This window comes from Pantherophis guttatus, chromosome 2 (assembly GCF_059756535.1).
Source record: "Pantherophis guttatus breed Tessera chromosome 2, ASM5975653v1, whole genome shotgun sequence".
NCBI lineage: Eukaryota > Metazoa > Chordata > Lepidosauria > Squamata > Colubridae > Pantherophis > Pantherophis guttatus.
The window spans coordinates 198,180,621-198,293,627 of NC_142064.1; the positions used below are offsets into that span (position 1 = coordinate 198,180,621).

The following is a 113,007-nucleotide window of genomic DNA, read 5'->3' on the forward strand; positions in this document are numbered from 1 at the left end:
AAGTGACAATTACAATTAATATATACCGAGAAATAAAAGCTAGATTCTTCTAACATTGTGTTGCTGAGTCTGTCCCAAATGAATGTGTGATTTTCTGCTGTTTCTGCTAGCCAGGAGTATCCTGTGGCCACACTTTCTCCTGGTTGTACTGCAAAACAAGTGCCATTTCTCCTACTTCTGTATCTTTTTGAGTTCTCTATGGGGTACTTCTGGGTGCTATTGACTTATTGCCAATGCTACCACTTGCTCTCAGCTCTTATTGTTCCCTTTTCTTCAACCCATGGCCAACTAACAGGCTGCCCACATGCTCCCTGCAAATCCTTCACCCTGCCTGTGACCAGTCATTTGGGCTGCTTTTTTGAACCAGAGGGCATGGTGGCCTAGCAGTTAAGACACTGAGCTTAGCTCCTGCCAACCTAGCAATTTGAAAGCATGCAAGTGCGAGTAGATAAATAGGTACCACTTCAGTGGAAAGGTAACAGCATTCCGTTTATCTCGGCATATAGTCTTGCTGGCCATATGCCCATGGAAATGTCTTTAGACAATGCTGTCCCCCTTGGCTAAGAAACAGAGGTGAGGAGCATCCCCTAGAACCAGACATGACTGGACAAGGGAAATCTTTACCTTACCTTAGACAAGGGCTTAGCAGGTTACACACACAGGTTACACACAAGGTAGAGAAACACAAGCAGAAGTGAGTGAGAACTCTTAGGAGAATGTGTCCTGCCTACACCCCTCTTCCACATGTACTTTTGTCAAACAGGCCTCATTTTTATCTAGTAGCCTTTCAGGAGAACATTAGATGTGTGTTTAAACCTGTGTTCTTAACCGATTTATTCTCCAAAGCACCTGAGAGCAAGACAAGAAGTAACAGGTGCAAGAGCATTAAGGCCTAGGCCTAAGGAGAAACAACAGTGAGAACAATTAATCAGTGGAACACTTGCTTCTGGAAGTTGTGGGTGCTTCATCACTGGAGGTTTTCAAGAAGATACTGGACAGCCATTTGTCCAGAATGATATATAGGGTCTCCTGCTTGAGCAAGGGGTTGGACTAGATGATCTCAAGGTCTCTTGCAATCCAATTATTCTGTTTTACATTCTAAGCAGATAGCGATGGTTGTTTCCATCATTTTTATATTCTATTGTTTCTGGTGATGGTTTTTTTTTCCTGTTGCTGTTTGCTTGCATTTTTTTAATTGATGTTTGTGGTGGGAATTTATAATCTGCCCCCAAACCTCTTCCTGAAAGCAATACATAATGCAGATAGCAGCAGTAACAAAAGCAAACTACACGCCTGAGTGCATCCATTATAGAACAAGGCCTAGATAAAACGGGGGAGGTGGGATTGGCCTCGGAATGAGGTTGAGCTGTAAATCAATCAGTCCAAAATACTTTGCATATACTGTATTTCCCCTTCACTGTTGGGCAGAAATAAGAGACATTGGAAATATTCGATCTAATCCCCAGAAGAGTTTTGGGTATTTTTAATGCATTTTTTAAATTATAGAAAATTCACAGAAATTTGAAAAGTGACTTTACCCCGGTCCAGCCCCACTTCCAATTGGAATCTAGCTGGTTTTCATATTTTTTTCCCCCTTTCCCTGGAATTAACCTGGATTTGGGAACAATCAATGATAGACATTTTAAAATAGCTTGGGAAAAAAATATGATTTTATATTTAGATCTGATACTATTATGATATTTGCATAACATATTGACTCACAATTGACAAATGGTATTTTAAAGCACTGAGTCTGTATGCTCGTTTTATGATGAATCATGGAATTCCAGCAATTGAAACAAATAAACCCTGGTTTAATTAATCCTACAGTAGAGTTTCTCAACTTTAGTAATTTTGAGATGTGTGGACTTCAAGCCAGAGGTTGGTTTCAGCAGGTTCTGACCAGTTCTGGAGAACTGGTAGTGGAAATTTTGAGTAGTTCGGAGAACCAGTAGTCAAAATTCTATTCTCTGCCTCCCAAATCCCAGCTGATTGGGAGGAAATAGGGATTTTGCAGTATCCTTCCCCTGGACTGGGAGGGAATGGAGATTTTACAGTATCCTTCCCCTGGAGTGGGGTGGGAATGGAGATTTTACAGTATCCTTCCCCTGCCATGCCCACCAAGACATGCCACGCCCACCAAGCTACACCCACAGAACCGGTAGTAAAAAAATTTGAACCCCACCACTGCTTCAAGCTCTCTGAGGAATTCTGGGAGTTGAAGTCCACACTTCTTAACACTGCTAAGGCTGAGAAACTCTGGCCTACAGAATACTCAGATAATAAGTAGCTGAATGTTTTCACTGTGTAATTCTGCACCAGCTTTAACAGTGCATAGTACAAATGCTTCTGATTAAGGATCGGAAGCCACATCAATCTTATGGAGAACAGATCTGTCGGGTTCAAACATGTGATGGGAATAGCAGAGAATGTAGACCCAAAGACGCATTCTCCGTTTATCTCTAATCCATATGCAAGCCTGTACTTCCTTCACAACAGCTGAAGGTTTTTCTTTCCCACATTCACTTTTGGCACAAAATAATAATCAAATACATTTGGTGCAATCTCGTAGTTATTATCTCCAAAGAGAAGGGTGTAAAAACATATGCTGGCAATCCGCTCCAAAGTAGTGAATAAAAACTGTATGCTTTTTTCAAAGTATGTTTTTTTTCTTCCCCAGATGGAGAGCTTCCAATCAGACTAATCAAAAGATATTTTCTTCCAAGCAGATTTTATGTGGTAATCAAAAAAATAAAAAATAAATGGAAAAAGCAGTGGGAACATATAGAAGGAATAAAAATGGAAGATTGTCTCACTTTGATCTCCCTTAAGATGTCATGAATAATGGAAGCTAATTACACACACACTCACACACACATGGGAGAGGGGGGCACAAAGCCTAATCTGGAAGCATCTTTAATTTTAAAAAACTCTGTACGCAATTAATTCTCAGACATTCATATCCAGAAGGCAGGAGCTGAGGCTTGAAAAGAAGAAAATAAGCCAGATCCATGCTTTTCTGAGCTGTTCCTACTTGCCTGGACTGTGAGAGCAGAATGGTAAGAAGAAAATGGAAAAACAGGAATCACAGAACGAGAAAAGAGTCCATCCTTCCCTTTGCCCACTTTAATATAGGTATGTATGTCTTTGATTTATGTAGCTACTCATCTCACACAAGTGGCTCTATAAGATTAAAAACAGACAGACCCACCAAACATAACCCCTCAGCACAGGGATGAAATCTACTTACCTTCCCTACCAGTTTGGAAGTGCACTTGCCCCACGTGCGTGCACGCTTCAATCATGTGTGCGTCACATGCATGCGCGGACCCTTTGTGCATGCGCAAACCCTTCTGCACATGTACAGAGGGTAAAAAACAGGTTACTTCCTGGTTAAAACCAGGAAGTAATGACGACCGGGCGGGTGGGCGAAGCCTCGCGCCGCCATCACTACTGGTTTGGCTGAACCGGTAGCATTTCACCCCTGCCTCAGATCCAGGAATAAATAGTTAACCCTACTCACCATTAATAGTCTCACAGCTCATCTCCCCACTGACCCAAAGGCCTGAGGAAACAGCCAGGTCTTCAATGCCTTGCAAAAAAGTTAATACAGTTGGGGCATCCAAATATCTGTGGGGGAACATTTTGTTCCATAGGCAGGTGCTGCCATTGGAAAGGCATGCCTTCTGGTAAACAAGATCACCTTGCTTAATAGAAGGGATCCTAAATGTGTGACAACCTTCCCAGGGAGACCAGACAAGAAACATGACCAGATGAGCTCATTTTACTTTACTGTAAGACTATATTAACAGAATTGTGCAAGTCTGAATGTACTTCAGGCAGTATTTCTTTGCTCTGTCTCCCAAGGTTTTTCTCACATACTACTACTGCAATCCCTCTTTACTAGGTCTGGTGGGGCAAACCTAGAGGTTTGAATAGAAGAAAGGCAGTCTGGCTATTACTCTGGTCCTATGCCATTTGGGCTCTGGAGATGGTTATAGCACCTTGAATTGCCCCTGGGAGCCTACTGGCAACCAATGCAGCTTGCAGAATATGTCTTCCAGTAGGAGCATCTCCTAAGGATAATCTGACCTACAGAGCATTTTAAAATACACCAAGTAAACACAAACTGTAGAAAAGATCTATTTGGAGAGCCAATTGGGAACAGGAAATCATCCTTTTTCTACCTTGCCCCTTCTTGAGCTTGCTTGGCTCATCACATAAATAGATATATGCATACACAAATACATATAGAGTCACTGCCAGAATATGTCACGTAAGAAGGAATAGATGTCATGAATGATAGAAGCTAATTGCACACACATGTGCGCGCGTGCACACACACACACGGGAAGCATCTTTCATTTAGAAAACTACGCAATTAATTCTCAGACCTTCATATCCAGAAGGAAGGAGCCAAGGCTTGGAAAGAAGAAAATAGAGATCCAGATCCATGCTTTCCTGAGCTTTTCCTATCTTCTCATACTTGTTTATAATTCAACTAAGTGAAGAATATGTGCTTTATTATCTCTATTTCAAAGAAATTTTTTTAAAAAGGCAGTTTCAAAGAAAAATGATCTGTACTTGTTAGGAATGTGGCAACTCCAATTTTCTGTGCCATTTTCTGCCCAACCACATTCTGTGGAATTTATACCTGCTTCTGTGGCTGTATCCTTTTATCTGAAAATGTTTGTAAGCATTTGAAAGCACAAATGAAATTGTGTTCATTTTGGGCTTGTTAGTGAGCCAAGCAGACAAAATCTTGAGAGAAACATGATAATTTCTTAATATTTTCTGCACCTACTGCTTTACTGTGAAAGGTACAGAACCTGTGGCCAGATGAAACACAGTGGTACTAGTTGTATAAAGGGACAGGTGGTTTCTCCTCCATGCTTCACTTGGCCTCAGCACTTGCTGCTAGTTGAGTTCCCAAAGGTTCTGCTCTGGGCTGGACACACCCCTTTTCTCAGCCAGAAATAAATGTCTGATGTAACATGGATTAGAAACTTGGCATCTCAGCGGGGCAAGATCAAAAAAAGGCACAAGAGCAAGACTTGGGACAGCTGGGAAGCATTGACTTGGAGAATCTCTTGGGTGAGAAAAAGTGCTGAGAAAACTCACACGGGGCTCTAATCCTCACCTGGGAAGCATCCGCTCTGTCAGGACTTCACAACAGAGGCTCTGCTGTGGTCTGAGTAAGAGTCTGAGCAGGTAGGGAGAACTCTTGCACCTTGCTTTGCGAGGCATTTGTGTGTGGTGTGGCTGCTATGAGAAAACTGTGGAAGATTATGCCAGTCATTTGGATAACCAGTTTTATTTAGTACGTGTATTATTGAGGATTAGACAACCCAACAGGTGTATCTCTCAGGGGGAACAGAGAAAGCCTTGTAGAATTTAAGAGCAGATCTTTAACAATTTAAGGAATTTCAACAGCTAGTGCTGGGAACAAGACTGGATTTAATCATAGTACATGACTGTGAAGACCTATCCGAAGCCTACAGATGTATTTGGTTTGCTTTTCGATGCCAAGGGTTGACCTTTTGGGTGCAGAATTGTCCTCTGGCAAGACTTTGATCTGGGAATGTCAAATTGCCCAGCTCTAAGAATGTAAGACCCAGCATTAGAAAGGGGCTGCTAGGAGATGACCTGGAAGGTAGAAGCAGGTAAGGAAGAGAATTTGTGACTGCTGGCACATCCTGATGAGAGCCCATTGATAAACACATACAATGTCCAAAAGAACAGATGAGTATGTATTAAGATTCCCTAAATTCATCTAAAACTGATGGTTTCTCACTCAATTTACTAAAGAAAGGAAAAACAAAACTCAGCTCTCCATTAGTTCAGTTTCGTCTGCAATTCTGTCCATTTCTCCAAAAGACTTCCTCCCAAATAGATATATAGCTCTATAGATATGATATATGGTTGAAGTTTCACCCTTCTTTTCTGACTCCAGCACTAAATTACTTCAGTTGCTATTGGAAGAATGTTGCATGCCGCCCCCCTCCCCCCTGCCGAGCAACAGAAGGGGAAGTGTGTGCTCTTGAACCAAGCTGATGGTCATTTGAAACCATGAAAGGTTTTTGTGGCAATGAGACACATATAGATTGACCAAAATCTTGCCCAATTTATTTCCATTGAAATATACCAGACACTCTAGCTCTTAACTGATGGTAAAAACAAGCAAGAAAATATGTGGCTTGAATCAGAACACGCCAGAGTGAGACTATACTCTCAAAATTAGGTATCTTGTGAGACAAAAAAATATTCTCCAATATATCTAATTTTTTATATTTTTGTTTAAAACAGGGTCATGGATTTAGGTAGATATGAGGCAAATTCAATGACTCTTGTTTCTTATTTTCTACTGGGAAATGGTTCAAATATTCGTATGAGTTAAAAGGTAAATATTTATTTATTCATATATAAAATTTAGAAACCACCCATTTGATAATAATATGGGATAAATAAGGAACTAGAGTGAAAAAAGTGGAGAAAAAGAATTAGTGGAGGGGGATTTCAAAAGGTAATAATAAAGAAATCGTTCTGCACAATGAGGAATGATAATTCTTCCTAAATTCTGACACATGGGTTAATGAGTATTCAGGCTCACAAACCTACATATAGAAAGAAGTGCAAGAGATTTTTGTCAAGCATTTTACAAGACCAAGAATAGGCACCCATGAGTGATATTTTAGATTGGGCTGATGGCATGTGTGCAAGTGATAGTAGCGGAAGTGGATAGGGAGATGAAAAGTCCTTCATTCGTTGAAAAATCAACTTTTCTGAAATGCAGCTACAGGAATTGTTGATGATCTTGATCTCCCAATTTTGCAGTTTTTGTAATTTTAGGATTAAACCTGCCTGCTTCTTCTAACCCTTTGAGTTCATCCTTTCTTTTAAAAATGTTGCCTGCATCCTTCACAGTCCAAGGTCAGGACTGCATCTCCAGTATTCTCAGGTCACCAGCTAAATTTAGTGCTGGCAGATTTAAGGAAGGCTTTTCTGGGCAGAAAGAAGACATGGAGTCCCATATGAAGCCTTTTGCTGAGAAGTGTATCTCTTCCTGGCAGAACTGCCCCATTCAAAAAGCTTATCCTTCTGCTTCTGCTTTGACAACAAGTATCTTAGTTTAAAACTGAAGGCCATCACCACAAATTCGGTTCTTTTCTAAGAAAGAACCTATGGATATAATCCAGTTATTACTGAATTTCCATTACAGTTCTGGGAGGAAGAGATTATTCTATAGCAACTTAGTATTGGTCAGTGGATAACTAGAAGTCCACTTTAATCTTTTTTCTCTCTGGCTAATACTAAGAGCTCAGCTGGCTTCAAAACATTCCATTCTCACAAAGACCAGTTTGGATTTGCCAAATTACAGATCAAATATGCATGATTCAGAACTTTTGTTTTAAATTCAGAAGAAAACATGCTGTTCTGCTCTGACCTCAGGAGAAAACCTGACCAATTCAACCTAAATTGTCCTGAAGAATTTGGGGAGAATGGAAAGAGAGAGAGAGAGAATATGGCTCAGCAATACTACATATTCTCTTTATGCAACCCCTGCTTTTACTAAGTTGTTCTAACTGGCAATTACATTAAGATGTAATTGAAATAACTGAAATGTTAATTAGCATTCTTTGCCTTATGTTAATATGTTGGCTGTGGGTGGGGGCGGGGGTGTTAGTTAATGAATTATACTCTATATTGAAAATCCAGAGAGGGAAGCAGATTTTTCTTATAACTGATTTAGTCAGGAAATATAATGAAATATTTTGTATTTTATTTCATCACAATGCTTCGTCCATAGCTCAGTTAATGTTACTGGAACCTTGCAGTTAAGGAATTCCCCATATACAAATTGAATTGAAAATTCAAAGAAGGCTGAAATCTTCTGAAATAAGTCAACTGGATTTATTTTAAAGAAAATATAGTTAGAATGGAAAAAAAACTGATTAAAATACACAATTATTCCTTTTTAAGTAGATAATCTATTCAATAGATTCTATTAGATTGCAGTCAGTTTGGTGTAGTGCAGGGGTGTCAAATTCGATTTCATTGAGGGCTGCATCAGGATTGTGTATGACCTCGGGGGTGTGTGTGGCATGGCCAGCTTGACGTCACTCATGTCGGAGCACCTGTGGTGGCCAAATGCTAAGGCAGATCCTCCCTCCCTCTCATTATAATTCATTTCCTTCCTTCCTTCCTTCCTTCCTTCCTTCCTTCCTTCCTTCCTTCCTTCCTTCCTTTTCTTCTTTTTCTTTCCCTCTTCATTCTCCTTTCTTCTTCCTTCCCTTTTCCTTCTTTTTCCTTCCTTGCTTTCTTTCCTTCTTTTTCTTTTTCTTTGTCTTTCCTCTTTCCCTTTCTCCTTCCCTGTCCATTCTTGAATGCTCAAATGCATTCTCCTTTTGTTTTGTTTTGCTTTTAGTTGTTTTGCTAGTCCTCTGCCAGCGAAAATGGACTTTGGGGGGCCACATGCACACAGACACCCAGCTCCATTTTTGCTGGCAGAGGCACCGTGGGCTAGTCCTTTGCTGGTCCTGCAGGCCAGATCTAAACACCCCATGGCCAGATCCAGCCTGTGAGCCTTGTAACACCCCTGGTGTAGTGAGAAAGGCACCAAACTAGAAGACTGTAAGTTTGAGTCCCACCTTAGGTATGAAATGAACTAGATGATTTGGGGCTAGGTACTCTTTCTCAGTCCTAGGAAAAAGGCAAAGGCAAATCACTTCCAAATGCCTGGCAAGAATACACAAGGATTTGTGCAGGCAATCATCAGGAGTCAAGATTGACTCAATGACATCAAAGCAAGCAAAAGCCCAAGCATATGGGATAAAGCCCTATGTCTTTTCACTGTCTCCCAATATTTTATTCCTGATAACTCTGTTATTAAATCTACTCTAAAAGTATTCTGAAGCTGAAAATAAAGAATCATTAGCATATCTAACAATTTACTTCAGCCTGCCTTCTCTGATATTTCTCTTGCCACACATCATCAGCAATGATGGCTGCCCTGTTTCAAGGTTCTTTCAGATGACCATCCTTTCCACCTACTAATTCTTCTGATTCCTTTTTAGGTTGAAGTTCTGATGCTTTATGAATGCTCCAGGAAATAGAGATGCTACGAGCATAGATATCAGGGCATACTGGTTACTGTAGCTGTGGCATGATCCCACAAAAGAAAAGAAACTCAAGGAGTTGCAAATAAGGACTCCAAGGTTCATTCCTGGAAGCTCTGAATCACCACTGGGTGCCTTTGAAACCCAAACTCTGCATAGCTCTAATGGGAAGGCCTCTGAGTGTTTAGAGCTCATGGAGAAATAATAGGCAACTGGAATTTGCCCTTTCTGGAGAATAGTTGTGCACGAAGAACTATCAGTCAAACAGCCAAAACAGGACAGGACACGATTACTTTATTGTGTATTATATCATATATATAATTTAAAAAGAGATTAAATTGCTGGCATCTTTTTTTCCTATTTTACTTGTATTTCCTTAGAGCTGGAGGTGACATTTGCAAAAACTAAAAATCATGGATTCTTTAAGTGTTGTGGATTTTGAGAACCTGAACAGGGTTCTTGATGTGGCAGTCTTGTCTCTTGTGAGCTAAAAACTGCCCTTCCTGGCAGCCAAGGTGGAAGTGAGGGCCCCACCATGTTAGACCATTTCTGCCTAGTGTCAAACCTTCCCTTCTTGGAGAAGATTTCATAGAAGGTGATGGGGTTTGAGCTACTAAGGATCTTGGATACAGCTGATTATCTGGTTCCCTTCATTCAAGATTCAGAAAGCATGGGATGAAAATAATATTAGTTGCTCTAGTAGATGACATCTATTGAGATTTGGATGATTGGAGTGCAGTTCCTTTAGTTGCTTTTAATGCCATAGCCTTAGTATCCTTCCAGCGCACCTACATGAGTCAGTTGTTAGGGATACACTGCTTTATAGTGGCTCCTTCAATGGTTGTGGATTAAATGGAGTAAATACATATCCCACAATGTACTCTAAGTGGAGCTACTTTTAAAGATCAATTGGAAACTGCAATGGATACAAAGTGAGCAGTCTTTAGGTCAATCACCTAAAGCAGGGGTGTCAAACTGGCAGCCTGTGGGCCAGATGCATCACACACAGTCCATGTCCACGCCGGCTCCGCAAAGGGAAAAAAACATCGCTATATGTCACGTGACGGCAACGTGATGCAGCAAGTTTGACACTCATGACCTAAAGCATATGTTCCTTGTGCTTAAAGACCAGCACTGTAACAGGTTTCACGTGAAATATGAATGTTAAGTTTGACCTATATAAGCCCCTTTATAACTTGGTGCCAAGGTACCTCGGGACTGCATTCTCCAGTTATAACTGACTAGTTCAATATTATAGAACAGCCTCTCTTTGTGTATCAGATATGCCTCAAAAAAGTATTAAAACTGTATCGTTCCAGAAGACCTTGGCTGGTTTAATGCTGTCTTCCTTGGCTCATTCTTAATTGTGCAGTTTTTCTTTTATGTTATGTGTGATAAATTTACTGAAGAGGATTGTAATTGTTTTAATCTAAAACAATTTAAAGTTTTTAAAATTCTTACCATGGATAATTTAAGGTTGTAATGCTAAAGCTATTTTAGATTTACTTTGGATGTTTGTTTTAGTGTTGCTATGTTTGTTATACCATGAATCTTTTAATCCTGCTATAAGCCATCATGACAGAGTTGGTGACATATCAGCTTAAAATCAATCAATCAACAATCAATCAACCAACTCAGGCTTGCTGCAGGCCTCAGTAATCTCTCCCACACAACTGAACCCTTGCATGAGGCTACTGAGAGACTCATTCATCAGTTTGCAGTTGACATTTGCCTAGCAACCATATGGTGGTTCTATGGCTACTCTGCTATTTTTGGTGTAACAGCAGGTCTTCAATTTGTAAGTCCTCTTGGATTTGCAGTTCCACTTACATCGGAAGGTGGAAACTGTAGCTCAGTTTTGTTGGTGCACAGATACGGCCCTTTTGGGAGTGGGAGTTACTCTTCAACAGTTACAAGTTCTCATCACTTATATTTAGGGCTATCTTTTGAAGATTACCCAGAGATTGAAATTGATGCAAAATGCAAACTCTCAGCGGTTAAAGGTGCTGAGTTTGTCATTTGGACAGCTGACAGCCTGGATTTGAGATCCAAGCACTGCACAACAGGGTGATCTCTCGTTACTTGCTCCAGTTTCTGCCCACCTAGCAATTCAAAAGCATGCAAATGTGAGATTAATAGGCACCCCTTCACTGGGAAGGTAACAGTGTTCTATGCATCTTTGGTGCATAGCCATGTTGGCCATATGTCTGTGGAAAATGTCTTTGGACAACACTGGCTCCCTGGGGCAAAAAACAGATGAGCACTATGCTCTAGAATCAGACATTACTACACAGGGAAACTTTCACCTTTACCTGCAGCACTCTACATGCCAATGGGTACACACAAGTTCAGCAATATCACATCTATTTTGCTAATTCTGCAGCGGCTTTGAGTAGTGCCCAAGTATAAATCAGTGTATCAGTCTGAGGCTATAAAGGCCATCATCTCCAATCTGACTCTGGCTGATCTGGCTGTTCTACTTAAGAGATTGCTGTGGTAGTCTCATTTTGGGAGGTGGAGGTAAAGACCTAAAAGCAATGTTGTTCTTTAGCTTATGATTGTAAACTGCCCAGAGTCATCCTGTGGTAAGATGGGCGACCAATAACTTTAAAATAGATAGATAGATAGATAGATAGATAGATAGATAGATAGATAGATAGACAGATAGACAGACAGACAAACAGATAAATAAATAAGCAAGCAACCAAGCAACAAGCTGTACTGAATCTATGAAATAAGCTTGCCCAAGATCTGACTGTCTCCCCAAATCAATTTTTCTGACAAGCTATTTCAGATTAACCTCTTATTATTTTCTGATCAGCGGTGGGCTACATTAAATTTTGCTTTCTCTTAGAATTATGATGTTTTGGGTGTTTATTGATTTTATTACTTGATTTGTAAACTGCCTAGAGAGATGGGTTCTTATGGTAATGTTGAAATTGTGAGAGAAATTAAAAACCAATCCCTCTATTGTCCTCCAAGCTCCTGTTGGCATAACAGCTATTTTCACAGCCCTGGCAACAGACTGCTGCCATAGGAGGATCCCAGAAGCTGGAAGACAAGGAAAGCCAATCAGCTACTTCAATAAGACCCTTCTTGAAATGCAAGGCAGTATTATGCTGCTACTTCTCTCTTAACAGTCTCAGCTTGAAACTGACTTTGTGGGTGACTATGATGCCATTGACACAAGAACAATCCAGGAACTATCACAATTGTAACAATCCAGTTATGATATTATATCATGAGTAGCGGGCTCATCTTTCTCCCTTGCCTCTCCATTTGAAATCTGAAAATGTCAATTGCCAAATGCATCACTTTATATTATTGTTTAGCTTTCCAAAGGTTCTGTCACAGGATTGTTTTTCATTTGACATTGATATCCGCCCTCCGTGCCTTCCGCCGTGCCCTTAAAACTTTCCTTTTCCAACAAGCTGGGCTGGCCTAACAAATCCTTTAAATGATTTTAAATTTGTTTGTCTTTTTAAATTTTGGGCCAAATTGAGATATTTCCTTTTAATCTGTTCTTAATGTATTTATTATGTGTTTTTATTTGGCTGTACACCACCCTGAGTCCCTAGGGAGAAGGGCGGTATATAAATTTGAAGTAAAATAAAAAAATAAAATAAAAATATCCTCATTTATAAACTTTAAAAATGTGGTTTGCATGGCATTATAGTAAAATGTGTCTATGACTAGATGTCTAATTGCTGTAAAAGAATCCACACTAATGGTTCTATATCAGGTTGGGTAGCGGTGGACAGTAGGTCCTGCAGAGATTTGACTTTTGCCCAATATCATTCAACATCTGGATTTATTAGCTGGATAATGGAGTTGATGGGCTACTTATCAAATGTGCGGATGACAGAAAGTTGAGAGGATTGGCCAACAGCCAGGATGACCAAATAAGATTGCTATCTATTGGGGGCAGGTTGAAGAGCAGGTTGAGAAGTAGATTTCGCCTTTCAATAAGGAGAAATGTAAAATATTATCTTTAAGGAGAAAAAATGTAGCTCATTTTCCAACATAGATTAGAAACATGACATTGGCATGCAATTATCACTGAGAGCAGCTAGAAGGACTAATTAAATTCTGAGCTGCATTAGATCAAAGAGTGTACCAAAGATATGCAAAGTCCTTATTTCCACCTAGATACTGTTTGTCTCTTTTCTCAGTAGAATTAGTTCGCTGGCAAGCTTTATTTATGTATTTATCAAACTTCTATACCTATTTCTATGTCTATTTTTGCTGGCAAGCTTTAGCACTGGAAACAAATGCAGGCGGCAGAAAAATAAGTGGGTGTGTGAAGACTGATCAAATCTTGCTTTCCTTGCAGCTGGAAATATGTTTCCCCTTCCGCGCTTGTACCTCAAAAGGGAGCAGTATGAACCAATTCAAGCCATTGTGAAAGAGATTCATGGAGAAGAGGGTAAATCAGCTTTGACTGCCATTATTTTCTAGATTCTTCCTAGGTAATAGACTTCTCTAGCATTTTAGATTGCTGCAGGCCCTTACAAAGCAGAAGAGATGAATAATACAGGTTTTAAAGGTTTCAGAACCTAACATAACATTCCTGTTTATGAGTATATTCTACTCAGTAGAATGTGTTGTGAAATTCAGGCAATTGTGAATTAATGTCCACCTTCAATAGATCTGAGGAGGGCCTAACTGCAGATATTCAGAGATGCCCTTGTAAAAGGCAGTTGATAGGAGAGATCTGTACTTACCAGCAACAAACAGGATGATTCTTCCCTTGCTTGCTATGGTTCTCCCTTAGCCAATATACATTTGGTGGAGACTTGTCTACACCAGAGTGTGCCTGCAAAGCTATTTCTGCCCATAATATGTCCTTTCTCTGTCAACAACTGGTATATCAGCCAGGTATGCAAGGAAATGTATATCTGATACCAATCATCCCTTTATAGGTAGTCCTTGATTTATGGCCACAATTGAGCCCAACATTTCTGCTGCTAAATGAGAACATTTGTTAAATGAGTTTTGCCCCATTTTATGACCTTTCTTGCTATAATTCTTAAGTGAATCACTGCAGTGGTTAAGTAACTAACACAGTTGTTAAATGAATCTGGCTTCCCCATTGACTTTGCTTGTCAGAAGGTCACAAAAGGTGAACACATGACCCTAGGACACTGCAACCATCAGTTGTCAAGCATCCAAATTTTGATCACATTACCATGGGGATGGTGCAATGGTTGTAAGTTTGAAAAACAGCCATCAGCCATTTTTTTCCAGTTACAGTGCTGTTGTAACTTCAAACAGTCACTAAATGAACTGTTGTAAGTTATTGTGGAAACCCCAGTGCTAGGAATATTCCTCAAGGAATATTTGTTCTTGTTCATCTGGAAAGAGATGTGCCCATGTGTTTGTTTTTAGTTGGCCACATCCTCAGCTACAAAAGCCAAAGATCCTTCTAGGAAACAATAGGGAAACAAGCAGAGAATTATGCTGAAAGTTATTTGTTGCAACAACTTCCTTCTCTAATTACACTAGGTCTAATTCAGTGGTGAAATCCAATTTTTTTTTACTACCAGTTCTGTGGGCGTGGCTTGGTGGGAGTGGTGTGGCTTAGTGGGCATGGCTTGGTGGGCATGGCAGGGGAAGGGTACTGTAAAATCCCCATTCCTGTAGAAAGGATATTGTAAAATCTCCATTCTCACCCCACTCTGGGGCCAGCCAGAGGTGGTATTTGCCAGTTCTCTGAACTACTCAAAATTTCCGCTACTGGTTCTCCAGAACCTGCTGGATTTTACCCCTGGTCTAATTCCTATACACACTTTAACTTAGTAAGCATTCTTGACTGCAGTCTTTTTGGTTAAATGTGCAAAGAGTAGCAAAGGGTGAAACAAATACACCGGTATTTCTTAATCTGAATATATATGTATATGTATATATATATTTCTTTGTGTCTTCAGCTCCAGAATTAGACTTGGGAAAGAAGGTTAGCACTCCTCAAGACTTGATGATGGAGGAGTTGTCCCTGTCCATAAACAGGGGGTCGAGGCTGTATCAACAAAGGCAGAAGAGAGTGCAGCGTTTTGTGCTGGAGAATCCTACAGGCTACAAAATTGTAAGTCATATTAGCGTGCTAGGAAAAAATTCTTATCGGAATGTCAGTTGGGGACAAAAACAGGAAGTGGCAAGGCACGCTTAAAGCTGATCAAATCAACATTTATTTTCACTTCAGATGGTGTAATTTAATCATAATTGTTAAGTTTCTAAGCATAAGAGCCTGGATCTTTCCCATCTTGAAGCAGCTGGGGTAGATTTGTAGGAGGCAGATCAATGCAAACCATAGTAATTGCTCAGCTTGAAGCATAAGTCTCCGGGTTAAGTTTAATTACTTGATAGAATAGACTATTAGGTTAGAGCAAATCCAATTAGATTAGAGTAGAAACTCCTTGAGAAACTCTTCTGGCATGAAGAACTATAATTAAGCTTAAATTACTAGCTACTGATTAATTCTCTATCCATCTATCCATCTGCACATAAATACAATGCATGGAAGAAATTATTCCATCTCCCATATGGATTCTAAACAATTATATTAGCTTAATGTTATGGGAATGTCCATAGACCACTGTGGATCACTTAGATGTCTGCCTTATACATTCTACTAGTTTGCAAGTTTCAATATATTTAATTCACAAGCTTTTATTCAGATTATTAGCAAACCGATGTATGCTTTCTGGTTTCAAGTCTTCTCTCTGGTTCTACCTGTCCAAATATGCTATCCTTTGCTCTCTCTTTCTAGGCCTCCAACATGGCAGGTGGAGGCTCACACCCAGAATACAATGGAATGGAAACAACCAAAGGATGGAGGGTATGCTTAGTTACTTGACCAGAACCTGGGAGTGTGTCATATGGTTGGCCTGGAGTTTAGTGGCTTAGAGTTTCCCTCTGTGGCAGTACTCTTTTTGCATGGGTGCCATTTTTGGTTTAAACAAATGAGTTTGAATGATCTTTCCAAATTAATATTTAGGTATGAATGGAAATGAGGTAATCATGTGTAAACTTATCCATTAGAACAGGGGTGTCAAACTCGTGTCGTCACAGCATCGTCACATGACGTATTGTGACTTTTTCCCCCTTCGCTAAACCGGGCATGGGTGTGGCCAGCTTATGACACATCTGGCCCGTGGGCCGTGAGTTTGACAGCCCTGCATTAGAACATACCTGAAGCAAAATCCAATTTCACACCAGAGTATATTTGCATACATAGCAAATTCCAGCCTTACTCCAGATTTGTTCTGAAATTTGCTCTCTCTGGAGCAAATTTCATTAGCAAAAGGAACTAATTGACTATAATCCCATCATCCCTTTTCCGAATATCCTTTCTTTTAGTTGCCTTTATAAAAATAAATATAAAGTGCTGAATTTAGTACTCCCCGGATGAAAATTCTGCTAAACTCAACAACTGTTTGAAATTAGTTTGCAGCTTTCTTCTAACAGAGTCAAACATCCTAGGCTATACTTGTATATTTCCTGCATTTTCTTTTTCTCATGGAATCCTGGCAACTGTGGTGGCAGAGCCTTCTGAGGCTACACTGATCACTGGGGGTGTGGATGGTGGCTGCAAGAAGCATGGTGTCACATGAATTGTCTCACTACTGATAGGTTTAGTAAGGAGTTTTGGCAATTTCCCCCTTTTAAAAATTGATATATTTTAGTGCTTTTGTGACAGTTGTCACAAAATGGCAGGACCCTTTGATTTCACCAACTGTAGTCAGAAGGGGCTTGAAGAAACACCAAAAAGGGGCTTCAGATTGTCCACTCTTGTAAGGTTGAACATTTACCAGGCTATAATGCACCAAAAGACTCTTTGAAGGAAGCTATTATGGTGTTCCTTGACCTCCTTCATAGATGAATCTCCTTTATTGCAAATGCTATCAATAGGCAGTCCTCTATTTTTTGGCATCCTCCCCATTGTTAGTAATCTATGTTAGTTCAAAAATTTGTAAGCACATGGACAGCATTCTCACAAGGCATTCAAGTCATATGCTCCTGTATGGTGAGATATATGAAATGTTTAAATTACAGTAATTATGTCTACATTTGCATCTGTCTATACACTTGAGCATATGTACATGTTATGCAAATTGGTGTCTTTTTGATCATACTTTTTTTCTGTTTTGGTAATGTGTAAGTAATCGCTCTAGAAACCATGATCGCATACGGCTGCAATATATAAATATATCTTCAGCCTTTAACAATATTGTTTCAGTAGCAGGAAGTATGTGGAGTTAGTCTTGTGATTTTTATTTTTTTATTTTTGCAATTCAAAGCAAATCTGGACAGTGGGAAGAGAATAATAAACTGAAGATTAACTGGAGATATTTTGGAAGGAAATGTTTGTGTATAATGGCAATGGATGAATTTTTCTTTCCACCCGGGGGAGAATGGTTTAAAAGCAGTTACTCATCACATTGCCTGAAAAAAATTCTTTTCTCTCGCCTACATTTTTCCATTCCTTCTAGACAATCTCGTCCTAATTGGGTATTTTGTCTAATAGAAAATACTTACCTCTTATGCATGTTCTCCTTTGTCTGCCAGTCTGCTTACTCCACAAAGGGCAAAGAGAACTATCAGAGTGACATAAATCACATGGAGGCTTCCGGAAAGAGAGCACCTCCCCAAGTACCGCAAAAAACAGACAAAGTCATGCGGATGAGCAAAGCCCTGAATCCCAGTGCAATTGCTCCAGGTAAGAAGCTCTTCACTACTCCAAGCTGTCCCTAACATCAAGAAAGAAAGGCTTGCTGGACTTGACTCATAGGCCTTCTAGCCTGTGGCAATTCCCACATATTGCATTGGCTGACTTAGAATCAGTGGTGGGTTGCCCCCAGTTCAGACCGGTTCGCGAGAACTGGTAATAAAACTGGCGGGAGGCCCCGCCCACTGCCCCGGATGTCATCATTGGCAATCTGCGCATGTGCGCGCGCGATCCCATTGCAAACTGGTAGTAAAGGTAAGTAGAACCCACCCCTGCTTAGAATACTTAGAAGTTGATCATTTCTGTAGGGAACCAAGTTGGAAAATGCTACACTGGTCCATCATAAACTCAAAAGTAAAAGGATAAATTGTGAGTAGCGATGGTGGAGGAGGGGGCATAAATATCCACATGATCATAACAGGGCTCACTTGAAGTATATCATCTTTACCTTATTGCAGTGGTGAAATCCAATTTTTTTTTACTACGGTTCTGTGGGTGTGGCTTGGTGGGCATGGTGTTGTTTTGGTGGGTGTGGCTTGGTGGGCGTGGCAGGGGAAGGATACTGCAAAATCTCCATTTCCACCCCACTCCAGGAGAAAGATATTGCAAAATCGCCATTCCCATCCCACTCTGGGGCCAGCCAGAGGTGGTATTTGCTGGTTCTCCGAACTACTCAAAATTTCTGCTACTGGTTCTCCAGAACCTGTCAGAACCTCCTGGATTTCACCCCTGCCTTATTGGTCATATTTTCCTAGTTCCATGATGGGGAGGTCAGTGTTATTTACACTATGAGCTACTGTTTATTAGCAGCAGACAGGGACTTACTGATCAGCCTAGAAAGACAACTGATGGAACACCATTCTTCTCTTAACAGTAGATGATTTGATGAGGAATATAGACAGTCACCTGTGCTCAAAAACATCCAGACAGATCAGACAGTTGTCCATTTCCTTGACACTTTCATCTGTTGAAGTTCTTGTTGCTGCTGAATAAGTAGGAAGGCAGATTGATTTTGATGGAGAGAGATCCAATGATGTCCTTTTTATTTTATTTATTTTATTTTATACACACACCTTCTCCCAATAAGGGCTACTGTAAACACTCCTAAATTGTCCCCAATTTTTTCTTATCATCTGTTCTCAAACAACTCCTTGATTATTGTCCCATCATAGAATTTATTTGCATGACAAAGGGATACTACATTTCCAACATTTTCTCTCAACAATACTGAAGTACACTCCTCATCATCCTCATAGTCCTGTTCTGATTCATCTCTAGTATAAGGTGGGAGTGTTTTTAAAACCAAAATGGAACAGAAGATCGTCTATCCATAGATGGCAAATCGTGACTGATTCGGAAATGGATGGATGAGTCACTTTTTTTAAAAAAAAAAATGAAGCTTTATCTTTAATTGTAAAGAAGCCAAGGCTGATTCTCCTTCTGATACACTCATACACTTGAGACAATGAATGAAGGGCAGATGTCAGGGGTGAAATCCAGCAGGTTCTGACAGGTTCTGGAGAACTGGTAGCAGAAATTTTGAGTGGTTTGGAGAACCGGCAAATACCGCCTCTGGCTGGCCCCAGAGTGGGGTGGGAATGGAGATTTTGCAATATTCTTCCCCCAGGAGTGGGGAGGGAATGGGGATTTTGCAGTATCCTCCCGCTGCCATGCCCACCAAGCCATGCCCACCAAGCCACACCCACAGAACCGGTAGTAAAAAAAATTGGATTTCACCACTGGCAGAAGTGCAACAGGAATGACAGCCATTAACTACTTGGTAGCAGTTGAGGTTGGATGGATTCATAAATACATAGTGCAGTGTCAAAGTACTCTAGAACCTGCAAATTGTAACAACTGTCCCTGATAACAAGGTTAACGGAGCATGAAACTGAAGAGGCACTCTAGAAGTAGAACAAGTTGCTGATGAAGATTTCACGCAACTTGGAACCAACGAAACTTATTTTTTCTCTATCACGTGTGCTAGCTTAAGCAATTTGAAACCCATCATTGAAATTTTGGCATCACATTACTTAAAACAGTTGTTTTATTGGACAATCCCTATTGCAGGCTATTCTGGACCACTAAAAGAAGTTCCACCAGAGAAATTTAACCGAACTGCAATCCCCAAAGGTTATCGGTCTCCCTGGCAGGAATTCTTCTGCAATGCTGATTACCAGGTGGATGTGGAAAACCATTTGTCTGAGCCCAGAAAAGTGAATAATTTGGACCTTAGGAATTTCAACAGGTAAAAAGGCTTGCTCTGTTTCTTTTGGATATATATATATTTTTGCATAAACTCTATAGATGGTAATCAGGTTGTTTACTCTTTTCCAATAAGACTTGATATGCATATTTTCAAATATTAGCTCTTTAAAGCATGCTAGAAAATATATATCCTTCCAGAAGCTGCTCACTTGTATCCTTCACTATGGACCACACTGATTAAGGCTGATTATAGGTATAGCTCATCAACATCTTAACTTTTTATGATTGCTGGCTTTTACAAGAGCAGATTCCTTGTTTTTCTGAGAGTCTGCTCAGCACAGAAGCCAGAGAATTTAACACTCTGAATCATTGAGAGGACTTTATGACCAGTGAGCCTTGCAGGAAGAGGAGTTTCCAGGAACATTAACGACCTGGACTGATAGGAAGTTTGGTACTCTAGAAGACCACACTTAACACCAATGGTGAAATTTTGATTACCCTGGAATATGCATGAAACTATTGTGCTATCTTAATTAATCCTTCCTCACATTAATGCAACATTACCCAGATATATTGTAAATAACCCATATTTTGGAAACTCCATCTGGGCTATTATGCTATGGTTTCTAAGAAGGAATCATCCTGGCTTCCTGACACATTCTAAACCAGAATTGGAGCAGAACACCCCAAAATGCATGCAACCATAATTTTAAAAAATGGAGATTACTTGATGCCATGGTCTTCTTTATCTATACCACAGGGTGGGCAATTCATTTTCTCAAGGGATCACATGAGAAATGGGATTGTTGTGGAGGGCTGCTGCCACTGTAGCCCACCTGCCGTGAGGACATTCCTACCCTCTCTCACTAAGGTTGCCTCCTTTAATACCACAGGCCAGACAGGGACAGCCGAAAGGCCGGATATATGACTCAAGAGTTGTAAAATGCCAAGGTCTGCTCCATTATGTTCTCTCTCTGCACTCAGATACATCCACCCACCTATACAAAATGTAAAAACAAAACCAATTCACAGATTTCACAGAAAGAAAAAAATAAGCTCAATCTCCAAAGAGTGAGAAGATGCCAAAAGTTGTAAGCTTCCATTTGTAGGCATTTGGTAATACAAAACAGAAATGGCTTAAATGGCGTCAGCCTTTATATTTCTTAGAAATTTTACAGCAACTGTTTCATTTGTTGGAGCAAATTCTGCCCAATTTCACCAATTTGAGAAGTTGGCAACCTACATAATCCATGATTTTCTGCAGTTTAGGATAACCAATTTGTGAGCTCTCAGATTCCTCCCAAGTAGCAAAAATGACATCAGGAAGCAAAAGATGCCTGAAATAGTATTTACGCAGAATTGAAAATATTCCATTGTTCATCCGTATAATCTACACTGTGTTATTTCACTACAGAATTAAATAACTGTTTCTCTGGATGAGGTCAAAATAAGATTTTGACAATAGACTCACTATTCTGGGTTGACTATTGTTCGAAAACAATGCGTCATTTGTTTTGTGATCATGTACAAGCATACGTGCATAAACCCACACCCACACACCAGTGTATGTTGCAGAAAACACAATGGCTATAAAACAGTATACACAAATGGTTCAAAAGAAATGTGTTTGCACTTCCCACCAAGCAGTTCACTGGCTTATCTGCGAAGCTGATTAAGAAGCTCACAGAACAAATCTGGTATTAGAAATTATTGCAAACGAAACATGTCCGTGATCAGTTTTGCAGCCCTAATACAAACACAGCACAATGAAACTTGCTTGTCCAGAATATTTTAAGTATTGACATGTTTTGGTCAACATCAGAGATTAAAGAAATGATTAAAGAATTGGAGATAGGTACGAAGGTATGGGTGGACCACCATCCTATAATAATCAAATGGGCAGAGGTAAAAAAAAAAAAGAGCGAGATGGTCCATGAGAGCTGAATTAATGAAGGACGAGGACTTTGCTAACATGATAAAAACAGAATTACAATTCTTTTTTATGGAAAATAAAAGAGAGGACACTTCTTTACAAAATACTTGGGACACTGCTAAGGCCGTAGTGCGAGGATTGGCAATAAAATACTTAGCCTGCAAGTGGAAAGAAGAAAGATCAAAAAGAGCAGAGCTCCTATCAGAGTTAGAAAAAATGGAAGGGATGTTGCGATTAGAGCCACGAAATCTTAAATCCAAAGAGAAAATAGATTTAATTAGGCACGAGATTTCATTAATAGACCAAAAGGAGTTGGCAGACAAAATTAGGAAAAGCAGACAAAGACAGTTTGAGCATGCGAATAAAGCTGAGAAATGGTTAAGTTATAGATTAAAGAAAGAGGCAGAAGCAAGAAAAATAGAATACTTACAGGATAAAAACAGAAATTTGGCAGTTAATAGGGATCAAAAAGTAAAAATAGCCCAGGAATTTTACGGCTCTTTATATGGAGAAGAAAGATATCAAGAAAATAAACTTGGGGAATATCTCCAGAGACTTCAATTGGAACCGATCCCTGACTCTTTTAACCACATTTTAAATAAAGAGATTACCATGGTATAAGAGCTATTAAGAAGCAAGCGGGGGAAAAGACCCCTGGGCCTGATGGGCTCCCAAGTGAATTATACAAAGGTATGATTGACCTGCTGAGTTCGCAACTAAAGGATGTATTTAACGAGGCCTTAACAGATGCCAAGATACCCCAATCTTGGAGGGAAGCTTATATTTTGTTGATTCCAAAGCCTGACTTGGACTGATCACTAATTCAGAACTACAGGCCAATCTCGCTCTTAAATGTCAATTACAAGATCTTTACGACAGTCCTAGCAGAAAGACTTAAAATATTTCTTTCCCACTTCATCCACCAGGATCAAAATGGCTTTCTACCGCATAGACAACTTTGAGATAATGTAAGAGTAATTTTAAATGTAATGGAGTACTATGAAAGGTATTCAGACAAAGGTATGGCAACGGTATTCGTAGACGCCCAAAAAGCCTTCGATAGGGTCAGTTGGAATTTCATTATACAGCAATTAAAATTTATGGAAGTTGGCTCTAAATTTATAAATGCAATTCAGGCTATATATACTAAACAGTTGGCCAGGTTGCTACTCAATGGTACAATCTCTGATGAGATTAAAATATCCAAAGGTACTAGACAGGGTTGCCCTCTCTCACCATTATTATTCGTTTTAACTTTGGAACCACTTCTCAACATAATCAGGCAAGACAAGGATATTAGAGGCCTGAGGATTAGGAGAGAAGAATACAAGCTTCAAGCTTTTGCTGATGATCTTGTATTTATTTTGGAAGACCCCCTAATCTCAGGTCCGATGTTGCTAAGGAGAATTGAAGAATATGGAGAAATAGCAGGATTAAAAATTAACAAAGATAAAACTAAAATGATATCCAAAAACTTAACAGAGGATCAAAAAAATAAGGTGCAGGAAGTCACGGGACTTAAATTTACTAAGAAGGTAAAATATCTAGGGATTTGGCTGACAAACAAATGCTCTAATATTAAAGAGACTAATTACTCTAAACTATTGGTTGATACAGTAGAGGACCTAGATAGATGGAAGAATATACAGCTTTCACTTTTGGGCAGGGTTGCCGCAATTAAAGCCCACGGTAGATTTTTCTATTCCAAACAGCTCCTGTAAATTTGGATAAAAATTTTTTTAGGAAATTGGATCAGATAATAAGCAAATTTATTTGGCAAGGGAAAAAACCACGAATTAAAAGAAAAATGCTACAGGAGCACAAAATGAGGGGGGGCTTGGGGCTCCCAAATTGGGAGTTATATTACCAAGCCTCGTCCCTTCTTTGGATAAGTGACTGGGTATCCCTTTCAAGAAAACGCATATTAACGGTTGAAGGATTTGATCTTCACCAAGGCTGGCACTCAGCTTTGTGGGCACAAGGGAAACAATCTAAATATTTTAATAATCATTATATTAGAAGAATTTTAATAAAAGTATGGGAAAAGGTGAAGAAACAAACTTATACCCAAGTTCCTAAATAGGTTGTCCCATTGGAGATGGCAACCTACCTGACTCTTTATAATATAAAAAGAAATTGGACCTATAATATCCTGATGGATGGAGGAGGGAATTTAATATCAAGAAAGGAACTTCAATTAAAAGGAATAGACATAGACTGGTGGTCATACGCTCAAATTCAAGCTAGATTCTGTAAAGACAAACAAGAATATGGTATTTACCAAACAACACAACCGTTGGATAGACTACTTCTGGATTTTGAAATAAAATTCATATCTTTTACTATCAAGGTATTTAGCCAAAGAGATAGTGAAAGATACGATAATTGCCTGGGGGAAAAACTTAGGAAGACTGATGCAATTTGAGGAATGGCAGGGAATATGGAATAGATCAATGAAATTGACATTATCAGCGGCATTTAAAGAGAACTTTGACAAAATGATTTATAGATAGCTAGGATAGCTAAAATGTTCCCTGGACAAATGTTAGAAGTGTAATTCAGCCAGGGGTACTTTTTTCCACCAGTGGTGGAACTGCCCTCAGATTAGGAAGTTTTGGGAAAAGATTCAAAAATGGTTGAACGAGATAACAGGTGCAAGCTTCCCTCTAATTCCAGATTCTTACTTACTTGAAATTAAACTAAAAGACGTGGGCAAACAAGATTGGCACTTATTCATCCATATTACAACAGCAGCAAGGATGGCACTTGCCGAGCAATGGAAAAATGCAAATACACCATCAGATCAATTTATAATAAATAAGATATTGAATTGTGCCAAATTGGACAAACTAACATATATCCTAAGAGAGAAAAAAGAATCCATATACTACAGTAACTGGGAACGCTGGTATATATGGCTAAGGAAAAGGACAAATATAGAGTAAATAATATAGTATTAAATATATATTTGTTTATAATTAGATAGCGTTTGATATTTAAAACAGTCAATGTTATCTGAACAAAAAGATTTACCAGGATGTAACTATGAATAGATATCTGGGGGATCGTTACGATTCCCGGTTAGTCCTTCCTTGTAGTTGTCTTTATGTGTTGTGTTGTCTATACATATATAACTTATATTGATTTGATAATTATAGTATATGTTTTTTATTTGTAAATAACTAATAAAGATCATTAAAAAAAAAAAGCTCACAGAACAAATCTGGCATTAGAAATTATTGCAAATGAAACGTGTCCGTGATCAGTTTTGCAGCCCTAATACAAACACAGTGCAATGAAACTTGCTTGTCCAGAACATTTTAAGTATTGACTAGCAAAACATGAGGAACATTTTAATTGTGGCTTAATTTGCTAATGGCTAGCTGCATTCGACACTTGCAGATTGTGTGGTATCAGCAGCAAATATTTTCCACAATTACGTTTTCAGAATGCTTTGCTTGCCAACGGGTTTGAATTTCTCATCCTCCTTATAGGACTCCTACACCATTTGGTGGGCCATTACTGATTGATGCGTTCCCTGGGTTTGGTGGAATTGTGCTTCCTGCAGATGCCATGAATGATGTGGTGCTACTTTCAGAGAGACCCAGCTTCAACAGAACACCTCAAGGATGGATACAGGCTATGCCTGAATCAGAGGATCTGTAGAGACTGCCTCATAAATTGTATCTCTTATCCCAAAATCAATGCCTGCTTGACACCCAGTTATTAACAAATAATTGCCAGAAGAGAAATTTTTTAGTGTAAAATAGACAAATCTTCTCACATCATGAAAGTAAAAATAGCAGCTTTGGCTTATTGCTTATTGTTAAATGCTCCCGCCTGGTGCCATTTTGACTACAAACTGTAACAAACCATGTAGTTCATAGTAGGATGGTTGCTTAAAGCACTGAAACAAGGAGTGGAAGTGATTATTACATCTAAAGAGAAAAAAACCCAAAACATTTTTAAAATAAACATATATCTATGAATATGAGAAGATATAGTGGTATAAAAGTATGCAGGACATATAAAGCCTCTCTCTGGTTGTGTTTACCTGCCCTCTCAGATCTAGAGGCAAGCTGCAGGCCCCTATTAGAGTGCCATCTGGCAAGACCCAGGAAAAGAGCTTTTCTCTCAAGGTGACTTGAGATTAGATTTGCCCCAACGCTGGTGGCCTTTCATACAGCTTTCATGTCCTGGTTATTCCAGGGATGGAATATATGACGGAGCCTGTAGAATGGTTTTAATGATGGCAAACCTTGCTACCATTTACAGATTTATTGAGGTGTTATTTTTCTTTTTTGTGATCTGCTGATTGCCACTCAGATCCATTTCATTAGATGGGTAGCCATCTAAATTGAAATTAAACTTAAAATAAAATAAAGCAGGTTGAAATTAACTGAATTTCATGTTGTTGTTGTTTTGAAAAAAATGATAGGTCAAATGTGGATTTATGTTTATGTCTAATTTATGTCTAATTAAACGCCCAGATTTTTTTTGAGAGAGAGATCGAAGCTAGATTGTTTTAAGAGTTGCTAGAAAATAAAAAAATATCACATCTATTACAACTGTTTTTTCTTATCTTTGCAACTCCTTTCTCTGAATTGTCGATGTTCAGCCTCCTTTATAAAGTCTGGAAACTGAAATTGCCAGGGTAAGAACATGAATATTATAACGCTACAATTTGAGTTTCAGCTATGTCAACAGGCCTAAAAGTCAAAATGCGTGGTAGGATAGGTTTATTACTCTTTCCACCAGTCTGGATTATGAGGCAAGCGTTGAAGAATATATATTCATTTTGGACAGCTGCAATTATGCAACTGTGGACATTTGTCACCTGGTCTACTGCAATGCACTCTGTAAGGGGCTATCCTTGAAGTCCATTTGGAAGTTTCAGTTGATGCAAAGCGGGGAAGCGGAAGCAGTCTTGGTGTCCCTAAGGACGGCCCATATTGCATCTCAGCTCTGCAAATTTCACTGGCTATCAATCAGTTTCCGAATACAGTTCAAGGTTAAGTTATGGACTTTAAAGCCCTTAATGGCAAAGGTCCAGGCTATCTGATGAACTGCCTTGTCCCACTAGGACAAGCCAATCCTACTCATGTCAGCAGAGGGACTATTCAGATCCTGTTGGCCAAAGAACTGATTCTCGAGATCCAGAACAGCCTTCTCTACAAGGTGGCGCAGTGGTTAGAGTGCAGTACTGCAGCTACTTCAGCTGACTGCTAATTCAGCAGATCAGCGGATCAAATCTCACCAGCTCAAGGTTGACTCAGCCTTCCATCCTTCCGAGGTGGGTAAAATGAGGACCCAGATTGTTAGGGGGCAATATACTATTTAGTATACTATCTTTGGTGTAAGCTGCCCAGAGTCCTCGGAGAGTGGGCGGCATAGAAATATGACAAATAAATAAATAAATATAGCATCTGCCTTTGGAACATCTTTCTTTTTAAAGTAAGATTCCCCCCCACCCCCAATCCTTCTGCAAGAGCCTGAAGAACTGGCTCTGCCAGTTGGTCTGGGAACCTAATGGGGCCCTTCCACAGTGGAGGTGGTGCTGGATTGATGGCACCTCCCCTCCCCTTGCTGTCTGCTTTCCATCCATCCATTTTGGATGTTGTTTTGATTATCATGGATTGTTTTGATTATCATGGATCGACATCAGCAATTATTGAGGGCCCAATTAACAAAAGAAAGCTCAGGACCGTATTGGTTGGAAACATGCAGAAGAGGTCTTCATCCTACAGTGGAAGGCAGCACCTAAGATGATGATGATGATGATTCTTGTTGTGTTCCTTGTTTATTTTATTGTTTTACTTCTGTTTACACTCCTTTCGTTTTCTTCCTTTTTATTATTGTAAGCCAGGTAGAGTAGCCTCATGGCAGGATAGGCAGCAAGTTAATTTAACAAATAAATAAGCTAAAGACTAGGTCCAAACATCACTGAGAAAACCAATCAGGAATAGTTTTTTTTTTTTTTTAAAATAATGAACCTTGAGAATAGGTAAAAAATATGATTTTCTTTACTAAGACACATTACAGACCAAGGGCAAAGAAAGATGGTACAAAGTAAATAATGAAACAAATCTAAAACCACCATCAGTAATCAAACATTTGAATCAGGAATAAACCAGACAAGTTATAGTAACAAATGAAGGCCATGGAACTTTTACTCCGGGTCGCTCCCTCTGTAACAGAGGATTAGCAAGCATGCAGAACTGCTGTCTCAACATTTCGATAACATGTATTACAGCCAAAGATCATGAATGACAGAAACAGCTTTGATACAAAGTGGCACACCATCTGCATGATCTTGATGGGAGTCTGCTGGGACCTTCTACGTTATGCCAGTCCAGCTCAGGGCAAGGAGGAATCCGAATCTAATTTCAACAGTGATAGAGTAACTGAGCTGTGAAGGTGTGTCCAAGACCTGAGCAGGTTTGGGTCAGTTCCACTGTTGACTGACTGGCAATCAGCAGACTTAAAAGTAACAATAAGCCAAAAAGACTTATCAGGGGTGTGCAAAATGGAATACATGTACGGTGTTTGTAACTCTAGCAAAATTGTTTTTTTTTTAAAAAAAATCATAGCTATGCTTCTTTTTTTTCTTTTTTTAAACACCCTTTTCTCCCCCCGGTTAAGAATTCTGGTTATTATACAAAGGATCTGTTTTTGTTGCTGTGAAACACAATAATAAGATTAAATCTGTGCTGGGTGCACAGAAAAAAGGGAGATTTATTGTAACTGCATGTGATATGCTACAAATTTAAATGTCTTGTCAAAAGAAAAATAAGAAAGGAGTCAGCGGGGTTAGGGGTTGTTGTGTTTTCCTGCATGTGCACCCATTCTTTGTGGATCTTGAGAAGGATAATGTATGGGGCCTGGAGCCCTCATGAAAGGAGGTGGAGGTCCCATTGCATGAAACATGTGTGGCCCAAAACCTGCAGGATAAAAAAAAAAAAAAAAAAAGATTATCTATGGACGATTCATTTCCCATGTAAAAGCAAGATTTTTACAAATAAAGGCAAGACTTAACAGCTCCTCTGGAATGTACTGGAATGATTGGATTCTGAGCCTTAATATTTTTTATTTACCAGCTATCGTTAATTAGCTGCATTTTTACTTATAGTTTTATCATTATTTCAAGTGTACTTACCTGATGAGTTTTGCATGGTTTATAATTCACAAATTCAAAACAAAATTCATTTCAAAACAAAAGCATCACAAATGTATTTTTTTAAAAAGAATTATGGTGGCAATTATATACCGGTACTCCTCGGCTTACAACCACAATTGAGCCCCAAATATCTGTTGTTAAGCACGACATTTGTTAAGTGAGTTTTGCCCCATTTTATGACCTTTCTTGCCATAGTTAAGTGAAGCACTGCAGTTTTTAAGTTAGCAACATGTTTGTTAAGTGAATCCAGCTTCCCCACTGACTTTGCTTGTCAGAAGGTCGCAAAAGGTGATGACACGACCCCGGATCTTGCAACCATCATAAATATGCATCAGTTGCCAAGCATCTGAATTTTGATCATGTGACCATGGGGATGCTGCAACTTCATAACTGCGAAAAATAGTCACAAATCACTTTTTTCAGTGCTGTTTTAAGTTTGAACAGTCCCTAAATGAGTCTTTGCCCTGAGTCTTTGGAGAGGGGAGGCATATAAATTGAATTAATTAAATTAAATTAAATTAAAAGGACTATCTGTATAGATTTATATAGTAGTCTGAAAACCGTCTAGGACAGTGGTTCTCAACCTGTGGGTCATGACCAAACACATATTTTCAATGGCTTTAGGAATAATTTTATGGTTGGGGGTCACCACAACATGAGGAACTGTATTAAAGGGTCGCGGTGTTAGGAAGGTTGAGAACCACTGGTCTAGGAAAATATATAATTTAGATGGCTTATTTCCTTATACCCTGAGATTTGTTTTGAAAAGTTGTTTTCTTCTGGAAATGAAGAAAGTAAAAACTTGCTGAAATAACAAAGAGTTTTTAAGTGATAATACTGTCCCACACTCTTCAGCAATTTCTGAAGATGTTCAGACAACAGAATATACTATTCTATTCGTTTTAAAGAACAGTAATCAAGCATCTGCTTCTCCAGGATCAGAATTAATAATTACCTGGTGGTGGCGGCGGCGCAATGCCAGGTGGTGGCGGAAGGGCAATGTTTACAACAGCTGGAGGGCCACTGGGAGATAGATTGAAATAGTTTGCAGAAGCTGCTTCCTCTTCTGCTGCAGGAGGAGGTGGAAGAGCTGCAGGGCATAACATTTCAGTTAGTTGTAAAACTTTCCAATGACCATAGTACCCACCTGTCTGAACAGATTAGATCAAGAAAGCATCACTTTAACCTGTTTTCACAACAGTGTCTTCATTCCACTAGAAGAGAATAGCTGTAGCTCAGGGTTGAACTGTGGAATTATTGCTAGTCTCTGAGCCTTGGCTGTTTGCAGATGTTTCAATACCCTACTACCCTAAGAGCCGCGGTGGCGGAATGGTTAGAATGCAGTACTGCAGGCTACTTCTGTTGACTGCTGTCTGACTGCAATTTAGCAGTTTGAATCTCACCAGGCTCAAGGTTGACTCAGCCTTCCATCCTTCCGAGGTCGGTAAAATGAAGACCCAGATTGTTGGGGGCAATATACTGACTCTGTAAACCGCTTAGAGAGGGCTGTAAAGCACTGTGAAGCAGTATATAAGTCTAAGTGCTATTGCTATTGCTACTATGTAGCATCATCAATGTGACTAATGTGGGGTTTCCTATCTGTTTATAGGTAGTTTGCCCTGCCAGCAAACCTCACTCACAGCAATGATGCTATTTTGTTGTGTAAGCAAATATCTGCTAACAAACAACGAAGCTCAGGGGGGAATCAAGAATCTCACAACATCTTCATTATTTACTAGGGATTCAACATGGGTTGGGAGATGGGAGAGGCAGTGTGCTGTAGCCGTACAGTCACTCTCTCATCCCAGATTACTTCACAGACCTGTTGTTATGGAAAACCCTATGTGGAATAAACAACCTATATCTCTTGAAAGATTTCAGTAGCACTAAAATAAATAAAAATATTGAGGTATCAAAAGCACTTGAATATGACCCTAGCTCTTTATCCTTCCAAGAACTAAATTAATAGGCTTCAAATAACAATCCAGGCCTTCATTCACAGACTTGTTCTAATTCTTTATTCAATTGCCAATCAAACAAAACTCAAGACGTTCTACTTGTTTCATTCCCTTTTGGGGACATAAATGCTTTCCAAGGTTAGATCAAGAAAACCAAATATCTCTGTATTTTCCCTTTGCTAAGGCTGTCATAACAGCTTTGGCAGAAGAGAACTGCCTTACCTCCAGGTAGACCAGGAACTGGTTCCAGTTTTAGACCAGATTCTGTAGTCCCTTCTCGTTCCTTCTCTTTCCCCCTGGCTGCTTGAGACCTGAAATCCAAGAAAAGATGCTATAATTATCATCAATTGGTAAATTATAAGTAATTAACTTCAAAGTTAACAACTGTACTGGATGAAAGAGTGGAAGAAAAATGTGTATTGCTTTCACTCTTTTTTCCTGACCACTTACTCACCTGCCCCACTTCACATTAAGCCTGCGGCCATTCACAATGAGTTTGTTGAAGGATTTTTCTGCTGCTACTTCTGCAGCTTGTCGAGTAGCAAATTGGATAAATGCACACTGCTGCCTCTGGACCACTGTTATTGTCCGGATCTCACCAAACTGATAGAAGTGATTCCTGAAGAGGAAACATTCTGATACTGTAATACAGGGTCTCTCACACACACACCTATGTCACACAAAACTGAATTGATTTTTATAGCCAGTAAAGAAAGTCTGCCTCTAAATAGTTCAACAATTAGTTATATATATATATAAAATGCTATTTAAAATGCTAAAAAAAAAATCAATCTAAAATAATTTGTTACTATATATATAAAACATAAAGTAACAGATTAATAAAATTAAATATTAATAATATTTCACTCTGATGACTCAAGAATACTTTATAATTTGCTAATATTGCCAAAGAATCATTAGTAAACAGAATAGTAAGATGCTGTTAAAACTTTAACCTCTATCTTACTTAAAGCCTTCATTTGGCATCCCTTCTCATTGCCACTGTTGGCTTGTATTATTTTGGAGCAACAAGACACATAAACATGATAAACATCTTCTCAAAAAACAATGTTCTAGGATGATTCGAAGATGGGCCAGTTTATTACATGGAAAAAGTCAAGGATGGGATATAGTGTTTCTTCCCTCAGTTCAAGCATGAGAACGCCATAAAAAAATAATAGATGTCAAATGCACATGAAAGCTAAAAATGAAGCCTTGAGAAGCAAATTATGGATGCTGATATCTATTGCTTTCCATACATTTTTGACCAAATCTGGAAGAATCACTTATGATTGACAATCTCAAAAAAACAGTTATAACGCTGACAAGAAATGAAGCAAACAATAGAGACATACCTAAGATCAGACTCAGTGATAGTATCGCCTAGACCACCGACGTACAGGGTTGTAATGGTCTTGTCATCAGGGGGGTCTAGTCGAGGCATTGTAGAAGCTCGCTTGAGAAGCTTGTCAGCCACAGGATCATTTATACCATAGTAGCGATCTTTAATGTTCTGATCTGCAAGAGGATCATCCGGATCTGTAGGCTTTTCATGTCTAAAGGGTCAGAACCAATATTGTACGATATGTGGTTAAAGATTGTTAAATTCATTTGATTCAGAGCCTTCTAAACCGTTGCACTAATTTGGCAACATAACATCCAGAGAACTTAAAAGGAAGCTAGGTGATTAATTATATAATATGCAAATATTGGAAATTTTATAATATGCAATTATTGGATATTTTTCAAAATCACCATTGCTACAATTTCAAGAGCTTCTCAGTCATCAGAGTTAATTACTTAGTAAGCATTATCTAAAGATTACAATTATTGTCTCAGCAGGAGTAGCATGAAACCCACTGAATGATTATGATGTTGCCATAGAAGCAAGGAAACCCAGATTCTATTAGACCCTTAGTCCACAGTCACTTTTGCAATAGATTGTTGTGAATGAAAATTAAAAGGAAATATTCCCTTGAGCTGCTAAATGAATAGAATAGAAACCCAATAAACAATGTTTCCATTTTGATATTTCTGCATTTGTTGATGCAAATGCATTATTTTCTTTCAGGTAACTGCCTGAACTTTTGAAACCTTCCTTTTTTTTTTTTTTAATTTGATTTATATGCCGCCCTTCTCCGAAGACTCAGGGCGGCTTACAATGTGCTCAGCTATATTTCTGTTCGTCCTTCCTCATCCATCCATCCATCCATCCATCCATCCATCCATCCATCCATTCATCCAATTTTGCCACCCACTTGTCAGCAACTTAAAACTGTAAAATTAATAAATTTCTGCACTAAGTTGTACCTGTAAGGGCACTCTTCTCCCCTTTTACATTCTCCTTTAACCCAGAATGAACAAATATGAGGGCGATTGCGCTTGTAATAAGGGGTGGTCCGTGCCAATTTTAGCAGCATGTCACTGGTAGATGTTGCCTTTCCAAGAGCACCAACAGGTCGAGTGCCATCTGAATTCATGATCTAGAAAAGCAGACAGATAGGGGTGGTTATTTATTTTAGTCAGTTTACATGCCACCCCTCTCATGGTTCGAGGAGCGTACAGTATATAGTAATACCAAGGTGGTTCCTGTCCAAATATTGGGCTCATTTAATTTACTACTCCACCAAAAAGAATATCATTTCTTCACCTCTCTTTCCATATTTTGAGTGTAATATTCTTTATTAACATCAGACTTGGGCATATCATCTTTAAGTGAGAGTCCAGCATCACGAACCTGAATAGGTAAACCTAATATTGAGGAACAAAACACACAATTGATACAAAGCGAAAACAAAAGGAATTTTTCCAAATAATAAATTACCTCTTTCATCATGACACTATTCATTCTCTAATCTATTTTATCTAATAATCAGACACCATAAATCATAATTATATAATCTGTACATTTACATATTACACTCATTCTTTTTCTATTTCAAATTTCAATAAAAGTTTATACATTTTGGTAATTACATGTTCATCGTTAGTACAAAATTCTATTTCAAAATCAGTCCTACAATATTCAATACCATGAACTTTTTTACGTACTTTAAATCCTTCTGATAAATGTAAATAAGAGAATCACTGGCAACTAGATCCATCTGCCACCAACTGTTTCCTTTTATTTTATTTTGTTTTTGGATACAATTTTGGATAATTTAGCCATTTGTGTTTGCCTCTAATTTCTTATCTATGTTTCTTGTGCTGAGAGCCACAAAGGTGTTTTCTGACACAACCTGGATTTGTATCTATCCCATATTATCAATATGGCCTATCTAACATACTTTTTACATTAATGTTGATTATACTGTATCACAAATATCCGTGGCACTCAAATCTCAGGTAGGTCCTGTAGAAATCTACACTATTAACATTGTAAGAGGTCTTCATTTAATGCCCACACATTCAGCAACCAAACTTACGATGCAGAATGAGCATAGTTACAACTGGACCTTATATTAACAACTATTGTAGAATCTCTATAGTTACATGATTGCGATTCCTAAGCATCGGGAATTTGGCAGAAAATTGGAAGTTGCACACATGGGACCCTCACTTAAGGATGATCCTCATTTAACAACAGCACTGCACTGCTGGAACTGCTGTCACTAAGCAGCACAGTTTTTCAACTTCCAATCGTGCTGCTTAACAATAGAATTTCTGGTCCCAATTAGCATTGTTAAATGAGGGATATCTATATTTGGATAACAGCCATCACATGAATTTCCTTCATCCGTTTTTTACAAAATTATTTCTCCCCTCTGAGACATTGAGATTTTATTCCATGTGGCTATATTCCAGTTCTCTTAACTCATGTTCAGCTACGTAACATCATATTGGGGCTGTGCAGCACTTCAAGTTCAAAGATTAAAAAGATGCTAAATATAGGTACAGTAATACAGGTAGTCCTCGATTTACAACAGTTCACTTAGTGATCAAAGTTACAATAGTACTGAAAAAAATTACTTATGACCATTTTTCACACTTATGACTGTTGCAGCATCCCCGTGATCATGTGATTTACATTCGGTTGCTTGACAATGGACTCACATTTATGATGGTTGCAGTGTCCTGGGGTCATGTGATCACCTTTTGCAACCTTCTGACAAGCAAAATCAATGGGGAAGCCAGATTCACTTAACAACCGTATTACTAATTTAACAACTGCAGTGTTTCACTTAAAGAATGTGGCAAGAAAAGTTGTAACATGGGGCAAAACTCATTTAATGAATTTCTCACTTAGCAACATAAATTTGGGGCTCAATTGTGGTTGTAAGTTGAGGACCAACTGTACATCATTCTGAAACACATATAATATCTACGGTATTAAGACAGAAATGCCTTAAGTTGTAATAACCATTTAAAAAATGATCAAGCTTTGGAGCAGATACGAATACTGTACAAAGTAACCTTGAGCAAACTGGGGAAAAACAAAACTGATTTATCCAATCTACAATTACTACTCACACAGATGTCCCTAAAAATATTCAACCTAAACCATTTTCTTACAGGACTTCAAAACTAATTGCAATACCTCAAAGAGAAAAAGACTAGAGAGACCAGGATATTAAAAGAACTGTATGTGAAGATTAATTACATATTTTTCTGGACTCTCCACCATTTATTAGTGAGATGAAGTAGGGAGAAAAACATTAAAACTACTGTTTCTGATTTCAGTCAGAGTTTCGAGTATTGATTTATTCAAAACAGTGGAATATGGATTGACTTTACCTAGTAATTTATATGACAAACCCTTCTTTATTTTCACTATTAAGTACTATCAGTAATATCTGCCATTTCAAGAAAGGGAATGCCAGACTCATTTCTCCAAACTGATAAATTAATGCTATTTATGTCATCGTTTTTCATCTTGCAGAACTTCAGGTATGCAGATTCTGATCTCCAGTAACAGCAGCTCATTGTTAGTGCACTGGAATGATAATGTGCTAATTTTGTATTCATTGATTTAATGTAAAATGATAACTACAAACCATATTCCAAGTCAAGAAGGCAAGTCTGACAAACATTCTTCAGCTTGCTGCATGTTTGGCACACTTCAGTCTTCTTAAAACGCATACGAACACCAGGGCACCAACGAAAAACTGTGAACGGCCTGGCACAGATCTGAAACAATTATTACATTAATGTACATCATCCTAACCAAAATCCATTTTAATGCATTTTTATTTAAAATATTTATATCATGCCTATACTCTATGCGATTTTAGCTGGCTGACATATTGCACATCCAAATAAATTTCTATATTAAGTCAGTCTCTCAATTTAGGCATGCACACATTTTCCATTATTAATGGGATATACTGTGGTTTGAAAGATCTGTTTTGAGAGATTCAGTCTTACTTGTTGAAATAAATAAGAGATAGTATCACATTTCCTAAAAAGAACATATCATACTATTCAAAGATTGAGAGTTTCTGGATACGTTGCTCTGGTTTTTTTTTTATCACATACACATTCCACATTTCATAAGTATCCTTATGATTGAAATCAGGGATGTCAAACTCACGGACCGCGGGCCGGACGCATCATGCGCTGGCCACGGCCACCCCCATTTTAGGGAAGGGGGAAAAGTTGCAATACATCATGCGATGACATGTTGCGAGTTTGACACCCCTGATTTAAATGCTGACCTTTAGAACCAAGATACTTAAGTTTAAAGAAAAACAGCTAATTTATGTTTTGATAATAACACTGACAAACTGGATTTACACATCCAAATTAAGTTATAAGTATGTAAGTTATACTTAGGATTCACATAATATTCTAAGTTCCAGCAAATAATGTTAGTTTAAGATGATGGCCAAGTTTATACAATTTCCTAAGTAACAGCAAAATTACTGCAATTCACGGAACACAAGCTACTTCTTGTGTGCCATTCTTTACAATTATGTAAGTTTTTTTTTTCAAATGGAAAACCTACCTTGCATTCTTTTCCATATTTTTCTTTGGTCTAAAATACAGGAAGGAAGGAAGGTATTACAATAGATAATTATCCCAAGACAATATATTTCAAAAATCAAGATTTGTTTTTTCATCACTATCCAAGAAGTTCGTTTGTATTTTGTACATGCCTTCCATCTGTCAGATGGAAGAACAGAAGACAATGCATACCAGTCTCCAATCACTACTAAAATCAAAACAATAACATGCAAGAAATCGTCATTCTTCATCTTCCAAAAGAGTCTAGATATCAAAGTCCTATCAGAAATCTATTCCTTGATCTCCAAGAAATTTTACATCATCTTCAAAGTTAGAGCTTGCTTTTAATATACCAAAAAGGATACATATATACACAAATAAATCTCTTCATTAATGTACTTGAAAAATTCATGCACGGTGAGTATATAGATCATTTGCCAGGCTAAACATGAAGAACTATGAAATGAAGTTCTAGTTTCCTTTAATCTTGCCTTTATGCACCCAGCTAAGTTAACATTTTCCTTTTACCTTTATTATGTGTTTTAAGTATCATTCCCTCACAAACAACATACCATTCGGATATAGGGGTTTTCTCCAAGGCAGGTCTGGCACAAAATAGGGAAATCCTAAGAGAGAAAAAAAAGTGTAATTATTCCAAGACCAAGATAAAAGCACACCTCATCACTACCCTGTTGTACACCAAAAGGGGCTGTAGATGAAAAAAGAAAAAGAAAATGACACAACTCTTCCAATCACACATGGTTGAAGAGCTACAGGATCTCAAGGAACTAAGTGCTCTAAGCTTGCCTAAATTAAGCGAAAGGGAAGGAAGCCACACACGATTCATTCCTCCGGGGAAACTGATCAAGGTACGGGATAGGCCCGGTCCCTCCGTGTGACCCGGGGAGGAAGGTAGCCTTGCTCCGGAGACCTCGGCTTCTCTATCCCTGCCGCAAGGAAGCTCAGAGCAGGCAGCAGCAGCAGCACCGGCCTCGGCACGCTTTCCAACATCCCTTCTCGAGCAAACGGATCGAAGCCTCTTCGGCCACGAAGCAGGACGATTGTCAACGGACCGGCCGATTCAGAGCCGCCCTCTCCCCTCCTACCAAAGCCAAGGCACCCAAACCCAAAGGACAACATGGTTACCGCATCCTCCCAGTTCTGCCGATTGTACGTGTTGGATCCCAGAGACGTCGCCATTTTATTGTGCTTAAAGTATTATTAAAAAAAAAAAAAAAAAGAGCAGGCCGGGAAGTAGACGCTCTGCACTCCGGAAGTACCTTTCCATAGTCCAGATTCTTGACCAATGGCTGTAAGGGGCGGGTTTATTTATTTTTTTTCATGCCCTATTAGATGGGGTCGCTCGCTTTTGATCGGTTGAAGCGGAAGCGCCTCCCCTGGGCTTGTCACCAGACCTGACCTCCAAGCGCGGGCTGACTTAACGGCTAACGTGGGCGAAGCGGAGGCGACTTCCACTAACTATAGTACTTAGTTGCAGGCTTCTGCTTTTAAGACGGGGGGGGGGGAGAATCGCAATGGGCACTTAAGAGAAAATAACCGGTGCATTTTTTCAGCACCATTGACAACCCCTAGACAGCCAAGCTGTCTCAGGAATTCTGGGAGTTGAAGTCCACAGGTTGTAAAAGGGCCACAGTTGCCCACCCCTGCTCTAGATCGTTAGGATACTCATAGGTACAGCATCGTATTTCAGGGCGAATCACAACTCGGCTTCAACGCACCGCCTACTCCGCAGGTATTACTTAAAACTCAGCTGCTATCTAGAACAGGGGTCTCCAACCTTGGCAACTTTAAGCCTGGCGGACTTCAACTCCCAGAATTCCCCAACCAGGTATTCTGGGAGTTGAAGTCCACCAGGCTTAAAGTTGATAAGGTTGGAGACCCCTGATCTAGCAGACTCACTGAGTAAAGTGGATCTTGCTTCCGAATATATTTATACGATGGATCTATTATGCATACTTTTCTGAACGTGAAACTCCAGAAAAAGCACACTTAAGTCTTTTTCGTTTTAACCCTCCCCACCAAATAATAAAGGCATTTTACTATAAGGTGGGCAGACCTATAAATTGTTTGAATACTACTAGTACGCTAATAACCATTGCTTGTTTTATTGATTTAAGATCATTGTCCTTCATCAAGAGATACTTCTGGGGTGTTTTTTTAAGTAAATTGTGGAATACTGTAAAGTAAATGTGCTCAATTAGCTCCTATTCCAATTATAACATTGATTTTGTGCCATCAAGTTGATATTGATTCTTAGTGACCGCATAGATTTTCTACATGACAAGCTATCCCTAATCTTGTATTTCAGATCTTTTAACAGTGTAGCTATCATCACTGTAACTAAGTCCATCCATTTCGCTGCTAGTTGTCCTCTTCCAGTTTCCAAGAATCAGAGCTTTTTCCAGAGCTAAGTCTTTCCACAATGTATCTAAAGTAGGATAACTTCAGCTTGGTCATTTGTCTTCAGTGACAATTTAATAGTTCATATTAACATGGTCTACATCATTTATTTTCTTTACAAAACTCTAGTCCTAAATCTCTTTCAATATCATCCTCTTTCCAATATCATCCTCTCTTTCAATATCATCCTTTTCTTTTTTTTTTTTCTTTTTATTGGTTCGATTTATATGCTGCCCTTCTCCGGAGACTCAGGACGGCTTACAATGTGTTAAGCAATAGCTTTCATACTTTTGTATATACCTGCTTAGTAGGGCTTTCGCCCCCCCCCAAAAGCGGTGTTCTTTTTTTTATACGAAGTCAGCTTATTGCCCCCACAAACCGGGTCCTCATTTTACCTACCTCGAAAGGATGGAAGGCTGAGTCAACCTTGAGCCTGGTGAGATTTGAACTTGCAGTAATTGCAGGCAGCTGGTGTTACTTAACAGCACTTTAGTCTGCTGCGCCACCAAGGCTCAAATATTTAAAATATTTGTATTTTAAATATAATTTTTGTCCCTTAAAAATGTTTCCTCTTCAAAATATGTGATATATGAGAAAGAAGGTAGAAGTGTTGATGAGAACCAGAATATGGGAAACAGTTAAATATAGGTAGTCGTCAACTTACAACAGTTCATTTAGTAATCGTTCAGTTACAATGGCACTGAAAAAAGTGACTTATGACCATTTTTCACACTTATGCCCGTATCATCCTCCCCAAGGTCATGTGATCTAAATTCAGATGCTTGACAAATGACTCATATTTATGATGGTTGCAATGTCCCCTGGTCATGTGATCCTCTTTTGTAACCTGACAAGCAAAGTCAATGGGGAAGCCAGATTCATTTAACTATGTTACTAACTTAACAAGTGCAGTAATTCACTTAATAACTGTGGCAAGAAAGGTAATAAAATTCACTTAAACGTTTCGCATAGCAACAGAATTTTGGGCTCAGCTGTGCTTGTAAGTCAAGCAATTTTATCAGGGATCTATCTGAAATCACAATCAAATAAGAAATCATGTCTGCCAGCATAAAGTACATCCTAGTCATAGCTCTCTTTAATACCACAAAAATGGGGATTCAAGACACAGATCCTTTTGATTTCATATTATTTTTATATAGCATTCAAATAGTATCAGGGAAGACATTTAACTGCATGCAATAAAACATCACAATCACAAATTCAATATATTTTGGACAAACTTGTAATGCAGAAACATGGATTCAGATTAGATCCCACAATTGTTGGCACTGCTGTGTTAAATCTGGGATATAGAGCACAGATGTTTGATTTTGCCTGATGTTTGCTCTCAGGAGTAACCATCATGAAATCACAGCTGTCTGCACAAGCCATCATATGAAATTGCATTTTGTTTTGCATTGACTCATTGCAAAACAAAATGTGGATCCAAGGTATAGATCTGTATAGATCAATGATTTTTACTTGAGATCCAATTGAAACTCTGCATAAAACACCGAACACCAACTTCTGTGTAAAAAGCCTGTGATAGAAGTCCTAATGGATGCTCTTGATTTATACAATCAATCTGCCTGAAAATTATAAAGCATAGTCATATTATTCTCAGTGAGAGAATAATGTGTTGATGTGGTGAAAAATCAAACGACCTCTATTATTTTTCTTTTAGAAAGTCTAATTGGTATATGGAAACTAATACATTCTATTACAAATAAATATGGTCCCAAACACACAGCCATAAAATTCAGATTTGGCAATTCAGGCAATTCATTTCCACTCAGACTGCCCACCTCCGCGGCCCAGGTGCATGATGGCTTTCAGAAATATTTTGCAGATGCTATTTTCAGCAAATGTTTTCTTAGAATCAGACACTAGCTTTCAGTGTTATTGCCTAGTATAATTCTTCAGCTGAAGAATGCTTTACAGTACTCCATTTTTTATTAATATTTTTTTACAACTTGATTTATCCTCCAGCTCTAAGGTTGAAAGGATTTTAAAATAGATGGCAGTTTTTAAATTTAGAACGTAATTGGCAGACAAAATTTAAATTTAGAACATAATTGGCAGACAAAATTTTCTGTTCATCTTGGACAAAACACAATCCAAAGCATTCTGAATTTTTGTTTTGTTAACAGACCCTATGCCAAGTATCTCAAGGTTTTTCGTTGTACCATATGGGCAGGTGGCAGGAAGAGAAATAATATGAAAATTAATTATCAGGAAGTTATTTTTGAAGTTTTTAAAAACCTATGATCTTGGTGGAATAGAATAAATATCAATTGCAAATGAACAATTTGGAGAACCTGGGAGTTAGTTATAGAGTCTTAAATATATGGTATTATATTGTAAATTACTCTATACAAGAACTCTAAATGTTTCTATAGCCCACTGATATGTTTAGAAGTTTATTTATCTACAGTGCTGTTTGCTGTTGGTGCTGGTTCTGAATTGAGAGCATTCCCAAGACCTCATCTAAAGATCTTTGCTAGGTCTTCTGTGTGGTCTACTCTTATCCCTCGAGAACACATTGTGTTATAGAGCCCCAATTCTCAGCTGTCTTGTGTTCGAAGTAAATACACCCTAGTAGTTCTATAGCATTTATCAGTTCCTGCCTATTGCCAGTCTTACCCTTTTGATTGCCGCTACAAAGCATTTGGCATAGCACTTTAATTTCAGTTCTAATTTGCTAAAGGACAGTTAACATTTCTACTTGCAAGAAGTGTTTTCACAACAGACATCACCACAAAATAGATTTTCACAGAGAAAAGTAAATAATTTTACTAAAATAGTGTTTGCTATTTGCTTTCTTATTGGTTAGATGAGTGGGATGTACATAAGATGGATGAATGCTTTCAACTAATCTTACTCTAATCATGCCTATAAGTGCAATACATGTTTCACAAGTGACAGAAACCAAAGGATAGTAATGCGAGTTAGATAATAGTTTCAATTAACCTTTTTTATAGAAGCAGCATTGATCAGATTCACATTTGTGAATGTTAAAAAACCGCACAAGTTTCCGCTTTTTATGGAGTACAGGTAGTCCTCAACCCACAACAGTTCATTTAGTGACTGGCACTGAAAAAAGGGACTGATGACCATTTTTCACACATACAGCCATTGCAGTATCCCCATAGTCAGGTGATCAAAATTCAGATGCTTGGCAATTGGTTTATATTTATGACAGTTGCAGTGTTCCGGGGTCATGTGATCCCCTTTTGGCACCTTCTGACAAGCCAAGTCAATGGGGAAGCTAGATTCACTTTACAACCTGGTTACTAAATTAACAACTACATTAATAATTGTTCACTTAACAATTGTGGCAGAAAAGGTCATAAAATGGAGCAAAACTCTCTTAACATATGTTTCACTTTGCAACAGAAATTTTGGGCTCAATTGTAGTCGTAATTCAAGGACTATCTGTAATTCAAAATTTGGGACTTTTGCATGCCTTGTAAAAGATGTGCAAAAGTAATTCATTGGTCCAGTATTACAAATCATGATGTTATGCTAGCATTTCCAAAAGAAATGTAGGCTACCGTAGTTATTTCTAGTCATACAAATATGACAGAAAAATCTTAAATATGATAAAGGAAAAATACATGAAAGCAGCTTTGTCTGCTTATTTATTTGAAGTTCACTAAATTATACAATAAGGCAACAAAGTTATCCTAATACTGATAAAGGCAGAATGTCCCTCCAGTGAGATATTTTTACAGATATGTGAAGTGGGATATGTACAAGTATTCCTATATTCTAAGAGGTTAAAAGGAGAAAAGACTTTTCAAGTATGTCCCAACTTTGTATGTGTTTACAAGAAATCTTAAATATATATTAGTTCATTACAATATTAGCTTATTAATTGGACTTTTAATTAGCGTGGGGAGTTAAATCATAATGTATAAATTTGAGAGCAGCAGACATTAATATTGTACTACACATTGAATAGATATTGCCTAGATGCCTTAAATTCATGCTGCACAATGTATATAATCTACATCAAACTTTTTACATCAATTGCACAAAATACAAAGGTGAAACTTTTATTTAAATAATACTAAACAAATTAAAACTGTTTAAATATACTTTCTAACAAATTAGAAATATATTTCCAAGGGCCTTAAGTACATCTTCCAATTATACATTTCTGTTCATCTTCTCCATTCCAATCTTGGACTACATGATAAATATTCATACTGTAATGAGTGCCCATGGCCACCAGTCTGCAATCAGATTTTTTCACTTTCCCATTACATACAATGTGTATGCAGTGCTACAATATTAAATTTCAAATCATTAAAATTCAAGACCCAAAACTTGGGAATTATACTTTATAATAGGAGAATAAGATTTTATACCTTTGGTGCAAAATTGCACAATAGTGATGGTAGCTACTTTTCCAAGAGGTCTTAAAAGTTCAAATTTACATACTAAATGTAATTAAAATCATAATGAGCTATCTTTGGTCAGTATCCTGTTCCTAAAGGAATAATTTAACAAAAACACTAGTGCTTCTCCTAATTGGATTCTTGCTTCAATAAATGCAATACATCAGCAAATACAAGTATTCTAAATTGCATTTCCTTTAAATAAGCATTCTCCAGCCTAAGAAGTTAAATCTTCCAACAATATAGTATTGATTCATGTGCTAGTTTCTTAATAGTCTTCCTTTCAGGAATTGTCCATAACAAAACAATGAAATGCCACTAATGGTACAATAAAAAATATTAACTTAGCAGTTAATATTTGAGATGGCTGACAGATCGTGAAAGCAAGACATGTCATGCTGCTGTGCTGATTATTGCTTTACTGAAAAATCTAGTTGACGTAATTACTACTATCAGTAATCCAGTTATCAGAAAATGTACCAGAGAAGGAAAGAGATTTTGTCCAATTCTAGCTTGGTTAAATTGGTGCAAGGAAAGCTACTAAAAGGTTTTGCAAGGAACTAGTGTGTGACTTTTTTTTAAGGAAGATAGAAGATAACTACAATCATGCACACTAAGCCTGTACTGTCACATTGACTATGCATGTGGTATAGTGACAGAATCACTAATTCATGTAATGAATATGAAGAGAAGGAGGAAAAAAAAGTATCTTTTTTCTGTTTCAACTCTACCTTTTTTGGCTGAAATTTCACTTTCCAAGGCATCTCTGTAGAACCAGCATTTTATCAGAATGCATTTTCAAAGCACAGTATAACAGGCAACTATCATTTAGCAACCAATTAAAACACAAACTTCAAGGAAGCAGGGGGCCCAGGCTAAGCTCCACATGATGGGTGAGCCAAATGACTTCACAACTCTGATCACATTCCTCTGTGGGGCGGATTGGAGCGGCAAGATTTTTGAATTCATGTCTCATCTTAAAGCTTACGGTAACTTTCCCTTCTTCTTTCTGTGGAGTAACTGTGATGAATATCCCAACTTTGTTAGCCTTCCGGAAAGCTATGATGCTACAAAACAGGAATCATCATCATCATTATCATCAAGAAATTGCACCTTCCTGCAATAACACCAGCGGAACTGCAAAAAACTGTGCTACTGGAACATCATATATTTTAAGAAGATACTTGGTTGATACCTAGAGCGCTGGCAGCAACCCGTATCAATCATTAGCACCAGTCAATCATATCTGTGACACATTTTTAAATGTTCAATTGACTGAGTTTCATGTTTAATGAATAAAAGAATAATAACAACAACAACAATAATAATAATACTGAAATAGTTTGTTGTTCAAGTAAATAACTGCCAATTCAATTTCCCAAATCTTGCAAACTTTCAATGCTGCTCCGGGGTCTCTCAATTCTCAGGAGCAAATAATGTCATCCATTTTTTCATCAGGAAAACCTTTACTAGAATAATTACCGTAATTACCATAAATGGAAGAAGAGCTAGATGCAGTCCTTATACTTATACAGTCCTTATATCTTGCTTTATTAGTTAAAAGCTATAAAAGCTATACAAATTTATACTGCAAGAACAATCCTAGCAATACTCTCAACCTCATATAGGTGATGCTTGTCCAGGATCTGTTATATTGTCTGGGATGCTACACATCCTCTTCATGATCTGTTTTCCTTGCTACCTTCTGGGAGGAGGCTTTGCAGTATCCAAAGCAGAACAATCAGATTCAATCATAGTTTTGTTCCATATAGTATCAACCTTGTAAACACTCAAGCTTCCTCTTTCAGATATGTATTCAAGATGGACAATGATTAGTATGTATGTATGTATGTATGTATGTATGTATGTATGTATGTGGGGCACAGTGATGAAATCCGAACCGGTTTGCTACCCGTTTGCTGGCTGCACATGCGCGCCATGTGCCAAACACACGCTCCACATGCATGCGCAATGCACACCAAATGCGCACTGTGTGCCCGCATGCACAATACGTACCAAAAGGAGGCTTGGGGGAAGTAGAAGCAGGGGGGGGATCAGCTGTGGCACGCAATTTTGCTAGAAAGCAGGATTTCCTGCTTTCTAGCAAAGCTAACCCCCGCTGCACAGCTGATCCCCACCCCGCTGTTCTACTTACCTTCCCAAGCGTCCTTTTGGCATGTGCTACAAGTGCGTGCATGCGCAGTATGCACTAAAAGGAGGCTTGGAAGATAAATAGAACAACAGGGGGGGGGGGAGGTCAGCTATGGTGTGCAGTTTAGCTTTGCTAGAAAGCAGGATTTTCTGCTTTCTAGCAAAGCTAAACCCCGCTGCACAGCTGACAGTTGGAAATACCGGTTCAGAGGAACCAGTAGCTTTTTTTTTAGTACCAGTTCGCCCAAACCGGTAGTTTTTAATCACTACCGGTTCGCCTGAACCGGAGCAAACCGGTAGCATTTCACCCCTAGTTTGGGGGGTGGGGGTGGGGGTGAAGGGCTATGAGTGTGGATATATGTTTGTATATAGTAAGTGAATATATGTGTTATGCATGGGTATGAGTATACTTTCTTCTGAGAGTAGGCAACAATTTCATTTTTAATCTGTGCCAATGTTCTCACAGTAAAAAAATTACAATAAAAATTTTATCTTATCTTTAGGATTACTGAACATAAGATAGGTAGTCCTCGAGTTAGGGGGAAACAGGCCTAAATAGTTACATTACTCAAGAAATGGCTACAAAACAAATTTGGAGCTGGGTTAGAGAAAAGATTAAGTCCATCATCTTGCTTCCAACAGTAGCCACCCAAATGCCTTTGGGATGCTCACAAAAAGGGCCTTTACCTTGCTACTTACTCCCTAGCAACGTCTATGAGAATACTATCTCCCTGGCAAGTAGTGCCCAGTGGCATTCTGTCTTTAAATCTGGAGATTTTTCAGCTGCATTGCCAACAGTGATAGATCTATCTTCCATAAATGTATTTAATTCCTTTTGCAAGGTATCCAAACTAATGTCTAATGAAGGCTGCATCTGCTGCTGATGTTTGCCAGAACTAAAATCACTGATGTAGTAGGTTCTTCCTTCCTGCTAAGCATGTCGAAATATAGATGTAGAAAATTCCATTGGCATTTTATGAAATATGTTATTTAGTCTATTTAGGATCTACTGCTACTAGGAGAAAAAAAATTTTTTTTTTAATTTCGCCCTAGAAAAAGTCAGGGTAGCATTGGTCAATTTTCAACAGCTGGTAAATGCAAGTCTATAATTGTGAAAACAGACAAACTTACTCAGGGTCATCCTGAAAATCTTGAGATTCTGCCAAGTCATCATATTCTGCTGCTGCATCCTTGCCAGCCAAGATTAGTTCCTTGGAAGGAACCATCACCTGAAAAGAGATATAGAAAAAAAAGGCATTATTTATATGCATTTATGTTCTCTGTTTTGTTGTTTTGTTATATGTGTGGTGTGTTGTCTTCTTTTTTAACTATAAATGTAAATAAAGATTTATTTTAATAGAAAAAAAAAGGTTTCATAACAAATATGAAAACAACTGTAATTGCTAATGAAATTTGAACTACTATGGAAACTTCTCATATCCAAAAGATCTTCTCACAAGATCTAATACCCATGCTAATCATGGACATTAAAGGCCTCCTCTCCTTTTTTAAAAATAACACATTGTTGGAGTAAGGCAGAAAACCATTCTAAACCTAAAAAAGGACTATGCAGATATTCACAATTCATATATTTTTAGCACAGTATCAGAGTATATATCATTAGCTTATACACGTAAGATGATAAACTATACTACCTTTGCAGTGCTATTAATATCCTCAGGATCATTTTCCTCACATTCTTTTAAGGTCACATGGGTAAGGTTTTCCACTGGATTGGTTAGAGTTAGAAGAACTTGACTTTCCTATGAATGATAGAAGTATATAAGAGACAAAATATTCATGAAGGTTCTATATGGTTCTATATGACCATTTTTGTCTGTACGATGCCCTTTTAGGAAGTGTTAACCTTCTAAATAGCTCATTCATTTTTCTAAACTATAAATATCCAATTCATATTGAAAATTATGAGTTGGTTTGCAGTCAACCAAACCAAAATCAAGCACAAAAATCTGAAATAGCAAGCAGCCACCCTACAGCAGAACAAAACTTTAGGATATTCACTGTTTCACCCTCACTCAGCTTATTACCCCAGGCAACCAGTTCATACATACACTTCTCAACCAGACCTTTTTCTTGATGGAAGGTGCTTCCTGAGGCATGGCTGAGAACAAACAGCAAAAGTCTAATTGCCTCCCCACAAACTCTTTCCTCTTTGATAGAGAAAAAAAAAGTCTCTTTTCCCAGAGACTTCTGGGAAAGAAGCAAGAAATTGTGGGGTTGGGTTGGAGGAAGTCAAGATTCACTTCTAACCTCAAATCTAAGACTGAAAGTTCCAGCAAGGATAGGTAAAAGGAATCTGAAGCATTAGTATATGCCTAGTTATCACTACATTAAAATTTTTGAGGGGGCTGTCTGGTTTTAATTTCCTATCTCTGGTTATTGTCTCTATTATAAACACAGTCCTGTCTGATAGAAAGTAGCATCTCTTTCCCTCAGAGTTGCTTTTATATTGTAGAATCTTTAAAAAAAACATGTATATTGAGGGATTTTTTCCCAGTGGGAGATTTCTATAAAGTGTTTATGATAATAGCAGCACTGTATACTTTAATATCTTTGTCCACTGAATGTTTCACTTTATTTTTAATAAAGCAATTTTCTTTTCAAATTATAACTTGTAATCATACTCTAGCTTCCCAAAGGAAAGTAGGGGGGGGCTATTTTCCACAAGTATACACCTCAACGCTGCAGAGGCCAAAGAATAGCACCTTTAAATTTCTTTTTCCCCCAATCTTTTTCCCTGCCTTTTACCACAAGCCAAAGCACTTGCAAGATTAGTGAAAGGGCATCAAGCAAAGACATGCTAGGAAGTCACATGATGATCATAATAATTAACAAGTACTACCCTGATGCTAGGAAAGTGGGCCATGGCTTCTAAAACTATAGGGCTTCTGGGAGAGATTTGACACCTCAAAGTTTTCAGGTTTTCAGGTTTGGCATTATCACTATACCTAGTCTTTCCTACATAAAAGATAAGGGGGAAATGTTTCAAGATTTATAATTCTCAAAAGCACACATTAAACTTCTAACATTACGTTGTCATGGGCATTCCTTATGGGCATCCTTTTCAATTGCTTCATCCTTAGGCTTTTGAATCCAATTTAAAAGCGGTGGATTGTGAAACCATGAATTAAAGCCATGCCCTCACTGAACCAATATTATTAAATATAACATGTTAGCTTTCCAAGCCTCTGTCACATTTTAAACAAAACAAAAGATTTAATAGCCACTTATATGCAGCCACTTATATGAAGCTTGGAAGGTTCATCTCAAAAGAGGGTTAAAGTAAACAATTACTAACCTTCATATAGCGCAGATTGGGAATAGACATGATTCTCACTTCTGGAATGTAATTGCTATAAATACAAATAAAAAACACCAACAGGAAATATATGAATGGCATTGTGTCTAGCCGTTTTCTTATGCTTTATAATTTTAAATTCCTCATTTTTTCAATTATGCAGTTTTCAAATTACCCATATTTTTTGGACTATAAGACACACTGGAGTATAAGACGCACCAAGATTTTGAAGAGGTAAACCAGAAAAAAAATTTTTTTGCCCTCCCCGGCCCCCAGGAGCACGTTGCAGGCCTCCCAAACCAGGGGTGAAATCCAGCAGGTTGACAGGTTCTGGAAAACCGGTAGCAGAAATTTTGAGTAGTTCGGAGAACCGGTAGCAGAAATTTTGAGTAGTTCAGAGAACCGGCAAATACCACCTCTGGCTGGCCCAAGAGTGGGGTGGGAATCGAGATTTTGCAGTATCCTTCCCCCAGGAATGGGGAGAGAATGGGGATTTTGCAGTATTGTTCCCCTGGAGTGGGGTGGGAATGGAGATTTTGCAGTATCCTTCCCCTGCCACACCCACCAAGCCACACCACACCCACCAAGCCACGCCCACAGAACCAGTAGTAAAAAAAATTGGATTTCACCAGTCCTAAACCCTCTGTGCGTCCCATTTTTGGGAAAAATGAGCCCGTTTTTCACAAAAATGTAATGCGCAGAGGGTTTGGGAGGCCTGCAGAGTGCTCCTGGGGGCTGAGGAGGGCAAAAACGCAACACATGGGGGGTTTGGGAGGCCAAAAATGGGCCCATTTTTCACAAAAATGGGGTCTGCAGAGTCTTTGGGAGGCCTGCACAGTGTTCCTGGGGGCTGGGGAAGGCAAAAACGCTGTTTTCACAAAAAACGCACCCATTTTTGGCATCCCTACCTCCCATGCGTCACGTTTTTGCCCTCCCCAGCCCCCAGGAGCACTCTGCAGGCCTCCCGAGCCCTCTGCAGGCCCCATTTGTGCGAAAAATGGCCCTGGTTTTGGCGAAAACAGGACACGCAGGCTGGGATTTCAGGAGGCCAAAAATGGCTGTATTCTGGGTATAAGACGCACCAACATTTCCACCTTCTTTTAGGGGGGGAAAAAGTGTGTTTTATACTCTGAAAAGTATGTTATTCTCAACAATGAAGCATTTTTAAAAATTGGCAAAATATGTGATTGGGAAACAGTTTTTTAAAAGGATATTATATTGTAATTTATAGCTTCCAGTTTGCTTTTTCATACAATATAGTAATTGGGCTTACTGTGAATTTCCTTTCTCTATTCACAGAAAGATGGACCTCACAGGAAAGAGTTAATTTCATTTCTTTCAACTAGTAGGCAGGACTAGAAGACATTTTCTTACGCCATGAAGGAAATAACCTCCCTTCAGTAGCATGCACTAATTTCAGCTGAAAATCAGAAGTCTGGTAGCACCTTTCCAGGCTTACATATTTTATGACTTGTGAGCTAATAAAGTGATACAGGATTCAAATTAGGATGAGGGGAGGGGAAAACAGTTCATTTATGCAGGTTACATATTACATAGATTATAGTGTTAATTGTGATGTTAAAACCCATTATGTTCCTTGAAACCTTTTGATGTATGTGAAATCAACTATCTTTCACTCAATTGTGCCATTAGAAGTTTTGGGTTTGCTTGTTTTCCAAATGGTAAGATCTTCCTCTCCCTTCTGATTTTAAATCTACTACCATAGATTTAACATGGGTCTCCTACAATTATTTCAGCAGGATAGTTTAACTTCTTTCTAGGGTAAATCATTGTAGTAAAACAAAAAAAAAACTTGCCATTGACACGAGCACAAAGGAAATGGAAGAACAATGTTGGATAGTTTACAGGATAATAAACAAAATCAGCCACTGCTTTCTTAAACCTCCCTATCTTTCCATATCCTGTAGGGTGGGAGCTGTTGAGTCTATCAATAAACATGTAACTCTCTCCTCGTGGGATAAGGGATTCTTGCATCATTTCATGAACTTATCTCAAAATATAAGCAACTCTCTCTTTGCTGTTATAGATTCTTTATCTCTGATGCTGTCAGGATGGCCCCTTCCTATGTCATCCTTTTTTCCTCTTTTCTGTTGAGCATGAAAGACCCTATGTATTATAAGCAACTATTTCAGTATTGGTTACAACTAAGATCTAAAGACTGGCTTGCTCAGGCAGTAGGAGGTTGAGCTAGTTATAGCTACCATGGCCTGCATGGGAAGATTATTCGGCTGTACTATAGAGGTGTTCAATATTAACACTGGTGCTCGTTTCCTCTGTTATGTTCCACTGCTTTGGAGACCAATTCTCCACAATTCAGTCCAATCTCTGAATGTGCAATGCAATGCTAATCACTGATCATCAGGTATGATCTCTTTTCAGAGTGGCGAGTGATGCTTGCCAGAATCACTTAGCTTGATTACTCACACTTCATGATGTTAGCACCAACTTTTCACTATTTATTTATTAATCTATTTATTAAATTTATATGCCGCCCATCTCACTGATAAAGCGACTAAGCATGGCTTTTCCCAATCCCTTTTATTTATTTTTTCTTTTTCAACCCTTACCGTAGAGCTGAAAAGACAGCTGTCTTTTTTTAGAAATCAAGACTAAAGACTGAAGGAAGCAGTTTCCTCCATGCGATATATGTCATCTTATCTTCTGGCTAGGATAAGTAGAATAAATCTTACCTGCCAGTTAGCATTGTCAATGAGTAATACTAATTTTCAATTTGCTAGAGCAGAAACCAACTGAACTATTAGAAGCACTATTAGAATTAAATGGGCATTACAGCCTTTTGTCAAAGAAAAACATAATATTTAACATAATGTCTAGCCGATTGCACTGCATTGTTTAATAAAACTGGAATTTTAAAAACTATATTTTCAGACATTTATTTATTGTATCTATATTCAGAAGAAAAGCTAAAGTAGGACGTCTGCTACTAGCACACTATTTTTTTGCATGCTGAAACTTGGATTGTGAGAACCTTTATTTGCTAGAAGAAACTGTATACAGCAGATATAGATTTGTCCCAACCATGAGAATTTGCTTCAAGTCTTTTGATTTCTTGCAGTCAGTTTCCATAATACTTACACAGCAGCCAATTGAATTTTGAATTTTATCGATGTGGGGTTGAACTCTGGTTTACTCAAATTATGTTCACATTTCTACAAAAAAAGAAAAAAAATGATAATAAGAAGTTTGAAAAGCTATGCTCAAGAATTACAAATATCACTGCAGAATCATTTTATTTTACTCAATTCACTAAACAGAATGTAAGGGGCTCCAAGAGTGGCTGTTGACAGTAGAATCTCAAATCTGCTACAGAGAACCCAATGTTCTCCAGAATAGATATGAAGGAAGGAAGTGGCACGAGCATATGGGGGGGGGGGACCAAGGGCATTCATCCATATGAACAAAAAGCATTTCCTTAACAATGGAAGTAGCCTATAAAAATGTTGAAAGATTTTATTCAGACATTAAAAAAAAAAACTTTGTTTCCTAAAAAGAATCTGCTCTATTGTCAGGCCTAGCCCAAGACGGACGTAAAAATAGTCAGTCAATCTTCAATTCTTTATTTGCATAACACCGTATAGACCGAATCTTGCCAGATTAAACCATTTTATACCAACTTTTATTTTTTGCTGATAAAGACAGAATCTTGCCAGATAGAACCTATGCTACTCCAACCTAATGGAGATACCCTGAGAAATTATAGGGAGGAACTGCCTATCCTAAATATATCTTCCTCTTCTCACAATCCAGCTCCAAACTGTGCTTCCTCTTGTCCCACCCTTGGAATGTGTATCTTTTAGGGTAAGATTCTTTACCTCTTTGGAGCTTAGTCTTTTATTAGTCTTTCCTTAGGTCGTTAGTTCTCATATTTCAAATAAGAACTAAAGAACTAATTCAGCTCAATATGCTTGTACTTGAAATAAAGCACTTAGTGTCTACCTCATTCAATTTATTTAGCATGCATTGCCTGGAATTTTCAGTATTCCATTTTACTCCTTATCACTATTATCAGTAGCCACTGGAATGAAACAGGGAAAGTTGCATCTTTGTGACCTCACAACGCAAAATAAGATGAACTTGGTATCATGAAAGATCAAGCTACACTTGCTACACTTTTAGCAGTATAAATTTACAACTACAAAATCGGAACAATTCCAGGATGGGAAATTCTGGAATTTGCGTATAATCTCTAATTTTGTCAAAAGTGACTGTGATGGCAGTATAGTTTTTTATAGTGACTACATACCCTGCATCGCAGTGAGCGTTTGATCAGAAGGTGCTTATGACGTGGGTAAAGTTGAGAAGCACAAATGGGCTGAAAATCTGGCTGCAGGAGGCGCTGCTTTAAGGTTGTCACTGTTCACAACACAGGAAGTTCAGAAAATTCATAATCTCAGTTAATGATTTTGAATAATAATAACAAACATCATTTGAATCACTCAGCTTGGACAGAAATGTGACAAAGACAAGCTAAACTATTACCTTCTGTTAGATTGACTGGCCTTGTGTAATAATCCTCAGGTAAAGGTTCTACTTCTTCCACAGCCTGAGCTAGTTCAATTTTTATCTCCTTGTGGTCTTCCCCTTCTTTTAGCCTGAGGCAAAGGAAATGGATTGATTGCTTTTAAAAGAAACCATAAAAACCTGAGTAATACTAAATTCCTGGTTCAAATGAAGCAGTATAGAGCTGCTAGAGATCAATTCTTTATTTATGTTCAGATATTCTTGCAGCACTTGGAATAGTAGTACCAAGCTGTAACGCAACCTAATTTATATTTTAATCACTGAATTAACATAGATAATAGCAAATTTTAGAGGTAAGAACATGAGCTGATTTTTTTTTAATAAAATGACACTTTAGACAAGTTCGCAGGTATAGCTTAGATGTCCACATACTGATTCTGAAGGAAGATCTAGAATTATCCTTGATTCTGAGGCTATTTCTATTTTATATTATTGGATTAAGCAATGTAACTTTAATCAATCACTGATAAGAAAGAACTAGTACTCACGAAAGTCCAGTTAGGGCGCTGATAGGGGCCCCAGGCCTCTGACGTTGGAGCCTGGTTCCAAGGCCATATTTGTCCTACAAAAGATACAGATAATCCTTGATTTATGTCTGGTTGCTTAACAAGCCTTCAAAGTAACGAAACTGGGGGGGAAAGTTATATATGACCCATCCTTGAAGTTATGATTGCCACACCATCCCCATAGTCATGCGTTTCAGGCGGTTGGCAGTCAGCTCACATTTACAATCAGCTTGCAGTGTCCCACAGTCATATTATCACATTTTGCTACTTTTTTGCCATTTTTCAGAAAAAAATATGTCCATTGGATAAAGTGGTTTCACCCTTACAACCACGTGGTTCGCTTTAACTACCACAGTGACTCATTCAATGACTGTCGTAAAAGCAGTCATAAAAGCGAGTCTGATCACAATTACAACCACAATTACTTAAAACCAAAATTCTGGTCCCAACTGTGGTTGTCAGTCAAGGATTACCTGTCAACAACCAGAGGTGAGTCGGCAAATGAAAACATACCATTTTGGGGTTTGGGGGCAGCTTAAAAACAAGATGAATCAATTACAAGAAAAGCAAATCTGGTAGTTTTCTCTGTTCAGAGAAAGTTTTCAGAGTTTGATGAACAGAAATCAAACATACAAAAGCTTAAAAAAAGGAGCAAGCCCTTCAATCACAGTTTATTCTACTTAAAAGTATTTTAAGTTTAAATTTAAACTTAAACATTTAAATTTCAATTGATGATTAAGTCTTCTAGCTCAGAACATAAATATTTATTTATTAAATGTATTTTCTGCCTATCTTGTATCCAATGACTCTGGGCAACTTACAACATAAATAGTTAAAATTCTAGGAGGAAAAGTACTTTTGTGGCCAAATACCCCCTACTGCAATAGACCTGAAGAAGATCTAGAGATGAAAAATACATAATGACTATAATGGTATGAAATCATATCATTACACCACACTTGAGTTAACAACAGTCAGCTGAGGTACTTGCTAACAAATTAACAGAGTTGTGACAGCAGATATCAAAACTGAAAGTTGTCAATTTCTAAAGAAAAGTAGGCTAGATTCAAAAGTTTTAGTTTAAAGGGAAAGAAAAGCTATTTCATTTATCTACATGGCATATCAGATATAATCTATATTAAAGTTTCTATTCAGGATTGCTATTTAAAAGGACTTATGGTTTTTAACAGGGAAAGAAATATTTAAGTGGCAAAGTTGTAGACAGGGAGTAATGTATTTATAGGCAGTCTATAGTTCAAGAGGACTAAACTGTGTCAAAGAATCATACCTGTCCAGGCAAAATCTATCCAATGTTCTTAACAGCACTCAAGTTCATCAAAGATTGGGACCTTACAGTACATTTATAGGGTCTTACACTGAACAATTTTGGTTTTATGTAAAAAAAATATTAAGAATACACTGCGTTATATGACTACTAAACTCAAATGTGTATTAATTCATTCAGATTGAATGTGAACTTTCCTATTATGAGCATGTTAGTCATCCAAATGCAATAAAGACAATTTGACTAGCTGAATCCAGCTAATGGAACCAACTAAAGGAACTTACCACTACATGTATAGTATGTTGCTGTGGAGAGCCCCAAATTAGCGGCAGGTAGCAACGGAGATAAAAAAAATGCACCAATAAAGACAAAAGCAATGCACAGAGCAAGCAGGTTATACAGTTATCCAAAAGGCAGCAAGCATATGCAAAATTATTTAGCCAAGAAAAAAAATAAGCTTTTCATTTGACACTGAATGATAGCTGAAAATTAAAACAAAATACATATTTAAATCTAAATATCTCTGACATTACATTTGTGCCAACTCTGAGCTAAATCACTGTATAAAGAATAACAGTAATCCAGCATTTGAAAATCGAAGGTATTGGGGTGCATTTCCAAATCTGAACCTATACTGTAAAATTCAAGCCAAGTCACTTTGATTTCAAGCGTAGGATGAATGCCTATAGTTATGTCAAATACAGGTAGTCTTCAATTTACGAGTACATTTCAGCACAAATTTCTGTTGCTAAACAAGACAGTTAAGTATATTTTGCCCCATTTTATGACCTTTCTTTCTTCTGGCTTCCCCATTGACTTTGCATGTCAAAAGGTAGCAAAAGGGAATCACACGACTCCAGAACACTGTAACTGTCATAAATATGAGAATTATCAAGCATCTGAATTTTGATCACAAGATCATGGGGATGGTGCAATGGTCATAAGTGTGAAAAATGCTCATAAGTCACATTTTTCAGTGCCATTGTAATGTCAAACACTCACTAAATGAATTGTAAGTTGAGAACTAACTGCAGACGATACCCGTTAATAAAACATAAGCTATGAAAACTTCAGATAAGCTCCAATTATTATTTTTTAAATTTTCTTGCTTCAGTTTTAAAAATGTCAGCTACAACGATTATATCACTGCACTTTAGAATGTTACATCTGATTCTCACTGTGTGATCTCATCAATTTCTGTGCTGTTTTCCTAGCTTACCGAAAAAGCCAGTGGCATGTACGGTCGACGGCGAACTAATTTTTTTCTATCTCTTTCCATCTTCTCCTTCTGAGCCAACTGTTGATAGTATTCCACCAGTTTATTAACCTATATAAAAAGAAACATTTAAGCTATTCATGAGAAAGCATATTCTTTACAAGAATTTTTTTCCTGAATTCACTCTGTATTTTTTTTAAAAAAAACTTTCACTGCATTTACAAACTTTCACATAGTGGAAATTTACTCTCTCTCTTCCTAGCAACTCTTTCTCCCCCTATTTATTTTCTTTATAGAATAATTTGTGCCACTATTCTACATAACTACATATTTACTCATTTGAACGGATGTTAGTGTTCTTTTGTAGAGGCTAAACATAGAGAAAGGGGACAAATCAATATATTCCTGATTTATTTCACTTTCACATTCCTAGTAAATTAATTTATTCCTGAATAAACCTGCAGTGTTAAAACTATGTTAAAAATGTTTCAAGATATATATTCCAAAATATATTTTAACATTCTGGCATGTGGTAGCTTATATTTTTGTTCTTTTTAAACGGCATCATGTTTTATTAAAACAATAGGATATGCATGTGCACGCACATGCTACTTATATAGACTAAGCTATACCCAGACCAGTTTTATCTTCATTCTTGGACTAACTACTGCTGTGACTTTACCTGAACAGGAATTAAGCTGATCTGGAGCAGGATTCTATCTATCAAGCTTTGTCATCTGGCTTAATTAATCTGTTAATTCCAAGATCATCCTAATAACTGCATCAGAAAGCGAAACTGAAAGAAAACTTTGAATTACCAATGTCTTTCCCTTGTATGGGTTTTTTACTTAAGTGATATTCAGTACTCAAAGGTCAAATCAGGTTCATACCGGAGAAATCCAGAAATGTTCTAAGCTTTTGCTTTCCAAAACTTACTACACACATCAATGACTAGAAGCTATCTAGTTGTTTGTAGGAAGGCAATTGATCTGAGAAGAAAAACTGACCTGAGGAAAAGGTAAACCTTCTTCTAAAAGTGATACAGGGGCTGTGATCTTCCCTGTATATATCATAGCTGTCCCTATTGCATTTCCAAAGCTAATAAGATCAGTGCAGGAAGGCAGAGTCTCAAAGAAGGGCAGCTATGGAAAAATATATGGACTTGATGCTATTTCCACCAATACACTTTCATACCTAGGCCGATAATTATATTACACTGCTAAATCAGTTGGGGGAAGATTGTGAATAACACTTGAGACGTATTCTCTCAAACTTAAATTACTAGATTTTGGAGGGGTTGGGGGGGTTAGTTACCTTTTGTGTATAAGGATTTTCAGGTTCCTGCCAACCTCCACTGGCTGCAATATAACAAAAAATAACATCAACCATTAAAAAGAAGAAAATCATGAAACACATGTTCTAGTCAAAAATAAACTAGATAGAAAGTAACTCGGCTAAATCTATCACTGGGCTAATACTGTATATTTATTGTTTAGAATGATATAATATTGTGTGCTTCATCACTGTATAATTTGAGTCAGAAAACAGCTTGTGTTTCTAGTCTAGTAACTGACTGTTGGTTAACGTGAACATAGGAACATAAAATATCAATCAGCAAACCAAAGACAGATGTTCCTCTTTTGACAGATAACTTTTAGAGTTAAAAGTTTTTTAAGCCATCCTAGTCCCATTTATTTTAGATATGATACTCACCAACTGATTTATCTGCCATGCCAACATCTCTGGATGTCCAGCGGCAAAATCCACAGGCCAGATAATAAGCTTTTTTCATTGTAGTCTTAGCTGGATCATCAGGCAATGGAGCAGGAATACTTGTTGCTCGAGTAGAAAGGGTGTGCATACAGCAAGGACAATCAAAACAGTTAGCACACCTAAGCAAGAAGACATCAGTATTAGCTTTTTAAATTGAATGGATTTGATTGTATTTACCTACAGTGACAATGCTCATTATTATGTAAACCATATTGATTTCTTGAAATTAAAAAGGGGTACCGTATTTTCCGGCGTATAAGACGACTGGGAGTATAAGACGACCCCCAACTTTTCCTGTTAAAATATAGGGTTTGGGCTATACTCGCCATATAAGACTGCCCCTCTTCCAATGCACACCAAATAAAAATTAAAAAACATCAACTGGCTCACCTACAATGTAAAAGCAGCTGTGCTAGACCCAAAATGGCCCCTGTAACAAGCAGGAACCTCACAGAGCCACAAAAAGCCCCCCCAAAAAACTTTCACACTCTAAACACACACAACACAACACAACTGGCTCACCCACAATGTAAAAGCAGCTGTGCTAGACCCAAAATGGCTCCTGCAACAAGCAGGAACCTCACAGCGCCACAAAAAGCCCCCCCAAAAAACTTTCACACTCTAAACACACACAACACAACACAACTGGCTCACCCACAATGTAAAAGCAGCTGTGCTAGACCCAAAATGGCCCCTGCAACAAGCAGGAACCTCACACAGCCACAAAAAGTCCAAAAAAACAACTTTCACACTTTACACGCACCAAATTCCACATACAGCTTTGTGAGATTTTGTGTGTTTGTGTAGTTGGAGTGAAACACTACAGAAACACACTAAATCTCAGAAAGCTGCACAAATATTATTTTATTTTATTTTATTTTTATATGAAAGCTAAATTTAAAACTTCCTAAACTTTAAATGGCTAGGTCTAAAAAAGAACAACTAAAAAAACCCCAATTGACTATTTTTTTTAAAGCTCCCAAAGGGGAAAAAAACTTACCCAATAGAATAGGGGTCTCCAACCTTGGCAACTTTAAGACTTGTAGACTTCAACTCCCAGAATTCCTCAGCCAGCTTTGCTTTGCTGGCTGAGGAATTCTGGGAGTTGAAGTCCACAACTCCCTCCTTGCTTGATTGCAGGCAGGGAGTTGCTTGCTTGCCTGAATAGATTCAGGCAAGCAAAGCAAGGCAAGCGTTGCGACTAGCAGCTGAGGTAAGCAAGCTGGAGGGGGAAAACTTTTTCCCTTTTACATGGCTCTGACCATCCCAGCTGAGTTGCAGGGAACTCAGCTGGGATGGGATCGACCGTCAGAGCTGGGATCGTCAGAGCCATTTAAGGCTCGTTAGAGCCTTTCGGGCTGGTCTGCCTGGTTACAGGAGAACGACACCCGGCGTATAAGACGACCCCCGACTTTTGAGAAGATTTTCATGTGTTAAAAAGTCATCTTATACGCCGGAAAATACGGTATATAAATTGGACTAAGGTTCTTGGTTTATAAATGTACATATAATTCCAAAACCACTCTTAACAATAAGTTTTAAAATAATTTTATTGCTCAGAATAATCATTGAGGCAACCAACAGGAAGCAAATTCATGTATCTATTCCTTTATAAAAAGACAAAAATCCTGTCATGAATATTCCTTCAGATTTTATAATAATCAATCTGTTAAGATTCTATATGTTGTAAATCCTCAGCTTACAACAGTTCATTTAATGACCTTTTGAACTTTCACAGCACTGAAAAAATGATTTATGGCCGTTTTTCATACGACCATTGCAGCATCCCCATGGTCACGTGATCAAAATTCAAATGCTAGGCAACTGACTCATATTTATGACGGTTGCAGTGTCCCAGGGCAATGTGATCACATTTTGTAACCTTCTGACAAGCAAAGTCAATGAGGAAATCAGATTCACCTAACTGTATGGCAACCATGTTACTAACTTAACAAATGCAGTGATTCACTTAACAACTGTGGCAAGAAAGGTCTCAAAATGAGACAAAACTCACTTAACAAACATCTCTCTTAGCAACAAAAATTTTGGGTCCAATTATGGTCATAAATCGAGGATTACCTGTACTATTAAATTCAAAGTGGGCTTCAAATTAATAAGTATGTGGTTAAATATACTGTAAAGAGATTATGCAAAATACAAAAGAAAAGCTTTAGCAAAAGAAAAAAGGGGGGGAATGTAGCCTTACCTATTTTTTTTCAGCTTGGCTTCAGCTGAAGGCATATTCTCCAAGCAGCTGGGACAATAGTGAGAATCCACCTATAGAATAATTTTAAAAAGTCATTATTTACTACTATACTTGAACTAAAGCTGCTTCTTATGTTTGGAACAAAAAAGACATTTGGATTTTCAGGAGCTGGGACTGGATAATATCCAAAAGACTGATTTATAAACCACAAAACCTTAATTTGATTATTGTTATTTCAGATTTTGCTCTCAAAGATCAGATAGGTATTTTAATTGTAGAGGTAAAATCCAATACCAGAAAAAACTTTGTAAGACTTCTGCCTCTCCTTTGCTAGTTCCAAATATACACTTTGATGCTTGTGGAGAAAATTTATCCCATTTTAAAATGAAATATTAAAATGTAACGTCAAATGTAATGCTCAGGAGATATAAGGTGATTCAGAAGGGCTGACAATTAAATGAAAGGAAAAGGTTGTTCTCCAAAACTGCAGAATTTCTTTCTATTCTAGATATTATTATTGAGAGGAAATTTAGATCTGTACCAGAAAAGTAGTCAGCATCCTTATTAAACAATCCCCAGGATTATTAATGACAATTAAAATTGGCATTATACCTGGGATGAAAAACAAACATAATCAGAAGTGATTCCATTAATTTTCTAGCAGGTATTTTTCTCATTTTCAGCTATTAATATTTGGAACAGGAGATGTCAAAAACCAAATTTGGAATTTGTCCTGTCATGAACCAATTCTTAAAATTTATTTTCTATCCAACTGAGTTCCAATAGCTTGTTACCTTCTTTAACTACTCTTTAGGGTTTTTTTCAGAGCTGAACAACTGAAAAATAAGTAATTCAAAAACTAATACTTCAGATTAAGACCATTTAATCATAATGACTAAGGTATTTCTTGTTCAGTGCTTATAGACCAGGGGTGTCAAACCTGATCACATCGCGGGTCGTATTATGACGTATCAGGATTGTTTTTGCCCTTGCGGAACCAGGGTTGACTGTTTTAAAATGGAAATTGGTTCACATTCAAAGACATATATAGTAACAGAGTAAGATTTAAAAAGTAAAATATTCCTCTTCATTCATATTCATACAGAACAAAACTGAGTCAATCAATCAAAACAGAGCTGGGACCTTGGAGATATTCTAGTCCAACCCCCTGCTCAAGCAGAAGACCCTATACCATTTCAGACAAGTGACTGTCCAGTCTCTTCTTAAAAACCTCCAGTGATGAAGCACCCACAACTTCTGACAGCAAGCTGTTCCACTGGTTAACTGTCCTCACTGTTAGGAAGTTTCCCCTTAGTTCTAGATTACTTCTCTCCTTGATTACTTTCCATCCACTGTTTCTTGTCCTGCCTACAGGTACTTTGGTAAATAAGGTGACACACACACACACACACACACACACACACACACCATCCCCTTTGTGGCAACCCCTCAAATGCTGGAATACTGCTATCATGTCACCCCTAGTCCTTCATTTCTCCAGACTAACCAAACCCAAATCCTGCAACCTTTCTTTGTATGTTTTAGTCTCCAGGCCTTTAATCATCTTACTTCCTCTTCTTTGCACTTTTTCCAGTATCTCAACATCTTTTTTGTAATGTGGTGACCAAAACTGAACACAGTAATTCAGGTGTGGTCTTACTAATGCTTTATAAAACATATACTTCATGTGATTTTGATTCTATGCCTCTGTTTATAGAACCAAGGATTGTATTAGCTTTTTTGGCTGCTGCCACACACTGCTGGCTCATATTTAAGTGATTGTCCACTAGTAAATACTTATTTTACTAGTAAATAAAAGCTAGTAAATAGTAAAATAACTTTCAAAAACAGTTTATTTACGATCTTGAGACCGCAACCCAAACAATGTCAAAATTAGATTCAGGAAGGAGTGTCTCATCTTTGGACACTTCTAGAATGTTTGGAGCAAGCAGAGTTCCTTTAATATTTTGTGTTTAACCAATGGAAATTGTTTAAAATTTGGGAGCCCCCATTAAATCTGAAGAAAAGTTACATGTATTTATTGGTGCACTCATTTTTCTGCAAATCAAAAGACTAACACTAAATTGTAATTGAATAAGGTTGTTTAATAAATTGGTTTTCAGTATTACAAAATACAGTACTGAATTCCAAGTGACCCGTAGCTTGGCAAACTGGACAGCACATCTGGTGAAAATATCATGGGAATTCCTCCAAAAAGATGGCCACTGTGAATGCTCACACAAAAATCAATGTACTAACTAGTCTTTAAGGCTACTCTATGATATGTGTGTATTTCTATCCTTTTCTGGACACGTGGACATACTTCAAAACAAAACACTGAAGTGAGTCCTCAATCATTTTCATTTTTTTAAAAATGCCTCCAGAATATATCTGGGGACCAGGAGCATTCTTTGGAATACTTTTTCGTGCTTTGCAGCACCCTACTGTTCCATTTTTTTTAAAAAAAATAAATCTAAAATTAAAATGAAGTGGGGCATTTTTCTCCGCAGCGTATCACAAAACACGTCTCCAAGAATGTTGCAATTTACAGGCGCCACAATATGAATCAAGTCTGTAGCCCACTCCTAACTGCCCATTGTGTTTTTTGCAAATACAAGTTTCATATAGTTAGATGGGTTAACAGTACTGATGATCAACATTACTACCTAGAATCCAATTGGATTCAGGCAGGCAGGCAGGCAGGCACCCAGGACATAAATATATAAATATAAATATATAGGGGAGGGAGGAGACAGAATAAGGATGAGGCTGAAACTGTCTCAGGATACAACAGTAACCTACTGGGAGGCATAGCATATGATGACGTCTGAACAGGGAGTGATGGCAATTTACACAGGAAAAGCAACAACTTCATGGGAAGAAATGTTATTTCAAATACATATGCTAAAAGATTTCCCTCCACCCTTCCTATAAATCTCTTCCTCGCTTGCCTGCCCAGAATTTACTCCCTTGCAACTAGCCAAGGCAGCACAAAGGGACACTGACACGCGCCCCACTCGAGGTTCTGTCCTCGAGCTCTAAACCAGAAAAACGGGGAACGTTGGCACACAATCCCTCTTAGCCAATTGGATGAAGGGGGTGGTGGTTAAGATTGCGAGTGGCAGCAGGGTTAGCCAATCCACACCGCTGCTGTGCGATTAAACTCCCCAGCCTCTCTAACACAGCCAATTTACCTCATGCGAGACACACTCGAGGGACCGGAGCTCGCTGCAGTAGCGGCAGAAATACAGCTGCGAAAGCGGCATGCGGATCTCCTTTTCGCCGCGCACCAGGTAGGAGACGCGGTCTGACTGAAGAAGGGACGCCATCTTGTCAGAACAGAAGCCGGCCCCACAGCTCTTCGGCGCGCCGCCGCACCCAACTCTCCCGATTTCCGCCACGTGACCCGGAAACATTCGGTCTCGTGCAATGGGCCGCTGTAGCCCAACGCGTCGTCATTTCCGCCAGTTCTCTATAGTGAGGTCTGACAGAAGGGCGTAAAATAGAGGAATGTAGAAATGTAACGTTGAGGTTGTGTTGGGTTTCTTGTATCGACGCATTGAAAACTGCTTGTCAAATTTAAAATTAGCCTGTCTTACGGCAAATTTGATACATTTATCTTCTCCAGTTTGTGTACTAGACACCTTAGACCAGTGTTTCTCAACCTTGGTAGCTTGAAGATGGATGGACTTCAACTCCCAGAATCCCCCAGCCAGCAGCGCTGGCTGGGGGATTCTGGGAGTTGAAGTCCACCCATCTTCAAGCTTCCAAGGTTGAGAAACAGTGCCTTAGACTAAAACCCATTTTCCGACTGATGTTTGTTGTAATCAATCAGAATAGAGCTGGGAGGCACTTTGGAGCAGTGGTGAAATCCAATTTTTTTTGCTACCGGTTCTGTGGGCGGGGCAGGGCTTGGACATGGCAGAGAAAGGATATTGCAAAATCTCCATTCCCACTCCACTCCTAGGGCCAGACAGAGGTGGCATTTGCCAGTTCTCCGAACTACTCAAATTTTCCGCTACCGGTTCTCCAGAACCTGCTGGATTTCACCCCTGCTTCGGAGGTGATCTAGTCCAGCCCCCGGCTCAAGCAGACCAGGCTGCCAACCCAGAAAGGTTAGGGAACTCTGCACTATATCATTTCAGATAGATAGCTGTCTGGTCTTTTCTTAAAAACCTCCAGTGATCCATTCCCTCGGGAGGCAAAGAAGTTGGGGGGAGGTTAGTTGCAATTTTGGTAACTATGATAAAAATATTGCAGGTTATTATTATTATATACTTTATTCATTAAACATGAAACTCAGTATTGTTATTAGTTGCGAAGTTGTGTCGCAACCCCATGGACAACGTTTCTCCACGCTGACTCCATCCACCCACCTCATTCTCTGTCGTCCCCTTCCTCTTTTACCCTCAATCTTACCCAACATCAGGCTCTTCTCCAGTGAGTCCTTCCTTCTCATTAGGTAGCCAAAGTATTTGAATGAAACTCAGTATATAATAATGATAATAAATAAAAATTCTTATTTTATTGTGATAGAGCTTCTTTAAATAGAAGACTTTAAGTTAATATCAGGCTCCTGCAAGAAAATATATCTCTTAAACAGTTTTATAGCAGTAAAATGTGTAGCTGTTTTGATAATTGTTTGGCTTATTGTCATCAATTACTAGCTCAAGCAACAATTCACTCTTGTTTCAAATTATATAGGAGAGGAAGGTGAACAAATGGAAATTAGAAAGGCAATATTGTTGCTCTTTTCATTACACAGTGGTTAGATGAATATATTGCCTTCATATTACTTACCTGACAAGTCACATTAAAACATCTGTAGTGTGTCTATCATAGTCTTTGACTTGTATAATTGGGACTCATATTTTCAAAAACGAAAGAAATAAAAAGTGAGCTGTGCTTCAAACCAATTCAAAAGTGTTGCTTTTTTCCTCCAAGAAAAGAAGATAACCTCTAAACCTCTAAGAGCAACTTCTCGTCTAACAAATTGATTTATTCAATAGCAAAATAATCATTGTGTAACAGTGCTAAAGTAAATACTGTAATTTCATATTTTCAAACAGATTTACTATATTTTAGTTATTATAACTGTTCTGTATCATGTCCATTTTGCCCAGGAGTTAAAACAGAAAAATGGTTTACCTTAAAACATAACCAATTACCATAATTCACGGCCAGAAGGTGGTTTTAACAAGAACCGTCTAATTTATGGTTCATATTCCTATTACTAAATGGGAAATCCAGATATGTGTGCTTTAACCCGCTTTTACTATCAATGGATAAAATATATCTAACCTTCTCTTCAACAGCCACCCAAAAATAGGTTAGAATAAGACGGATGCTCTGCTGTTAGTAGCTTAAGACTTGTGGCACTGACACTGCTGTCAGAAGAAAATAGAGGTAGCTTTGGGATAAACTGTGGTGTTCTTGGTGTTCTCTGAGCTCGGTTGCTTGATTGCAGATGTAGGTAACATCAGTGCTAGTGAATGTGGCCAGTACCTTATATTCAGTATACACCCCCACTAATATCTGCTACCAAACAAAGTCAGAGAGCATTAAGGACTCCATTGGAGTTTAAATATATTTCCAACTCTCTTTACCAGCAGCTTCAAGTAGGCAATTTTTGCCTGCCGACTCTTCCATATTTATGGACTGCAGTGTGTTGGTGTTACAGAGGACAAGAAACCTGTATGATCCAGAAATGTTTCGACTTCTGAATGGGACTCTAGAGCTCAAGGACAGCTATATTGTCATTACTATTTATTTCTTGCAGTTTACTTTAGAATAGTTCAAGTTTCACTCAGTCTGCATGGTTTCACTTACATACATGGAACATATAGAAGGCACAATTTCTTCTATCACAAATGAAATTAACAATATTATGCTCTTTAAAGATCAGTTCAGCTTAAGAATGTGCATCTCACTTTTAGTTTATAAATGGTGTGCTTTGGTCATCTAAATTGAACCAGATATGCACCTATGGGCATTGATCTGGGAAACTGCCAAATTAGGAAATTTAGGATTCAGTGTCATCGGGAAAAGATATTTTTAATACAGTTGCTTTATTTTGCAAGGGAAAAATATAAATTCTTTTTGTTGTGGGTTTTTTTTTTTTGCCACCTATAAAGAGAAAAGCAACCATACAAAGACATTATCTTCTTTCCTACATGATGGACTAAACTACAGTAAAGTGTGTGAGTTTGATCAGAAAACAAAAAATATTCTCTCCTGAAAAGAACATGTGCTAAAGTATCAACTAAGCATATAACCCAGAGAGGCTGTATTTGGTGTTATCCTCTTAAATAATATCTGCTGTATGAAAAATCACAAAAGACACTGAATTGCACCTACTTTTTCTTTCTTTCTTTTGCACACACAACTAACTCCTCTTCCCCAAATTTGTATGTAGTAAGCAGGGCTGTTGAAAACTGAACTGTTACCATTGTTCCACAGTTGCTATTTTTCCCCTGACACAGCCAAAAATCAAATAATTTTCTTGGGCCTTTTAATCTCATGGAACAGTGGAATATTCCAAGAAAAAGTAGCTGTTATGGTGGAATATTCCATAAGAAAGAAAGCCAGTTTCCCACAACTGAATCTTTTTTTTTTTTTTTTTGGAGATCATAAATGATCCCTCTGTGATATTTCAGCAAAATAAACAGTTTAAGATCATAGATGCATTCTAGCAAAGTGCTCAGTGTTGATTTTTATCTTCTTTCTGGGAATCTGATATATAATTACTTCAGCTTCATTCATGTCCCAAAGTTTTATTCAGAATAATTCTCTTAAGGATAAGTGGGAATCAGTTCAATATCTCTCTTTTATGTTGACATAACCGTAATTGTTTCCATATGACTTGATTTCTGAGAAAAACACATAGAGAATACATTATCTTCCCAAGTTTTAATTAGAGTCAGTCAGAACCAGTAATTACTCATCAGAATTCTAGGCATTTAAATGGTATTTATTCTTTTCTAATCTATTCATATTTGGTACAAATTTAAAATATGTTGTGAGAAACAGTGATGTAATTTATTTGTCTCGTACTGGAACTAAATGAAAGGTTGCTTTCCTTATCTTTTGGGATTATGAAACTAACATACAGATGAAGCTTTAAAAACGTCCTTTTGGGGAAGCTGAATAAAAATCATAGTTATTGGTGAAAGGCTACACTATAGTCTAGGAAATAAAGACAGGCATCATATTCTACTGCCTGTGTGATATAGAGTGGAGGCTGGACAGGATATCTTCCACCCAACCACTTGACTTATTTACAACAAACAGTATAATACTCTTTTCTGAGTCACTGAAGTTGTTTCTGAAGTTCGTAAGCAAGTTCCTCTACAAAGACTCAGAGCAGGGATGGGTGGGTGATACTTTTCTAGATAAATTCAGAAGCTCTTTTTAAACTTCTTTGTCTCATCCCAGTATCTGTACTGCTGAGACAAAGTTTGGCTCAAGGTGAAAGTCGGGTGCTGCTATTTCTGCTTTAATCCCTGTAGGAGAACTCATTTTTCTTGCTGGGAGGAAGAACCGTTGGCAGAGAATCTAGAAAAGGGTTCTGTGATGATTCTAGCCAGGGGAATAGCCAGGTTCCAGACTGTTTAAAGTTGGGGTGTCAAACTCAAGGCCTGAGAGCCAGATTCGGTCCATGGGGTGCTTAGATCCAGCCCTCAGGGCTGCCCTGAAAACAGCAAAGGACCAGCCCACAGTGCCTCTGCCAGCAAAAACAGAGCTTGGGAGGACTGCATGTGGCCCTTCTGAGCTCCGTTTTCACTGGCAGAGAGTTGCAGGAGGCTGTTGCAGCCAAAAACGGAGCTTGGGAGCCTATTTCGCTGTCAGATACTCAGGCTGCCACAGGCACCCCTGACATGAGTGACACGAGCTGGCCAACCCATCCTGGACCCCTGAGGTCAAACACAACACTGATGAGGACTTTAATGAAATTGAGTTTGACACCCCTGGTTTAAAGGCTGTTCTATAGTGAGGGCAGTAACAGAAGCAGATATATAATGCTGCTACTATGGGAACTCTCTTCCACCTTTCCCTCTATAAGAGAATGCTACTTAAGAATGCCTACTAAATATAATGATTTGAAACCTTTACTGCTATACAGGGAACTAATGTTTTGAATAGAACATTAAGTCATGAATAGCAAAAGTATAATCTTTTTAGAACATTTTCTTTTCTTTTGCTTTCTGGGTGCCAAACAAAATGCTTTGGAAAGCATGAATCATTATATTTCATCTGCAGTTCTAGGTTCCAGGAAAGTACAAGTTTCCTCTTTCAGTTGTTCCATTTTATGCATGCATTTTCATAGAGCCTTGGCAGTGAAAGGAGGAGGTGGGTTTTTCATTATGATAAGTTGCTAAATAACCTGCAGATAAAGAACCTGTAATTATTTTATTATTCTTTCATGTGTTATAGGAGTGATTCCTGGCATTACAAGTAGATGACAGATCTCAGTCTTAATAAAATCCCCACACATACTCAGATTTCAGGGCCTTTCTGTGTGCAGTCTACAATTCAAAACAGATAATTAAACCCTGAGTGTTCTTTGGAAGGACAGATACTCAGATACTTTGGCCAAAGAGAGGACTCATTAGAAAAGACCCGGATGTTGGGTAATATTGAAGGCAAAATAAGAATGGGATGGCAGAGGACGAGATGGTTAGTGTCACCAAAACAGTGAACGTGAGTTTTGGCAAATTCTAGGAGAGAGTGGAGGGTAGGAGGGCCTGGCGTGCTGTGGTCCATGAGGTTGGAAAAAGTCAGACACAACTTAGTGATAGGAAAACAATGGAAAAAACACATAGATCTTTGAAAATACGGTAATGAGACAAATATGTTGTGTGTGGGATGGTCTAATTTATCTAACATCTATGTAAGCAAAGTTGTCACTGGATGTTAAATGTGTACATTCATTGTGAAACAATCTTCTGTTTATTTAAAGCAATTCAATAGAAATCAATAAATTGGTCTTTGGGGAAATTTGCAACAAGATTCTCAAGATGTATGTTTTTTTTAAAAAAATGTGTTACAGATGTTCAAATTGTCAGGCGTCCCAGCACTGACACAAATATTCAAATGGCTACAAATGTTCTCCTTTATTGGTAAACATGTTCAGTTATTATATTTATTTTTTCTTGAAATGCTTCCCATATCATGGTTTGAGCTGTCTTTGATATGAAAAGCAATACACAAATTAACTGAATAAGTATCTAAATAAAATAAATAAAATAAATAAATATTTCTTAACCTTTATTATTTTAAATTGATAAAAGTTACATTAAAGAAGGTCATAGGAAATAATGACTGGCCATGCAGAGAGAGAGAGAATGAAGCAGAATGCAGAATATTATTTTAATAAATAATGATTTGGTATTATTTGAAATCTCCCAACACATAGATTATTAAACAAATCAACCCAGAGTTCTCATCTGAGGCCCAAATTATCCTACTTCTGATACATTAGAATAGAGTTGGAAGGGATGGCCTTTAGGCCATCTAGTCCAGTGGTGGGCTTCAAAAAATTTTGCTACCAATTCTGTGGGTGTGGCTTGGTGGGCGTGGCAGGGGAAGGATATTGTAAAATCTCCATTCCCTCCCCACTCCAGGGGAAGGATACTGTAAAATCTCCATTCCCTCCCCACTCCAGGGGAAGGTTACTGCAAAATTCCCATTTCCTCCCAATCAGCTGGGACTTGGGAGGCAGAGAATAGATGGGGGTAGGGCCAGTCAGAATTTTTACTACCAGTTCTTGGAACTACGCAAAATTTCCACTACCGGTTCTCCAGAACTAGTCAGAACCTGCTGAAACCCACCTCTGATTTAGTCCAACCCTCTGCTCAAGCCGGAGATCCTATACCAGGGGTGTCAAACTTGATTTCATTGAAGGCCGTATCAGGGTTGGGTTTGACCTCAGGGGGCGGCCTGAGTAGGCATGGCCAGCTCGACGTCTCTTGTGTCGGGGACACCTGTGGTGGTCCGAGCGCTCTGCCAGTGAAAATGGAGCTCAGGAGCCACCATGTGCGGCTCTCCCAAGCTCCATTTTCGCTGGCAGACAGTTGCAGAAGGCCGTCACAGCCAAAAACGGTGCTCGGGAGAGCCATATGTGGCCCTCCAGAGCTCTGTTTTCGCTGGCAGAGGCACCACGGGCCGGTCCTTCGCTGTTTCCAGGGCAGTCCCACAGGCCAGATCTAAGGGCCTTGAGTTTGACATCCCTGTCCTATACTATTTCAGACAAGTGGCTGTCCAATCTGTTCTTAAAGACCTCCATTGATGAAGTACCTACAACTTCTGAAGGCAAGCTGTTCCGCTGTTCTCACTATTATAAAGTTTCACCTTAATTCCAGGTTGCTTCTCTCTTTGATTAGTTTCCCTCCATTGTTTCTTGATGGAATTAACTAAGGGCATGACCCTCTGGAAAATACTCTAATGCTGGGAAAGGTGGAAAGAAGGAAACAGTGGACGACCAGCTCAAGGTGGGTGGTTTTATTTACAGAAGCGGATGTGCGTCCCAAAAGTGCTTTTCTCCAGCTCCGCTGAAGAAGCTTCTTGAATGAGAAGCAAAACGTCTTCAAAGAAAAACCAGAAAGTCCAGCTGCCTCTTGAAAAAAAGCACCTTTGGGACTGGGAATCTCCACAGACATGAGAAGCCATGGCTGCACTTTTGGGAGACCTGAAAAACATCAGGGAAAGATCGCTATAGAGAGCATCTATCTAGGAGTCGACACCAATTTGATGACACATCACCAATCACCCGCCTCCCCCCCCCCTACCCTCCCTTTGGCACTAAGCGCCTGTCGAGGCATCTTCACGCCTTCATCCACCAGTAGGTGGCCTGGTGGGCAATGAGACAAACGGAGACGGACGGAGGAGAGCAAATTCAAGACTTGGGATTCATTCTGCTCGCTCTTGAGAGTAGAAGAAGGGGAGCTCCAGGGCTTGCTAGCCTGCCGGCCCACCAAGCTAAACAGAATTATTCTACGCCGGACGAGAAAATCATTCTGCGGCGCTTATACTCCTTTCTTCAGAAGGGAAGCATCACGTCGGGCGGCAGACGTTTCCAACGCCCGGAAACTCGCCTCTTCCTGCCTGAATGCAAGACGACCTTCCCGCTGAAGCGCTCCAAGGGCTTCCTGACCCTTTGATCCACCGAGCCGGGCAGGTGATTTTAGGGAGCGGGCGGGAAGGAGGGGGCGAAGAGGCCGGTTCTCAGCGCGAACATTACCCTCGAAGTCCGTGGGTTTTCCTCCCAGGAAAGTGGATGCAGCCCACGGGCGGCTTATCTCCGGCAACTAACTCGGGTAAGTAAGTAGCAATGCTTTTCTTCCCCCCTTTGATTTGGATTGCTGTGCAGGAACTGGTGTCGGAATGGTGGTGCTTAGCCATTAAGGGTGAACTACAGTAAATTTTGGACGGCTTGGTGAATCCTTTCAAAAAAAAAAAAAAAAAGCCACACCGATTTCTTGTTTTTAGAGCTTTGCCACTTCCTTTCCCGCTTGCACGATTGACATTTCTCTTCCATTCGATTCATTTCTCTATTTTTCGGTTCCAGGGGAAACTCCACGTAGTAAAAATAAATAAATAAATAAATCCATCTTTGCCATTTGGTCCGCTTTTCAGAAGTTCCCTTTTCTGGTTTGAGACTTTCCCAGATAGGGTTGTCAGTAATTTCATTTGGCTCCCTTTAAACAAAGCTTTCTAAGCTATTATATTTCCAGGAGGGTTTTTTTTTTTTCCTAGGCGAGCCTTTGAGACATACAGGCCTTGAGGCATATAGGTGAAATGACATGTTGATGCAGTCTTTGAATGCTGGATTACTGCTGCTTTGTTTTCTCTTTCTAAAGAACGTTTTTAGTGGGACTTCTTCCTGAAAGCCCTTAGTGCATGCTACAAATATATCCAGTTATTTTTGCTTAGATGCCTTTTGTTATGTCTTGCCAGTTCTGTGCTTTTTTTTCTCTTCATAGCACTTAGCTGTGGGATGACTGAAAATGTGTTTCGGGAGGCATTGTAGAAGGAAAGCTGTTGTTAGCATAAATCAGGAATTGTCCAATCGCAATTTTTCTGATTAAATTTTTATTCAAGACATACGCTTTTGAGAGCTGCACCTCACTTCCTATATACGTGCAGTGATTAGAAGGATGTGGGGGGGAAGGAGAAGACAGAGGGAGACAGGTTGATTATGCAGATAACACATGAGACAAATTACAAATACCTTTATCAGTTTAGATGACTTTTGTTGTAGTAATAAGTATCTATTTTAATATGTTAAAACTCATTATGTTCAACTAGGCCTTTGAGAAAGCCTTAAACCTCAATCAATCATTTCAGTGATGCTGTTAAAGTCTCTTTTTTTCAAAATAGTCACTTTGAGATCCACAGTAGAGGGGTCTGGGAGGTTGAATCACTCTGGAATTTCTTTGTCCTTGTTTTGAGCCTGATGTCAAACTTGTGCCCATTTATTCTTTTGTCAAAGTTTGTCTTACGTCAGGGGCATTGCTGTAAGAACATGACAAGTATCACATAAAATGATGAACATGTAATGGCTCTTCTAATCTTGTGTATGCTTGGGCCTGTGTTGGTGCTGTTGGAGGACATATATTGATTTGACAAATTAAAATTTGTAGAAAACATGCTATAAGATTCTTTCTGTGGTTCAGATTCAGAAGGATATCTAGGCTTTTGACTTGCTTTCACAGCTCACTTTGGATTCTTTTGCAGTCTCAGTTATTCATTTGTACAGTGAGAATAAGTTTCCAGGGATTGCTATGGTGATAAGCAGAAGGAGAAAATATTTATTTTGTAAAATTTTGGTAATCAGTGAGAAGAAGCCCCTTAAGGTCCTTTCTCACTTGGACCTTTATGGTAGCTTTGTGTAGACGTTGTCCTTGTGATTGGAGAAAGTCGGGAATATGTCCCTATCCATTAGTTTAAGACATACTAAGGCACAAATAGCAGTTAGGTCCTGTTAAATGGCACGTTGGCTTTGACATTTTTTTTTTCATCTAGAATTGCTAGAGAAAGAGATATGTTTCTAATCGCTTCATTATTAGGATGCTTGGCAGCAATTTGATTCTAATTTCCTACTGGAAGTTTCCAATATGAGTTTGTTGCTCTTTCTTCTGTGCTGCTTCTTTCTAAGATAGAGTGAGCTACTTTGGGCAATATCAGAACTGGGCAACCATGCTGCCTGTGTCAGCTCTGAAGAAAGAGTTTAATCAAAAGAACAGCAGGGATGGGCCAGCAGCACTTTCATAAGCAATGCCACAAATGTTTCTCATGAAGGCAGATCTTTTTAGAACAGAAAAGCATCTTATATTTAATGCCGTGTGTGTATATGTACATGTGCATGCATATCTATATTTGTTCTCTAATTTGTAGGTATGCCAAACAGATGTCCTCCAGATGTTGGATATCAGCTCTCAGAATTCCCCACCCAACGAGGCCATTTCTAAGAATTCAGGGAATTTAAATCCATGTATCTGTAGCTATAATCTTTACAATCCTCTCCCACATTTTTCTGTTCAATTAACAAAATATATTTGATGGGTTATTTTTCTTGAATTCTTAATTTTGCAGTTTCAATATTATTTAGCACTGGATTATATTTATTTACCCCTCACTAAATTGCAGCAGCAACTCAGGAGGATGGTAGTTTTTTCTCTCCAACTGAATATTCTTAGCTTCTTTTTGCTTGCCTCTCCATAAAGAAGACCTCTGGCAAGGGGCCAGAGTTCCCACCTTGCATTGGCTTTGGTATTTATAAGAGCCCTAAAACTAGTTAGCTTACTTGAGCCCTGGTAAATCACAACCATTGTAGTTTGTAAAACATAATTTAAAACCTAGCCAATTTCAGTTTCTTTGAGAAACTGTGCTGACATAAGTTATGGCTTAACGTGTTAAGCAGCACAGATGTTTTTAGAATCAGTAAGGGATGCAGATAAAAATACATTTTCTCATACCACAGGATACGTAAGCTTTATTTTTCTTTTGCAAACCTTATCTTGACCTCGAGGGTGTATATCATATCAGAATATCTGAGTAACTGGCATGAATGGGGTGAAAAAGAGTTTAGGGGGCAGTTCCCACAAGGACAGATTAAAGATCTTCTGTAGCTTGAACTGATATGTTAAATATATTGAATCATTTAAAGGGCTGTCACAATGAAAATAAGAGACCTGATCTCTTCTTGGCAACAAATGAAGGGTGGGGAAAAAGTCCTCAGATGAAACTTTAACAAAAATCATCAGCTGCTTAACAGTAGAACATTACACTTGTGGGGAAGGGAACTTTTCTTTGTTAGAGGATTTTGAAGGAAAGTACAATGCTACAATAGTAGAATTTCTACTACTTCAAAAGATGGGTTTACATTACTATTGAGGATCAGTGCTATCACTATGACTCTATTAGGAATAGACCTAAATATGATCTTGAAGTTACTTCTAGTCTATCAATATAAGGGCTAAAGAACTCTAAATAGTCATTAGATGAAGCAAAGAAATGTAGACATTCCTGTTTGCTGTCGTCAATTTATTGTTTGGGTTTTTGCAGTTCTGATATGAGAGCCCTGTTCCTATATAATTGTGGTTCTGATGACTTGTTGTCATTAAATAGAGAAAGCCTATACTAAATTAATTAAATATTTTACTTTTTTTTTTTAAACTATTTCATCTTATCTTCAGTCTTACCTTTCCGGAGAAGGTTATTGAGAAAGTAGTTGCACAGTAGCTCCAGGGGTTTCTGGATGAAATGGATTATCTGGACCCTTTTTAGTTAGGGTTCAGGCCTGGATATGGGACAGAAAGAGCATTGGTTGCTCTTTTTGATGATCTCTATCCTTGCCATGCTATACTCTCTCTACTTGACCTCTGAGTGACCTTCGATATCATTGACCATGGTATCCTTTAGAGCAGCTTTGGGGGTTGGGAGTGGGGAGGGTGTTCTGTGGTGCCCTACTTCACGTTTTTCCTCTGTGGTCCCTCTCAGTGGGTGAGAAGTCCAGCCTTTGTCCTCTGCTTTGTGGGGTCCTTTAGGGCTTGGCACTTTCTCTGCTTCTGTTTAATATTTACATGAAGACATTGGGTGATATCATCTGCCATCAAGGGTTGAGATATCATCAATATGCTGATGACATCCATCTACGTCTTGGCCCATGGTGAGCTAAGTGATGCCATGACATCCCTCTCGTAATGCTTGGAGGCTGGATGGGGAGCAACAGACTGAAACGAAACCCTGGCAAGGCCAAATGCCTCTGGGTTTGGGGTTCTTTGGTCCATGAACAACTGCCATCTCTGGTCTTGGATGGGTGGCACCATCCAAGAGAGATCCAATGTATATTCTGAGGGTTCTCCTGGATTCATGACCAGTTGTGGCCAGGAGGGCCTTTGTGCAACTGTGGGTTATGCCCTTTCCTGGATGAACAATCCCTGCTAACAGCCATACCCGCCCTAGTCACCTCCCACCTTGATGACTGCAACCCACTGTACATGAGGCTGCCTTTGCAAAGTACCTGGAAACTTCAATTGGTTCAGAATGCAGCAGTTTGTATGGTTTTGTGCAAGCGCCTACATGTGCACATGTGTCATCTCTCCTGCAGGAGCTGAATTGGCTGTTTCCAGGTCCAGTTAAAGTGCTGATTGCCACCTTTAAAGCCCTGCATGGCCTCAGAACAGGTTATTTGAAGGACCATCTTTTCCCAGTCACATCTACCCAGCCCACCAGAATGGGGAGGCGGGGAATACTATAGCTCCCCTCTCTTAAGGAGGTACCATATTTTTCGGAGTATAAGACACACCTTTTTCCCTCCTAAAAGAGGGTGGAAATGTTGGTGTGTCTTATACACCAAAAACAGCCATTTTTGGCCTCCCGAAGCCCCGCCCCGCACATCCTGTTTTTGTGAAAAATGGACCTGTCTTTTACATAAACGATGCGCGCAGAGGCTTTGGGAGGCCAGCAGAATGTTCCTGGGGGCTGGGGAGGGAAAAACTTTTTTTTCTTGCTTACTTCTTCGAAATCTTGGTGTGTCTTATAGTCCAAAAAATATGGTATATCTATTGGGACCAAGAAGAAGGCCTTCTCCATGTGGCTCCCTACCTGTGGAACATCATTCCCTGAAGAGATATGATTGGTCCCTACTTTGACACTTATTTGAGTGTGGTTTATTTGATTGATATTGTTAGGGCAGGGGGTGGGATTTGCTTTTTATTGTTTGTATATTGGGTTTTTATCTTTGTAAGCCACCCAGAGTCCTGAGAGTGAATTGGGCAGTCATATAAATTTTCTTAAATAAATAAATTGCCACTTAGTATTACTCCTTGTCTGTTGCTACTATCAACTTACCCACTTTCCCAGTTCTGAGTAATTTTATAACTATAACTCAGCACATGTGCACCCCGTTTTCAAATCCTAGTAACGGTCACAGAAGTGCTCTAAAAATACCCATATGTACAAAAATTGGACAGCAAGGCTTCCATATTCTTGTTTCACCTGCAAGGACTTTGTAGAGAAACTTGGATTCAAAATAAGTTTATTTCCAAAGCAACTTTTGACAAATCTATAGAAAACACTGTGGGCTGTTGACTGCAAAAAGTATGAATCTGAGCAACAGATTAAGCATAACTGCCTTTACATGCTAATAGCAGCACATTCCAAATAGTTAAAATGACTTTGTTAAATCACAACAAATGGGTAGATGGTTCTTAACATGATCAATTAATAAACTTTTGAGATGTGAAAAAACTGCTCCTTATTAAATATGAGAAATCAAAGTAGGATGTTTATTCATTTTGGGATTTGCTTGCAGGCTTCTTACAAAATGCCTATGTTTTAAAAAGTCATCTCTTTGAGGTATGAAGATGGGTGTAGCTGGCCTTTGAATCCACACAAACTTTGATGTAACAATGTTATCTTTGATCTTGATTACTTAAGAAAATCTTTATCCCGACTCCAGCTTAACCTGCTCATTCTGACGTCAAAGTCACAACAGGCTCCTGCAAAGTCTGGAGGAAAAATTGCAAAAGTGGTGTCAATTTAGTCAGTTTAGAGATAAAAAGTGGGAGGAGGGGGTTAAAGGAATTTGTATCCAGGTCTCCTTTCATATCTGTTAAACCAATTACATCTCAAATCAAAAATTATTTACTGTATGCCTTTTTTTGGATTTATGGGCCAATCAGATCCAAATCCATTTGAATTGGTAGAAGATTCCAGTGCAAAGCAAAGCAAAATGTTAACTATTAATCACGTAGCATGCAGCTGTCCATTGCGTATTTCTTTTCTACAGCCTAAATGTGCAGGGTCCTGACATGAATCAGGATTACCATAAGCAAGGAGAGAAGTTTCAAAAAGAGAGAAAAACTTTTGTTAGTAAAAGTGCCTGTTAAAGACACAGGGGATAGAGAGGCAACTGACAAAATGTGCATCACGACACAAATCAGGTGACTTACATCTTTGCTTGAAAAGGAGGTTGTAAATGCAAGAAGAGCAAGGGTGCTTGCATCGTGGTGTCACAATGCATCTGTCACCGTTTTTGTGTCATAATTTGCAGAGGACACTTACACTCATATAAACCAACACATGTTGTTTTATTTGTGACGTCAGTGCAGTGAAGATACAAACTTCCAAGGTTAGGATCCTAGAAGTAATATCTATATTATTGTGCAATGAGTAATAATTATGAGTAGATATGTGTAGGATTACAGTATGAATTAAACTAGTTCATTTATAAATTATTCCTGACATGGAAAAAATGTCCAGGATTCAGAGCCTAGTGTTAAGTCATTATTATAATGGCTGAGTAAATTAGATCACTTAGACCTAAGTCTTGCTTGACAAGAAGTTGTTCCCTGTAATGGCAGCACTAATGCTTTTCACTGGAAACTGAGCCTATTCTATTTGTGTTCCCTCATATTCTATGAAAAAGGAATTCAACTTTAACATAACAGTACCAGAAAATTTTTCATCAAAAGTATAAGTCAGCTAAGAGGAAAAGTTTATCCTCCATAAGTAGGAGATCAAAAAATAGGTTGGTGAAGTTTCAACCCAAATCTCATCCCATATAGAAGCCAGAGAGATTTTTATTCATGAACTGCCTTTCTAACTTATCCTTCCAAACAGTCATAAGTTCTTGTTAACATTTGCTTGCTATGTTTTTTCACCAACTTAATAAATGTTAAGCTCAGCTTTTAAAAAATGGGATCTCTCTCAGAAATGTTTGGGGTTTAAATCAGGAGATATATCTATCTATATATATATGGTATTAAATAATCAATTACTTATTGAATAGGTTGGGGAAAGCTATTTCCTAAGACATGTTTGCTAAAATATGGAGTGTGTTTTTTAAAGCAAATACAAAACAGCCATAAAACAGAGTCTGATATCAATTTTTATGTCTATGCCCTCTTTTTTTGACATTTTTTCAGCCATCAAGAGACAAGGGCTATGTGATGAGGACACTGCAGAATTCAGTTTTAGATGAGTTGTGAGTTGGAGGGGGTAAAATATTGTGTTAAGCATATTAAAAGCTCAGTTGCCTCATTTAATTAATCTGAAGTAAATTAATTTGAAGAAGAAATATGTTTTAAAGATGGGAGTATATAAAAATACAATAAACCATTAAAAAAACCTGGACAGTGAATAAATAGATGTTTATATTGCAGTCCATGCATGTTTGAAAATTGCAGTCCCTGCATAAGAATAAAGTTCATTGAAATCAAAAGGATTTACTTTGAATAAACATATATGCCTATACTGTTTACATAATTTTCCAGAAATGACATTTATTTAATTCAGTGCTTACATTTCCTGTATATGGATTTAGTTTCACCTTACATTTTAAAACTGCTTTCATCTGCAATATCTTTAAATAATGAAGTTCACGTAATAAAAATATTCTTTCTATTAGTTGAAAATTCATATCAACCCCTGCTAATTTTCGTACAGAGAAAGACTTTAAAGAAAAATTTTAACGGTGAGAAGTTGCAGTTAAAGCAGCAGGAATACTTATGGTTGGTATCAGTGGTGGGTTGCTACCGCTTCACCCTGGATTGGGCGAACCGGTAGTGGTGGCGGTGGGAGGCTCCGCCCACCCACCCAGACGCTTCTGCGCATGTGTAGAAATGGAGCGTGCGAGTGCCCACAAGGAAACCAGTAGCGATGGGTTTTGAAACCCGCCCCTGGTTGGTATGCAATGCTGAACTAAATAAAAACACAAGTTACATGGGTCTGTGACAATTCACCATGGTCAACTTGCTGCAACCAATTCACCGTGGGATAGCTCACTGTTACGCTAATATCGAAGAAATGCTGGAACACAGTCATTAAGGAAAGGATGCAAAAGGACAGACAGAATGAAATGTGAATGACAAAAATTAAAATATTGTTTTATTTATTTTAAATAGTTAAATTGAATTATTAAATAGTCCCGCAGCAAGTTGGCCACAACAGGTTGGCTGTGGCAAACTGCCCCATTCCGAGCCAAACATTGTTATGGCAGCCCATTCCATTGGATTCTGGGTGACTTACAAAATCCAAATATACATTTAAAACGGTTTTTAAAAATCCCAGAACCAAAAAACACAGTGGGGTCTCCCCAAAACAGTTAACCCCAGCCCTGGGAACAAAGCTGGCTTTTCTGGCTTTCTGGAATCCCATGCTGCTTCAGAGGCAGGGGCAGCTTCCTTCGCCCTTCAAGATAGCAATATTTTATTGAGGGAAACTGGAGTGCATCTATTCTGTCCAACACCGGCTGATCCTAAATAAATAAATAACAGTATCAAGACTTAGAAAGGCTACAATTGTAGATTATCTGGGAAATTGAAGAAAACAAATTTCTATATTGTTGACAAGAAAATTACATGTATATCAATTAAAGGGTTTGTGTATTTGTTTGCTGTTCAGAATGTAGGGTCTGGCCTTACACAGATAAACCAACTATTACAAAGATACGTCACCCTGATTTAGTGTCAATCCTTCCAGGAAGCATGACTAAATGAGCTAATTCTACTTTATTGTAAAGCTACATTAACAGAATCTTGCAAATCTGAAGATACAAATCTCTCTCCACCACTTTCAACTGTTTGATCCATGGGTAGGAGAGATTTCCTTCCTAAATTTCATCCTCTGAATATGAAGGCCCAGGGACTCCCTCCTCTCTTGTCTGATTGTTTCCTAGGCAGGGTCTCTTCTTCTTGTCCCTCAAGGTGATTCTCACATACTATTGCATCTAGCTAGGAGTAGTGTCACAGTTTACAAATCTAGAGCATCAAAGACAATTTTCTGTAGAGTGACTGATAGTAGGAAGGGCTAGTATTGTTTGTGCTCTTGATAAGATAATGATCAAATGTTCTGAAATGCATCTTATTCATGGATCTTTTCAAGATGGCCACCATTTCTGTGCCTCTCTTTAAGACAAAATTTGCAGATGTATTCAAATATTGAGATGATGTGGACATAGTCATGGCTCTATGTTTCTGAGTCAAGGAGTCACATAAAACTCCTGATCACAAGTTTGCCCTTTGTAGCACCGATGAGCACAGGAAGTTACCAGCCAATCAGTATTCACTTGTCATCCTTTCAAATCGACTAATAGCTGCATTGACTTTTGTTTCAATGGGTCATGGCTAAAAATATCCCTCTCACAAGCAAAAAAAAAAAAATGATGCAAAGAAAGATGTATATGTATTTTTGTGAATGTATTTTTAAACATTCCTTGGTTTGCAAAAACAATTAGAAGAGAAACTATGCAAGAATGGGTAGGTAGTTATCTATTTCCACTTTTTATATGTTCTTTAAATTTATTTTTTTAATTTATTTTTATCCAGCCTTTATTATTTTTATAAACAACTCAAAACAGTCAACCTGCATAATATTACTATTTTCTCCTATTTTCCCCCCGAAACAACAACCCTGTTAAGTCTTTCCTGAAGGCTTTCTTGTTAAAACAGCTGTCTCTCCACTGCTTAGTTACAAAGCAATGTGTGGACTGAAAGGGCAATGTTCCTTCCCATCAGATTATAAAACCAAAGGTTAATTAAAATAATAATTACATACAGCAAATACTTTTACGACATAATTTATTGAAGAGTATCAGAGTACATGGTTTTCCACTCCCCCAAAGATTCTCCTGTTGAAAAGAATATTTTGTAGTTGTCTAGTATATAGAGTAGAGACCCCGATTAAGGCATCTCACTAGAAATCAGGGGACCATGGATTCTAGGCTTGTCTAAGGAACAAAGACAACCGGGTGACCTTGGACCAGTCACTTTGTCTCAGCCCTAAGAAGGAAGCAGTGCAGTGGTGGGTTGCTCCCGTTCGCACCGGTTCGCAAGAACTGGTAGTAAAAATTTGTAGTAGATCGGAGAACCGGTAATAACATTGGCTAGCCACGCCCCCGAACCGGTCCCCGGCCCGGTCGCCGCTCGCTTACTCTGCCCACCTCATCAGAGGCTTTTTTTTTTTTTTACTTTTAAAAGCATTTTTCCTACAACCTCTTCGGCCGAAAAAAATGTTTTTAAAAGTAAAAAAAAGCCTCTGATGATCGTGCAGCACAGCTGGGATCATCAGAAGCTTCTGAAAGCATTTTTCTCTGCAACCTCTTCGGCTGAAGAGGTTGTAGGAAAAAGAATGCCTTTAAAAGCCTCTGGCGATCCCAAATGAGTTGCCTGTTCGTCAGAGGCTTCTAAAAGCATTTTTCTCTGCAACCTCTTAAGGTTGTAGAAAAAATGCTTTTAAAAGTTTTTTTTAAAAAAAGTTGGCCATGCCCATCCAGTCACATTACCCCCCCCCAAGCCATGCCCAAAAAATAAGCCACGCCCACAGAACCGGTAGTAAAATAATTTAGAACCCACCCCTGAAGCAGTGGCAAACACTTCTGAAAAACTTTGCCAAGACAACTGCTTGGATTTGTCTGGGCAGTCTCTGAGAATTGGACGTAATTGAATGGAAGAAGAAAAAATAAGAATATAAACAGCAACCCAACTTTAAAAGCTGCTTTCTGTCATTCTGTCATATATCCTATCCCTCTACACATTCAGTTTGCCTGATGCTATCCAGCAAATTGGATAGCATCCAACAAATCAAGCCTCCTTAAAAAGAGAAAAACATGGACATTCTGATATGAAAGCATCTGTTTTATCTTACAATGCACAAATGGATTTCTTTGTTTATTTAGCATATGTGCATCCCATCCCCCATACAAGGAACACAACATTGTTAGGTAGTTCAGAAAGATAATGATGATCATGGATTTGTGTATAGCTTCTAATATTTACGTAGGCTCATCTTCTGACTTCTGGATATATTGGACTTGAATACTGTATCTCCAAACGGTATGAACAAACAAATATACTGGCCAAATTCTGGAATTTGAATTCCAACATTTTTGGAGAGCATCGTATCGAGGACATCTGGTTTACAAAAATGTTTTAGAAAGTCAAATAGCAAATTACATCAAATTCCATATGGTATAAGGGTGGGTATCTATCTTCAAAGTGATCTATTCCATTAGGCTCATACAACTTCGCTGGTACAAACTGGATATTTTTACTTATAATGATTTAATTCTATAAACACTTATACTGTATGAATATATAAATAGAGATGAAAATGTATGTAAGATTTCTGAAAAATGTTCTACTCTGCCTTAAAAGAAGCCCCAGTATGGCTGTACCTGCTGTAGAGGAAAGAAAAGATTCAATGATGGAGATGGGCAGTTAAGAAGTCTGATATATAAATTTACATTATAAGAGCAATGGTGGCGCAGTGGTTAAAATGCAGTATTGCAGACTAATTCCACTGACTGCCAACTGCAGCAGTTCAGTAGTTTGAATCTCACCAACTCAAACCTTCCATCTTTCCGAGGTCAGTAAAATGAGGACCCAGATTATTGGGGGCAATATGCTAACTCTGTAAATCGCTATAAAGCACTGTGATGTGGTATATAAGTCTAAGTGCTATTGCTATTGCTAAATAAATAAATATATGCTTATTTGAACTTTCCATGAATTAACTGAACCATCATGGTCAATGGTGAGGATTGCTGGATGTTGCAACTCAGCAATCTCTGGAGGACCATACTAACCCTAACTTGTTTTTGCTTTGTTTTGTTTTGTTGTTGTTGTTGTTTAGTTGATAATTTTTCTTCCCTTTTTCTTGCCTTAGGGAAGAACTCAGGAAGATGATGGGTAACTCGGAGAGCATGGAATCTACCCAACTTGCCCTTCCGAAGCACATTCTGGACATTTGGGCCATTGTCTTAATCATCCTGGGTACCATTGTCATCATGACTTTACTAGTATTGTGCCCAGCAACCACGGTGATTATTTATAGGGTTTGGACACACCCTATGCATCATAATGGTGCCGAGTGAGATCGGCCTCCTTGTCGCTGTTTGGACTCTGCTTTTGAGGAACACAGGCTAAACGCAATAGGAAAAGCAGCCGGATTATCTGGCAGTTTTCAAGATTAGGTTGAGCCCTGAGCAGGCATTGGTAAATTGTCAGCAAAGATATGGTAGCAACACATCTGCTGTCAGCATGTGATAAGAATGCTACAGCTCACAAAAAGTATCTTCTGAGTGCCTGGTTATCTATTTGGCTTATGTCCACAGAACATTACATCCTGGACTTTATCCCCACTTGTAGAATGAGCTAAACTGCTACAGAATTCCAGATCCTTCCAGTTTTGATTTCTGGTGTGTGTACTTCATTCAAAACGAGCCTGTTTTCATGTTTACTGAGCAAACTATTCCAAGGGAACAAGGTGGCAGAATCACAGTGCTGAAGAGGACACCTTTAGTAAAAATTTAAATAGTGGTTGCTTTGAATAAGCAATTTACTTTATCTGATCCAGACAATCTTCATTCCACAACAAATCAGATGAGATGGAGAGCTAGAAGTCTTGCCTGATATATTTGTGGTCCACCTTTCTCCCATTCCCCTCTGTTTCAAGCAGCAACGGTTAAAGAGGATTAAAAGGAAGAAATGAGAAGTCACCAGATAAGTGACTGGTGGAAATCATCTTTGGTATCTACTGCAGTTGAACAGTACATTCATAATGAGAGTATTTTAAAGAAATTGAATGAACATAATATTGAGAAAGAGAAAGGAGAGGCTATATGTCTAGAAAAAATATTTTACTGTCAGGGATTGGTGTAAAATGTGGCCATGAGAAAATAAAATTAAAAAAACTTTTCATTTGTGAAACTAGATTTCGTGATAGGAAGGTCTATCTCAAAAAATATTTTATAGTTATTGTGCTATACAAGTAGTATTATGATGGAGGGTTTTTGTTATTATTATTATTTTAGGGGATTGATTCCGGTCATCAAACCTTTTAAAAATACATTCTCTTTTTAGTAATTGGCTTCTTAGAAGTACTACACTAGCTTCCTTCAAATGGTTGGAACAAAATCATTCAGATTTCTTGAGGACAGCCGATCTACACATTTCATTTACCTGGCTGATAGAATAATTTGCATTTTCAAGGATCAGGCAATATAATGTCCTTTGTCTTTCTCCCATAGTTAATAGTGTCAGGAATGAGCACATTCAAGTCACGCTTGTTTTCCGTTCCCTTATACAGTAGAGCTGGTAGCCTCTCATCCACAGAGGTTATTAGAACTCTCAGATCTACAGAGAACATAAACATTTAGCAGGGATTTTGGTACATGCCTTAAAGGAAATGTTTTGGTAGGTAAAAAATACTGCAGTGTTTAATAAATGACACAATCTATACTCATATACATATCAACTGACACGGAATTCATTTCCAGTCAACATATCATGAGAAAATTGCTATATTAAATTTCAGTATTGTACAATGCTGTGTAATAAACTGTTATTGGTGCCTGTCTCTGAATGTTGATGTTTGAATATTAGTTTCCTTCTTCCTGTTTGGCCTTGAAGAATCTTACAGTAGTGTTGTATTTTATTGTGTAACTTCATATCATTCTAGACCTCCCTTATCTGTTTTGTCAAGCTTCAAAACTCTCAAAGGAAACTAAATCCATAATGCAAACTTGTGTTGTTCCCTATTATACATTATATGATTATGACCAATTGCCCTGGAAGCAGGAAATATATATATATAAATATAAATATATACCAGTAATTGATGGACACTTGAGATTAGAATCTTGTGGGGGTACAAGAGTTTAGGTTTATTTAGAAATAAAGAAACAAGCATACAACAATATTAGACGGCGGCTAGAATTACAGAAATTACAAAACCTGATATTTGAGACAAGACTTTGGAACTCTGAGATCATGTTTGTTTTGTACTGGATGAGGTTTTGATTCCATGGCTGGTTTGTGCCACAATGCTGTCTTAGGCTCAATTTGCAGCATTTTCTCACATAGTCTAGGGGTTATATGTGGTATGAGCTGAGGAAATGGATGGAGGCCTCAATAGTGAGATGAGTCAGCCTTTAACCTAGAAAGAGATAGAAGATGTTTTATTTACTACATTCTGTTTCCTGCATAGTGAAATCTAGGTATGAGGTATATTCAGAGGAATTAAATGCGCATTTAATGCAAAAACTATCTTAGCTGTATTGCATGCACAACTGGCTTACTCTCAAAATGGAGGAATGGACTTTTCTTATCTTTTTATATAAAAGGAGTTAGACATTCTACTTCCACTCCCCACCTGAAAAGAACTCTGTTCCAACTGCCAGTTGCCTTATATTAACACTCTCTGAAGCTAAGGAATTAGACATTCAACTCAGTCAACCAAGTATCTCTTTTCCTTTCTCTCTTTTCTTTCTTCTCATAAACCCAAGATGGCTTAAAGCTAATCTTGGTGATTTTGAAGGACTGTACATTTTGTGAATTTAAAGGAAGAGAAGCAGAGAGGCATCAGTTAGGGTCAGGATTATAAGAAGAGCCACTGAAGCATGTCAGGGATTGAAGGGCATTTAACTGTAAATGAACATACAATAAACAATACAATAAATGAAAAATCAAGAAAACATCCATTCCCACAGAGTAATTGAAAATAAGGTACTGTAAAGTAGGAAATACAAATCCATTTGAGAAGATTTCTGTGTTCTCTGTTTTACCAGCTTCTTCCTTTTCCTCTCACAAGACTCTTAGTGGTAATGTTTGAGGGTGGTAAATATTTAATTGATAAGCTTCATGAAACAATTACAATAAACAATAAAGGATATTGAAATTACTACAGGAACAGAACAGCCGCATCTCTGATATTGTTAGAAACTGTGTTTTCCATTTATTTAGGTTTGCCATGCTGTAAATCATCATTGAATTTAGGTTTTGACTGTAGGATTTTTTTTATTAAAAAAAAAAAGGAAAGAGAAACTGCCTCAAAATCAGTCTCATGCTCAAAACAAGAGACACGATCAAAACAAGATGCCTCATATCTTGTAGTACATTTGATCTTAGCCACACCAACTTTTCTCAACACACATATGTTGCCATGGTTCATTCCACACGTTTTCATTCATCTTTGTCTCTATTTTGGCCACTTCTGTTCTGGGATGACAATGGTAGCTGCCACCCATTTCTTCATGATCCCCAGCAGTCACAATTAAGTTGTTCAGATCTTTGGCCACCAGCAGGTACATCTCTTTCTCCAGTGGCTTATGAGCAAACATAACTCAGCAGTGAGGACCAGAGCTGTCATCCCCCAAATACTGACTTACAACCACAATTTCTGTTGCTAAGTAAGTCATTTGAATTTTGGCATCACTTAACAACTTGTTGCCACAGCTGTTAAGTGAATCGCTGCAGTTATTAAATTAGTAACATGGTTGTTAAGTGAAGCAGTCTTCACCATTGACTTTGTTTATCACAAGGTCACAAAAGGGGATCACGTGACCCTGGAACACTGTAACTGATATAAATATGAACCAGTCTCCAAGCGTCTGAATCTTGATCATGTGGCCGTGGGGATACTACAACAGTTCTAAGTGTGAAAAACGATCATAAATCGCTTTTTTCAGTGCTATTGTAACTTTGAATGGTCACTAAATGAACTGTTGTAAATCGAGGACTACCTGTGACCTTTCAGCTTCCCCATTATCTCACTTTCTCTCTTCATACCTCCACCATCAATGCCATTGCAACACATCTGTTCTTAGCTGCTCTTCCATTTCCTTTTTCCTCTTTCCTTTAGACAACGATGCCCTTTATTTTAGTAAGATAATAACCAAATCTTACAGACTTTACTAAGCTTCTGCGGATTCCATCTTACAGTAAAAACAAACCTTGTTTTGTTTTCAAAACCACAAGTTTGAGTTTCTTTCAGGACAGTGTAATCTTTTCTGCAAGTCTTCCTCTAATGACTCACTGAATCCTTCTCTGTTTCCAAAGTTAATTCTACATTTCTTTACAACCACACAAGAATTTATATTCATATCCTCTCCACTTCTCCCTAACAGCTATCCTTTAGAATCAAAATTCAAATAATTAAACTGTCATTGAACTAACTATAAACAATCCCGGGTGCCATCTGGAAAAAGAGCACAAAGTACAATAGTAAGATAAATAGTAAAGGTGAATGACCAAAACATATCCATTTGACAGACATTGGGCCATCTTTTCTATATAATTAAACTCAAACTAAGAGGGATCTAAAACTCAGTGGGTTTTTTTTTTTTTTTGTTTGTTCAACTTGTATACAGCTAAATCCTCTGGAACTCTAAGCAATTGACAATGTTTGTACACTCAAAACAGCCACAGTGCATATGTGATCATGCAAATCTTCCTGCATTATTCCAATCTTAGTACACATGTTGCCAAAATTGTATAACTATGGAGAGATTTGAAGATGGAACGTCCTGGTTCACAACTCAGATATATTATCAGTTAAATCACGAACTCTACATTTTTATGAAAAAGTCAAGGGCTGTTGGAGTCTCTAAAGTTATCATTAGGAAGTACTCTAAGGATAAATCCAATTAAGATTATGTGATATGCTTGGTCTCATATTAGCCTTAATTATGAGGAAACATTTTTTTTCTCCAAGGAATTAATAAGAGACTCGATTAGGATAAAAACTGTTGCATAATGACTGGTTTTAATCAGGAAGGAGCAGAAGGGATCAAGGAGACAATTGCAGAAAATGAAATACAATACTCAAAAAAATAATATGCTTTGGCCCAAATAGTTTTATACCCAAACCTGTTCAATTTCTCCTCCAGAATTAGATTTGTCTTTTCTCTGCAGGCATACCACTGTGAGAAGAACTGCTAGTGTCTCTGAGGAGTGCACAAACTGTTTTGATGTTCTTCATCCCTGAAGAACATCTAAAACAAAGTGTGTCCTTGTGTATTTAGTAATAAATTGCCTTAATCGGATTAAGGCCAAACCAGAATAGATTTCTTTTTTAAAAAAAAACATTTTTAGGAGGAATTTTTTTTTTTTTTTTTACAGGAACCACATTTTCATTATGTTTTGCTTTTTATTTTATTTTTTTTGCTCAAAGGCATTTGAAATATTTTATTTGCTGAGACAAAATTTGTTTCAAGTACAGTTTGAAATGCTTTATGGAACATATTAAATGCTATATATAATGAATCTTAATGCAAAAATGGCCTCAAGATCTGGTGACCATCTTTAAGAAAAGGAATGAAAAAGACCGATTTTATGGAAAATCAGAGAATTAGATTAAAATTCATCCAATATTTTAACACCATTTCCTCTGGATTACATAGAGATTGTGGGTGGGGGACAGCCTATACTATCCCTATACTAATGCAAAAAAAGTCTATAGCATACATAACTACTCCTTTATTATTGGTTGTTTATCTGTAGCAGTGGTGGGTTTCAAAAAATTTTACTACCGGTTTTGTGGGTGTGGCTTGGTGGGCATGGCATGGCTTGGTGGGCTGGCAGGGGAAGGATACTGTAAAATCTCCATTCCATCCCCAATCCAGGGGAAAGTTACTGCAAAATCCCCATTTCCTCCCAATCAGCTGGAACTTGGGAGGCAGAGAATAGATAGCGGGGGGCAGTCAGAATGTTTACTACCAGTTCTCCGAACTACTCAAAATTTCCACTACCGGTTCTCCAGAACTGGTCAGAACCTGATGAAACCCACCTCTGGTCTGTAGGTAATTCTCAGACACCGAGCATGTAGCTTGTTCAGTTCCCAGCAAAAATGCAGTTAAAGTAATAAAGTTAGATAAATATCTGTAAAAATTAGAAGTTCAATCATTTAGAAAAAATAGGATTAGCCAGTGCAAGTTTTTCTGTATGCCTATGACAAATAATGATATGATCCCTAATTTTTGTATCAGCTTTGATATTGACTTAGTCAGTTATCCCTAAACTAAACCTAGAACATGAATAGAATTGTATCTGACTTTGTTCTTGACCAGTTGACACATCTGCCAAAACATGTTTCGTGGCGCCACTTTGTCCATGCAAAAATTCATCTTCTGAATTGCAAAAGTAAAAAATGCAGAGAAACATAGTCTACCTAGCAATGAATTGTTTGAAAAACATTACAATTCCATGTAAGTCTGAAAATAGCAAATCACCCTTGAACACAATACCTAAACAACCAATTCAGTGTGTTTATATATATATTGCCAGTACTGCTTTCTGTAAACTTTTACCCCAGGGAAACACAGAGAATATGCAAACACCAATATGATTCCATGAAAAGAATAGGACATCCTGCAGGAAACTAACCAATCAGAAGAAATGGCCTTTTTTAAAAGTTTGAGCATTCCCAGCAATGGTTAAACACTTTCATTAACTTTTTAACATTTAACTTTATTTATATTCAATGAAGCAACTTTGTGGGAAAAACCCATGGTATCCCAACAACGAATACTGTATACTTACATAGGAATAAATAGATACACACAGTCACTTAGCCATCTCTGGCTGATCTCAAAATGCTAGGCAAATTCAGACCAGCCAGTAATTTGATGGAGAACATTGGAGTTCTTGGTTAAGACTTGGAATTTGGGGCGGGGATCCACAAAATGACAATGACAGCTCATAAGTGCCAAGGAAATTACAAACCTCCTAAGTGTGTTGAATCAAGTCAAATTCAAAGGAGACTCAGTCTTAAATTCCATTGAACTACAGTACTTTCGTCTGCAGAAGTTCAATATGTTAAGTTCATTGAGCTATGAAAAATTAAACTAAAAGTGCAAGCCATCTTACAAAGATGTACTATTAAGTGAGCTATTACAGGCAATCCTCGACTTACAACAGTTCATTTAGTGACGTTCAAAGTTGCAACGGCACTGAAAAAATGTGACGGATGACCATTTTTCATAGTTACGATCTTTGCAGCATCACCATGATCATCGGATCAAAATTCGGATGCTTGGCAACTGACTCATATTTATGACGGTTGCAGTGTTCTGAGGTCACGTGATCCCCTTTTGCGATCTTGGGGAAGGCAGATTCACTTGATACTAACTGATCAACTGCAGTGATGCATCTGACAATGGTGGCAAGAAAAGTCGTAAAATTTGGCAAAAACTCACTTAACAAATGTCTCACTTAACAACAGAAATTATGGGCTCAATTGTGTTGAGGATTACCTGTATTTATTTTCTACTCTGAGATAGGTATGCTATTAAAAAAAAAGATCCAGCCTCTCCTTGGGTCTGTTTCCTGGTTGTCTCTATGCTGCCTTATTTGAAAGTTAAGGCAGCATCCCATTCACTTTTCATTACAAGAAGGCAAATAATGCCATCATTCCTCCTGCTATGAAAAAATCCAATCCTTATATCACAGTGCTGGCTAACCTTTTTGCTGTTGCATGCCAAAAGCAGGGGGAGTGCAAGGGGGTCATGCGTGGGTGTGCCCACACCCATAATTCAATGCCCCCCCGCACCCCACCCCACGCATGCATGCGCAAACCCCCCCCACTCCCCACGCTTTTGGCACGCGATGGCAAAAAGGTTAGTGGTTCACCTGGAAGGCCCGTTTTTTGCCTTCCCCAGGCTCCAGAGACTTTCTTGGAGCCTGGGAAGGGCAAAAATGTCCTCGCCCGGCCTCCCGGATGCCCTCCGGAGGTTGAAAACACCCTCCCAGAGCCTTTGCACAAGCCCTGTACTTACCCGGCATCCAAAACGGGCTGGGTGGAGACTCCTGGGAGGGAAATGCGTGCTGGAGCTGAGCTAGGGCAGCAGCATGCGTGCCCACAGATATGGCTCCACGTGCCACCTGTGGCACACGTGCCATAGGTTCGCCATCACAGTTATATCATATCGTACCACTACTCCACTGACTTCACAGAACCTATTTTAAAATATTTGAGTATACAACATTTCAAAAAAGGCATTCTGAATTTTCAGATGAGGATTGCTTTTCTGGACTGAGTTGGCCTTCCTTGAGTGATGGCCTTCAGATATATTGAGCTTCAGTTCCTAATATTCATACTCAACCCGTGTGGAAAACACCAGCAAACACCAGCTAGTTCTGCTGCTCCATTTCTTCATTTGACTTGTTAGTCTCTGCTTCTAATAAACTGTTGCAGTCAGGCATGGAGTTTTGTCTTTTGGCTTATGGTTATATGAATGTCTTTCTTAATTAATATCAGTATGAAATAAGTAAACATGTTTCCCATTGTTTGGATGGAGTCATAGCAGCATAGGTCAACCCCACAAACTGTCTTCTTTGTTATATATGGCAACCACATCGCTAAATGAGATGGGATATTTTTGTTAGCGCTTGCGCAGGCAAATGAATATTTTCACCCTTCGTTGTCGGAGAAAGTTGGAAGAATCAGAGAGAAAGAGAAAACAGGAACATTTCACACTCACTCTTTCTTTGAGTAAACAGAGCAAACAGTTCCATAAATGGCTAGTGAAATGGTGACTTAACCAAAAATTCATTATGCAAGAGACTGGGATTGGTTTGTTTCGTAAATAGAAAGAATGGAATGGATATTATATCTGATATCAGAGGGATGCAAACAAGCCTAAACAATCAAACTGCTATAAATTGGAAGAGAAAACAAGCAGTAGTTACCTATTGCTTTCTAGAAAGCATTGCTATACTTTTTACATAGGTGTTGGTTAAAATCTCTAAAGCTCTTTATGGCATGGGTCCATCTGAGGAACCATCTCATCCCAATGGGTTTGGTCTGCCCCACTCACTCCGGTAGGAAGGGAATGATCTGCCGCGATGTTTTAATTGTCTGGGGATTTTAAACTGGCTTGTTTTAGCATTATTTTATTGTTATGTTGTTTTTATTCTGTGAGCTGCCCCGAGTCCTACAGGAGAAGGGCGGCATATAAATTTGATAAAATAAAATAAATAAATAATGATGTGGGTCACACCAGCCAAGGAATTATGGCTGGAGGGTCCAGGAGAAGAACCTTTTCGGCAGTGGCCCCCACAATTTGCAATGTCTTACTCTCCCTCCAAGATGAGACCATCCCTACCAGTGGTGGGTTCCTCCCAGTTCTGCCGGTTCCGCCAAGCCGGTAGCGGTGACGATATTATGTCACCGAACCGGTTCTGCCCACCCCCACCCCCCCTGCATTATTCTTACCTTTTATTTGGCTCCACCCTCAATCTATTGCTGCCTCCTGAATCCCAGCTGATTGGCTAGAGGGGAAAAAAACTGTTTAAACTCTTGCCGCGGGGCTTCAAAGGGCCGCTCTACAGCTGATCAGTGTTAAAAGAAAACAAATGATTAGACCGGTGCCTGCAAAAATAAATGGGTAGACCGGTGCCTGCAAAAATAAATGGGTAGACCGGTGCCTGCAAAAATAAATGGGTAGACCGGTACAGCTCTGCAAGCAGTTAAAAGCCTGCTTTTAGCAGTACCTCTGCTAAATCCTAAAGAATTGTCACATGACCATCAAGCCACACCCACAAAATAAACCACGCCGACAGAACCGGTAGTAAAAAAATTTAGAACCCACCCCTGATCCCCACCCCCTTGCCTTTCTGAAAACCTGGCTCTACCAATTGGTGAGTGTCCCCCTCTGGAGATGGCTAGTAGATTAGGAGAAGATCCCATGTCCGCTCCGTTTATGTATTGGTCCTTTTTATCCTCTTTCTTGTTAATTTTAATGCTTTTACTTTTTTAAAATAATTTTTTAAATTAATTTTTATTAAATGTTTTTTTAGAAAAAAACAAAAAATAAATTTTTACTATTTTCTTCTTTTCATTTTTCTTTTTTTAATGCTTTTACTTTAACATTCTAATTGTTTTATACTGCTATTTATGACATTGTAAGCTGCCCAGGGTTGCCTGATAATGAGATTGGCAGTAAGTTACAATACCATACCATACCATACCATACCATACCATATCATACCACGCAATGCAATGCAACGCAACGCAACGCAACACAACACAATGCAACGCAATACCCTGTATCAAAACAACTCCAGACCTCTGTGAGATTTGGAGCAGATTTATTTCTAGTTCTGCTGTAGCATAACCCAAAAGGAAAAATTAAAATAAAATACAAATCCCGATAAAAGTCTTCAGGGATTTTGCATAATTGATTGACAGCTATTGTTGCCACAAGAAGACCTTCAGGGGAACATTAGTAAGGATAAAATGAACAAAAGTTCAAGCTTGTCCTTTTCTTTTCAGCAGTGAATGATTCAACATGCATGCAATGCTACTTGTTTTTGTCTTGTTGTTTTCTCTTTTATGTGAAGAGGGGAAGGGAAGAGGAACTTTCAGATTATTTTAGTGGAGTAAAAGGAGTGGCAGCAAGGAAATGCCCTTACAATGAATTCCTGCTCCTGTAGCCTGAAAGTCAAGCATTTTGCTTGGAATATATTGCCTCCCCGCTCCCCTCTCATTTCAATTTACCACTGGAAAAGGCATTTGGTGGCAAAACTGAGACTTTCCTGTCTCATCAGGATCATTAACAAAGAAGGAACTGGGTAGCTGGACAGCTGCACTCTATTACATGTGCTCAGACTGTTTTTCCAAGTGACCTCACAAGAGGGCACAAAGCATGTTGAAAATGTGGATTGTGGAAAGGGGATGTGCCAGCAATTTATTTTTTCAATTGAATAGAGATGAGACTAATTTTTAAATAAATATTCCAGGATTTCTTACTTTTTATTTGTTCCTCTGTGTCAACAGTGGGAAGAGCACAGATTCACTCACTTCTAAAGTTGGGCAGGAGTAAGGATGACTGGGAGGTCAACTCCAATCTTTAACTTTAAAAAAAAGTCTCCAACTTTAAAACTCAAGAGCTTTAAAAGCATTGGGGAAGAGAAATGCCCAAATTATTCAATAAAAGTGAGACAGTGATTTCAGTTCTAACAGAAATAAACTATGAAGGTGAGAACTATAGATTGGTTTGGACGCTAGACCATTGTTGGAGGAAACATCCTTCTGGGTTCTGCTCCAAGTGGGGAAACAGACCCTGGAAACATGGAGACTGCTTGGAAAGATGGTTTAATGGTGGACAGGATCACATGGCTTGAGTTCCTGAACAGAAAAGGGACAGATACAGTAAATCCTCAGGTTTTTATGCTCTCTCTGGCTCTGCATTTCTTGGGGCCCCGAAAGAGTATCCTGATTGGTTGTCAGACTCCCAGGGGATGGGGGTCTTAGCTAGCCTTGCTGGCTGATGGTCACATGTGCTTCCCAGGTCACATGTGGTGAGTTTCTGCTGCTATTGTGTAGAGGACTAATCCTATCTTTGTTGGATCTTTGGCAATTCCTACTATGGCTCTGCCTGAAAGGAGGTAGATCTTTGTTATGTAGAATAGACTGGCCCAGGCCTTAATGGCCCATTGACAAAGGGTGGGAGCAGGAAGATGGGAGCTGCTTCAAAACATGCTTATCCATTTCTCACCCAGGGAAATATAATATTCTGCCTTTTTCATATTTCCTAAAATATTTCACTCTTCCAGGAAAGGGATGGGTGCTAACCTCCTACACCATGTATCTTGGTTTCAGATTTTACTCGATTAATAAACTTATCTAATTAAAAAGGGTATAAAGGAAGTAATGATGTGTGTTTGTGTTTGTCCTCATTGAGACGACTTCTTCTTTTGATTCCATGACTTTGCTTTAATTTTCATGGCTACAAGGCAAGTATAAAATTGTATTAAGACATAATTTGCAATGTACAGACCAGTAAATATGATTAAAAAATAGCAGATACTAAGATGGAGATCACACAGAATAAAAACAAAACAGGATAAAATCAGTAGCAGAATAAAATGAGAAATCTTTAGGAGCAAAGTGAAAACAAATGGGGTGCTGATGTGGCCTTTGGGCCATGGATTAGCCTGCCCTGATTTATATGATAACCTTAGATGATGAGGTTGACAGATAATGGAAGAAACCTCACTTTCTGGAATCTTGGAATTTTGTAGTCTATTAGGGGTACTGAGTAAGATATTTTCTGTCAGTATAGGATAAATCTTCAGGATAATTTTCCAAGGCAGGCCCATAAATTATGCATAGCAATAATCAAAACAGGAAGCTATTAAAGACTCCCTTGAATGAAGTTCAACTCTTAAAGACTTCTATAGACATGACATTGTAATTTTGTGGGCCATAATAAAAAAACAAATTATCTTTTTTTTTCTTTTGGGGGTGTGGTTTCTTTTCTTTCATTTTTTTTTTAACTTCTTTAACCAGCAGTTCTAGGATTCTCCTATTTAACCCTGAGCAAGATCCAATTCTATTTAGCTACAAAGATGTGCCATGGTTGTGTATAAACTACTATTATAAGCATCTGAGCCTTAATGGAGTCTTAATAATGTTGACAAATGGTCTTTATCCACATATGTCGTATCAGCTTAATATAAACAAAAATACACTGCTCCAAAAAAATAAAGGGAACACAAGCAGAAGACATCCAAGATCTGAATGAATGAAATAGCCTTATTAAATACTTTGTTCTTTACGTACAGTAGTTTTGTGTTCCCTTTAGTTGTTTGAGCAGTGTATAAACTACTGTATGTAAAGAACAAAGTACTTAATAAGGCTATTTCATTCATTCAGATCTCTGATGTCTTCTGCTTGTGTTCCCTTTATTTTTTTGAGCAGTATATTATATCTCCAAAAGCATTTTTTCCTTTTATTTAAAAATAAAATAGGTATCTGGGAGTGCTCCTAGACTTGTAGTTCCTCCTCAAGGAACATGTGTGGACTTATGGTGAACAAGGTTTTTTCATAAATCATGGCAGTGACCCCATTCCTAAATCGGGAGGCACTTCTCATACTGTCTGTCTGACCAGGTAAATTGGATAGAAAACACAACCAGATGAGCCGATTTTGCAAGATTCTGTTAATGTGGTCTTACACTATTTTGTAATGCTCATACACTTCACCTATATTTTTGCCTTTGGGAAGCCCACTGTTTTTCAGTGAAACTCATGCTGGAATGTTTACTCTCTGATTGCTTGTTCCTTGCCTCACTCATTGGCAAGATGGATCTTGATAGTCTTGAACACTGACTGAGCTTTATCTAACAAAATGAAATTCAGTGTAGAGAAAAGTAAAGTCTTACATTTAGGCAAGCAAAACCAAAAGTACACATATAGACTGGGTGAAATGAGGCTTAATAGCAGTAACTGTGAGAGAGATCTTGGAGTCTTAATGGACAACTAATTAAATATGAGCCTGCAGTTTGCAGCTGCAGCCAAAAAAGCCAATGCAATCCTAATTTGCATTAACAGAGGGATGCAATCAAGATCAAGTAAGGTACTAATACCACTCTATAAAGCCTTAGTAAGATCACATCTAGAATACTGCATCCAGTTTTGGATACCGCACTATAATTGAGACTCTAGAAAGAGTGCAGAGCAGAACAACCAAGATGATTAGGAGGCTAAAACATACAATGAACGGTTGCAGGAACTGGGCATGGCTAGTCGAGTGAAGAGAAGGACCAGGGGAGACATGATAGCAGTGTTCCAATGTTTGAGGGGCTGCCACAGAGGAGGCGGTCATGCTATTTTCCAAAGCACCGGAAGGCCTGACAAGGAATAATGAATGGAAACTGAACAAGGAGAGATTCAGCCTCGAAATAAGGAGAAATTTTCTGACAGTGAGAGCAATCAACCAATAGAACAGCTTGCCTTCAGAAGTTGCGGGAGCTTCATCACTGGAAACTTTCAAGAAGAGACTGGACAGCCATCTGTCAGAAATGGTGTAGGGTCTCCTGCTTGGGCAGGGGACTAGATGACCTACAAGGTCCCATCCAACTCTGTTAATCTGTTAAACATATTAGAGAGCTTCTGCACAATTGATCAGTCTTGGAGACAGAATACTTTTTGTGTTTGGTTTTAAACTGAGATGCCAGTATCTGGCACAGCATAAAAATAAATGTACTGTAAACAGTCTCTCTACTAAGCTGTAGATGTCAACATGGAGAGGAACCTGAAGGAACATCTCATGAGCCACTGTCAGATAAACCGTTCTTCAAATGTTCTTGCACATTTGCAGGGTTAGCAAATGGTGTTTCAGGCTTTTCCTTAGTTTATTCAACTTGAGTAAAAGATTAACAAGAGATAAAATATGGGTTGTTTTCTAAACTGTAGAAGCTCCATAAAATTGCCACCACTATCTTAAAAGTCTGCTGTGATCTTGCCTAAGACTTAAAATTGTATATCATAGACAAATAAATTTCCTATTGAGAAGAATAGACTCTTTTTATATACTCAGTTTAATGGCTGTATTTTGCAAATAATAAATAAGAAAAAGTTGTTTATAGATTTTTTTCCTGTTTATTAATGCACATTATTAGATAAAGACTAATGCTAAAAGATCAGTGTAAGCATATCATTTTAAAATAACTCTTAAGAAGAATACAAGAAGCACCTGTTTTAAAATTAATGAGTTATAACATTTCTAAATACCCTGGCGTTTTATAATAAATGTCTTCCTAAGCCATAGATCTGGTAGAGTTACTTCTGTTAAGAGAAAATAGCAGAACAGCATTTTACAGAAAATAAAACATCCCGATTTTGTTTTTAGCTTTTCATTAGCACTTACCTAAATTAAGTAAATGTCTTGATTAATATGAGAGGGAGGGAGGGAGGGAGGGAGGGGGAAGGGGAGAGAGAGAGAAAGAGAGAGAGGTGACTCCGTTGGGAAATTTTCCTGTTTACACATTTTAATTTCAAAATCATAAGAAATCTGAAGCTTGCTATATACAGCAATGAAATCTACTGGCAGATTATTTATTATAGTTATTGAATACTCACAATAAAACTTGGCACTAAAGCTTGGCATATTTTTCTTATTATCACAATTTTCTTATTCAGGCTTGCATGCTGGGGAACAATGTGATAAGATTGTGTCTCAGGAACAGAATGTATAATCTGAATATAAAACTTCTCAGCTGGAATCCTTGGCATCTATCTCTAGACTATATTTGTAATCCTGGAAGGTTATTGCCAGAAATCCTTAAACTTGTCCTCTTGATTTGCAGATTATAAATTTCAACATTGCCCATGCTACCCAAGGATGATGAGAAGGCTGTAGTCCAATCCAATAAAACCTGGGGACTAGTAGTGAAGACCTAATGATAGATAATGCTAAGTCTGATTCCATTGAAGTAATTCCCTTATCATAATGCAGGGCATGTTGGACCCAGCTTAAATTTTCAGTGAATGGATGGAGTCACTTTTTTAAATCCCTTTTTAAAAAAATTTCCAGGAAAATCTAAAATCAGCAGAACAAGTAAAGGCCAGAGCGAGACTTTTGCTCCTAGAGTTCATAGTTTTCCATTTTCAAACGCAAATGAGATGAAGATAAATGGCATTTCTTATGTATAGGAGCATACCGACGATCCATTCAGCCAAATGAATGTTCCACACGGTAGCCTCTTGTTCATTGGACTTAGGGCTATACCATCGGCACGGTGAATGGGAGGGGCAGATATGGCGGGAGCAGGGGACCACATCAGGTGCTGGGGGCTCGCACTTGCTGTCTGAGAGCAATTGCTTGCCCCGGTCCCCAAGGCTCTGCTCGGACACTAGGTGGCTTAGATACTCAGGAGCTGGGCCTTCGGCTGATGCTGTGCAATGCCAGGTCCGTGGTCAATAAGGCCCCCCTCATCCACGATCTTATACAAGAGGGAGGAGCGGACCTGGCGGGTATTACGGAGACCTGGTTGGGCCCGGAGGGTGGCGTCCCTCTGGTTGAAATGTGCCCACCAGGCTTCAGAGCATTCCATCAGCCGAGGGCTCAGGGGAGGGGCGGGGGGGTGGCGGTTATTATTAACGAGGATCTGGGTCCGAGGGAGACCGCTGTGCCTCAGATAGCCGGATGTGAGTCCCTCCTTGTGAGGTGGGGCCGTGGGGTTCAGATGGGCTTGTTGCTTACGTACCTGGCTCCCTGCCGCGTGGCAACAGCCCTACCTGAGCTACTCGACGTGATAGCCACGGTGGCAGTAGATACACCCAGGCTTTTAGTCATGGGTGATTTCAACTTGCCATCCGTCGGTGAAGCGTCTGAGGTGGCTCGGGAGTTCATGGCTTCCATGACGGCCATGGACCTGACCCAGTTAGTTCATGGCCCTACTCACAGGGGAGGTCACACTCTGGATCTGATTTTTGTCTCTGGCCAGTGGTTGAGTGGTCTTGTTATAGGGGATATAGACATGGAACCCTTGTCATGGTCTGACCACTCACTCCTTCGCCTAGATCTTCGAACCGCGACCCCTCGCCGCAGGGAGGCGGATCCAATTAGATGGATCCGCCCCAAGCGCCTGATGGATCCTGATAGGTTCCAGACGGAGCTTGGGCCATTTCCTGAGGATCTAGCACATGACTCGGCCGAGGACCTGGTAGCTGCCTGGGATCGGGCGGCTGGTGGGGCCTTGGACCGAGTTGTGCCTTTGCGGCCTCTGACCCGATGCCGATCCCGTGCGGCTCCTTGGTTTACTGAGGAGCTGAGGGAAATGAAGCGCCGGAAAAGACGCCTGGAGAGCGGTTGGAGGGCCAGTCTCGCTGAATCTGATCGAACACTGGTAAGGTCGCATATTAAGGCCTACCTAGTGGCGATAGAGACGGCAAAGTCTAACTACTTTTCCGCCTCTATTGCGTCATCAGGGAATCGTCCGGCCGCCCTGTTTAGGGTGACCCACGCCCTGCTCCATCTGGGAGTGCGGGAGGATCCCTTAGAAGGCAGGGCGGAGGATTTCGGACAATACCTGTATGACAAAATCGCCCAGATCCGGGGGGATTTGGACTCTGACTGGGTAGATCAGGGCAGGGTGACGAGGAATAGTCTTGAGAATGTTATCTGGGAGGAGTTTGATGCTGTGACTCCTGATGATGTGGACAGGATTTTGGGGAGACTTAGTGCGGCCACATGTTTACTGGACCCGTGTCCCTCCTGGTTGGTACTGGCTTCCCGGGAGGTTACACGAGGCTGGCTCCAGGGTGTTATCAACACTTCGTTGAGTGAGGGTTACTTCCCCACCGCCTTGAAAGAGGCGGTGGTGAGGCCTCTCCTCAAGAAGCCGTCCCTGGATCCGGCAATATTGGCCAACTATCGTCCTGTCTCCAACCTTCGCTTTATGGCGAAGGTTGTTGAGAGTGTGGTCGCACGACAGTTTCTGCAATTCCTGGAGGAAACATCTTATCTAGATCCGTTCCAGTCGGGTTTCAGGTCTGGGCACAGCACAGAAACGGCATTGGTCGCGTTGGTTGATGATCTCTGGAGGGCTCGGGACAGGGGTTGTTCCTCTGTTCTGGTCCTGTTAGACCTCTCAGCGGCTTTTGATACCATCGACCATGGTATCATGCTGCACCGGCTGGAAGAGTTGGGGGTGGGAGGCACCGTGTTGCGGTGGTTCTCCTCCTTTCTCTCCGACCGGTCGCAGTTTGTGTTGGCAGGGGGGCAGAGGTCGACCTCGAGGCCTCTCATTTGTGGAGTGCCGCAGGGATCGGTCCTCTCGCCTCTCCTGTTCAACATTTATGTGAAGCCGCTGGGTGAGATCATCCGTGGCTTTGGGGTGAGATACCACCAGTACGCTGATGACACCCAGCTGTACATCTCCACCCCAGGCCACCCCAACGATGCCCTTGAAGTGATGTCCCAGTGCCTGGAGGCTGTACGGATCTGGATGGGGAGGAACAGGCTCAAGCTCAACCCTTCCAAGACTGAGTGGCTGTGGCTCCCGGCATCCCGATATAGTCAGTTGACTCCATCACTGACTATTGGGGGCGAGTCATTGGCCCCCACAGAGAGGGCTCGCAATCTGGGAGTCCTCCTGGATATGCAGCTGTCCTTGGAGGAACATCTGACGGCTGTAACCAGGGGGACCTTTTGTCAGGTTCGCCTGATTCGCCAGTTGCGGCCCTTTCTTGATCGGGATTCCCTGTGCACAGTCACTCACGCCCTCGTCACCTCTCGCCTTGACTATTGCAACGCTCTCTACATGGGGCTCCCCTTGAGGAGCACCCGGAGGCTCCAGCTGGTCCAGAACGCAGCAGCGCGGGTAGTGACGGGAGCAGCATGGCGCTCCCATGTAACACCGCTCCTGCGCGAGCTGCACTGGCTCCCAGTTGTCTTCCGGGTGCGCTTCAAGGTGTTGGTTATCACCTTTAAAGCGCTCCATGGCATAGGGCCTAGCTATCTTCGAGACCGCCTGCTGCTACCAACGACCTCCCATCGACCCGTGCGCTCCCACAGAGAGGGCCTCCTCAGGGTGCCATCAGCCAGACAATGTAGGCTGGTGACCCCCGGGGGAGAGCCTTCTCTGTGGGGGCTCCCACCCTCTGGAATCAGCTCCCCCCAGAGATAAGGAGAATCCAAGACCTCAGTGCCTTCCGTCGCGCCCTTAAAACCCATTTATTTAAACAAGCCGGGCTGGCTTAAGATGAAATTTTTAACTGTTTTTAAATGTTTTAAACGTTTTTAATTTGGTAAATGAGTTTTAATTGGGCCAAATTTATATATCTTTTAATTGTTTTTAATATTTGTTCTGCATGTTTTTTAATCTGGCTGTACACCGCCCTGAGTCCTCAGGGAGAAGGGCGGTATAGAAATCCAATATAAAATAAAATAAAATAAATAAATTCAAGAGATGCTTTGGGTATTGTCCAGCAGGTGGCATGACTCTTGCACAAACCTAATGCATAGGTTTAGGTTTTAGGTTTTATTAAATTTCTATGCCGCCCTTCTCCCGAGGGACTCAGGGCGGTGTACAGCCATATTAAAATACATGAATTTATAAAATTTAAAACCAATTAAAATCAGATATATAAAATTTGGCCCTCAATTTAAAACACACATACACCCATTTAAAATTCATATTAGGCCAGTCCGGCTTGCTGAAACAGAAGGGTCTTAAAGGCGCGGCGAAAAGTGCGCAGGTCGGGGCTAAGACGAAGCTCTAGGGGCAGCTCATTCCAGAGGGCAGGTGCCCCCACAGAGAAGGCTCTCCCCCTGGGTGTCGCCAGTCGGCATTGTTTGGCTGACAGCACCCTGAGGAGCCCCTCTCTGTGGGAGCGTATTGGCCAGTGGGAGGTTGTTGCTGGCAGAAGGCGATCTCATATATACCCCGGTCCTAAGCCATGGAGCGCTTTAAAGGTGGTGACCAACACCTTGAATCGCACTTGGAAGACCAACGGGAGCCAGTGCAGCTTGTGCAGGAGGGGTATTACATGGGTACGCCAAGTCGCACCCATAACCACCCGCGCGGCCACATTCTGGACCAGCTGGAGCCTCCGAGTGCTCTTCAAGGGGAACCCAATGTAGAGAGCGTTGCAGTAGTCCAGACGGGATGTGACAAGGGCATGTGTGACTGTGCGCAGAGCATCCCGGTCCAGAAAGGGACGCAACTGGTGTACCAGGCGAACCCAATAAAAAGCTCCCCTGGCCACGGCCATCATATGATCTTCCAAAGACAGCCGTGCATCCAGGAGAAGTTGCGAGCCCTCTCTATGGGGGGCCAAGATTTCACCCCCAATAGTCAGCGATGGTGCCAGCTGACTATAGCGGGCCGCCGGGAGCCACAGCCACTCAGTCTTGGAGGGGTTGAGTTTGAACCTGTTTCTCCCCATCCAGATCCTCATGGCCTCCAGGCACCGGGACATCACGTCAAGAGCATCATTGGGGTCGTTCGGGGTGGAGATATACAGCTGAATATCATCAGCATTCTGAGTATCATCAGCATAGAATAAACATGGGGCAAAATAAAACATCCTTATAGTAGAAGAGTGAAAGGGAGGGGGATGTGGGGGGAGATGTCTTTGGCTGCCCCAGAAGAAATGAGCTATACTATGCTAAGTACTATCATCTATCATCATTAAAGGCACAAGATCTGGTCTTAAAAAAGGAAAGTTCTGTAGAATCTTTGAATCCATACATTTAGCAACACTACAGAGGCCAACTTAATGCTGAGAACAATTGAGGGCAAAAGAAGAATGTGACAGTAGAGAATGAGGTGGCTGGATGGAGTCACTGAAGCAGTAGGCGTGAGCTTAAATGGACTCCAGTGGATGGTAGAGGACAGGAAGGTCTGGAGGAACGTTGTCCATGGGATCGCAATGGGTCAGACATGACTTTGCAACTAACAACAACAACAACAGAGGCCATTACTTCTTTCATATATGCAAGCTGGTGGCTTGCAGAGGAGCCTCAGTTAGTTTACTCGCAGTATCTCTATTTTGCTTTTGGTGGAAATCTAACTTTGTTACGGATGAGTAGGATCTGGTCAGACCTGAGTGTTTAAGGGCAAAGGCATTGTGATTGATAGCACCTCAGTCACCAGTCTCTTACTCAGATCCACTGAGTCAGGAGCCTTTATTCAACAGCACAGGGATCTTTATCTCCAAGATAAATGCTCCAGTAGGATCTCTCTCCCCTTTCATGCATGGTCTTCATAACTTCACACTAGCCTATCAGTGCTGACGAGCTGGATTAGAAGTGTCCCAGAGAAAGAGAAGCAAGTGGCTCATCAAGGCCTCCCTTTATAAGGCCTCTTCAAGAGAGGAATGAAGACTTGGAGAGATGCCCTGCTCCTGGAGGTATAAAGGGCTTTGATTTTTATTGCTATGAGCGGACTCCAAAGCACCACTTTGCCTATCATAGTTGGAAAATCCTTTCCAAATATTACAGTGCATCAGGCACTTGCATTTTTCAAGCAGATTTTGGCCATGGTATCCCCTGAAAAAACCTGCTAAGTTAAGAGAGTCCCTGGGCACCCACCACCATTGAATTACTTTGTTTTTAGATTCTTCCTTGTTGTTGTTAGTTGCGCAGTCGTGTGCGATGGACAACTTTCCTCCAGGCCTTCCTGTCCTCTACCATCCCCTGGCAGTGGTGGGTTGCTACCGGTTCACCCCAGATTGGGTGAACCGATAGTGGCGGCGGTGACAGGCTCTGCCCACCCGCCCGGATTTCTCTGCGCATGCGCAGAAGTGTCGCATGCGTGAGCGCGAGCGTGAGCTCACCATGAAAGAACCGGCAATGACAGGTTTAGAATCTCACTACTGTTCCCTGGAGACCATTTAAGCTCATGCTGACTGATTCAGTGACTCCATTCAGCCACCTCATTCTCTGCCATCCCATTCTTCTTTTGCCCTCAATTGTTCCCAGCATTAGGCTCTTCTCCAGTGAGTCCTTTCTTCTCATTAGGTAGCCAAAGTATTTCAGTTTCATCTTCAGGATCTGGCCTTCTAAAGAGCAGTCAGGGTTAATCTCTTCTAGGACTGAACGGTTTGTTCGCCTTGCAGTCCAAGGGACTCACAGGAGTCTTCTCCAGCACCAGAGTTCAAAGGCCTCAATTCTTTGGCGTTCAGCCTTCCTTATGGTCCAACTTTCACAACCATACATTGCAACTGGGAAAACCATAGCCTTGACTATACGCACTATTTTTGGCAGGGTGATGTCTCTGCTAGATTCTTCCTTAGGCCTCCTCAGAAATACAGAAAGAAGCCTCATTGAGCCCCTTTGAGCTTTTGAGCTCCCTAGTCATAATTTGAACTTGGGGAAAAAAATCAGAAAGTTAAACTAGAAAAAAAGAGATTTTTTTTAAAGCAAAAGTATAAATGTATGGTCCCTTTTCAGCTTTCATCTAGCTCTTAACCCTATCATTCCCATAGGTCTTGGTTTCCATAATAGCTGCCTGTTGAGATAATTAGTATTGGTAGCTCATGCTACTCCATTGCTATAATTGACATATTATCCAGTTCCACTATAAGAACTGTATATTCTCTTAAGCATTCTTAAATGTTTACAGAAGCTTTTTTACATCAACTAATGAATTTAAGAATGTAATATCTCTTATGCTGTAAACTAGAACAGGAAAAGCAGTTACAGAAATGAGAAACATTGCAAGCAAGCCGAGACTTCAGGATGTGGCCAAAGGAAACATAGATTAAATGGAGATTCCCCTTTGAGAATATGGTGGCATGTTGTACAGCTAGTTGTGTAAATACTTCTTTATGTTTCTGTTGCATATCAAAAGGCTCTTGACCTCTTCCACTTTGGAGAAAGGAAGCAATATGCTTATACTATATAATACAGCAATGCTGACTCCTGTACTATACATGTGACTTACCCATGGCCAGCTGGCTTGATGGATGGCGAGTCATTGAATGTATGTTTATATGTTTTTCCTACCAATATCAAAGAATATTTTCACATGGTTCACTAGAGGACCATTAATATTTTGCTCTAAATAACATTTCTGGAATGGGGAGAGATGAGGAGAGGCAAGAAGGCAGAGAAGATACTATTTCTGTCTGCCAAGAACATTAGAGTTGTTGTTTTCCTCCAAGACGGAAAGAAAAATAAAGTTTACTTTAAGATAAAGAAATCTTTTGGACTCTTGGCTAAAGCCAAAGAGCACGGAGGTTAAAGGGGGACAAATGTGGTGAAGTCGAAATATGATTTAAATTCTTTCCAGCAAAGCACAGAAATGCATGACAAATGTTTAATATTCTAAGTCTACGCCAAATGACTCCATCTATTCTGATGAGAAATTGGTCAGTGATAACCAAAAGGCTTTTAAAGCAACAATAAATCAACCAGAGGAAGTGTGGATGAAATGCTGAAATGCTTTTTCTTTCATGACTCTCAGGAAAACAGATTCTTCCCTTAAGATTTACAGAAAGGCTTGAAACATGATTGTAGTCCTTGTTTTTGGTTTCAACTGAGGGATGTGCAAAGAACTGGATTTAATTCGTCTAAGTTTCCATTTTAAACATTTGCTCTTTTTGCATAAGGTTAAGGCAGAATGAAAATGTCTGAAGGCTATGGAGTTAACATTGGGCAGCTGCACTAAACAAGCTTTAAAAGGAAACGTTCCTCCTTGAAAATTCTAGAGGAGGAGGGGGCCACATTAATTTATGGTGGCCCAAAATCAGGAAACCATTTTGTTTTAGAGCATATGCTTTATTAAAAGAAGGGATCTGTGCATGACAAAAAGAGCAGCAACGAGAAAATATTTAAACTCTGGTAACTTGACAGGAAGATGGGAACAGCTCTGATGCTCAGGAAATCTCCTCAAAACCTAACATCCACAATCTGATATGGCCAATTTCCTCTGCTGGATAGATAATACAATAATATATAGGATACATTGAAGTGATTATTATCTAAGACCAAAATAGTAGACTTTCAGTGTTGATTATCCCTCAATTAAAATGGAATATTGAGGGGAAAACTGCAAATTGAATAACAAAAAATACTGCACCAGTATTGCACCAAGTATGGTTCCTATTATTATCTTGGATAGAATGACCAGATTTAACATTAAAATGTTCTTTGAGTATCTCTAAACAGATTATTGGGTTAAGATGGCAGGGATTCCTTCTGGGCTGAAGACATTGGTCTGGATGTTTAAAAATCCTCAAAATCTGATTCTAGTGACAGCATAGCAGTATGTTTCTAAGTCTGGTTGACCAACAGAAGAAAAAATATTTAATAATAAATAAAGTATCCAAATAAAAAATGGAGCTAACATTCATATAGTTCTCCACACTGGCTTTAGTGTGGACCTCATAAAACAGAAGGAAAACAGCCTAATCTTAAGGTGCTGAATAATCTATCTATCTATCTATCTATCTATCTATCTATCTATCTATCTATCTATCTATCTATCTTTATTTATTTATTTCTCTCTTTCTTTCTCTCTCTCTCTCTCTCTTTCTTTCTCCTTCCTTCCTTCCTTCCCTCCCTCCCTCCCTCCCTGTAGTATGAGGGAAAAAAATATCTGGAGTAATACAACACAACCTCGGATCTCTTTCTCCCATTTCAATAGGCAGAAAAAATACAGAGGAAACAAAGGTCTTTTATAAGTAATAGACACCAGCACTGGACCAAAGAAAGAAATGACAGCTGGTGGCCTTTAAATCATCATGATTATTAATCTTGTGCCTCCAATAGCTAGTGCTGTTAGAACTGAAAGGCAGAAGGGAAATTCAGGTAAATTGCCCTTACATCAGAAGTAAAAAAGAGCTACTATCATTTTACAGATTGCCTTCAGCTGTTCTAATTCCTATTTATATAATTAATTCCCAGAAAAGGTATAGGATTTGTATCATTCCCCTTTCTTGGCACTTGAACCCCAAATTCAATGTTTTTCATATAAACTGTAGCCACTGTCTCTTAAGTCCTAGAGTGGTTCCACATTTTAAAGTAATGTTTCTACAGACACAACAGAGTATTACATTTACATTTCCTAGAACAATCATATATATGCTTCTCTCTGTGCCTGGGAACCCTTATTAGGGCAGACCTGGGGCATGTAGTCACAATGTTTAAAGATTCAGGTATTTATTTATTTGTTATTTAAACAATTTATGTAGCCTTCCTGTTTCACAGGTTTATTATGGGAATAACTGTGTAATAGCAGGGTAGTTGCAGTAGGTTTTTAAATGGGCTTTCTGCTAACTAGGAAATGATATTCTGATCCTAGACATCATGAGTCATTTTCCTGCATGCTGAAGGAAAGGAAATACAGTAAAAGGAAGGGAGCTTGAAGCCAAACTAGGATTTTCCCCTCCTAATTTCATAAACTCTTGTCAAAATGAAGGAAAACATTTATGGATAACTCTGAACAGCTTCCTCCAAATAAATGAAATAGCAGAGAAGATGAGTTAAAGTTTGTAACAGTAAACCATATGCCCCATCTTAGAAATATTGTAGGTTACTCAAATGTTTATTCATATTTCTTAGGAAGCAAATGTACAACTACAGACTGACATAGTATTTCTATAGATAAAGTAGAACTATGACCCATAACCACTCCTATGTCTAAACTCTTGCACCATAGCCAGACAGGAAATGGACAGCAACCAATTTTCTTTCTTCTCCTCTCTATTGCCTGTGTCTGTCTGTCTGTCTGTCCACCCCCACCCCCCATCTCTCTCCATCCATCCATCCACCCACCCACCCACCCACCCACCCATCTATCATCTGTCTATCTATCTATCTATCTATCTATCTATCTATCTATCTATCATCTATCCATCCATCCACCCATCCACCCATCATCTGTCTACCGTCTATCTATATCTATCCATCCACCCATCCACCCATCATCTATCTATCATCTATCTATCTATCTATCTATCTATCTATCTATCTATCTATCTCTATATCTATCTATCCATCTCTATCTATCATCTATCATCTATCTATCTATATCTATCCATCCACCCATCATCCATCCATCTATCTATCTATCTATCTATCTATCTATCTATCTCTATCCATCCATCCATCCATCCATCCATCATCTATATCTATCATCTATCTATCTAATCTATCCATCCATCCATCCATCCATCCATCCATCCACCCATCATCCACCCACCCATCATCTATCTATCTATCTATCTATCTATCTATCTATCTATCTATCTGCATATGTGCATATGTGCATATTTGCTGTCATCATGTGGTTATCTAGAATTTTACAGTTCAGATCTAGTAGCCACAACAAATAAGCTCCAGTAACAATGTTTTTCGCAGCCAACCATGATAGGCATTGCAAGTAGACTACCAATAAGGAGATGAGAAGTTTGATAATGTTTGCCAATTTGAGTGTATATATGTGTAGACAGAGAGTAAAAGAAAGAGAGAGAGAGGAAATATAAATGTAATGAATAAATGTGCAACAGATCCATGAGCAAGCTTCTAGGGCAGAGTTTTTCAACCTTGGCATCTTCAAGAGGTGTGATCTTCAACTCCCAGAATTCCCCAACCAGCCATGATGAACACTATACTACTAGGGAGCATAGTGTAGTTCTTTTATTTATTCTTTATATTCTTTTATTACTGGATATTCTTTTATTCAGTTTCATTTCATTTGTAGGTCTTTCCAGGTCATCATTAAGGTGTATTAATTGAACGGAACTTGTTTTCTACCACTGTTCCATTCTGTTGGATCGTCAAGTTGCTGGCAATGTAACTGTTTCAAATAGCAGCTCCCATGATTTTCCACTGTAATTAGTCAAATTTGTAGACTGAGTTGGGACTTTTTTTAAAAAAAAATACATATAATGTAAATACAAAGACTAAAACACACTACAAAAGGAAGAGAGAAACTGTTTTGAAGAGGGATGTTATTTCAAGTAAACTGTATTTATCAATATTTAGCTTCAAGAGAGCCTTTCCTACTCAAAGTAGGAGTAGGTCTTTGCTGCCAGATTTGCTAATGGTGAACTGAGTTTATACAAGTCGACACAAATGATGTCTGGGATTCCTTGTAACAGAAAATGAATTGGACATTCTTTGGAATCATTTTCTTTTATAGACAAAGACATATGACTGACCGACTCATATATTTGCTTTATAATTCTTTCATGGGTGTTCTCTACTAGTTGGCTGAATATATTTTAAAGAAATATGCTGAGGAGGAGGGTGACCAAGAAATTACCATTTAGGGGCTTATTACAGTACATTAATACAGGATAAGTGGGAATCCAAAACTGTTTAAACTAAAATAATACAGCATAATCCCACAACATTAGGCCAATGACTCTTAATAGTCTTTTAATGACTAGTAAATATATGTAAGGATACTGCCATGCATGCAACTTTCCCTATTGTTAATTTAATCTTTGAAAATGATTTTAAATAGCTGGGAGACAAACTTAATCTTAAACTTGTTCTTTAGAAGAATGTTAAGGATATAAAACTCTTTCCCTAAAATAAGACTACCGATATATCTGAACTGTCAATCCTTGGAAGATCACAAGATGGCAGCAACCAAGTACAGCTTTCATATCTTGTTGTTGTCATCTATGATTATCCAGATTTTGGTGGCCCCTATCTGTGAGCTTTGCCTTGTAGCCTGCTGGGTTGACTGTATCTTGGAGAGCTAATACCATGAATGCTCATTGTATATGCTAATGTTTATACCAACGAATGGTAATCTTGTACTTTTTGAATTACATTTAGATATAGCTGAACATTTTTTGGCCCAGCACTACAGACAGACAGAGCAGAGATCCCAGTATGTACTTTGTGCCCTACACTGTCTGCTGTTTACCATCTGTATAACATTTGCATAACAGGTGGAAAGACTCAGAAGGGATTGTCCTTAATTTCTCAAACTGTAAAGGAGACAGTGGGAGACTTGTATTTTCAGATTTGCGAGGTGCTGTTACAGTAATATTAGCACATGTGATAATATGTTTCCTGTCTGATCTGCATTGTCAGCCTTATGAGGTAGTCTAGACAAGAAGCACACCCAGGAATACTAGCTCTAACTTTATTGTTAGTTTATATTAACATAAATTTGTAAATCTGAAAGTACACATCTCTCCCTCTTCACACTTACAGCCAAAGAAATTACAGGAAGTCTCTTCTGAGACATTTTCCACCCCACTATTCTTTAGATAGATTCGGCTGCCACTTGCCTGACTGCTGTCTAGTCTACAGCATTTCATCCTGTCTCCCAAGGTTATTCCCACACACCATCAAATTCTCTCCCTCTCCCTCTCTCTCTCTCTCTGTTTGTCTGTCTGTCTATCTCTCTGTGTGTAAGACAAGAAAGAGTATGTATGTAAATAAACTACCTAGATTAACTGAGAGTAAGTGGACGGCCAATATAAATTTTCATAAATAAATGGTAAGGGGTTTTTTTGGACTCTCGTTTTCTTCAAATACTTCTTAATGTGTGTAGCTTGGAAATAAAATTGAGATGTGAACATATAGGAAATGCTAGAGGTGTGTAAAAGTGAAATTTAACATGCAAATAATTAAATGAATTAAAAATACAAATACTACGACTGGATCAATTAATTCTTTTGGTTCCCACCCATTTTTATAACTTGATATGGTCTGCCTCCTTTTACAGTAAAAAAAAAAGAAAAGAAAAAACCTGATAGTCCCTTTCCAGGCTACTTAACTTTATTAAAAGGCTTTACTATAAAGCAAGGGTTCCCAACAACTGGTCTACAGACTGGCATCGGTCCGTGACCTACCAGGAAGCAGGGGAAGTCCCATCCACACATGGGCGGGATCCATGCAGCATGCGGAGCAATGGTGGTATTCAGCAGGTTCTATCCAGTTCGGACTAACCGATAGCGGCAGCTGTGGGAGGCTCTGCCCATTCACCCGGACGTCATCATATTGTGTTTTTGACACTCTGTGCATGCTCAGAAGGCCCTGTGCATGCACGGAGATGGTGCATGTGAGCTAAGCGAGTGCGTGTGCGTGCTCACATTTGCAAGCCAGTAGCAAAGGTAAGTAAATACCACCCCTGGTGCAAAACCACACACTCCCCCCAGTCCACGGAAAAACCTCCCTCCATGGAACTGGTCCCTGGTGCCCAAAGGATTGCTGCTATAAAGGGCAGTCCTTTATTTCAGAAAACCATCCTTTATTTATCATTCATTCATTCATTCATTCATTCATTCATTCATTCATTTATTTATTTATTTATTTATTTATTTATTTATTTATTTTCTGGACTTAGCTCTTGAATTCTTCTTTGTAACGTAACCTAAACTTTTTTTTTAAACCCTTATAAATCTTTTTCAGATTTGCTGCTTTTTCAGGTTTCTCCTTTTTCCAAGAAATTATGGCCGCTATAAGCATTCTGCTTGTCTTTTACTAAACTCCCTTTCATTGCTCTTCAGTGCTTTTCAACATCTTCATCAATGATTTGGATGAGAGGATAGATGGGGAACTCATCAAATTTGCAGATGACACCAAGCTGGCAGGAATAGCCAACGCTCCAGAAGATAG

At 39.0% G+C, this 113,007-nt stretch overlaps 4 protein-coding genes and 1 long non-coding RNA gene across 8 annotated transcripts; 2 read left to right on the top strand and 3 right to left on the bottom strand.

The window, feature by feature from the left end:
* Positions 1 to 2,951: 2,951 nt before the first annotated feature.
* Positions 2,952 to 26,544, top strand: MYOZ3 (myozenin 3). 2 transcript variants are annotated; one of them, XM_087887506.1, is made up of 7 exons: positions 2,952 to 3,135; positions 13,450 to 13,542; positions 15,044 to 15,198; positions 15,883 to 15,951; positions 17,682 to 17,832; positions 19,912 to 20,089; positions 25,477 to 26,544. In XM_087887506.1, exons 1-7 carry the CDS (start codon positions 3,057 to 3,059, stop codon positions 25,646 to 25,648), a joined length of 897 nt encoding a protein of 298 aa, XP_087743632.1. In that variant the 5' UTR covers positions 2,952 to 3,056; the 3' UTR covers positions 25,649 to 26,544. The 2 variants fall into 2 exon arrangements, with proteins under 2 accessions (XP_087743632.1, XP_034258211.2); XM_034402320.2 differs by lacking the exon at positions 2,952 to 3,135 and adding an exon at positions 5,041 to 5,211.
* Positions 26,545 to 27,987: 1,443 nt separating this feature from the next.
* RBM22 (RNA binding motif protein 22) lies at positions 27,988 to 38,368 on the bottom strand. 2 transcript variants are annotated; one of them, XM_034402308.3, is made up of 11 exons: positions 38,207 to 38,368; positions 37,633 to 37,686; positions 37,062 to 37,091; positions 36,112 to 36,244; positions 33,768 to 33,868; positions 33,428 to 33,600; positions 32,473 to 32,673; positions 31,572 to 31,736; positions 31,340 to 31,428; positions 30,115 to 30,249; positions 27,988 to 28,923 (listed from the first exon to the last, which is right to left on the bottom strand). In XM_034402308.3, the coding sequence occupies exons 1-11, from the start codon at positions 38,258 to 38,260 to the stop codon at positions 28,793 to 28,795; spliced, it is 1,266 nt and encodes a 421-aa protein (XP_034258199.1). In that variant the 5' UTR covers positions 38,261 to 38,368; the 3' UTR covers positions 27,988 to 28,792. The 2 variants fall into 2 exon arrangements, with proteins under 2 accessions (XP_034258199.1, XP_087743631.1); XM_087887505.1 differs by lacking the exon at positions 38,207 to 38,368 and adding an exon at positions 37,868 to 38,188.
* A 2,245-nt stretch (positions 38,369 to 40,613) lies between these two features.
* Positions 40,614 to 65,254, bottom strand: DCTN4 (dynactin subunit 4). 2 transcript variants are annotated; one of them, XM_034402286.3, is made up of 14 exons: positions 64,098 to 65,254; positions 60,904 to 60,974; positions 58,638 to 58,816; positions 58,239 to 58,282; positions 56,928 to 57,035; positions 55,993 to 56,013; positions 54,406 to 54,479; positions 53,876 to 53,988; positions 53,640 to 53,749; positions 52,472 to 52,545; positions 49,355 to 49,409; positions 47,691 to 47,798; positions 47,167 to 47,264; positions 40,614 to 44,951 (listed from the first exon to the last, which is right to left on the bottom strand). In XM_034402286.3, exons 1-14 carry the CDS (start codon positions 64,317 to 64,319, stop codon positions 44,738 to 44,740), a joined length of 1,491 nt encoding a protein of 496 aa, XP_034258177.2. In that variant the 5' UTR covers positions 64,320 to 65,254; the 3' UTR covers positions 40,614 to 44,737. The 2 variants fall into 2 exon arrangements, with proteins under 2 accessions (XP_034258177.2, XP_034258185.2); XM_034402294.3 differs by lacking the exon at positions 55,993 to 56,013.
* Positions 65,255 to 71,740: 6,486 nt separating this feature from the next.
* SMIM3 (small integral membrane protein 3) lies at positions 71,741 to 85,764 on the top strand. Its single transcript, XM_034402270.3, has 2 exons — positions 71,741 to 72,218; positions 84,073 to 85,764. Exon 2 carries the CDS (start codon positions 84,089 to 84,091, stop codon positions 84,278 to 84,280), a length of 192 nt encoding a protein of 63 aa, XP_034258161.1. The 5' UTR covers positions 71,741 to 72,218; positions 84,073 to 84,088; the 3' UTR covers positions 84,281 to 85,764.
* A 285-nt stretch (positions 85,765 to 86,049) lies between these two features.
* Positions 86,050 to 87,398, bottom strand: LOC117655146 (uncharacterized). The gene is made up of 2 exons (XR_009621662.1): positions 87,339 to 87,398; positions 86,050 to 86,343 (listed from the first exon to the last, which is right to left on the bottom strand). It is a non-coding gene; the product is annotated as an uncharacterized LOC117655146 (long non-coding RNA).
* Between the last annotated feature and the right edge of the window lie 25,609 nt (positions 87,399 to 113,007).

What these genes read in the sequence shown, in the direction of transcription:
- MYOZ3 (XM_087887506.1), top strand. Translation starts at nt 3,057, where the DNA reads ATGGTAAGAAGAAAATGGAAAAACAGGAATCACAGAACGAGAAAAGAG. An exon ending in CTTTGCCCACTTTAATATAG is followed by an intron (nt 3,136 to 13,449) that starts GTATGTATGTCT and finishes CTTTCCTTGCAG; the next exon opens with CTGGAAATATGTTTCCCCTT. An exon ending in TCCCAGTGCAATTGCTCCAG is followed by an intron (nt 17,833 to 19,911) that starts GTAAGAAGCTCT and finishes TCCCTATTGCAG; the next exon opens with GCTATTCTGGACCACTAAAA.
- RBM22 (XM_034402308.3), bottom strand. Translation starts at nt 38,260, where the DNA reads ATGGCGACGTCTCTGGGATCCAACACGTACAATCGGCAGAACTGGGAG. An exon ending in AAAACCCCTATATCCGAATG is followed by an intron (nt 37,092 to 37,632) that starts GTATGTTGTTTG and finishes CCTGTATTTTAG; the next exon opens with ACCAAAGAAAAATATGGAAA. An exon ending in TGCGCCGCCGCCACCACCAG is followed by an intron (nt 28,924 to 30,114) that starts GTAATTATTAAT and finishes TTTATCCTGCAG; the next exon opens with GTTTTGGGCCACACATGTTT.
- DCTN4 (XM_034402286.3), bottom strand. Translation starts at nt 64,319, where the DNA reads ATGTTTCCGGGTCACGTGGCGGAAATCGGGAGAGTTGGGTGCGGCGGC. An exon ending in AAAATCCTTATACACAAAAG is followed by an intron (nt 57,036 to 58,238) that starts GTAACTAACCCC and finishes CTTTTTATATAG; the next exon opens with GTTAATAAACTGGTGGAATA. An exon ending in AGCGCCCTAACTGGACTTTC is followed by an intron (nt 53,989 to 54,405) that starts GTGAGTACTAGT and finishes CCTTTGCCTCAG; the next exon opens with GCTAAAAGAAGGGGAAGACC.
- SMIM3 (XM_034402270.3), top strand. Translation starts at nt 84,089, where the DNA reads ATGATGGGTAACTCGGAGAGCATGGAATCTACCCAACTTGCCCTTCCG.